Source organism: Anguilla anguilla, chromosome 7 (genome assembly GCF_013347855.1).
Source record: "Anguilla anguilla isolate fAngAng1 chromosome 7, fAngAng1.pri, whole genome shotgun sequence".
NCBI classification, from domain to species: domain Eukaryota; kingdom Metazoa; phylum Chordata; class Actinopteri; order Anguilliformes; family Anguillidae; genus Anguilla; species Anguilla anguilla.
In genome coordinates, this window is record NC_049207.1 from 21,193,770 (window position 1) to 21,337,948 (window position 144,179).

Consider the following 144,179-nt stretch of genomic DNA (forward strand, 5'->3'; position numbering starts at 1 on the left):
TTGGCTATCTTTAATTTCTTCTTCTGATGTGCTTGTTCTGATCAAATGAAATGGTAAAAAAACAGGACCATACTTTTGACTTTAGCACCATCTATAGGTGATCACTATTATGCCACCATTGTGGGAGATTCATTGAAATTCTGAGAACCATATGGGAATATGAACCCTGTTTAATTTCTAAAATATTTACTGCTTCAAAAATCTGTGTCTTAAAGAGAAAAATATACTTCTTGGACTGTTGTTTTTTGATGAGCTGGTTTGTCTCAATTTTGAGTTCTGTGTCATATCTCCATTTGTAGATGGGGTCATGATGGCATCATGGAACACTTGCTAATTCTGTTAGAAATCCATGCCTGGCATTGTGTCTTTGGTCTCATATAGATGTGGGGCTTAACTAGCCATTGAACTGTTGCTCCACAAAAAAAATTAATTGCTCAGACCGCTAAAACATAATATAGAACATGACAATAAGAATATCACAAGCCACACATAATTTATAAGATTCATGAAAACAGAAGTCTGTCAGTCACCCACTATTAGCCCTTTTAGTGCTCAGAATTGAAAATGATGAAAATAAACATTGTGATCACTGCATACAGGTAAAACTGCAAGCCAAACTTCAGTTCACTTAAGGTTTACGGCCTTATTAAAAGTGCTTATTAAAAGGCAAAATAGTGTCTTTGCTTTAAATAAAGTGCCCTGGAGTACTCATCATTCACAAATATTGGCTTATGTACTTCGGTCTTTCTTTGTTGTGATGTTGTGAGGGCCATTCTTTTGAAATACCTCAAAATTATGTTGTAATGAAGTCATGTGATATGTAAATTTTCACTTGCAAGTGAATAAAAGTGCATGATTTTTTGAACAACTATATAAATAATAATTGAATGAATATACATCTATGTGCTGCTTTTGAAGGACTTCTTGGCATGTAGTGGTAAAATAATTCCCCCTTAATCAAATTTAATCCTTCCTTTCTCTGCCATTGTGATGCTGCTGTGTCAGTCATTTAGATAATTTATTTCAAATGCATCAATGTTGATTCATGAATAAAACCATTTTAGAGATCTGTTGTGTTGAAGTTGAAGTTGTATTGGCTGGCCAGTAGAGGGCAGGCGTCCCTCTGGTTCTAGCAGAACCTTTGCCCCTGTTAACTTGGCTCAGGCGGATGTTTTATTGTTTTGAATGAGATTAAATCATCCTGACTCCACAGTGTCATTAAAGATTCCATTAGACCTTTAAAGATTAAATATCCCAACAAGTAACTAGCCTCTAACTAACTACCAGCTTCATTAGATAAACAAAATCCTTCCCCACTTATGCTTTGGTTAATGAGTGTCTGAATAAAATGGCTGTCGGAAAAAACTTAGGGGCTACACATTCTAAAAAGGTCATGGCTAAACATTTGGGATGGCACTATAAAAAATAGCTTTGAAATCATTGAAAGGACTGAAATGCCACACATAAGGATTATGAACAAATCATTACACAATATATTTTATTTGGTCAGTGGTTAGGTTTAATGAAGACTGCAGGCCGAGGAGGGTTTTTAAACAAATTCCAAGGGGCACATTTTTCCTTTGTTTAGCTTGAAATGCAAAGGAGGAAGTATCTCCAGATAGATACCCAAAATATTTTGGCAAATCACTCATGAATTGTCAGTTGTCCACTAGTTGAAACTTACCTGCTGGCTGCATTTCTATATTGTGAGATTTTTGCAGATGCCGTACTCATAATTTTGTTGTTTTGCACCATTTAACCCTTAGAATTGCACAAAAACCTTGCATCAGCAGCGAATCGTGAGTAGCAGATGACTCGAAGCATTATTTAATCCTAGCATAACGATGAACAAGGACGACATCAGACAAGCGTACATTTAACACTCGTACAGTTTATTATCAATCAGCCATGTACACACTGCAGCTGCTATGCGTCGTTAGTGTTTTAATGTTTGTTTTTAAAATTCATTTAATAACTAATACATGCCCTCAATAGATATTTATATATGTATATAATTGTTATCACCATGGAAACAAGATGCTGATTCATCAAATTAAAAGTTTACTTTTGACAGGTCTCAATTTTTTCATCTTCTTTTTTTTGTTCGATTACACTCAAAGTAAACAGTTATGTGAAAAACCATAATATCATTACATAGATATAGTCTGCACTGCAAAGAACATCACAGATACTTTGAGCTCGCCCGAGATAACACCCATGTAAATCTTTTTGCTGTTGTTTTTGTTGTTGCTATTAGTTGATTAAACCTGTGTGGAGACTGTCCTGGTTTTCTGGTACGAGTTTCCAGAATGTGGAAGCATATCTAAATTCAGAGAAGCACTGTGTTCTATAGTAACTTTCACCAGTCAAATGTAAAAGTTCCCTTTCCTTACACCAACAGACACACCCACACACACACACACACACACACACACACACACACCGCACACAAAAATATGTGGCTTCACACTTCCGAGAAGACAACAGGCAACAAAGGAGATCAATAAATTAATTAAAAAGAAAGGATGAAATAACAGCCTTAAAGGAGGAGACAGCTAAAACCGATTCCCTTGTTTTATCAACCTGCAATCAATGTAAAGGCCTGCACACGTACAACACATTTCTGTATAAAGTGCAGGTCAAGAATGAAGGAGGGTTACACTCATGAAAAAAGTACAGAACTGACATTATCTGAGCCAAATTCAGCTGGGAGAATGATTCTCCCGTCACTAAATTTATAAAAGTGTTTACCTTGACAACCTGTACCTGTATCTCAAAGACCAAGCAATGTGGACAATGCCTCTAGAACACACACAGAATGAGATTAAAACCAGCCTTCCAGAACAATCCTGAATTATGCGTCACAAATGGGACTGAGACATCCTACAAAGGGAACTGAAAATCTGCAAAAGCTTTTCAAAAAAATATCACTGTATCACAACCTTTAACCCCTTCAACAAAATACTCTAATTGTTGTCATAAAATAAACCCAGGACTACCTTCATCATTCTTTCTTGTGATCCTACACCTGACTACACACCAAAACAACTGTGTCACTGACAAGTACACCAATTTACAAAAGTGGCATTTCTGCAATAGAAAATGTATTACTTTGCCATAAGTTTTTTTATTATATCATATGTTGAATCACCAAAATGTTAGTATTTTCCTACAGAGCAGTATAGTAAAACAGCTTAAGCGTGTGCCACAGCCAGAATGTCCACAAAAGCATATTTAAGACTTTTATTTAGGAAAGACTATGAGTTTAAATGTTTATAATTGTAAGGTAAAAATCTATTCAGTAGTCGTCATGCTATTGTTCAAAGTGAGCTTAGTATATTTTTTAATGAACTTGTTTGTTCAAAGACATATAAAAGCAACTGTACACGCCAATGCACTTTCTGAAAATGTGCCTGTGTTGCCTTTTAGATAAAAGATGTTTGGGATTTATTGGTATTCATCGATCCAGCAAATGGAAAAAACTCATACAGACATACACTGATTGTCACTAATGGATTCCCCCGCTACAAATGAATCATTATCACAAAATATGCCAGCTTCATAGTAGCTCATCTTTTGTTAGTAATTTATTAAATAACAATCCAGGTTTGAGTTTAGCTATTCTTTTACTGGGTCTGTCCACAAAACCATCCATCCTTACTGCCCTACATACTGTACTTCAATCATGTGACATCCTGCCATGTTTTCCCCAAAAGTCGGTGAACTCCCTATCGGTCTTGTCTACCCATGTCATCGCTGTGAAATTGAAACTCAGATTCCCCACTGAAAAATGAAAGGCCGTGGAGAAAAGAGGGAAAAAGTCACCAATTCTCCTCCTAAGCTACCAGGCCAAAGACCAAAGAGTCTCAGTTTATCTGCTCATGCCGAACCATTGTGCTGAAGTCGGCTGTGATAAAGTCAGAAGAGCTGTACATTCACACAGACACACACTTAAGCTCAGCCTCCTGTTCTCGGCCTGGCACTTTAACAGACAGCAGGGTGTATGCATTCAGCCAGATGAATGGACAGACAGCAATGTCTCCGCACTGAATTATTAGTTGTAAATGTGATTACATATTTCTGCAAGGGCGATGATAAAAAACAAACGGCCAAACACCCCTACAAACTCTGCACCTGCAAGCTACTACAAAGAGTAGGGCCCTAACATTGTTGCTGATCTTCATGAAGAACCTGTCCAAGAATCATGTCCCACTTTCCTGTGGTTCTAGATATTTATTTCTCTACAGATTTCATTTGCATCAGCAAAAAAAAAAAAAAAAACAAGCAAACAAAAAAAACAACTGCGGGTCTCCAAAACAACTCCAAAACAACATTCACTGTTTCCCTTAAAAATTTTCAAAAAAAAAAAGAAAGTAAAACTCTCATGAGTCAATCTTAAAACAACATCTGGTGAGAAGGATCGAACCAAATCAAAATCACAAACAGGAGAGAGTTGGGTTGAAAGAAAAGGATCAATCCGTGTTACAGAGGATATGAAGCTGGAGAGTGATCATGATGCCTACAGTGTATATGCCACATGCTCATACAGTGGAAAAGAAGAGAAAACAACATTCCTGTTAACTACGTTCATGTACCAGGCGGCCGGTTACATTGTCGGTGAGGATGCCTGCGATGTCACACACACAGATTGTCTGCGGAGGTGTCTGTGATGTCACACACAGATTGTCTTGTGAGGATGCCTGTGATGTCACACAGAGGGATCAGTCTCAGACTCGCCACAGCTCAGAGAAAAAGGACAGGGAAGTGTAGACACATGGCACGCATAAGGAGGAAAGAGACATACACTGATAGACAGACAAACAGACAGACAGATAGACTGAAAGAATGCATATGCAAAGCTCTCATTGATGTGATTTAAAATGGGCTGCACCTGAGCCTTCAATGTGACCTAGATTTGTAAACACAAAATCAACATTTTACATCGTTGTATTTCTAATCGATTGGTGTCGTGTAGACTTTGAACTGAGGCCATCTACGGCCTTGCTAATGGGTCATAGCAGACCATGGTATTCATTCCATTTCTCTTTCCCATGCTAATTTTGTTTTTCAATTTTGTCTCGGTCAAGTGATCATTGTCAACGTTGCTCAGAGGGAGTCACTCAAAGTTTTCACACCCAAAAAGCATACACACCACAAACAACAACACTCCAACAGTGACTACCTTGATCGAATGTTTTTGCAATGCGCCCGTGCACACCGCCAATTACTGGTGCGACACTAAGGGCCCTTGAACTTTGACCTCAGGAAATATATCTGGTGCTCAGTGATTTTTGTTCTCAGGTGTGTGCATGTGTGCAGTTACGGTAGGCAGTGTAGTAAACATTTCCTTATCTTCAGTCCAAGCGCGTACACTACTGTATATGTACAAGTGTTTACAAGAGTCCTTTAAGAAGAGGGCTGTGGATGAGGCTACTGTGGTTCCCCCACTCACTAATTTCCTTTTTTTAAAACATTTTATGTTGTTGTTGGTTTTTGTCTTGATTTTGCATGGTTTTTTTTTCCATCACAGCAACCAAAAGGGAAAAAAAAACAGAAAAACAACACTAAAAATATATCTACAAATTTTTAAATCACCTGACAAGGAAAGGGAAGCAATCTTTGGTCACAAGATGAGCAGAACAAAAGGAAAAGAAATAAAAACAAAGGTTAAAATAAAAATTAAACTAAAAAAGCCCAAAAAAAGAGGTGTTCAACTTCTCCCAGAAGAGAGGAGAAAAAAAATCCAGTGTCTTTCGATGGGAACACGGGAGTAAGGTGGAGGTGCATGTGTGTGAATAAGAGGGGCAGGGGGTTGCTAAGGGGTTGGTGGGGGGCGGGGGTTGAGAGGGCAGAGTGGTCACTCCGTCCTCCTCTCCTCTTCCTCCTGCTCCTCCTCTTCCTCGGCACAGTAGCGGTGGAGCAGGCGGTGCAGGTGCCGCTGGAGGTCGTCTGGGCCCAGGGCTTCTGGGACATCTTCGAGCAGCTCCAGGTGCACCTGCTTCCCCTGAATGTCCCTCACCACAGTCCTCTTCTGCGTGCGCGTCTTATGCATCTGGGTCCTTTTGGGTTTTATGGGGGTGAGGGGTGGGGGGCGGGGGAAGGGCAGGGGTGCAACAAGGACGGAGGGAGAAAGAGAAACAAATGGACAGAGAAGCCATCAAGCGGGACCTTCTCCGGGGGAAAACAGGGCAATCTCAGGGTAGGATGGCAATCAAATGTGACCCCCCCCCCCCCCCCCAAAATACTGCAAAACCACTGCTTATACATTCACAGTTTTAATAGCCTCTGGTCTGAACAATTAGCATGTCTGCCCATGGGTGGTGGGTCAAAACATAGCAGCTATTCAGCCAAAAAGGGTGCAAGAGCCAGGGTCTACCCGTAGGGGGAGCACAGAAGAGACGTTACTAGGGCAGATAGACAGACAGTAAGTGGCAAAGACAAGTGAACACCACCAGAAACAGAAACAACTGTGGTAGCCAATGCCAGGGGAAAAGTCATTGAAAACACAAACATTCAGGGGAAGTTGTTTAGAGAGATTGAGAGATATAAATGAGAAAATAATGTAACAAACAGTTTTTCTGGGAACACGTTACATTACGTTTCAGGTATACCTGTGTAGTTGAATTGTAACTAATTTGGTAACAAGAGGTTATTACTGAGTAACTCCAACGTAGGTAACATGGACCAACAGTTATTGATATTCTTCATTACACATGAATATTTTAAAATACTGTATCTACACACACAGGCCATATCATCATGACACATAACAAATAAACCTTGCCTGTTAATTTCTCAATGCGTCTTCGTGACATAGAATGATTGTATTTTAGCAGGACAGATGTGACAGGGCTGGCCTTGTTTCACATAATGTAATTAAGAATACTACCACTCTCTGGTTCACTGTTACCTATGTTGAAGTCACTCAGTAATAACCTCTCATTGCCAAATTTGTTACAATTTATCTACACAGGTGAAGCTGCAACTTAATGTAAAGTGTTACTGTTTTTCTTTACAGTTGTTTAGTTGTCTGGACCTGAATGCTGGCTAAATGATAACCACTGCACTTCACATGAAAACTTACCTCATTGACATGCTCTATGCACTGTTACAAACCCAGCGAACAATATCCACGCAACCATAATCATTACCGTTAACACATGGTGATGGTTATGGCTTTGGCAAAAGTTTCCTACACTACATGTTGAACAGCTAACATGAATCCCCATACAGTGTAGAGTCATATAATATTACTTTGTCATGGATTATAAGTGCTTTTAAGTTCTTAATTTTCAGGGCCAGGCAACGGGAGAGGGTGTTAAGAGAGGGGAGGTCACACCATGCTATTGACCCAGCGAACCCCAGGGTCCAAACGCAGCGGGGACGTTTCTGTTAGAGCCAAAAACCGCACGTCATTTCCCAAACCTTCTGATGACCGATCCGTCCTCCTTCACAATCTCTTTCTCTACTAAATGTGGCAGGTGCATTTTCCCAAAGCCTCCTGCATAACTCAAGGCCTGAACATGAGGAGAGGGGAAAGGGAGGTTTACACACTCAGACATCGGCCCAGCACACATCAGAGAGATCACGGGCCATCCCAGTTCTCAGGGTTTTATAAACCATCTCCAACAAGCACAGTTTGCATTGGCAAGACCAGATAATTTTAATAAATGTTTAAACACACTTTTTAAACATGACCGAGGCCTGCAGAGGATAGGGGGGTCATGATTCAGTCTTGTAGACCCCCCTCCCCCAAAGCCCTGGTTATACCTGTACCACAGCTACGGAATATTACTTTGCGGTAGGGTTTCCGTTCGAGCGGACGGACGCTGGCGATGGCTGACCTTTTGGAAGTCGTCTTTGGCGGAAGGAAGGTCGGTGGCCAGCGTGGGGTCGCCCATGTGCTTCTCCATCCTCTCCCCCTGCACCACCATGGTCTTCACCACCTTGCTGACCTTCCGCCCCTGCACGGGCTCCGCCTCAAAGTCCGAGGCTGTGGCCTCGCCCACCGGCAGGGGCTCCGAGAAGGTCACCTGGGGGTCAAGGGCCACGGGTTACAAACTTATCTCTGTTACGTAGCCCATACATGAGGCGTTCTGTTGTGTGCGCCCCCAAGACACAAAATGGACAGTAAAATGTGTTCCCCTCAAAAGATGGAAAGGAAGTGAGAAAGAAAAACCCATTTAGTGAAGAGCCCAACTTTGGTCGTGGAGGTTAGAGACTGTTAGAGCTGCAGGATGGCACAGATTGCCTGTAATGGCCTGCTGTTTACAGACAGAGTGAGATCTCAAGGATGTGCTCGAGTTTGCTGGTATCCAGGCATTTCATTTCTCTTACAAGACTGGAGACACACCACATAGACCTCACATAACCTACCGGATTTTCAAAAAATGGACTTTACCTCCGTTCGGTCTCCCTCGCTCCTCAGCACCGTCCTCTTTACCACCTTGGAGTAGTTATCCCCTTCCTCCACGCTGACCAGCTCCTGATGAGAGCCCTGCAGCATCACCTCCTCCTTCTCCACGCCGTCCGCCGACACATACTTACGGATTACCTTTCTGGTAATCTGAGCCGAGCGTGGGGAGAAAAGCAGAGGTCACTCCAGGAATGCCTGACTGCTTAAGAAAGCCCTGGCATGCAGACCACAGAGTGAAATGTCCAGTGTTCATTCCACACTCAGTAGATAACATTCGGTTCCACATTCCAGAGTGGGACTCGAGTTCCAAATGTTATCTGTTAGAGTTGAATTAACACTGGACATTTTACTGTGCAGAAAGCACTTAATATGTACCTGTCCCATTGATTTATATTATAAGGCACTGTCTTTGTCTTGATGTGTCCAAAAAGAGCACAGAAGTGATATTAAAATTTACTATACTGGTAATAGGCTGCATGTGTTCTGAAAGCCTCTGAGGTGAGAGGGGGAGAGGAGAGAGAAAGAGGGAGAAGGGGGGAAAAGATAGAAGGTAAAGAGGGATAGAAGAAGAGAGGTAAAGAGGGATAGAAGGAGAGAGGTAGAGAGGAATAGAGGTAGAGAGGGAGAGAAGAGGAGAGGGAGGAGTAGAGGTACATAGAGAGAGGGATAGAGGGAGAGAAGGGGGTGAGCTCTATTACCTTCTTCACCACCATGTTCCCATGCTCGTCAGTGTACTGCTCCTCTGTCACGGTCTGCGGGGGGATCTCTGGCATCTCGTCCGCCTGCAGAGAACAGAGTTGAGGCTTATAGCACGGTCATACACTCACTTACACATGCGCACACACACCCCCAACACATTCCACAGGAAATATTCAGAAAGTCCAATGTGCTGAACATCCAACGCTGATACATAGCACACAAAAATATCCCTTAACACATACAGATATGCACGCGCACACGCACATACACACAAACATGCTGGAATGACCTTAACTTCCTCACACAGAGTAGAATTCAAACACTGTCACAGTAAGTTCAGAGCATCCATCACCTATGAAGAAACTAAGCATTGAGAAACTAGCAACACAACCAATATTTCCAGTTTCATTTGTTTTTTTAAGAAATTACTTTAATCTGTACAGATGTACGCATGTAATTCTGTCATACAGAAGCTCATTGATTCAGTTTTTCCAATTAGCAGCATGACGCAGACACACACACACACACACATTTCCATATTGGTAATCACTGCACAAAATGCCATGGCAGGTTACATTTTTTTTTAAAAAGCTCATGACATGAGTAAAGAAAATTAGGAAATAAAACAATAAGGTACAGCAGAGAAGCATCCCAGACTAGAGTGCCTAAATTAAGGACCAAAAACAAGCTAAAGAAGATTAAAAGGGCTGAATTAACAAGAAAGATTGCAGGACAGATTTAGACAGGGTTAGTTGCGCATGTTTCATCTGACTGTATTTCAGAAAAAAGGGGTTAAAGCCCCCCTCTGTGTGTCTTAACCAAATGTCAAATCGCTGAGCAGCACAAACGCACAAACCTAACCTAAAACTTAGCCACGCCTCCAATCAGGCCAAAGCAAAGCCAACATGCGGTGCTGGGCGCCCCTGACAGAATACCTGGATGATCACTCTCCGTCGGACCACCCTAGTGGTCAACACCTCCTCTTCTGAACTATCCGACAGCAAACCTAACTCCTCTGCTATCTCCTGGGAGGTAGCAGAGAGGCATTGTGGGTATCAAACAGCTTTCACAGGAGTCATGACAGTAGGGTGTAATCTCAGGTTATAAGAAGCAACAGGCCATGCCATGCTTATTTTTTTTCAATCTCTTTCTCTCTTTCTCTCTCTCTGTCAAGATACAGATGGTCTAGAATATCTCTTTTAGTAAACTGTTAGCAGTGCAATAATTCATTTTCCAATTGGTCACAACCACCCACAGTGGTAGACACACATACTTATTTTCAAAATAAAAATTTTCAAAGCAGCTCATAGTTTTAAAAGATGAAGGTAGTGGTTGATTGACCAGACTTGCTGTAAAAATATCAAAAATATGAGAGACAAAGACTGAGGACTGATGGTGTTTGATGGAGGATGAGGAAAAGAACATGAATAATATGGTTCCTTTAGTCACCAACAGGACAAAGGTGGGAGCATTTAAGATAAGCCAAAGAAACAAAAGGACATTCTGGTCAACAACCAGACTATGTATTTTCAGTCTCCATTGGAAGCCAAATTTCCAGCTCCAAAAATAAATTGCCCTGTAATTCATGTAGCAGGCTTCTTCAGAAGTGGAGGGGGAAAAACCATGCAGGATCCAAAACAGTTATTTTAGTTTAGAATTAAAACGTCTCGTCCAGCAAATCAGGCTTCACACACCATGTCACTATATTTGTTGTTATGGAGTAAGTTCATTTTTGTCTCTTTAAATTAATAGCCTACAACATAGTAACAATAGGTTTGCTATAGTCATGCAGTTGTGCCATACAGACAATCCATTTAAACCTGCTGAAATATACGGAAGGTTAGAAGTGGCTGAATGTCCTTGGTTTGGACACAATGCCTGAGTTTAAAGCTTGACTCTACTATATTTCACTCGGCAAGCTGAGGCAAAAACTGGGTGAAGAGCGGGTTTGGAGGGGGTTGGAAGAAGGGCTCATGCTCAAACTCTTACCCTCCCTAAAGAATCTTCATCATCCTCATATTCCGCCTCCTCCCTTGAAGGAAGCTCTTCTAGAGACTGTAAAATAGTCTCAGCACCCCCGCAGGGGGGCTGGGCTTCCTCCTCTTTCTCATCCGATACCACCTCGTCTGGCTCGAAAACGATAGGAGAGCTGGTATACTCCTCACTGCCTGTAGAGAGGAGGTGCCTTCTATCATCGCCTGGCTTCAAGTCGAATGAGGTGATTCCAGGGAACCCATCTGTGTGCCTAAAATGAGGGCTATGGTGGGATGATGGTATCTCGCTGTGATGGATCGTGTCGGGTGTGTCTTTCGGTTCTTCAGTTTCGGCCTCTGAGAAGTCAGACAGCCCCTGCAGGCAGTCAAAGTACTCAGCATCGGAGTCTTCGCAGACATGGGTGGCTTTGGGCTTCAGTACAGGAGATGCTTCAGCAGAACCGCTGTCTATCGTGGCAGGGGCCTCTTCCTGGAATAATATGTTTTCTTTCCTGATACTGGCAGAGTCCTTATCTTTCCGCCTAGTCCCTGAGTCTGATTTCTCAATGGCTTCAATGTCCCAGGCTCCTAATTTATGTTCTCCCTCAGTGGTTTCAGATCCAACAAAAACTTGCATCAATTCAGGGTAATCACTTTCCATTCCAGGTAAATATAACATGGTGGACCCAGAAGATGATTTGCAAGGCTTCTGGATAGTTTTTCCAAGCTCCAACTCATCCACTACTGGAGTCACTGACTGAAGATCTTTAGGTGTCAAATCTTTTGACCCAGGAAGAGTTTTAGTGACTGGGCATGTTACAGAGATATCAGGAGAAGTTGAAGGATATTCTTGTAGCACAGATGTGTCCTTGGACACTTGACTCAAATGGGAGGTTGGAGAGAATTTACCTTCCTCAGACATAATAGATACAGTGGGTGATCTGATAAAACCAGGTGGCATTTCACTTGAAGGTGTTTTTTCAGAAGGTATCTTGTTGATATCCTGGGAAGTCGGACGCAAGCCGGCTGACTCAGCAGGATGGGTTGTGTGTAGCAGGGGTAAAACATGAGATGTTTCATCAAATTCAGACAAAAACCCCTTAAGAACGTTAAATGATTCAGGCGACTGTAGTTCTGTTCTGGCTGAGGTGGGTGAAGCTGGAGTTGGCTCAAATTGTTTGTGAGAATCCAGTGATTTTGGACTGACTGAAAATAAAGATCCATGTACATTAGGCTTTATCTCTCTATGTGTGCTGAAAGACGTAACTGAGCTGGGTAGACTGAAGTATACAGGAGCAGGTACTTTCATATGTGATTCAGGAGTTATCCTAGATTCAGGAGACACAGGACTTGATTCTGATCGTATATCCGAGGGTAATTCCTGACATTTGTTAAGTTCAGGAGAAACAGGAACTGATTCTGATGGTGATTTCCGAGATCCAATAAATTCAGGAGAAACAGAATCTGATTCTGATGGTGGTTTCTGAGATTCAGGAGAAACAGGACCTGATTCTAATGTTGTTTTCTGAGATTCAGGAGAAACGGGACCTGATTCTGAGGGTTTTTCCAGCAATCCAATAGGTTCAGGAGAAATGAGACTTGACTCAGGTTGTGAATCACTTGATTTAGAGTGTAGCTGCGGCGGCTCAAGACTTTCGACCTGTTCAGGGGCAGCAGTAAGGAATTTGGGTATGATCTGACATGGCCCAGGTGGAGATTCACTGGATACAAGTGATCCTGTACTCACCTCTGAAGGTGGCATAATTAATCCAAGTGAAACCGATGAAGTTCCTAAAGTAGTTGTATCTATTATAGAGGCCATTTGACTGAAATAAGGGGAGGTCTGGCCCAGTTCTGGTGACTGCCACTCTGATTGAGGTGGAGTTTCAGCTAAGACTGAGGATGAAGGATGCATTTGACCCTGTATTTCATCCAAATCAGTTTCCATCTTTCCCAACCTGACATCTAATTGCTCTGAATCTGGTGACATTGATTGCTTTTCCATGGCAGATTCTGGCAATACCTGAAAAAAATCATGAAAATGGCTAAATACAAAGCCCCTGTCAGGTTGTTTTATATTCCTACTATGCATCAAAAATGTAAAACTATGTTAAATAATGTGTTTATTAGCTTTCTATAGACCATAGAGAACCTGTGAGCGTGGATATTTCATAAATTAATATGATCAGTTCAACCTTGAACTTTACATAGAAGGTGAAAGAAAAATAAAAAAATGTGTGATGTTGATTAAAGGGTGACCTGTTAACCACAAACCTCTTAGACCACTCCAGGACTAAGATTAAGTATCATTGCACCACAGACCAATGAATCAAAGAGCATTGAAAACAACAGATTAACATATCAGGGAGCATCCCACAAGTCACATGCTCCACAAAAGACAAGAGGTCATCCACAAAATAATCCACAAGTGTTACAACAGAATGCTGCTCCTAAAGGTTAGAGAACATATAAGCAACATTTAAGGCCAAGAGATGGGTCTTTCATTATACTTGGCAAACAGTTTTAGTCTACCAAAGCATATTCAGACATAACAATGTTATTTACATGAGTTTAATGGTACCAAGACTATTGCCTCATTTAATCTAGTCAGTAAAATGATCCTGCAAAATCAGCACACTGTGCAATTACGCAAACATGCCACAATGGAAATCCTTGCATCCTTGCAAACACATTAGTGAGAAGTGTAGCGCAGTTGCAGGTTATGAAAAACGGACCCATCCAGGACTCAGGTTCATGCTGACACTCTTACCCTTGTTAGGCTCTCTTGGCTTGTTAGAATACCACTGTGGGAGTAAGGAGCCACTTCTCCTGATACAGGGTGATCTGGAACTTTTTGTCCTGAAACTTGTCCTACAACAGTACTGGTTGTAAGGGTTTCCACCGATGTCACTGTATCCTTGGACGTTGGCTCAAATACATCAATACCAATCTCAATAGCTTTGGGGTATCCGAGGGCTCCTTGGCTGGGCTCAGACTGAGACTGAAGAGGAGCGGTGGGAATCCCACCAGTGTGTAATATTGTAGCTGACTTTGGTGACTCATCCTGGTGCTTGGTAAGTGTGGTGGTTTTACTCAAGGTGGGAGAATGTTGACCAGCCTCATATAGTGCCCTGTTCTGTTCCGGTGCCACATGACATGACTCCAGACCACTGTTGTCTAAAGCCCCATCATCAAGTTTTATTACTGGTACAGCAGATGCCGATAAGCTTTGATAACATTCCTTTTCAGGTATCCTTGGACTTGGTGCTGTGGAAGCTCTACTGAATTTAGAAAAGACACTTGCTTTAAACCTTAATTTTTTTCCTTTATACTGCGGGTCATATTGCTGGGAGATGAGGTTTTGTGGAGTTATTTTGTATAGCTGATTGTATTCAGGACCTAATGAAGCTGCCTCAGTGGTTTCTGGGTAATACGCCTCTACTGATGCAGTAAAACCATGTTCTTTATTTGTATGTTCTGGTGCTGAGATAATGGATTCTTGTGTTGAGGGTCTATACGTAGGAGCTTGTGCAGCTACTTTGGGGGATGATTTGCTTTGTTCATGTATTGACAGTCTGTGGTCACTTACTAACACTGCAGATTTAGGTTCCACTGATTTGCATTCAGTTTCTCGTCTGTTTAATTCTACTAAAGGTGCTTTATTGTCACTAACCACTGTTTCTATTGACACTGGTATATCTTCAGATTCAGCAATTACTGCCTTAGGTGGTATACATACTGTTTCTGATATAGCATCTTCAGGTGTTAACTGCATGACTTCAGGGATTGATGGTAACTCAGCTGTTGTTAGTTCATATTCCAGTGCCAAGGTAGACAGTGCAGGTTTACTTTCAGTATCTGGTGTAAGAACTGGTTTACATTCAGTTTCTGGTATTAGAGATTCTAGTGTTAATAGTCTATTTACTGGTACTGATGTAGGTGATTCAGGGGCTAACTTGCTATTTTCAGGTTGTGGCTCTGGCACTAGCATACCATCTGTTTCAGAACTAACTGACTCATTTGGTGGATACTCAGATACTGATATAGTATGTTCAGGTGTTAACTGTATGACTTCAGGGACTGATGGTAATTCAAATGTTTGTAGTCCATATTCCTGTTCCAAGGCAGACAGTGCAGGTTTAAATGGCTTACATTCAGTATCTGATGTAAAAGGTGGTTTGCATTCAGTTACTGGTATAGAAGATCCTGGGGTATCTTTTGCTTTGGAAATAATCGACTTGGGATGCTTATATTCAGTAGCTGATGTAGTATGCTCAGGTGTTAACTGTATGACTTCAGGGACTGATGGTAACTCAGGTGTTGTTAGTCCGTATTCATGTGCTGTGGTAGACTGTGCAGGATCTAGCAGTTTACTTTCAGCGTCCAAAGTAACAGCTGGTTTACATTCAGTTACTGTTATAGGAGTTGCTGCTGTTAATTTTCTATAATCTTGTCCTGGGGCAAGTAACTCCGAGGCTATCTCAAGATGTTCAGCAGATTGTTTTGATAGTTCATCTGATTTGCTATGCCCAGGTACAGCTGCTGCTTGATGAGGTGATGTAGACTGATGTGCACTTACTAACACTGCAGATTTCAGTTCGATTGTTTTGCATTCAGTTTCTATTCTATTTAATTCTGCTACCTGTGGTTCATTTTCATCAACTGCTCTTTCTACTGACAGTACTACACATTCAATTTCAGAACCTACTGATTCAGGTGAGGATGGCCTGTACTCAATTGCTAGTGATTCTGGCAGCAATGATGTATATTCCATGTCTGATTCCACTGATTCAGGTGATGATGATCTATATCCTGATGTATAAAATGGTAGCCATGGCCTATATTGAGGTATCGGCGAGTCAGGCGACAGCGATCTAAATTCATTTATGGATGCTGTTGACTCGGGTGATGATGGCCTGCTTTTCATGTCATAGAATTCAGAAGGTGGAGAGTCATATTCACTGTCTGATGTTATTGACACAGGTGATGATGACCTATGTCCTGCCCTCAATGATAGAAATTCAGGGATTGCCTGTCTATACTGAGGTATGGGAGAGTCAGGGGACAGTGACCTGTATTCATGGACAGATGATATTGATTCAGGAGATGGTGGTCTCATATCAGTTAGTAGCATTACTGATTCAGGTGACATTGGTCTATACTCAGTGAGTGATTCAGGTGATAGTGGTCTACACTCAGCTTCTGACATCACAGATTCAGGCGAGGAAGGTCTATCCTCAACTTCTGTTGTTATTACCTCAGATACAATTAGGTTAAGTTCTGTAAATGATTCAGGTGATATTGGTCTATTATCAGGTTCTGACAAAGTTGATTCAGGTGTTACTGCCCTGAATTCAATTTCAGATGTCACTGATTCAGGTGATGTAGGTCTGTGGTCTCCTCCCAGTGCAGTCAAATCTTGAAAAGATTTATATTCTGTGACAGACGTGATTACTTCAAGCGTTTTATAGTCAACTGTGGAAGGTGAAGGTGATGGGGGTCTATATTCATATATAGGTGAGTCAGGTGAGAGGGGTCTATGTTCTGTTACTGACTCTAAAGATTCAGGCGAGGAAGTTCTACAATCAGTCCATAAGATTTCTGATTCAGGTGTTGAGGGTCTGTTTTCGGGTACTGGTGAGTCAGGGGATAATGACCTGTATTCATCTACTGATGTTTCTGACTCAGGGGATGGTGGCCTTTTATCAAACAGCTTTACTGATTCAGGTGATAGTGGTCTATATTCAGTCTCTGAGGTTAATGATTCAAGAGAAAGAGTTCTACATCCAGCAGATATGGGCCCATGTTCATGGTCATCTGATTGTGTCCTGGTGAGTACAAGTGGTTCCGCCTCATCACAAGGTGAGGCTTGAATGAGCACAGCTGAAACAGGGTTAGCCTCAGCACTGTTTTGCTCAGTGTCTTGAGAAGAGGCCTTCCCATTAGGGGATGACTGTGTGACATCTAGTCTGCTCCATGTGTACCGAAAGACACCTGTCTTCCCACAGAACGGTTTCCCTTTGTACTGTGGGTCATAAACCTGGGAGATGAGCTTCCTGGACATGGCTCTGTACACCAGCATATCATCAGGAACTACTGTAGCCCCTTCAGGTGATGGTGGGATATATTCCCTTGCCACTGTCAGTGATTCTGCTGTTAATGGTGCATGTTCTAGAGCCACGTGAGCTGGTTCAGGCGCTAACTTGCTATCTACAGGTGATGGCCTTTCAAATTGGTCAACTAATTCACAATATTCTGTCGTACCACCAGATGGTGGTTGTTCAGGTGTCTGTGGTCTATGTTCACTTACAAGAACTGTGTTTTCAGGTTCTATTGTGTTACATTCAAATTCTGTTATGCTTATCTCTTTTAATTGTGGCTCATTTACACCATCTTCTGTTTCTACCGATGCCAATAGTGGTTTATTGTCACTAATCACCATTTGCAGTGAAATAGGTGTACCTTCTGTTTCAGAAGTTATTGACTCAGGTGGTGCATATTCAGTTACTGATATAGTCTGTTCAGGCATTAAATGTATGTCTTTGGGGACTGATGGTAACTCAGGCGCTTGTCTGTATTCATTTGCGGTAGCAGGCCGTTCTGGATTCAACAGTTTACTTTCAGTATCTGGTGTAACAGTTGGCTTACATTCAATTTCTGGTACTAGAGATTCCAGTGTTAATTGTTTATGTTGTGCTGTAGCTGATTCAGGGGCTGATGTGCTACTTTCAAGTGGTGGCTTTGCCAATACAGCACCTGATTGGCTGTGTTCAGGGACAGATGGTGCTTGATCAGGTGACTCAGGTCTATGTTCACTTACAAACACTGCTAATTCAGATTCTATCGATTTACATTCAGTTTCTGTTCCGCTTAATTCGGCCCATGGTGGTTTACTGTCACTAACCACTGTTTCCAGTGACACTGGTATATCTTGAGATTCAGAAATAATTGATTCAGATGGTCTATATTCAATAACTGATGCTGTACGCTCAGGTATTAACTGTACAACCTCAGTGACTGATGGTAACTCAGGTGTTTGTTCATATTCCTCTACAAAGGTAGTCAGTGCTGAGTTTAACTGTTCATATTCAGTAACTAGTAAAGGAGCTTCTGGTGTTAACTGCCTACATTCTATAATAGGGGAACTTGATTCAAAGGCTAACTTGACATGTTCAGATGATCTTGGTAAATCAGGAATTGATTTTCCCTGTTCAGGTACAGATGGTTCTGTTTCAGGTATTGAGGTTCTATGCCCACTTACTAATACTGTAAATTCTGATTCTATTGATTTAAATTCTGTTTCTATTCTGTCCAATTCAGCCAATGTTGGTTTTTTTTCACTAATCACTGTTTCCACTGACATTGGCATATCTTTTGTTTTGGAAATAACTGACTCAGGTGGTAGATATTCAGTTACTGATGTAGTATACTTAGGTGTTAACTGTATGACTTCAGGGACTGATGGTACCTCAGGTGTTGTTAGTCCATATTCATGTGCTGTGGTAGACTGTGCAGGATCTAGCAGTTTACTTTCAGTGTCCAGTGTAACAGCTGGTTTACATTCACTAACTGGTATAGGAGATTCTGGTGTTAATTTTCTATAATCTTGTCCTGGGGTAATTGACTCAAAGGCTATCTTAATAGGTTCTGGATATTGTCTTGGTAATTCATCAACTAATTTGCTATGTTCCGGTAGAGATGGTGGTTGTTCAGGTGATGGAGGTTCATGTCCAATTACTAACACTGTAGATTCAGGTACTATTGTTTTACACACCATTTCTATTCTGTCCAATTCTGCTGATGATGGTGTATTCTCACTAATCACTGTTTCCACTGACACTGGTATATCTTCTGTTTCAGAGCTTATAGACTCAGGTGATTCAGGTGTTAACTGTATGACTTCAGGGACTGATGGTAACTCAGGTGCTCGTCTGCATTCCTTTGCGGTAGCAGGCAGTTCTGGATTCAACAGCTTACTTTCAGTATCTAGTGTAACAGTTGGCTCACATTCAATTTCTGGTACTAGAGATTCCAGTGTTAATTGTCTATCCTCTGGTGCTGGTGCAAGTGATTCAGGGGGTAACTCAGTCTGTTCGGCTGGTGGCCCATGCAATTCAACTGAATCCCAATTTTCAGTTACAGGTGGTGTTGATTCAGGTACTGGCGGCCTGCTCTCATACACTAACACTGCAAATTCAGTTTTCACTGATTCAAATGCAGTTTCTGGTCTGTTTAATTCTACTAATGGTGCTTTATTGACACTAACCACTGTTTCCACTGACCCTGGCATATCTTCAGATTCAAAAATAATTGATTCAGATGATGTATATTCAGTAGCTGATGTAGTATGTTCAGGTGATAAGTGTATGACTTCAGGGACTGATGGTAATTCAGGTGTTTTTAGTCCATCTTGTGTAAGAGCTGGTTTACATACAGTTTCTAGTATAGGGGATTCTAGAGTTAATATTCTATACTGTTTTTCTGGGGTAACTAATTCAATATGTTCAGGAGATGTTTTTGGCAATTCAGTAACTGATTTGCTATGCTCTGGTAGAGATGGTGGTTGTTGAGGTGATGGGGATTTATGTTTACTTACTAAAACTGCAGATTCAGGTTCTATTGTTTTATATTCAGTTTCTATTCTTTCCAGTTCTGCTGATGATGGTTTTTTGTCACAAATAACTGTTACCACTGACACTGGTATATCTTCTGTTTCAGAGCTTATAGACTCAGGTGGTGTATATTCAGTTGCTGATATAGTATGTTCAGGTGTTAACTGAATGACTTCAGGGACTGATGGTAACTCAGGTGCCCGTCTGTATTCCTTTGCGGTAGCAGGCAGTTCTGGATTCAACAGTTTACTTTCAGTATCTGGTGTAACAGTTGGCTCACATTCAATTTCTGGTACTAGAGATTCCAGTGTTAATTGTTTATCCTCTGGTGCTGGTTCAACTGATTCAGGGGGTAACTCAGTCTGTTCGGCTGGTGGCCCTTGCAATTCAGCAACTGATTGCCTATTTTCAGTTACAGGTGGTGTTGATTCAGGCACTGGCGGCCTGCTCTCACTCACTAACACTGCAAATTCAGGTTTTATGGATTTCAATGCAGTTTCTGGTCTGTTTAATTCTACTAATGGTGCTTTATTGACACTAACCACTGTTTCCACTGACCCTGGCATATCTTCAGATTCAGAAATAATTGATTCAGATGATGTATATTCAGTAGCTGATGTAGTATGTTCAGGTGATAAGTGTATGACTTCAGGGACTGATGGTAATTCAGGTGTTCTTAGTCCATCTTGTGTAAGAGCTGGTTTACATACAGTTTCTAGTATAGGGGATTCTAGAGTTAATATTCTATACTGTTTTTCTGGGGTAACTAATTCAATATGTTCAGGAGATGTTTTTGGCAATTCAGCAACTGATTTGCTATGCTCTGGTAGAGATGGTGGTTGTTGAGGTGATGGGGATTTATGTTTACTTACTAAAACTGCAGATTCAGTTTCTATTGTCTTATATTCAGTTTCTATTCTTTCCTGTTCTGCTGATGATGGTTTTTTGTCACAAATAACTGTTACCACTGACACTGGTATATCTTCTGTTTCAGAGCTTATAGACTCAGGTGGTGTATATTCAGTTGCTGATATAGTATGTTCAGGTGTTAACTGTATGACTTCAGGGACTGATGGTAACTCAGGTGCCCGTCTGTATTCCTTTGCGGTAGCAGGCAGTTCTGGATTCAACAGTTTACTTTCAGTACCTGGCGTAACAGTTGGCTCACATTCAATTTCTGGTACTAGAGATTCCAGTGTTAATTGTTTATCCTCTGGTGCTGGTTCAACTGATTCAGGGGGTAACTCAGTCTGTTCGGCTGGTGGCCCTTGCAATTCAGCAACTGATTGCCTATTTTCAGTTACAGGTGGTGTTGATTCAGGCACTGGCGGCCTGCTCTCACTCACTAACACTGCAAATTCAGGTTTTATGGATTTCAATGCAGTTTCTGGTCTGTTTAATTCTACTAAGGGTGCTTTATTGTCACTAACCCCTGTTTCCACTGACCCTGGCATATCTTCAGATTCAGAAATAATTGATTCAGATGATGTATATTCAGTAGCTGATGTAGTATGTTCAGGTGATAAGTGTATGACTTCAGGGACTGATGGTAATTCAGGTGTTCTTAGTCCATCTTGTGTAAGAGCTGGTTTACATACAGTTTCTAGTATAGGAGATTCTAGAGTTAATATTCTATACTGTTTTTCTGGGGTAACTGACTCAATATGTTCAGGAGATGCTTTTGGCAAGTCAGCAACTGATTTGCTATGCTCTGGTAGAGATGGTGGTTGTTGAGGTGATGGGGATTTATGTTTACTTACTAAAACTGCAGATTCAGTTTCTATTGTCTTATATTCAGTTTCTATTCTTTCCTGTTCTGCTGATGATGGTTTTTTGTCACAAATAACTGTTACCACTGACACTGGTATATCTTCTGTTTCAGAGCTTATAGACTCAGGTGGTGTATATTCAGTTGCTGATATAGTATGTTCAGGTGTTAACTGAATGACTTCAGGGACTGATGGTAACTCAGGTGCTCGTCTGTATTCCTTTGCGGTAGCAGGCAGTTCTGGATTCAACAGTTTACTTTCAGTACCTGGTGTAACAGTTGGCTTACATTCAATTTCTGGTACTAGAGATTCCAGTGTTAATTGTCTATCCTCTGGTACTGGTGCAACTGATTCAGGGGGTAACTCAGTCTGTTCGGCTGGTGGCCCTTGCAATTCAGCAACTGACTGCCTATTTTCAGTTACAAGTGGTGTTGATTCAGGCACTGGCGGCCTGCTCTCACTCACTAACACTGCAAATTCAGGTTTTATGGATTTCAATGCAGTTTCTGGTCTGTTTAATTCTACTAAGGGTGCTTTATTGTCACTAACCACTGTTTCCACTGACACTGGTATATCTTCAGATTCTGAAATAACTGATTCAGATGGTGTATATTCAGTAACTGATGTAGTATGTTCAGGTGATAAGTGCATGACTTCAGGGACTGATGGTAATTCAGGTGTTCTTAGTCCATAATCCTGTACGAAGGCAGTCAGTTCCAGCTTTAATGGTTTACTTTCAGCATTTTGTGTAAGAGCTGGTTTACATGCAGTTTCTGGTATAGGAGATTCTAGAGTTAATATTCTATACTGTTTTTCTGGGGTAACTGACTCAATATGTTCAGGAGATGCTTTTGGCAATTCAGCAACTGATTTGCTATGCTCTGGTAGAGATGGTGGTTGTTGAGGTGATGGGGATTTATGTTCATTTACTAAAACTGCAAATTCAGGTTCTATTGTTTTATATTCAGTTTCTATTCTTTCCAGTTCTGCTGATGATGGTTTTTTGTCACAAATAACTGTTACCACTGACACTGGTATATCTTCTGTTTCAGAGCTTATAGACTCAGGTGGTGTATATTCAGTTGCTGATATAGTATGTTCAGGTGTTAACTGAATGACTTCAGGGACTGATGGTAACTCAGGTGCTCGTCTGTATTCCTTTGCGGTAGCAGGCAGTTCTGGATTCAACAGTTTACTTTCAGTATCTGGTGTAAGAATTGGCTCAAATTCAACTTCTGGTATTAGAGATTCCAGTGTTAACTGTCTCTCCTCTGGTACTGGTGCAACTGATTCAGGTGGTAACTCAGTCTGTTTGGCTGGTGACCCATGCAATTCAACAACTAAATCTCTATTTTCAGGTATAAGTGGTGTTGATTCAGGTACTGGCGGCCTGCTATCACTCACTAACACTGCAAATTCAGGTTTTACTGATTTAAATGCAGTTTCCGGTATGTTTAATTCCTCTAAGGGTGCTTTATTGTCACTAACCACTGTTTCCACTGACACTGGTATATCTTCAGAATCAGAAAGAACTGATTCAGATGCTGTATATTCAGTAAGTATGGCAGTATGTTCAGGTGATACGTGTATGACTTCAGGGACTGATGGTAATTCAGGTATTCGTAGTCCATAATCCTGTACCAAGGAACTCAGTGACAGCTTTAATGGTTTACCTTCAGTATCTGGTGTAACAGTTGGCTCACATTCAATTTCTGATACTAGAGATTCCAGTGTTAATTGTCTATCCTCTGGTACTGGTGTAACTGATTCAGGGGGTAACTCAGTCTGTTCAGTTGGTGGTCCTTGCAATTCAGAAACTGATTCCCTATTTACAGGCACAGGTTGTGCTTTTTGAGGTATTGAGGGTTTGAACTCACTCGCTAATACTGCAGATTCAGGTTCTATTGTTTTGCATTCTGTTTCTGTTGCATTTGTTTCTGTTAACTGTGGGTCATGTTCAACAATTGCTGTTTCTAAAGACAGTACTACACATTCAATTTCAGAACCTACTGATTCAGGCGAGGATGGCCTGTATTCAGTAGCTAATGACTCTGGAAGCAATGGCGTATATTCCATGTCTGATGCCACTGATTCAGGTGAATATGATCTACATCCTGATATATAAAATGGTAGCCATGGCCTATATTGAGGTATAGGCGAGTCAGGCGACAGCGATCTAAATTCATTTATGGATGCTGTTGACTCGGGTGATGATGGCCTGCTTTTCATATCATATAATTCAGAAGGTGGAGAGTCATATTCACTGTCTGATGTTATTGACACAGGTGATGATGACCTACGTCCAGCCATAAATGATACAAACTCAGGGACTCCCTGTCTGTACTGAGGTATGGGAGAGTCAGGGGACAGTGACCTGTATTCATGGACAGATGATATTGATTCAGGAGATGATGGTCTCATATCTGTTAGTATCATTGCTGATTCAGGTGACAGTGATCTGTATTCAGTGTCTAACTGTATTGTTATTAACTCAGATGAAATGGGCCTAAGTTCTGTAAATGATTCAGGTGATATTGGTCTATGATCCAGGTCAAACAATGTTATTTCAGGTGTTACTGCCCTGCATTCAGTTTCAGATGTCACTGATTGAGGTGATATAGGTCTATATTCTCCTGCAGCAAAATATGGTAAGGCTTCATATTTGAAGACAGGTGTTGTTAATTCAGATGTTTCATATTTGATTACAGGTGGTACGGGTGATGGGGGTCTATAATGTGGTACTGGTGAATCAGGACAGAGAAAACTGCATTCTGTCACTGACCCTACTGATTGAGGTGAGGAGGCTCTACTCTCGGTCCAGACCATTGAAGATTCAGGTGTTGAAGGTGGATATCCAGGAACGGGAGAGTCTGGTGACAGTGATCTATAATTATCAACTGACTTTACTGATTCAGGTGATGTTGGTCTACATTCACTTATTAACACAAGTTCTGGTGTATATTCCAGGAGTGAGTCAGATGACAGAGCTTCTGACAAAACAGATTCAGGTGTTGATGGTCTATGCTCAAAATCTGGTGGTGTAGCTGCCAGTGTAGATGACAGGGGTCTGTGCTGAATTACTGGCATGTATAAGTCACTACTGTGCTCAAGAATGGTTGTTAACAAGTTTGGTGATGGGGCTCTACATTCAAAGGCTGGAGGAGCTGTCAGAGAGTCATGTGACACCTGAATAAATTCAGGATCTCCTTGAGATCCATGTAGAATGGGAGTATTTGGTGCACCAGGTAGAGCCTCAACAAATCCTTGTGATGCCTGAGGAAAATGGCTGGTACTTAGGTTTAATTCAGGTGAGGCTGGCTCATGTGCCCAGACAGATGAATCATGATGCTCTTGGCTGGGTTTCTTGGGAAGCTCGAGTGTAGCCAGAGCTAGCTTCAGCTTGGCTTCATCCACATCGATTATGCTTGTGGAAGACAGTGATTCATCAGCGCACATGGGCGTAGCCTGGAATGTTCTGCCTACTTCTTTGAGTTCAGAGGGCACTGTCCTGTCGCAGCTGTGAAGTTCTTTCTGTTCCTCATTGGGAGTTGGTGATTTTTGACCCAAGTCCTCACTGGTGGACTCCAGTAGGACCACATCATAACCAAACAAGGCTCTGTAAAACCTCTCGGATATCTCATCAATGTGCTGCTGCGTCAACCACTGCCTTTCAACTGGCTGGCTAGATTCAACTTCCGCCTGATCATCCTCAGTCGACTGTGGTGGTGTAAGACCTTCATTGGCCGTGAAGCTAATTTTTTCAAACGACCTGTGCCGAGTAACAGGGGTCATAGTGAGGGATGCTGTCGAGACGTAGGTATGGTCCTGTGGAGTCTCTTTCATCTCCACCAACAGCTCGTTGAAGTCCGGCTCAGCCTGCTCAGACTCAGACAGGCAACTGCCAAAGTCCCTGATAAATATGGGCTCATTCTCACTGTTGCCTGGTGACAACTTAGCCTCACCAGCTGTGGCTTTGGGGAGCCCAGGGGACACTCTGCCCAGCTGGGTACCATCTTGAGCAATTACTTCAGTGGGTTCAACAGAATCGGGTGGGGACAGCATGGTGCTGCCCTCTGATGGCTCTTTGAGGGCAGGTTTTCCATTGTACACAATGTCACATGCCTGGGACTGGAGGCTCTGGGGCACAGTTGTGTACAATGTGAAGAAAGGACTTACGTGTTTCCAAGAACCGACAGGCCCCTTCTCAGCTCCAACCTTTTCAGATGTAGTCTTGGCTGCACCGCCTGATGAACTGAAACAAATTACAGAAAGACAGAGTTACTCTGCATCTGTTTTTGCACAAAACTCAGTATAATGACACATTTAAAAACAAATGTGGTTAAAACAAAGAAATTGTATTTTATTAATGGAACAGACCCTATTTTAATTTCAGCGTTTTTACTCTTTATTCTAAGTATTGTAGTCTTGCTTTTTGTAGTTTAATCTGGCTATATATGTATGTTCTTTTCTGAAGATGTGTTTTAATGACCTTCAAAGTAAATCATCACAGAATTATATATGCTGTGAACTTTAAAGGCTGAAATTAAAAAACTGAGCAATGGCTTTTTACGTACTGTGTCTGTCGGTTAGCCTCCAGCTTCTCCTTCTGTGTGTGCCTCAGAATCTCTGTCACAGATATGTCGCTGTCTCCCCTGGGCGTGGTCTCTGGGAGGGACGTGATGCTGGCGGAGAGGTCCTCCTCTGACACTACAGGGGGCCCAGTTCCTGGTTGCCTGGGTGACGCCTCAGAGCGCCGCACTGGCCTGGGACTGTCGATGTCCTCATGAAGTGCAGAGAAGCCTGAAGTGACACAGACACACACGGACAAATGCGCACACACACACACACACACACACACACACACACCCACACATTCTATAAGCCTTTCATGTAGTTTACATGATGGTTACTGGGTTATATGATCCAGTGACTGCAGCGAGATCTTCATCTGATTTTATAGACAGTGAAAGACAGTACAGGACAGTTTAATGTACAGTACCTTCACTGTGATCCAGTGCAATGGTCTTCTCGATTTCTGCGTATGTCCGCGAGGACTGGTCTTGACTGGACTTGATTTTTTTTGTTTGGATGAGGTGCACAATGTCCATGCGGTTTATCTTTGTCAGCCTCTTCATTAGGGTACCCTCTGTTTGCAAATGGAAGCAGTTAAGAAAAATTATTTCAGTCCACATTGAAACAAATAATGGACTGAGTCTTATGATTATAAGCATCTTCACTTACAGAACATTTCTAAAAAACTACATAAATAGTACTGTTTATAAGGAGTTTATCAGTTCTCTTGCATATGATTCTGTAGCAGTACAGTAAATATTTTATAGCGCTCAAATAAAACATACTGAGTTGTAGAAAAGTTTAAGAGCTCTTTAAAGCTACTGAAGTGTTATTGAGGTCAGTCTAAACACTATTTTAATATCAAATGTGGGCAACCAGGAACCGGCTTTATGGCATGATCATCCAAACTGCCATCATCTAAGTCTTGTACAAAAACACATCCACCTGTGGCATGCTTTCCCTCTCTTTCCATCCAGTACTTCAGCAGGGCGTGGCTTTGGTCCTGCAGTGAATTTGGGTTCTCCGTTCTTATCTGATGGATCTGGTCTTTGCTAAACTCCAGCTCGTGGGCAAGCTCTACATGAAAAAATAACCATTAGCTCCATTTCCATCAGAATGAGAGAGCAAAGTTAAGAACTCTAAAAAAAACCCACCAAGACTGGTGTTTTTGTTGGGGGAAAAAGAATCAAGTGGTTTTGCACATAAGGTATATGTTGCAGTCAGGGATGATTAAATGTACGTTACCTGATCGCTCTATTCAGTTATACCTTCAATTTAGTATTTAACCAAATTATGAGAAATGCTGTGATCTATAATTTTTTTGCTTGTTATAAATGTTTATTTTTTGTATGCACAACACACAAACACATGGTGTCTTGCTAACTGTAATATCAGGTAGGTAGGTATGCCTCAACAAAATGGCCAGTGAGTTCCCAATTGCTTGCGTAAGAAGCTCTGTTCAGGACAGGAAGTGGTTTTCAGTACTGTGATGTGCAGTGATGTCACATTCAAAAACTAAAAATATAATTGGTCCCAGTGGTAATTATCACTCTGAACCAACCAGTATGTGTGGTACATCGTCACTGTGGGCCAGTCAGGTGGTAAAATGCAGAGGTCCACTCACCCGTCCAGCTGAAGCCTAGGTGGTCAGCAATGACAGCCAACCTCTCTTCCTTCCGCTCAGCTTCCTCCTGTGGATCTACTGTAAGTATCATCACAACAAAACAGGTCAGCAGGGACCCATGGGATTCCCACAAAGATCAACTTAAAATTGTGGGAAAAACATCTTCTGCTGAGGAAAAAAAGATCTCTGCTGGCTTTCTTTTTTTTTTTTTTTTTAATGTGCAGTAAGCACATTATGCTGCCAAATATCTTGGTGGCTGTCAGCCAAAAGAAAAAAAAGAAGAAAAAAACTTTACATTCCTACAGCCTTGTCCCTGTACAATATACTTATTGTATATGTGTACAATAAGTATGTTTCAGCAGAATGTAAGCATTGTGAACATCTTAAGCATTAAGTACATATTGCTATATAATATTTACTGCATAGAGATCTACCAAAATGTATTGCACTTACATTGTGGGGATTATATTATCCTTTGTTGTTTTTTCAAATGCACTTACACAGGACAAAGGCCACTGTAATGTAAAGTTTTGACTACATTTAAATGAATGATGGTATTAATCATTGTTTGTTTGTTTAAATAAGGCTGGATTAATAAAATAACTTATGCCATTCAACAAGTAAAGAAAAGCATTTTAGCAAAACCATGCCAATTATGCAGCCAAAGTAAGGTGGCTGGTTGCTTAAAAAGATGTACTCTATGTTTCTACATTCCTCTTTAATTGAACTTTTTGGTAAAGGGTCTACTACTTTAATACTTGCAGCATTCAAGTACCATGTACTTGATACACTAAAGATATAGCACGTAATCCAAAGTAAACTAACATACATAAGGAATTCAACAAGAACAGAAGGATGTTCTCTAGAATTCCTTTTAAAATATCTAGAAAGAAATAATGACTTAATTACTTTCCTTGTCAAGCCTTTAAGTCAATCTTGAGATTTTCCAAACACATATAAGGAAAAGAGACGATAAACAGACACGGCTCAGAACAGCACAGAAGCAGTCACAAAAGCTTAAGCCTTAGCTAAGAGAGAGAGAGAGAGACAGCACTTTAATGGCTAGCGTGCAGAGGCACAGAGAGAGACAGCCTCGTGTGCTGGCAGGTACCTTGACTTTGGCCTCTGGCATTTTCACTGGGAATTCGTTGCATCTGTGTCTCCACAGAATCGTCCCAGAGGGGTCTCATGTCAAAGACGTCTTCAGGGAGTGGGAACTGCATTTCGGGAAAAGTCTCACTCTCTACGACAGAGGCGTCTAAGGTACTGCTCTCATCATCAGAGACGGCCGCCTCTTGCTCATTCTCGGCCTGTGCCAGCCTTTCCACTAACTTCGCTGCCTCATCGCTTATTTCCTCAAAAAACTCAATTGAATGCTTGTAAGCCTCAAAGAACTGCTCTTTGTTTTCTTTGGCTGGAGTGGAGGTGTGGATTGGCTGCCCATGTTTATTCAAAACTGGTAGCCTGGAGTGGAATGTCTTTGGCTTGGTGGAGGAGTCGTCACTCTCTGAGCAAATGTTCTTTTTCGACGACTCTCCCTCGCAATAACTCTTGGCCACAGAAGACCTTTTGGATTTGGCATCCCCGGAGGGACCTGCATCTGTCTCAGACTTGCTCCTCAGTTCCATCTTTACAGGCAACTTACACTTTTTGTCTTTTAGAGACTCGGCACGCCTGACCAATGGGTCGGCAGCGGGCTCAGGCTTAAGTGAGCTGGCTTTGACTGGTATTCTAGATTTGGACTTGGCTTCCTCCTGCCTTGAGGGGGCAGCCTTGTGAAGAGTGGCTGATGAGGGTGATGCAGTGTGGGAGAGGGCTGGGGAGGCTGGCTTAATGGGGATTTTTGACACCTTTTTGCCACTAGAAGGAGGTGCTGTAGTTTCCTTTGGGAGCTCAATAACTGAGTGTTGATCTTCCGGAGAGGAGTCAGATGACTCTGCCTCCTGCTCGGAGTAAACAGACCGGGTGATGGTCGAGAAGGCTGTCTGGATGATAGCTACCACTGGCTCTGGGGAACAGAGGTCGGCCCCTGTGGGACTCTCCCCTGTATTTTTGTCCAGGTCAACTCCTGCCTCTTCCTTAACTTGAGTGTCATTCTTTGTGGGCTTAGCCGAAGCTGAAATCCCCATTTTAATGGGGATTTGAGACTTTGCCTCTGAAATTGTAGCAGAGGTAGCTGTGCTCACCACCTGATCCTGTTCTGTTAAGGCAGATGTCAGGCAAGAGGGCTCAGTTGCATCTTTCACCCCTTCATGCTCTTCATCAGCCTTGATCACCAAGGACAGATTGGTGGCAACTGCTGGTTCTGCTTCAGTGACCTCGCCATCTTCTCTGGCCTCATCTGAGACTACCTCTTCTATGGGCTGCTCACCTAGTTGGAAGAAGGCAAAGCCTTCTTCTTCATAGTTCCTCTTTGTCATGTCAATTGCACCACTTCGGGTCATCTCAAACAGCTTTCCCTCCTGGAATAAGAAAGGGTTTGATTCACCAGTCGGTGTTCCTTCATCTGTGGGTGTTCTCCCGGGGGTGGTGTCTGGTGTCGGGCCCTGGGACTGCCGATCCACCATTAAACCCAGGATCTTCTGCTCTTCTTCCTTAACTCGTGCTGCAAAGGCATCATCATCCTCCCGAATGGAGCTCCAGGGGTCAGAATCTCTCTCTACCCTTGCTGTGACCCCCTTTGACTCAGTTTTTGGGGCAATTGTCTTCAGGTCATCTTCCTCTTCATCTTCTTCCGTGTCATCGTAAATGCAGATTTCAGGTTTGAACACATCACGTTCCTGTCCCACATTAACCAGGAAAGGAGAAGAACTTTTACCTTTGTCAGAATCCTCAAAGTGACTCAAGTGATCTCCTTTCACTTCATCAGTCACATTGCTCCCAGCCCGCCTATCTACACCAGCACGAGTCTGTGTGCCATCAGCCTCCGTATCCTTTCCTCCCCCAGAATCCTCTTTGATTCCCCTCAGCTTTTTCAGGCACTCTTCCTTCTGCTCGTCAGTTATGTTTGCTGCCCCGTCAGTGCGGGAGGAGGTCACAAGGGCCGACTGCGAGTGGCACTCTTTTTTCTCGACTCGAATCTCCACAGACGGTGGTGTGTGTAACCGTTCTGCGCAGTCAGTGGTGAGCCCTCTGTTGGGAACAGATTTGTCTTTTTCTATGTGTGGCGGAAAGTCTGGCTTGTCTGAAACATGCCAGGCAGTTGAGGCGTGTTCTGAGACAGATTGAGGCCCCCCCTTGGCTTCTTTTCCCCCTGCTGTGCTGCTGGTAGCTGCTTGGCAGACTTCTTCAGTCACAAAAGGGCTCTCATGCACACCTGCTGGAAAAGGAGAGGGAGGTTGTACTTTAATAATGGATTCAACGGAAAGAGCTAATTCTGAGTCCTGTTTGGACTTGGTAAGCTCACGCTCACTCTCAGAGGTTCCCTCATTGGGGAGCTCTATGCTTATTAGCTGTTCTCTATCACCTCCAGTCTCAGAAGCTACTGAAGAGTCTGAGGCTTTGATAACTTTTCTACCATCTTGTTTATTTTTGGCATCCTGCTCCATTTCATCAAAAGTTTTAATTTTTGCAGCCATTTTAAACATCTCTTCCTCTGGGGTGAATTTCTTTTGAGGATCGCTACTTTCGGAATCGTCTTCCTCGGCATCTTCTGGGATGGCGAATGGCTTTGATGGCAGTGAAAGGGTCTGGAGGTCCAGTATTTTGGGGTTGACCTCATAACTTACCTCCTCAGAGCTAGGGGTGTCTGGTGAGAGGGGGCTCTTACCCGAACTTTCTATCTGGGACGTCTGCTCGAAACTGTCATCGTCCACACTGCCCTCTTGGTCTCTGAGGAGCCTACTGCGTGTGGGGTCAGGGGGAAAATCAGTCTTAGTGGGCAAAGAGTGGCCAGTGGCTACCCCGGACTGCTCTTCGACCGGAGGGAAGCCTGCTTTGGCTTTCTGTTCTACGGGACTGCTCTCTAGTGAGTCACGACAGGGGGACTCCTTTGTGGGGCTCGGTTCGATGGAGTCAGGGGTTTTATGGGAGGAGTTATCTTCCATGAGTGGACTAGCTTCCAAAGAGTCCTTGTGACTTATAGGCAGAGAATCATCGGCTAAGGGGCTGAGGGCATCTGAATCTTGCTGTCTGATGGGTAGGTCTAAGGTGCCGTGATGGTACGTGGATGCCTTTTCAGCCACCAGGCCAGTGGACACTGGTGATGCTTGACCATCAGTGGCTAACTCGTCATTAAGGAAAGCACCTACAGTGTGAGGGATCCTCTTTGAGAGCTGTTGGTCTTTAGGCAGATTAGAGGAGGCAGAAACACTTTCACTCTCAACAGAGACACGCTCATCCTCAAAAAATATTGCCTCACCCTTGAGGCCTGACACAGACTCACTTGTGCTCTGATCATCCGGCTCCATGGGGGAGGTGGGGAGGGTCATTTCCGCGGAACGATCATCAAACGACACAATCCCGGAGTCTCTGGCAGTTGATTCCATGGCTATGCTTTCAGACTTATCTTTGGGGACACTGTCCTTTACTTCTCCCTTACTCTCTTGAGTGGCAGGCACCTTAGCCCTCTCCTCACATTTTGCATGCAGAGCAGCTGCATTTTTTGCAGCCCTCTCAAGTACTGGCTGGTCAGTCTTCTTGGGTGAGAAGACCAGACCTTCAGGGCTGGTTTCTGGGGTCTCTGCTAAGCCTTCATGCTTGTAGCTCTCCTCTGAGCTCAACTGAGGGGTACCCTCACCTAAGCTGATGCTGGGGGAGTCAGCCCCACCCTCATGCTTGAGGCTGTCAGAACTATCATCAAGGGCACCATTCTGAATGCCACGATCAGGGAGAAACACCTCTTCTTTGGCCAGGTCAGGCGAGAACACTATGGCGAGGTCTGGCTCTGCGGCAGGGTCAGAGTCCACAGCCGCTGAGGTGTGACCTTCCACCCCTCCATCAGAAGTCTTCCTAAACTGCTGATACTCAGTGTTGTCTTCTAGCTCTGCTTTTATGTCTGCACTAAAGTCCTTGGAGTGCTTCCTGTCTGGGCTGATTTGTAAGTCTCTCTCTTTGCATGATTTGTCTTGCCCTTGTGCATCCAAGGACATTTCCTGTGTCTGAGCACATAAAGTTGTCATGGTTTGTGTGATTGTTTTGGAATGGACAGAATGGGATTTAGTTGTGCGTGTAAGTGTGGTCTCAGTTTTAGATGTGGAGGCCTTGTGCTCGAAAAGACCTGACTTTCTCTTTGAAGGGTCCTGCCCTGTCTGGAAGGCTTTCATAAGTTCTCGCACAGACATAGTCTCTTCCAGCCTCTCAGAATCAGATTTGGGTGACTTAGGAGAGGCTGACTGAACTTTAGGACTTTCTTTCACAGGGCGAGATGACTTGCTCTCAATGCTCACATGGGAGGGCTTACTAGCAGCTTTTTTGTTCCGCCCCTTCTCCTCCTCTTCCACTTTCTGTTGGAGGGCTTTTACTTTGTCTTTTATAGACCCAATGGGAGTCTCCTCCACTACTGGTGACACTGGTGCCTGGGCTTCAGTTGCAGGAGCGCTCAGGAGGACATCCCCATCTAGTGACTCCTCTGAGCTTGTTCTGTGCAGGTCTGCTTCGCCTGCCTGTTTTCTGTCCTTCAGCTTCCGCCTAGCTGGCTTTCTGATTTCACCGGGGAGCTCTTTAGCATCTTGCGACAAAACTTTTTTCCGATCCCTGCTTACAATGACCTCACTGAATGTCTCTTTGACTATATCTTCCTGTGTGGCATGACCAGCAGCCTCCGGCACATCTAGGAGGTATTCCTTCAGGTCTGTACTCAGGTGTGTGACCATGCCAGATATGTCCTTCACCATCTTTGGCTGGGAAGTTCCTCTGTCAATTTTAACTTCTTGCAACAAGGGTTCCTGAACATCAAGCAAAGCCATCATTTTGGCCTCTTCAATTTCATGGTCAGTGAGAAGAACCCACTCTTCTTCCTTCTTGACAGACTGGCTTACTGTTTCCCCTGTTTCTTTTGACTCTGTCTCAGCCATAACTGTGCATGTTCCGCTACGCAGTATCTTGCTGACTTTCTCCAAATCCTCTTTCACCTTCTCCACTATTTCAAAAGGCTCCCCTGGCTCCTCCTCCACCCCTTTCTCAAGTCCACCCCCTTCAACCGGGCTTGATTTCTCTGTGGAGTCGGTAGTAAGGATGGCTGTCATTTTTATCAGGTCTTGTTTCATCTCTGACACCTCCGAGAGCAAGTCCGGACTAGCGAGGGCAGGGGAGTCTCTAATCAAGTGTGTTTTCAGGACGGACGTTTCTGTTGATTCAGTCTCTTCATCATCTTCCCAATTTGAAAAGGACAAGTAAAAGTAAAAAAACCAAATAATGGAAATTAAAGGAAACAGAGATTGGAGAAATGAGATCAGGACAGGAACAGTACAAGATTTCAGGTTCAAAGGGTGGCGAGAGAAGAATATCAACCAAGAAAGGAAGTGGGGAGGTAGGGGAGGTATGAGCCCATGATATCAAAGGCAGGACAGCAGCAAAGCCAAGCTAACAAAAGAAAAAATGGGGAGGGCATGGACGGGAAATAACTTGCTTATCCACAAAAAGTACAAAAGTATGTACATCCATACGTATGGCAAAAAAACGAATCTAATGAAGAAACCACAAAAAGAGGAAACAAAAGGAAAATCACAAACCCACAAATAAACAAACACAACGAAACAGGGACACAGTGGAAACAAACACTGGTAGACATCTCAAGATTGTTCAAGATGTACGAGAGTCATGTCTACAAAGAATAAAGTGAAACTATTTGACAAACACCCTAAATAAGCTTGTATCCAGTGACAGCAAACTGTCAGGAAATGGTTTACAGTACCCTGCCAGAGCAGTGGTATGAGAGTGTTCTCTTCTTCTATTGTGATGGCAACCATGGGAGTCTTACTGCAAACCAGCATTTTAAATAAAGGAAGGATTTGTGTCTACAGAACATTGAGTACGCTATGAAAGAATGTGTGGTCCACTTCCACTACTTCTACCGACATATGAAAAAATTGTAAATACACATAAAGCAAAAGAAAAATAATAGGAAATGGAAAAACATAAGGAGATGAATAACTTAATTAAAGCTAAAGTGAATGAAAATAATTAAGAGAAGAATGTTTTTCAAACAAAAACTATCTGAAGTACACTGGAACCGCACGCACACACACAGGCAAACTCACACCACAGGTAAGCCAAGTTATTTCCATGCAAAGCAAAAGGATTTGTGTCAGCATGCAGCCTCAGGTGAGAAATACTGAGCTAGCAAGGAAATTTAGAGTGAAATTAAAAGAGGAATAAATTAAGTCCAGAAGAATCCAGAATAGTATTTGGAGAACAAAACTGGAATGCTGGAATGCTTTGAATATCAGCAAACCATAGTGTGGTAAGTTACATATTTTTATTCCTCAAATTAACAACTACACGGGGAGAGGACTCGCATTATATGTATGCCTAAAACCACATATATGCTGTATTAAGTAGTATGTTATAACATACACATAACATACTCATTCATAAATACAGCTACTGATCTATAACGTTTTGATTGTATGATTACAGTGTAGTTGCGCTCTACAAAATCTTGATTTTCCAATATAGAATTTTGCATACAGTACACTAATGTACTTATCAACATTAAAGGGATCTTAAGTTCAGTCCTGCTCCCAGGCATGGACACAATAACACCAAACGAGAGAGGCAGTGGCCCATATTTTTAACAAAGGGCAGGAATGAGACAGAAGGTGAGGGAAAGGGGGGCAGGGAATTGGTATCTTAAATGCAACTTTGCAGAATTACAGTAAAGTAGCAAAATGTTTGATATTCTGGAGAAAAAAAATCTGATTTTGTGTGAACCTCACCACATTATGAATGGCTTTGGATTCGTGAGCATGTGTGGACAGTATTCCTTTTGACACCACTCTGAGATTACTTATTGCACTCTATTAGAAGGTAAAAAAGAGAATGCTGTCCATTATGTTTAGTGAGACATGAAAATGTGACAGAATTATGCCTCAATGGGAGCATAACCTCTTGCAGTGGGGATGGTTTTTTTTTTTTGTAGTTGTCACGGTTGCTATTGTTGTTGACGAGACAAACATGGATAACTTAAAGGGCTTTGAAAAAGAAGCACATCAGCAGAGCTCTCAGGGATTACATCGGAGGTCTACAAACTGAAGTTGACGTTGTCAATTACACTCCATTAGTTAACTACCACAGCAAACAGATTATCTGAGGTCATTATGCTATGTTATAATTCTAATGCTTTCATTTCAAATAAACCTTATGGAAGTTAGTAGTTAAAAGGTTACTAGTAGTTACTAGTATTTTACTATTTCATGAAAAATCATTCTACAATATTCATTAAAAAAATGCAATCTTACATTTGTCATGTGTCCTGCTGGTCTGCAAGAAAGGAATTCAAAATAATACCCACTGTTAAATCATATCAGTCATTTTCTTCATGATTAAACAGCAATTTAAATCAGCAGCAAAATAATCAAATGTAATATGCAATAAATATGAACAAATCAGTAGCAGCTGAGAATGACTTCACCTGTTATTTAAAAAATGGTTGACATACAAGTGACATATATCCAATGCCAGGCCTCACCAACTGAATGGACATCTCCTTAACAAATCTCACTTCACAAAACAAAGACATGTTTTCAAACTAGAACAATGACAAAACAAATCAGTAGGCAAAGGACTCTAGAGTATAAATGTTTCCACCAGAAAGATAAATGACCGTCAAAGACAAACAGGCAGTCATGTGCCACATGCTGGGGTTACGGTGCCTATCCTTACCAGCGTCAATGCTACAGGAAAATTAAAAACAAAACTGGACCAAAACATTCTTTGGAACCACATTGACCGTCTCATAAATTAGTCAGCTAGTATAAACCAGCCTGGCACCATTTCTAATGATCAATTTGGTTTTAGCAACCCTAAATACAATGCACAGTGAAACATTAAAATCAAAACTGGATTTCATTAAAATGAAGAGTTCCTACAACTGCAGGGGGGCTGCCACAAAAGGAAGCAGATTTTACTGACGTAGGGGAGGGAAAAACACAAAAGCAAAAAGAAGAGAGTGTTAGAGGAGGGATGAAAAAGTGGCACAGGGTTACCTCATCATCAGGCTCTTGATCTGAATCGGATTCCTTAGAAGCACAAGAAGCAAGGAGAGAAAGGAGGAAGAAAGAGCAGGCAAAGCAAAGTTACCACGGCAACAGAGCAGAGCTGGAAACAGCCAGATTGGCATGAGGAATTGTGGGAGGGGGTGTGGGGGAGAAGGGTACAAGTTAAAAGACAAGTCTAAAGATGGAAGAATATCCTCTTTGATGTTCTTCCTATGCCACATACATCACAGAAAGCATCAAATTAGAGTATATGTAATACACCTTAGCAATAAGGTGAAATAAATGCATGCAAGGAAGGCACAGTATAGCTCCACAGTAAAAAACAGGATTAAGATCACCTGTATTTAAGATCAATAATACTCAACTGGCGTGCACCGCTAAATGAGGATATTGAGGGCTAGATGTATAGTCCTTACCTTTGAGTATGAAGGTAGTGTGATATTCAGGTTACAGATGGCATTTTGGGCAAGGGTTCTGTAGGACCTAGGCTCCTTCATGAAGGACAAGCGGCCACAAGGCTCCTGGGTGTTGTCTCGAACCTACAACCACAATATATTTAAGCTTATTAATGTTATAGCTCGGCTTTATGTTTAAATTTACATGTCTGCTTGAATTGAGAGCTATAGTATGCTAAAAAAAATATTTCCATGAAAACATGCATACACTTGTTGTGGGAGGGAGAACAAAAGTCATTACAGATAGAAAAAGCTGACATTTATTTCGATAATTCAACTAATATTCACTAAAATTAATCTATACATAATGCTTAACTAGACTGTAAATATACAGTTTAAAAACCAGTTGTGTTAAAAACTACACTACACCCTTGGTAATGTCTTGATGAAATGTGCCATGTACACTTTAACTCTTTGCAATAAGGACTGAGATCAGTGCCCATCTGACCAAGCACTTACTTTAATGAAGAGGGCAAGTCTGTTCTCCTTGAAAGCAAAGAAACTGAAGAGGTGGTGCTGTCCACTTTTGGTCAGAGGCACCAGGTTCCCGAAGCAGTCTGCGTAAATGGGCTTCCCCTCCAGGACCTGCAGATGCGGCATACTGTGTTTCATTTCAACTCCTGACCAAAGTGCATGAAATCCACCACCAAGGACAGAAAGCCAACACTCATGTGCTCATCTCTTAACTTGCTCATTATCCAAAGTACCAGGCCCCCTATGTTATATTATCTGACCATTGTGCTGTGCAGGTTCTGCAGAAATTTGCTGACTGAAATAATTTGGGTGACCTTCCTGCATTACTGTGTCCACTACGTCAGCAGATCCACATACTGTACAAAAAAGAACAGTGAACATGCAGGGCCTTCACAGCACCTGTGATCAGAAAGTAAGAAAGATAGGATCGCTTATAGCCATACCACCAATAATGCTCTGTAGCAAGGATTCGATAAATTCGAATTTCACCCTCTTACCCCCAACTCTGACTGCCCTCTGCATGTGACCCTCAACGCCTTCTTTCAGGGTCTAACACCCCATGTCTGCCCCTCACTGCCCCTCCCCTATCTACCCCCACCCACTTCTACTACCATTCATCTCCTCTCACCGTACTCCTGCCCCCTCCCTATGTTACAACCATACCCCTAGCCCTCTCCCTGTTTTACAACCATACACCTGCCCCATCCCTGGTCTCACCTCCACATCACGGCTGCGGGCCACCTCAGTGAAGTTCTCCTGCTGCTCCAAGGTCTTGTCCATCTTATCGTCCGTCATGCAAAAGCACCGCAGCCGGGCCTCGATGGGGTCGTGCGTTTTGGCAAATATGACAAATTTGGCCATATAGGGGACACATATGATCTCCCGATAAACTTGTGTGGAGAAGTTGACGGACTCCTGGATCTGCCGACAGTCTATGAGCCAGAACCTGCAAGGAGATGGGTGAGTTCACACAAATAAATCCATACAACAGGCACAGTATTATCAACAGTGACATCAAAGAGAGGAAAGCTGCTTTTGAGAAAAATAATGGAAATATGTTTCCTGGGAAAGGATGATTATTTTAAAGTGGTGTCTGGGATCTGCTCTGGCATTCAGGGCAGCCTGAGGCTCTGAGTCAGGGAACATTATGGAACTGGGTTCTTCCTGAGGAGGCAGACTTACCTTGCAGAAACATTTGTGGTAAAGGACACACAGTCATTGATGAACGTAAGGGGCGTGGTTCCTGTAATGTCCTCCCACTGAGCCGGTGTAGTTCCGCCTGAAGTGAAATAGTGGAATAGAAAAATTTAAAGTTACAACCGAATAGATTTATTGCATATTTTGGAAAACAAAAACACAAAACTTCCTCTTCAAAGTTATGGTTTACTAAATTTACTAAGTGCAGTGCATTACATATGGCCCCTGTGATGCATCAACTTGCAGTGTACAGTACTACAAATATGAGCACATGACCATTTATATGAATAATATGTCCTTATAAAGTCAGGTAAAAAGGTATGAATCATTGTGCATATTTTTATAGACCTCTAGCCTTCATCCAACTAGGTTTGTGATTTTTGGTATGTTGATGGACCAAAGGTTTTAATTTTACACAGCTATAGTGGAACAGGCAGAAGATTCCAATAAGAAGCAGACAATGGAAATATGTACCACAGCTCACTGCTGATAGAGTTATCTGAGGAAAGGATATTAGGCTCACCGGTGATGCTACACAGCAGGCGCAGAGTGGGCGTGTCTCCGCCAAAGCCGTTGACCGCCGCATCCGCAGAGTTCTTAGGTACAGGGATCGTCATGGTGATGGGTTTGTGAAATTTCCTCCTCCTGGGCTCCAGGGTGACGATTGGACTGAACGTTGCTTTGTTTCCCAGGATTTTCCTCACCAAGTCAACGTTCATTGGCTGGGCCTGGGTGAGGGGGTGTGGCAGAGGAGAAGGAGACTGAGAAACACCGCCCTCCCTTCCTGACTTCTGCGTCTTTCAGATAATGCTGTCTACACACGCTAAATAAATTATTTTGACTGAATGCATAAACATTGATGGGATAATGACTGCTACCCATAATAGGCACAATCATTTTTTGTTTTTTTCACTGTTGATTACAGATGGTTTTGTTGATGGCAACTCCCTATTGGGAAAGACTGAAAAAGTGTGAGACCACCATGGTTGCACACGTTAGTGAAAAACGGAAGGGTACCTGCAGGCCCACCCGGATCCTCTTGGTGAGCGCGCCTTCTGGGAAGACTGCCTGGACCTGCGGAACAACAGTGCTGCTCAGCACCCCGCCCTCTGGTCCAATCAGGTTGCTGTCCTGCTTGACCCGAGACACCACCGCAAAGTACTGTGGGAAGTCTCGGGTGATGATGCGGCAGATGCGCTTCTTCTCCAGCTCCTCTGGAGGGTCCAGTTCTGCGTCAGGAAAATACAAAATAACACTGACGATAAAAAGAATATGGCAAAACATGACAAAACAATATGATAGTACGCTCAGAAATTGGTACATTTTCAGAACGATACCAATTCAAACTGATGAGGAAACACATTGGAAGTTCTTATAGATGAGACAATGGCTGTCTGAACTGGTGTTCAAACTATGTCAACTTGTCCAACAGGTGTCAGCTATTTGAAAACTACTTTGTTGGAATGTTACTTCAAAATTCTAAGTCAGTGTTCTTGAAGTTACCAGTAGTGATTGTTACATCAGCATTTGACTGTTCAGGTAAGAATGTTCAGGTAAGTAAGTCCACTACAAATGAAACAAGAGGACCATTTGAGACATAGCCCATGTAAAGCAAATTCTTACTGATGAGGTTATAAATTTCAGGCCCTTTTTGATGATGTCACAAAGCAGCGGGGTCAGCGGTCTGTGGTGGCAGTGTGTTCTGTAGGTGGACTCACCCTCGTCCATGCCATTGAGTATCTCGTTGAGCTCCTCTTCTGTGTGCTCACAGTGGTGCTCCTTCCAGCTCTCCCCAGTTTCGCTCCGGAGGATTACCAGCTCCCTCTCCTTCCCTCGCAGAGCAGCGAAGTGAGGGATCTCCACGATCACGGGCCTACATGCCGGGACAGGGACACAGTGACTACTGTGCCCCGCACATTGTCCAAACTGCCCCACCCATCCCCAATACCCATACACCTCAGGTGGTAAGGCCTGAGACACTGACACAGTTGGCTGTTCCCAGAGTGTTTGTGTGTGTGTGTATATATGTGAAATTCAGTATGTGTGAACATACAATATGTTTTTCTAACAAGCAAAGGCTAGAACTCTTGTTTATAGTACAAGGTTGAACAAAGACCAACTTGACTGTTCTACACTGTAAAATTCATCTCAAATTTTCATTAATTTAAAAAATAAGTTACTGTGACTGCCAAACTTATTTACCTTGATCACAGTAGAACTGTGTGTTTAACCATGGGTGTTTAAGATTGTGTCAGGCATTACCACACCATAACGTGAAGAGGGAAATATGATACATGTGCCAATGTCTATGGAAATGTCATGCTTAACTAATGAAAAAAAACCTACCAAGAAAACAAATAAACAAAATCAATCAAAATCATGAGGTGAACTGATCACACATTGCACTAAACACACAAAGCAAACCAGCAAGAGGCGAAGGGCACTGGACAGACAAACGACTACCGTCTTTTGCTTTTTTTAATGCTGTAAAGGATAAAAGTGGGAAATAGCACAGACACGCACAGACGAGACAGCACGCGCAAGCACACCCATATCACAGAGGGTAAAGGAGGGGCATGAGACCAGCATCCATGGATTGTTTCATATGTGTCTCTCCTACCCAAGGAATTTTGTCCCAGGAGGCCCCAGCTGAAGGATTCGGCTAACCAAACTTTCGCCCTCGTTAAGAGGGGGCGGAGCAGTGGGGAGGTGCAGTTTACTGAATGAATCCATAGCAGCAGTGGAGGAAAAAGAGCATAAATAACTCCATTTTGTGTGTTTTTTTCTTCTTCCCCAATTTCCTCGACTACAACCCAAAACCCCACAATAACCCACCCCTCGGGCAACACAGCTTGAGCACAGCAAGGGAAGAGGGGAGAGAAAAAGTTAGATTCAGCCCTTTCCAGCAATGGGCTCTGAAAAAAAGCAAAAACAAATCTGACCCAACAGCAGCAACAATATTAGCCATGGACACGTGCGGCTCAGTAGAGGGTTGAGCTTGCACACCGTTCCAATGAAAACTGATACAGCCCAATCAAAGTGCTTGGTCAAGGTATTTGACAGGCTGAAAATCAGTCATTGATAGCGAGATAGCGAGATAGCTCAACTCCTCAAGTGGGCTTTTGACAGGAATAAGATTTGTTTTTTTTTTTCAAACAAGAAACAGGACATCATGGTCATTTTAACAACGCAAATTCTGGTAATGTCAAAAAAGACCTGCTGAAAATATAGCTATTTAATAAAAGACAGACAATTTTGAAGTGGTAACTCCAGCCATTCCTCACTGCGCTACAGTGACATAAACAAAGCAACCATGGAGCAGTTTTCTAAGTGGACTCCCACTTAAAACGGTCCCGTTAAGGGGTCAGAGTTAGATCGGGGCTCCTGCTGAGATCGGAGAGGAGCCGTAAAACAGACACGGATGCCCCCTCAGATTAGCAGGAGTAAAGGCAGCCTTTAGCAATGGGGCGTGTGAGGGGTGGCGGCAGCGGGGATGAAGGGGGCAGATTTTATGAGTTAACTGAGATTATTAGTAAGAGGATCATTGACTGGGGAGCTAAGAGAGTAGCTTAGAATTAGAATCCCGTAATGAAAAGGCAAATCATGATCATTTTGGAAAAACGGTCAGGGAAGTATAGCGCTCTGGGGAAGGAGGGAAGGGAATGAGCCACATGTCTAAAAAAAGCACTGGAAGTTTAAATCAAGGCAAGCCTGTCCAAGTTCTAACATGCAAGGACATGCAGCTGGCCTTGCTGGAGCTATTAATAGCAGAACATCAACTACTTAAGACCGAGAGTTTCAGGCCATTCATCCCATAGTGCCCAAGGGCATGGTCTGGACACAGTGTTGCGACAACAACCAAAAAAAAAAAAAATACAGTAACTTGCTTTTATCATTCGTCTTCCAAAAAACGACTATGTAATTGGAAGTAAAGAGGAAATGTAGCTCTTATGTCACTACCATGTACTGTATCATTGCAGCCATGGCGCCAGAGTGATGTCCACAGATAAGCTAGTTTGTAAATTAAAACATTTGACTGGATCCAGAGACCCAGAGAGGGACTGGTAAGAGCTCTGCTGGCTTGGATTTGCTTTCCAGAGTAAATCATTATGACCGCATTTTTAATGCTCTGTCAAGGCATTGAAGAGCAAATAATCAAATGTTAATAATGAGAGACGTGAAAGGGAATTCTGGCAACACATGATAATGCTTCATCTTTTTATCAGAACATATAAAGCAATTGTGGCCAATTTAAAAGAGCTAAAACTATCAGAAAATAATTCAGATGTCTGGAGCACGACTTCACATGTAAGCAAGTACATGTCTGAGCAAGCCGATATAACATGTTGCTCTTATAAAATAACCGAGCAATTATCAAATTTGCACGAAAACAATATTACTATCACAGTTGAAATAGTGTTCAATGAACACACAGTTCAGTTTGCAATATACACATTAATATAAACCTCAATTTTACTACCAGTCGCCGCCCACAATTAGTTGCCATACTTTACAAGTGAATAGAGGCTACCTGTAAGCCAGAGATGTCATATTTTACAGGTTTTCCATAAGCTATCTTTCTCTATATTACCATCTTACACAGTCTCTTGCTACTGCCTCTCCTCTCTCTCTCTCTCTCTCTCGCTCTGTGGGATAGAGTTCTCTTACCCGAGGAACTGCGCTCCAGACGGCCCCACCTCGATGAGCCTGCTGGCCAGCCCCTCGCCCTCCACCATGGGGGGCATGGTGGCCAGGCGGTGGCGTTTCACCAGGCGGCAGGTGACGCGGGTGGGGGCGCTACACTTGCGCGGGGGGATGATGATGCGCAGGCCGTTGTGGCGGCACCCTCGCATGGCCCCGCCCCTCGCGTCCACCATGAAGCTGACCAGGAAGCTGCGGGACACAACACGCACGCAGACACAGACACGCACACACACATACAAAAACACACACACATACACACCCACATTAAATTAGGCTATCGCACATGTACAGCAGAGAGAATAAGGCACTTCCTGTCAGAGTGAGCGCTATTAGTCTTGACTAACAAAGGGGTGTCAGAAAAACAAGAGAATGGTTATCATGCATGAATCTGGATTTGACCTCAATACTTAACTAACTGTGCAGTGTGCTAGCCATTGAGGGGCCCCCAACCCAACATTATATGCATAAAATTTAGAATAATTAGGGGGCCCTTATTGGTGCTGGGGCCCTAAGCAGCCATTTACAGTATGTCACTTATTGAGCTGGGTCTGCTGTGGTATGATTCAGGTTAAATAAATAAAACAGTAACTTTCTGATTTGAATAAAACACTAATAATTCATAAACTCAAAAACAGTGAAGAGTAACTGAATATTTACTGCAAAAAATGTACATAAACCCACCTTTTCAATTAAAACATGCCTTGAATATTACATTTAAAAATGGGGCTTGCTTAAGATATTTGATAATGAAATAAACAGGAGCCCTTGTTTCTGTACAAACCCCTCATGCAGAAACACAAGTTAAAAGCACAGATGCACCTTGGGAAACACAACATGCAGTGAGATACAACCATGGTGTCCCCAGGGCTGGACCACACCTTCTCATCAACATATTATGGTAGAAACACACAGCAACATGCAGGCTTCATTTCAAAGGACAACACACCATGTCAGTTTGTGAACCTTGATGTTTAAGAACCACATACTGTACCACAGACCAAAAAACACACCACTCAGTAGTTACCGGTTATTAAGGCTTCATGAACCCCATAATGGGTTGAACTTTCACATGTTGTCAGTCATGGACTCATATGAACCAACTAAAAGATTTTAAAAATTGCTAAGAACAAAAATGGTTCATATAAGTGAGTCACTGAAAGCATATGAAGGCTCCACAAATCTTAGGGTAGGAAACCTCAATTTCCCAGCAGTTTCACTTAGTACTGGACAATGTGAGGTAATTATCTGTGAAACAGGAACAACAATGACTGGACTCAATCACAATATCAAAAATGGCCTGTGAGTTGTGACAAATGGATACCGACAAGACAAGGAGGGATGAAGGTCAGATTCTTCAATGCCCCAAGCATAAGACTTGGTAAACCCAGTAACTATTCTCTCTACAAGACCCCCAATCAGTCTCTGATTGGCCACGGTGTCTCAAACGCCTGCCCGAGGGTGTGCTTGAGTGCGAATGGCAGCTGGAGAAGACCTTGTCATCCGCAGCACGTACCAAACAGGCAGAGCCACATGTAAACACATGCGTCCGTGCGTCCGCTCCTTTAGGTTAAGGACTGAGTGTTTAGGCACCGTTCCCAAAGGAGGGAAGGGGAAAGGTAGAATGCAAAAGCACTCTTTAGTTAGTGTTGATGCCTCACAAGACGTGGGTTTGATTTTTGCTTGAGGTGCTTCTGGGCTCTTTCAGGTGTCCCTTGCCACAGGGAGAGAATGTACTTTGATTCAGAGGCTGTGAGACTGTGACAGTGAGGTCACTAGCGACAAGCCACAGTATATACAGAACAGCATATGGCACCACCTGACCAGTCTTTGCTGTGCAGTGTAGAACCACTGAGGTAGGGGGATTCTAAGATGTGTATATAGGGTGTGATAGGACTCTTTAGTCCCATTTGGAATCTAACTGAACCAAAGTTCCCTCTGAAAGAAAGATGTGAATTTAACCCTGGTGATTTTGGATGCTCCTTTGGTTGTTTTTAAAAAGCTGATCTAAATGAAAGAGAGTATCCCAGCAAGAGCCCAGAGGCAGAGTGAGCGGGAGGATTACAGAGAGAACCCGCCATCAGGTCAGAACACTGAGAGGGGCGGAAGAAGAGGAGGATGAAGAGAGGGAAGAAGAGAGGCCAAGGTGCAGTGCATCACCTGCTGTTGTCATGATCATGGCACGGAGAGGAACGGCTGAAAACAGAACAGAAACCCGGTAAGAGAGTCAGAAAAGGGGGAGAGGGAGAGGGAGAGAGATAGAGAGAGAGAATAAGAAAGAGCTGTCTGAATTGTTTGTGCATTAGAACCAATTAATTCCTGAGTGTGTTCAAAGGCTCTGTTAGCTCTCATAACATATTTATTATAGTAACCTGAATTTATTACTCTAACATGCTGATTTTTTCACAGCGATTATCAGTGGTAGTGCCAAAAGAAACAGCCAGCTAGCAAATAACCTAAGTACAACGAAAAGACTAAGTTAGTGAGGAATACATTCTAAACACAAAATTTACCTTTGGTATATCATTTAGACCAAAAATGAACACAATTTACATTTACAGAGTAATTTATAAATTACTTTTGAATGTGTGTACAAGAGCTAACCTGAGCCACACCAAATGATACTCAGTGCAGTACATGTTGCAAATTACAGAGAAGGCTGTACAAAGTTACGATCACAGACCACTAATTAGCAATAACACAGAATAGCTGTGTTGCACTTCCTGAAGGTGTTTTTAACCACTGAAATTCATATCACACTGAGAACTAAGCAGGTACAGAAATGTTTTTGAGCTCTGTGATTGGTCAGTATTCTCCAGTTCTAATTACAATGCACAATCACAACTGTGTCTGAGCATAAAATATTGCCACAAAAAGCTAGCGAAGGCAGGTGCTATTTCTGAGACATAAAAGACTTTGAGACTTTGACTTACAAGACAGGCCCTGCTATGTTAGAGCTAAGTGGCAATACAATTAGTGTTAGTGAGTGAAAGCTGGCTTTATGTTGGAAGTTTACTGAGCTGGTCAGTCATACTGCTATTAAATGCAAACCAGGCCTCCACCCAGAATGAGGACTGGAAGGTTTGAATAAAATGTAGCAGCAGAATACTGAGAAAAACAGCCAGGGTATTTAAGCACTGGTTATTGTGGGAGGGTGGGGAATGCGTGTCATTCCAGGAGATAACAACAGTAACCACGCTGTGTACCTGTGTGCGAGTGTCTCTGTATGTGTGTGAGCATGTGTGTGTGTACCGTGTGTGTGTGCGTGTGAATGTGAGAGATGTATGTGTGTGCGTGTGTGTGTGTGCATGTGAGATTGAGCGTGTGCGTGAGTACATGTGTATGTGTGTGTGTGTGTGTGTGTGTGTGTTTGTGTGTGTGCGTGCCGTGTGTATGTGTGTGTACATGTGTGTGTGAGACTGAGTGTGTGTGTGTGAGTATGCGTGTGTGTTTGTGTGTGTGGGAGTGTGTGTGTCAGTGTGTATGGGGATAGTACCAACCCAGAGTGTAAGGGGCTGCAGGATAGGGCCACATTGTCCAGGTTTTCAGCTCCCCAGCTCATGCGGTATGAATCCTTCTCATTTTCCCTGGAAAGAGCTGTCATCTGGCAAGGGACAAGGACAGGCTTGCTTAGACCTGAATGTGGCTGATGGTCACTTATGCACAGGACTTTCATCAAATCACCACGTTATTATACAGTACTGAATGTACCGTTACAGGGCAGTACATAGCACATTTAATGCCTTCATTGGAGGAACATCTTGATTCAATGAGGAACAATGATTCAGCTCAATATAATAACACACACCTTTCAATTATGTCTCCCATAATAAAAATACAAGATTTTCATACACATACATATTTAGTTGCACTAACCTGAGACAGTGAGTCTCTCTGAGAATTATTATGGTAAGCACAATATAGTAGTAAGTCTCTGTGAAACAGAACAGGTGAGTCTTGAACAGTGTCTCAGGTCAGTACAGGTGAGTCTCAGTCAGTGTCTCAGGTCAGTACAGGTGAGTCTCAGACAGTGTCTCAGGCCAGTACAGGTGAGTCTTGGACAGTGACTCAGGTCAGTACAGGTGAGTCTCAGACAGTGTCTCAGGTCAGTACAGGTGAGTCTCAGACAGTGTCTCAGGCCAGTACAGGTGAGTCTTGGACAGTGACTCAGGTCAGTACAGGTGAGTCTCAGACAGTGTCTCAGGTCAGTGCAGTTGAGTCTCGGACAGTGTCTCAGGTCAGTGCAGGTGAGTCTCAGACAGTGTCTCAGGTCAGTGCAGGTGAGTCTCAGACAGTATCTCAGGTCAGTGCAGTGTTCTTACGTGGTGGCTGGAGATCATCTCCTCCAGCATGGCGCCCTCCTTCGGGGAGTAGTACCCACGGTGGGTGGGAGTGTGGGACCTGTCAGAACTGAAAGAAGGTAGGAGGGTTAGGGGCGTGGCCACAGAAATGGTGGGTGACAGGCGTAGGTGAAGGGAAAGAAGGGTGAAGACATGAAAGGAGGAGTACAGGGAGGAGAGCGGGGAGAGGAGAAGGGAAGATGGAGATGGTGTGGAAGACAGGGAAAAGCTGACTGTGTCCATCAGGCCACTGCACTGAGCTGGCTCCACCCCTTCCCTGTCTGACCTCAGCAACTGACCTGACCACACCCTGAGGCCCAGCACTGAGACTAGACCGTTATCAAGACTAACTGAAATCCTCCATCCTTGGGTGGTGCCAGATCTATTTATACATCGCCCTGTGGGGCTGCCAGCCAGACAGTGCTGCCACTGTCCAAAATTGAAACCAGTTTGTGGGGCCCATCCATTCACTAGAACAGCACCTTCACTGTATGAGGCACCCACCAGCACCCCTGTGGGGCTTTTTGATTGGTCGATAATCTACACATTATCTCAGTTTAGAGCAGTGGTAACCAACCTGGTTCTAACATCCTGTAGGTTTTCATTCCAACCCTAACATAGCACACCTCATTCAACAGCTAGAGATCTTTGTTGAGCTGCTAATTAGTAGAGTCTGGTGTGCCAAATTAGGGTTGAAATGAAAACCTATAGGATGGTAGATCTCCAGGGACATGGTAGTTACCATTGGCTCAGAGGCATGAAACATGGCTTGTAAGTGAAGCTCTGCATGGATAGGAGCACACAATCTCAAAGGCTGACATGATTGGCTGTAGATGGTCACATGATGAGGAGAAAGGGATGTGCAGTTCAGGTATTGAAAAGAAAGGAAATGTTGAATGGGAGGGGCAATATTCTTAGTGGGAATGGAGAAAATGCATGCGACAAATACCTACACTGACAGCAATAATCTGACTACATACAAAATATATTCATACACAAAAATGACATAACATATTTGAAAATGAATTTTGTAAAAGGTATAAACACACAAAGTTTTCCCACAGAAATAAAAAGTGTGTGTGAATAATTTATATGAATATATGCTGACGTACTTACATCAGTGCAATTGCAACAAAACTAATTTGACTAAAGCACAAATGCAGAGCACTTTATTTCCACAGTACATACCTGTGCATGTGACTACAGTATGCACATTGTGGGGTGGATATTAAGGGACAAAACAAATGGAACAGTTAGAGGGAACAGACACTGATGTTGCAGCCCCACACCTTTCACACGCTTACTTCCTTAAGGACACAGAATAGCAGCACAGTCATGTGCCAAGCATATCATGTGCCAGAATCACACACACACACACACACACACGCATGCACGCACACACGCACACACATATAAACACAAACACACACAATGGAATATGTACACACTGCAATGATTAAATGAATTAGACAGCTCTAAGTACATTCTACTGCTGTGCCATACTTAATGTCCGCAGTATACTCCTGAGCTAACGTAATTTATCAGGTAAACAATATGTCCCTCTTGGTTTTTTCCCTTAAAAAAGCCAAGACAGGCATACTGTGAGGACTAATGGACTAGCCTAGCACTGTATAAGAGCTCAGACTGTAGAGGTCTTTAGTAGATCCTAGCAGGTGTAACCCCACCCCCCACACTGGATTACCTGTCAGACCGGCCCCCCTCCAGGCTGAAACGCAGGTAGTTCATCCCGTCCAGGTACTGTCCGGGCAGGGAGTCATCACCCAGCTCCTTCAGGTCCTCCGGCCTCAGGTACTCACCCCCATCCCCCGTCATGGTGTCGTCACCTGGACACCAGGGAGTGGTGCGAGTGGGAGTCAGGGTGACGTGTGTCAAAAAGAGGAACCGCCACCCTTAAAAACCACTCCAAACAGCTGCCAGTCATTCACAGAGCACACACGCACACAGAAAACTATAGAGGGCTTGGTGCATACACACAAACCACATCATCGCAACTGAATGTGTGGCCTGAACATGGATCAACAATACACATTCTGCTAACAACTGATTTCCTTGATTTTCTGTAACAGCCAAAACGCCAACACAGAGAAAAGAACTGAATGGCCACAAATTTTTTTAATAACTGCCTGAGACCATTCTAATATCACACTTGCATTTCATTCCTTTTTCCTGGTCTAGGTCACTGCTAGGCATTTATGCCAGGCAATTTAATGTGCACACTGGCACTGGGACTTCACAAAGTTACTTTCTCATCCACTGAGAACAGTGGAACCTTCAGTCAGGGCTGGATTTGGGAATGAGTTCTAAGTTTAAAAACATGATGTAAGAGCGCATTGGGTTGGTAGCGGTCCAGGTTTAACATAGCCCCCCAGGGCTGTCCCCAAATTCCAAGCCTTCCAAGGGACGCACAACAGATAATCTGCAAACTGCACACCTCAGCACTTCAGCCGAAACACGCTATTACCCGCTGTACCTCAGGGCAGCACTTAAACGCAGTGTTTTTAATAGCATCTCTAAAGTATGCCCTGTATAATGGCCAATATGAATATGCATTGCTTCGGGCATCCATCATCAGCAAAAAAAAAAAAAAAGAGCTTGTAAACCACTGAGGTGTGAGAGCACAGTCCATACACACTCACACGGACTGCAGGCTCACAGAGAACACATCCAAACGTTCGCGAATGGCCAGGCACCAACCTCTTACATCACTCTAAATCTTATTACGAGACAGTTTAAAGGCAACAACTGTTCTCTACAGCTACACAGATGAAACACGGATAACCGGTAATAAAAGAACACAGGCACTGGGAATGAGCATCTGTGCTAATCCAATATCCAAACGCAACGTAAAAAAAACAGCCGACAGCACACACATCCATCATTTGCGATTTACGCCCTGTCAGGGTATCCACACACACACACACACACACACAACAGACTGAGCAGAGGACAGAAGGCTCTCAACCTTCCAACACAAAGCAGAGGCCCACAGCGCATGTAATCACACCATCCTCATATTCATCTTCCTCCTCCAACAGTCTTTTTTTAAAGCATCTAGCACCAAGCCCAGGTGCAGCTCTCTGTGCTGGGAAGGACCCCAGCGGCTGCACACATGAAAGCGTGCGTGGAAGTGCTACAGCTGCAATTGCCACTAGCATACAGCAGGGGGCAGTGTCACTACTTGGACAGTAAGCAAGGAGTGCCGACAGAGATACTGGGGGGACATACTGTAGTTAGATAGTGAAGTTCTGGTGCCAAGAGTATACTGGCTGCCTGGAAAAAGAAAAGTTAAGAAAGAAAATGATAAAACAAAGGAAAACTAACAGACCAAACAAGAGAGGAGGTCAGGTTATATCCATAACCAGTGACTGCTGCTAAGGTTCTGTAAGCATTAGGCTGGAATTACAGTACATCGGACATGGAGCGTTTACGTAGCGGAAGTGAAGCATGGCAATCAAGTATGCTACATATAGTGCACACTTCGTACACACTCTGCAACTGACCATGGTTTGTGTAACAGCATGGTTTCTGCTACGCAAACACTCCGCATCCGGTGCAATTCTGGCCTTGGACCTCTTGAAACACTGATAAATTACCATACTTTGGGTCCCATTTTACATGAAGTGTGTCATCTCTATAGCATTTGTGAAGTAGCCTATGTCATAACCTTTTCATAAACCATTCTGATGAAAATGGAATTATGAGCGATGACATAACACGTTGCATAAAATTATATTCTCTAGTGTCATGCACTGAAAACAAATATCTTATACTATGCATTTTCCAAAAAGGCTTCAGGAGTGAATAGGGTTCACAGTATAAAGTGTGACCCTGCTCTGATTCATTTAAAGCTACTGCTCAAAAACAGCTGCTTGGGAAAATATAAGAAAAAGAAACATATTTGAAAATGAAGAACCAGCAGTGTTCAGTGTGCAGCAGGCAGGAGGGCAGCCTGCAAACAGGAGTGCTTTCAGATAAGATTAATGACTCCAGTAGGAATGCCACACCCAACTGCACAGAGGAGGGGTCACCATGGAAACCATCACGCAGACAACAGGAAAGCCTGTCTATGTCGAGCACACCAGCATAAATCGCATTTCAATCAATTCTTTTGGCAAAACAAAAGTAGATGTTTAGGATTCTGAAGTCAAATACAAACATCTCATAAAAACATATGCATGGCTGCTAAAAAATAAGATGAAATCAATGGTTTCTGCTGAGACAAACGCAAACTCAATGAAAGTAAATGGGGAATGTAATATCCAGAGAATGTTTTGAGCTCCTTTGCTTCAACATATAATATTTTTAAGGTTTTAAAATACATCTGGAGGGGTACTTTAATTCTGCTCACCAGAAGAAATCTCCAAACAGACCAGGCTTATCCCTGGGTTGAGCAGTGCAGACACGAATTTGAACCAAAATGTAATACACACATGCACACACACAGCAGTACAAATGCATCTCACACTGGCACGCACATGCACACACTCACACACACACACACACACACACCCACATATCTTCATTCCTCAAGGGGAACGTAACACACCATGGCATTAAGCTGAGGCTTCAGCTTTCTAAATTCCACCATATTGTAAACTAGCTGTTTAGGACTCGCTTCATTCACTGTGTGTAATAGGTTTTCACTAAACCCAGAATCCTCACACCACCTCTCATGCAGTTAAGTGTTAATTCGGATAAAAGTTCTACTTCACGGCAGCCTCAGACACAACCCAGCTTTGTACCTTCCACATCCATCAAGTCATCTGCGAGCAGATCATCATCAGTTGGTCTGAGAACTGCAGGGCATACAGTGTGATATATGTACCCATAACCTGCGTAACATGATAATAGTCATAATGCCCTGCTGATAGGCTCCCACCAACAAATGGGAGTGGACTGTACGCTCTGTTAAAGGATAGACCAATTGCAAGTCTGCCTCGTCAGCTCATACTGTATTTACTTACTTGGCATTGACCCCAGAGATACCATTACACAGTGTACCTCCTCTTTTGACCTCGCGTGCACAGTGGCTTTCAAAATCAGTACACAGACCAAAGGGATCTCAACAAAGTGCCACAGACAAGACCACAGTTCCCACAATGCACTGCTCTAATTGTGGCATAGGTTTAAAATGAGGAGTCGTTGCAAACTGGCTCAAATTGAAGGACTCACCTTCCTCGTCCGAAACGTCCAAGACTTCGGTCATGGTCTCCGGCACATTGAGCTTATGTTTCTCCGTCACCGTCTGCCAGGGGACAAGCACACACATGTACATACACACGTAGGCACACACAGACACACACACACACACACACACACAAAAGGTTTGAAGTACTTTGAAACCAGACTGTCAGCACCAGCTGAACCAACATCATTAGAGCAGTCTGCTGATCTACAGATCTATTAACTCATACACATTCATGTGTATTTTTGTAAATGTTTCTTTTTTTTTTACATTCAAGTTTCTTACATCACAGGGTTCAGTCACATAAAATGACAGGGTTCAGTTAAATAAAATTCTGAACTTGAAGTGAAGAGCAAAAGGAAAATTTCATTATTGTCATAAGCTGAAACACGTAAGCTAAATACTCAGATATTATGTGAAATGTCTGAAAGATGCCATGACTTTCTGTATCAGTGTGTTCCTTCTTCATTCATGGAAATCTTAGTATTAGAATAGGTGCACCTTTTGTGTCAATAGCACTTTAATATGGGGGCTGGTGGGAATGAAAGTGGTGCAGTGCAGCATTGAGATGAACTATTACTGCGATTCTCTCCTCCCCAGCTGAAAAGGCATCATCTCTGAGGCATAAGGTGAGTTGTAGCCATGTGACTGAAACCATCTCCTTCTGCCCCCACATCGTTATCTGTCCTTTCTATCAATCTCCTTTCAGAATGCCCTATGACCATCATGCACCTTATTTCCCCTCTTTCCCAACATCTCCTTTTGATTATAAAACTGACCAGCTGCTATGGTAACCAAACTTCTCAGAAGTTCCAAGCAGAGTGGGTTCACTCACGGTTGTCGTGGTGATGATCTCCTCAGTGACGACCTTGAGCGTGTCCACCACTGAGATGTAGCCCAGTCGCCGGGCGATAGCCAGAGCTGTGTTTCCATTCTGCAGGAAGGGAGTAATGGTTAACTGAGACATGCTGCTTAAGTGTGCGTGTATGTGTGTGTGTGTGTGTGTGTGTGAGCATGTGTGCGTGTGTGTGTGTGTGTTCTTGTGTGTGTGCTTGTACCTATGTGCATTGTGTGTGTTGCGTGTGTATATTTGTGCATATGTGTTCCTTGTGTCAGTGTGTCCACAGTATGTGCCTGTGTTAACAGGCAGGTCACTCACCACAGTGATGGCGTTGGGTTTGGCTCCAGACTGCAGAAGCACGTTGATGATGTGAGTGTTTCCCTGCTGGGCTGCCTGGTGCAGAGGGGTGTAGCCATTCTGTGGAAAGAGGACAGGAAGAGCAGCATCAGGTTAGCGTTCCTCTCAATCAACTACAATGAGCCCAACTCCACTTTCGTACGTCAAAACCCCAACAGCCTTCAAGAAGCAACTTAAAGCCCCTATCCATCACTCTTTAACAGTGAAATGTGCACTCCTCACATAAAGTTTTGTTATATTTATTACATGAAAGTTCATTTTTAGTTAGTAGTTCATTGTTTAAACCCATGTTTGCTGGCGCTGTAGTTACCTTGGTTTTCGCATTGACACTAGCTCCATGCTGCAGCAGGAAGTTCACCATCTTGACGTTTCCATAGTGACAAGCTACAATCAGGGGAGTGTAGCCCAGCTGGAAGAGAGAGGGTTTATCGTGTGACTATTTAAAAATAATCAACATCACTTTACTAAGCAGGCATCCAGTCATTTAGTGAAAAAGAAGCAGCACCATACGTTGATTTTGCAGTCCACAGCCTGAATACATTTAGTTTTATCCAAGTCAAATTGGGAAAAAAAAATATTTAAAATTGTTTAAAAATGTACATTATTTAATAGCAAAATAATTTAAACTAATTGTTAAGCAGTATACCAGGAATTATACACACACACGCACACGTACTGTAAGAACATACATGAATATAAGTGCATTATAAATAAGATGCCTCGTTCACCTTGGTCTGTTGGTCGAGGGTTGCACCATTCTTGGACAGTATCTCAGCCACATTGACCTTGTCTTCCTGAGCAGCAAGGTGAAGGGAGGTCAGTCCACTCTGTAAAAACCAGGGAAAAGACATGGTCTCTCTCTGAAGGAACCCTCAAACACAGTAAAACTAAGAAAAAATCTGTAAGATTTGTTTTGTACCAAATGTATCTCAGGGTTTTTGCTGCGGCTGTGGCACAGTTTTAGGTCTAGTAACTGTATTTTGTATTTTGAACTTTTGTATGTTTCTTTCGTGTCTTTTTATGGTGAAGCCAAAGGCAAATTTCCACTTTGTGGACAATAAAGTTTTGTATTCATATTTGTATTTGCATTCATAAGTCACACACCCAGACACTGGATCAAAAGGCTGTGCTGAAACCACAGTGTGATTAGTGAGGGCGAAAAGAGGGGACCGGAGACTGGCCACCATTTCAACCACACTGAGGAACCTTCCGGTCACCTTCCCACTTGGTTGCGAGGTAATGTTAAGAGGCAAGTGTTTCCCAAACAGTCTTGGGATGTATTTGTTGTCCAAAACAAGCTTGCTCCAAGTGGCACAAAAATGTCCCAGACATGTTGTACGCAAGCCAGCTGTGGAGAAAGGAGTTCAGACCCTAGCTGAAAAACAAAGGCTCAAAAAATGGGATGAACTGGCTGCCAAATCTGCACCGAAATGAAATATCGATTTATGGAACACAATGCCTACCGCCGCGCTATTATGAGAGAAAGAAGCAGACCATCTTTCCCTGTGATACCTGCATATGACACAGGCAGTGGGTGTCTGCTGCTGAGATTAGACTGAGGGCCATCTTGAGGAGTCGCGATAAGGGAGAGGGAGCAGACTGGGCGGCCATTTTGAGTGGCAGGCGACCTTTACAGACACAATGGAGCGAAAGTGGCATATTGCTGTGCCGGTGGGCCTCAGGGAGTCTGCCTCTGTGCGCGTTGCGCTATCCGTGACCTATAGGGATGAGGCAGGAGGGGACCGCTGTCCGTCTCACGCAGCTACGCTCGCAACAGTGCGGCCCGCGGGACCAGCAATTTGTCATCAAACTGACAGCAGGACAGTGGATGGCCCATGGCGTGGGGTAATCAGCCACTGTTTACAAAGATGTAAATATGAGGCGGGAAGAGATGTTGAAAAGCGCTGATGTGAATGAAAGGAAGGATTCTCAGGCCTGACTGGTGAATTTAGCCCTTGTTGTGGTGGTCTGGGACATACCACGTGGGTTTCACACTGTCAGAAACCTGCAGGTGAATGGAGCCACTTAAAGAGGCTCTGACCCTGCTGAGCCTCTCAACTGTGAGCTCAGAGCCTTCAGCCTTTCATCAGTTCTCCCTGCTGAGATAAGCAGGAAGTGACCTGCAGAGTCATGTGACTGCTGTGCTGAGTTTGACTCCAGAAACCCCCGCAGCCATCCAATAACAGTTCTAATAAGTCTACCACTCTCCCTCCCACAATTTATTCATGAGAGGGTGAAAATATATTATCGAGATGGATGAATGAAGGCAACAGAGGCCAGCAGTGAGTAATCCCCCTAATTACGGGAGATGATTTGCTCATTCTGTGTGCCAATGACCTTGCTCAATGGTGAGAGTGGAGTGCCTTAAATGGCTCTGATTGTCACAAAAACTGAACATTGAAACCGAAAGTGGGTAAAAAAACAGTTCAGAAGCTGAGAGATTCCTAAAGACATCATCAGGCATCAGGCTGACATATCAGTGTCTGAGGAACTCACAGACATATCAGTGTCTGAGACACTCTCACAGACATATCAGTAACTGAAACACTCTCACAGACATATCAGTGTCTGAGAAACTCTCACAGACATATCAGTAACTGAGAAACTCACACAGACATATCAGTGTCTGAGAAACTCACAGACATATCAGTGTCTGAGACACTCTCACAGACATATCAGTAACTGAAACACTCTCACAGACATATCAGTGTCTGAGAAACTCTCACAGACATATCAGTAACTGAGAAACTCACACAGACATATCAGTGTCTGAGAAACTCACAGACATATGTGTCTGAGAAACTCACACAGACATATCAGTGTCTGAGAAACTCACACAGACACATCAGTGTCTGAGAAACTCACGCAGACATATCAGTGACAGCGAGAGAAACTGACACTTTCAGACATACAGTAAGTAACCGTCCTTCAGGGCCCTGAATGCACTGAATGACTCATACCCAAATCTAAAAACCCAACAAACCGGTCAGTGGGGGGCGCCGGTCTGCGGTGCGCGGCCTCACCTTGGTGGCCATGTTGACCTGGGCGCCTTTCTGCAGCAGCAGAGCCGCCATGTCGCCGTGGCCCTCCTGCGAGGCCAGGTGCAGCGGGGTGACGCCCTGCCTGGTCAGGATGTTGGTCTCCGCGCCGTACTGCAGCAGGGTGGTGGCTATGTCCATCTGGTTCTTCTTGGCAGCAATGTGGAGCGGGGTGTAGCCATTCTGGCGTTGGGGGGACAGGTTTTACTGAATAGCCTCAAGTCTCTGGCCTTAGATTAGCCAATAAGAGTTGGTACAGAGGACCAATCACTTTCTATCAAAGGTTCCGCGTTATCAAATGAGGAAAGAGAGAATTGGGATGGCAGGTATACTGGCCACAAAGTTCTGGGTTGGTGGGCTTACTGCATACCTACATAGCATAGAGACAATTCGCCGTTCAGTGTTGCATCATTTATGAGATATCACTGCCAATGCTGTAATCAGTGACCGCATAGGAAGCATATTGAGACTGCAATCTAATTAAATAAATAACCTCCAAACGAGATACCTAACAACTGCTGTTCATTCAGGCACAGCGCAGAACAAGGAGGAGAGCCAAATCCAGCACAGACCGCGTCTCCTGACCAACAAAGACCCACATCACTGTCTCACCTTGGCCATGGCGTGGGGAGACGCCCCTTTGTCCAAAAGCAGCAGCGCCACCTTCTGGTTATCGTAATGAGCGGCAACATGGAGAGGCGTGAGGCCATTCTGTAAGGGCGACGTCAGCGCAGACGGATTAACAAGCTGTTAGCCAGAGCGCGAGCAGCCATTAGAGTCACACACGAAGAAAAGAAGGGTTACAGGAGCGGAGGTTACAAGAGAGGGTTAGAGTTCAACGTAATGCGCAAGCTGTGGAAGGCTTGTTGCCTGGTTCCTTATTAAAAAAGAAAGAGCATTTATTTGGGAATGGCTTCTTATTATTGCCTAAAATGAAAAAAAAAACTAAGATAAATTACAATAATTAGAAAAAGAAACCATATAACAGCAGATAAATTGCTGATTAAATCAAACTATGCTTACCGCTATTCTTGTTGTGAACTTTGTGAACATAACCTCAATAGAAAAATATCAGTAGAAATGTAAGTGTATACTCATGCTGGCATTTCAATGCACAGCCTACCAAAAACATAGACATACAGTTTAACACAGTGAATGTACACATGCAACACAATGACTTTAAAAATGGGTCTTATATTCCGTCTAAGGAGAGCTGATATTTCACCGTCAGTGGAAACAAACAGCTATCCCATGATCCTCATCTCGGAGTAGAGGGGTGTAATTCTCACCTTGCCAGCAGAGTCCGGAGAGGCACGGCGCTGCAGGAGGAGTTTTGCCACATCCAGGCTTCCGTACTTTGCAGCTACATGTAGGGGCGTAAATCCCTTCTGTAAAGGGGCAAAATAAAATGCAATGTCAAACCACTGCCACTAATAAAACAACAATCTAGCAGAGGATTATTTTGTTAATACCTCAATCAGACATACAAGGGCAATACAACCCAGGTGCTACACAAGTGAAAAATATGAATGAAAGCACACTGCCTGCTGTCCTCTAGTCTCTTTCACTACAGGTGTCGACCGCTTTCATGTCAGTCTCCTACACTTGAGAAATAAAAGTAATCAATGGCTGGAACCTGGAATACTGTGAAAAACATAGGGGGGGGATATTTAATGGGTAGGGCAAATATCACCTGCCCTCAGCTCAGCAGCACACAGAAAACCTATTCCCTCTCTCTGCTGTGAGCTTTCATCCCATAGTGATGAAAACACCTGAAGTTTCAGAGCCGGTGAAGAAAACACTGATATTTCACAAACAGCAGGGGGTGCTCTTCAGCTGCACACAGGCCGGTCAAGAGCGTGCCTGTTTCCAATGTCACACGGCTGATGTGTTTACAGCAGGATCCAGGAGGAAGGCAAATCCTTTGTCTAATAATTGCCCATTTTCACACCACTGCCAAACCTGACAATGACTACATCGCAGGAAAATGGCCCACGATTAATGTAAACAAAAGGCCAGAGGGCATTGATACACCTGCACCAAATTGACTTAGCCTAGATTCATCATCACTGTTTGGAGTGAGGGGAGGGAACTCAAATTCAAGTCAAATCTCATCTGAGCTGAAGAGACAGGTACTGTACAGTAGGTCATTGCATCTACAAATGCCTTACTATGTGTGAAAGCCCTTAACTGCCACAGAGAGCTGCTGTGCTTACAGTGGACTTTTACAGCCACCACACCCATCTCCTCAGAGAGAGAGAGAGAGGGAGGGAGGAGGAGGGAGAGCATGAAGCAGGGTGGGGAAATGAGAGAGAGGAGTGAGGATAAAAAGAGAGACTGTGCAGCATGATAATGGTTGAAGACACATTATCACAATATTGATAATAATTCAGTTAAACCAAGCACTCTGAGATTCAGTTTTACCATTAATTGAGTAACAAGTAAGTGATGGGATGTAAATCATTTATTGAATATATATGGATCTATTTTAATTTCTAATGTGAGTGAAGATAGGCAGAAATAATAAAGCCAGGGACACTAGTGCCCAAGACTAGGCTACCCAGCAGGCATTACTGACGCTGGCTGTAACTGCTCTCTCAGGTAAGGCCAGGCAAGCTCACAGGGGCCACAGACAGTTACTGTATGTGGAGTAACAGACAGTGGAGGCGCCATTAAAACAGGATAGAGGATGAGTCTCTAAAACGAGTGAGGAGTCAGAAAGGGAACTGTCTATAAAAGGGAGGAATCTCTAAAGCAGGTGACGTGCCAGAAAGGGGAGGAGTCGCCTAAATCTAGGAGGAGCCAGAAAGGGGAGGAGTCTGTAAAAACAGAAGAGTAGTCTCTAAAGCAGAGGAGGAGTCAATAAAGTAGAGAAGAATTGAAACAGGGTTGGGGTAAATATGGGAGGGCTCTCTACCATAGGGGAGGGGTTTGTAAAATAGGGGAGGAGTCTCACCTTCGTGGCAAGGGAGTGGGAGGCCCCAGCCTCCAGCAGGATGGAGGCCACGTCCACCTGCCCCTCGCGGGCGGAGATGTGGAGGGGCGTGTACCCGTTGGTGGTGGAGGCGTCAGGGTGGGCCATGTGCTGGAGTAGCAGCTGCACAATCTCCGTTTTCCCCAAACGAGAGGCGATGTGCAGAGGGGTCTGATCCTCCTGGGGGTGGGGGAGGGGATTCAGTAAAGCCTCGACCACACAGGTCAATACTCATCTTGGATAAGGTGCAATTGGGACAAGCAGACGTGTGAATATGGATCAATACCTTGAGCGAGTTTGCATCCACATTTTCCATGTAATATCTTTCTATGTGTAAATTAGGCTGAAGCAGTGATAACAAATATGTTGCGTTTTGAGTGCAGTGTGCTGTGTTGACATATAGCAGCAGTGCAGTATACTGCTGAGAAATCTGGTCTTCATAACTTCAAAAGTCATCATGAGTTACACATCCAGATGGCATGATGGTGCCCTTGTGTCTCACCCTGGCTCGTGCGTCCACCAGAGCACCGTTTCTCAGGAGGCATCGCACCACTTCCACCTGTCCAGCCCGCGCCGCCATGTGTAGCGCTGTCTCCCCACGCTGCAAGCAAACAAAGCAGCTGCATTACTGTACAGATGCACACACACACACAAACCTGCTGTATTACTGTGCACATACACACAGAAACCGCCTGCATTACTGTACAGATACACACGTAAACCTGCATTACCGCACACACACACACACACACACAAGCCATCTGCATTACCGTACACACACACACACACACACACAAATCACCTGCATTACTGCACACATACACACAGAGAGACCACCTTCATTAATGTACACACACACAAACCCCTCGCATTACTGTACACATATAAAACATGTGTGTAGGAGGAGCAAAATCAGAATACTATTAAAATATTGATGATATTCTGAGATGGAAGACATGGTTTTCCTCTGTGTCTTCTGGGACTGATAAAGATGTATTTGACTTGACTCACCAGCAAACCAGGCTGGTTTGTCTTTCTAGCCCAAAAGAGTATGTTAAAATAAAGGGAGGACTAATTTCAAGAGAAGGCAAGGTCTTCCTTCAAAGTAACCGCAGGGCATCTTGGGTAAGCGCACTCACGATGTTGCTGACGTCGGGCGAGGCTCCGTTCTGCAGCAGCAGCAGGACGATGTTGAGGTGGCCCATGAAGGCTGCCACGTGTATGGGGGTGAGGCCGGACTGGGGAGGGGCAGAGCAGGAGAATGTCAGCTCGAGCCCAGTCCAAAATTAGACCCAGCATGCAAAAATCCAATTACACCAAATATCTCCCACTTTTACACCATTTACCACAAGAAAAGTAACACAAACGCAAACTCATTTCCTAGGTCTCCTTCTCTCATAATTACAACCAATTCAAAACATTAAAGCCTCAATTAAAAACCCAGAAAGCTCCATTAAAAACATAAATATTCCCATTTGAAATACTGGCATAAAATTTTTTAACTTTAAACCATCTGAAACACTCAACAAACCTAATTTCAAATATCTTTATAAAAACACTAAGAACTGAATATTTTTTTTAAATGACATCAACTCCCATATAAAGGTTTGCATCTCCCTTTAACAGTAGAAAGCTCAAATTTAAAGTAATGAGCTTGCACTTCAGAACAGCTAAACCTCTATAAAAACACTGAAAACTCATTAACACATATCATTATCACTATTGTTTCAGTAATTTTTTTGTTTTAAATGCTCTTTTTACACTTGAAAGCTCAAATTTAAAACAATGAGATCACACTTCAAAACACCTAAACCTTTGCAAAAGCACTGAAAACTTATATTAACACATTATTATCATGGTTGTTTCTATCATTTTTCAGTTTTAAATGTCCCTTTAACACTTGAAAGATCCAATTTAAAACAATGAGATCACACTTCAAAACACCTAAACCTCTATTAAAAATACTCTAATAGCCTCTAAAAAAACACACATTAAAAACACTGTTGTTTCCTATATTTAAAAGAAAGAAGCTCCAGATGCAGTTTCCTATATTTAAAAGAGTGAAGCTCCAGATGCAGGTTCCTCCATTTTAAAGAGTGAGGCTCCAGCTGTACCTCTGTAATGGCCTGGATGGAAGCTCCGTACTTCACCAGCAGCTCCATCACCTTCACTCTGTTCTTCTTGCAGGCAATGTGCAGGGGGGTGAACCCGTTCTGCAGGGAGACAACACACAGCATGAGACTCACACTCTCAGCACATGAAAAATGGAGGTCAGACAATCATTAAAATGGCACAAAAGATTACATTTATAAATATGACTACTAATGATATTTAAAATCATGTTACATCGTATGAAAACAGAATTGGGTTCAGAGGTTTATTATTATAGTATTACATTATTATTCAACGTTAAACTGTTTTTCCCCTAATGGGACTCCTGTTGCAGTCAGGGAAGACATTTTAAGAAAAGAATTTTCAAGACTGCCAGACAAACTTACATGCATATTTTAATCACATATATGTATGAATAAAAAGACATGGCACTTGAAATAAAAACACGGTAAGACCTCTAATTCATCCATAATGCAGTGAATTTTAATAGGATGAAACAATATATAGTATAAAGGTGGGTTTTGATAGGCTGTTAGGTGAAAGGGGAGGAGCTACGGGTATACCAGAGCACGAGCATTGGGGTTGGCCCTCTTGTCCAGTAACAGTTTGGTGACTCTGTAATGGCCACAGTGGGCTGCCACATGCAGGGCAGTCAGGTAGTCCAGAGTGACATCATCAACAGGCGCCTTGTGCTGCAGCAGATGCTTGACACACTCAACGTGGTCACCCTGGGCAGCCATGTGGAGTGGAGATAGACCATTCTGTGGGAAGAGAGAAGGCCCAATTTACAAACAACCATTACATTTACATTTAAATATACTCATTAGGCACTCGCTTGTGTCCAAAGTCAAGCACAAATAGTATGGGTTAAACTACAGACTGCGCTAGCCCTTAGCACCACAGAAATGCAATGCATAGCTGATCAAGAACTAAGACAAGCGAAAGAAGTTCAAAAGAGCGGTCATGTAGGTGCACATATCATACCCACATACATTTATCTATACACTTACTTGGAGCTGAAAATGGAATTAATTTATTGTCAGTTATGTACACTTAATCTACTGTGTACAGGCAGGCCTTGGGATGGCACTTATTGTTTATGGCCACTAAAGAAGCCAAAATCATATATCTGCGAGATTCACAATATGTGCGTTTTCAAAAATTCATGCTCATTACATTTTCCATTAAACCACTGGAAGCATTTATTTTTTCTCAGACAGGTTTAGCATCTGTAGGACTGACGTCAGCTTCAGCAGCGATGGTGGCGTACCGTGCTACCATGCTCTAAATCCAGACTCTGCAGTGCAGGATTAACCTCAGTGCCAGTGCTACACGCTGCAGATTGAATGTGCTCCTAATGGCATTTGTCAGATGCCCACACACACTGCAGCACCCAAACACACTCTGCACTGATTAGAATGCCACAGACGTTACTGTCTGGCTCCAGTCTCCTCTGCTCACTGTGTGTGAGTGTGCATGTGTGCGTTTGTGCGTTTGTGTGTGTGTGTGTGTGTGTTTTGTTGAATATGAGAGGTTTGTGCTTGAATGTGTGTCCCCATGCATGTGTGCATGCACATATACAGTATGTGTGTGTGTGTGTGAACACTGATCTTAAAACAAAATTTTCTATGACTACTGTTTAGAAACTATGGTCCTCATTTGGCAGGCATGGAATGATAGTCCCCTTTTAGTAACCTCTGTGTGCGTGTGTGAGCATGTGCATGTGTGCGTGCTTGTCTGTGCGTGTGTGCATGTGTGTGTGCGTGTGCATGTGCATGTAAATGTGTACATGAAGGAGACAGTACAGTACCTTGGTTCTGGCCAGCATGGGTGCCCCTCTCTCCAGCAGAAGCTCCACAGCCGGGTCATGCCCACTCCTCGCTGCACAGTGCAGTGGCGTCAGACCGTCCTGAGGTACACACATACCATAGAGTCAGTGAAACATGCTCACACACACATACACACACAGACACACACACTCACACACACACACAGACACACACTTACCACGCAGTCAATGCCACATACACACACAGTCAATGCAGTGCACTCTCTCACAGGCCACATATCCACCACCACCTGGTACTCACTCACACAGCAGTGAGCCTTCTGTAAATGTCATTATTGTAATAATTTTTATTTGCTTGGCAGATGCCCTTATCCAAAATGGCATTACTGTGAATATAGCACATATTAATATTGTGCTTTTGCTGACATTTTTTATACTGATTTTGCTATTACCCATTTATTTGGCTGGTAATTTACTGAAGCTATTGAAAAGCTTTTCAGATGTATTCAGGAACTACGCGTACATTCAGTTCAAGGACTGAAATATGCACATATCTATATGCTGTGAGCTCCGGTCCTTAACTACAGCAGTAGAGGTAATTTGTTCCATTCTCTTTCATAAGTGGACAATCAAAGATGGAACAAACGCGGAAGAGAAAAATAAATGCTAACATGCAATGCGTGATAGAGGAAAACAGACATAATTCTGTTGCTGATGAGAGAATCAGCATGCTGAAAGCCTTGAATGTTCAAGGGCACGGTTAATACAGAGCTGTTGTATCATGGGTAGAAAAATATTTCAAAAAGGCATCTCAGCGTACACACAATTCAACACACACACATGCACAGGCATGCAGACAGGCAGTCTGCTGCTTGGCTTTTCACCACTGTTTAAATTAGAAGAGGTTGTCTCTACTGTGCTTAATGTTGAGAAAGAATGTGCCAAAGACAACAGGAGGGATATAAATGTACAGAGTGATAACGGCCAGTTTGGCAGAGAGAACAGAGGCTCTCTGATATTAGGAACTACAGATAGGCACACTGCACAGCGGTGGGTAAAACAGCAGGGGGCGGCGGAGAGACTCACCCGAGTTTTGGCATCGATCTGCGCCCCTCGGTCAAGGAGGAGGCGCACCATGTTGGTGTTTCCGCGCTTGGAGGCCACGTGCAGAGGAGTGATCCCGTTCTGGGAGGGAAAGACACTGTCGCTTTCACCAAACCCCAACGCCATCCTTCACCAAACCCCAATGCATCCTTCACCAAACCCCAACGCCATCCTTCACCAAACCCCAACGCCATCCTTCACCAAACCCCAATGCCATCCTTCACCAAACCCCAACGCCATCCTTCACCAAACCCCAATGCCATCCTTACCAAACCTCAACATCATCTGCAATAATCCCCAAAGTCAAGAGGTGGAAAGTCCAGGGGTCATGAAGCAAAAGTTCTGCCATTTGTTTCATCTACTGATGAACTCAGCAAGCTGATTTCACTAATTAAATCTACCTCCTGGCTGAAAGATCGTGCTAATTAGCAAATCCAGGTGATTGGAACAAAATACCGGGGAGGACTTTCACTTTATGAATCTGGACTTTCCTCCTCTGCTAGTCATCTATAATCCCAAATTTCATCTTCACCAAACCCCACATGTCACCTCAATTCACACACTGATAATATGCTCCACTATCACACCCCTCCCACACACTACATTACTGCGCACAGACACTGTCTCATGAGCTTTGTCTGTACAAGCAGTTTGAAGTGACCCAGATGAGATTTTCACACATCCCATAGGTAAGTGATCTTTCTTACGAAGTCTAAACAGCAGACAATCATACGAAATCACATATTTTCAATTCCAATTTGTGATACATATGCCACACTTGGCCACATGGCTTGGTCCTGTCTCAAGTGCTTTTTATTGTCACTACCTACATGAGTTTTGACTCACACCATCAACTCATTATTCCAGAAATGAGAAACGTGTAGTTTATCTAAACACACTAATTGGATCTGGCCACTTGTGAAATTATTGTGGAGAGAGAGTCAACCAAAAAGATTGGCTTTGAGAAACATGTCCGATTTGAGTATTAATTCCAGCAGTCTACACAAAACTGAAGTGAAGACGTCCAGTGAATTCACTTTGCTATTCGCTGTTGTGTCTTACCCTTATTCCTTCATTCTTTAATGGCTCGGCAGTCTTTCTGTCTTTACACCCCTCAAGTGTAATATCCAGTCTCTTGAAAGGGTGTGGCGGCCATTCACTGAAATGGCTTCCGCAGGAAATAAAGTTTGATCGAGAGACGAGTGACCGGGCCCATCCTGACAACCTGAGAGCTGGGCTAAGTGACATCACTGGCGATGCTTCGTCGCAACGCACATGATTTATTCCCAAATGGGCAGCGCCTTTTAGCCAACAAAGCTGGCACCTGATTAGCAAAGCATCTTGTGCCAGAAATAAAGGCTGTGACAGTGCGATGGGTACAAAGCAGGGAGTATAAATAGGGCTGTCTGCGGACTTAAAATACCATATCTTTTTATATTTAGTACAAAACACAGTCTGATTTTCTTCTGCACTGACATTTAATTAAGTGCCATTTGTGATATTCTGACTATGCTACACAAAGCAGAATCAGCCATTTGAGAAAGATATATGTGGCATAAAGTAAAGCAATGCATCATTTTGACTCCTCAGCTCTTTTGAATAAAAAAAATACGGCTCTCGACACTGAGAGAACCCGTTGTGAGATCGGGAAACAACCCCGAGCGTCTCCACGGACAAAACCGTTTGCGTCTTCGCCCTCGTGAATCTTTTTAACACAGAATACCCTCCTCTGTCTTTGTCTGGACTGATGAAAAGATTTGCTTGAGCGGGGTTTTTCTTTTCATGGATGAGTGATGGCAACACACAGTCTGGAGGTGTGAACCACACAAGAAGAAAATTCAGGACGAGCGGAGAGGAAAGGGCCAGAGGAGGCCTAGCGGCCCTCATAAAAGGAGAATTAGCTGACTGTGCTGTCCTCATAGGTCACTTTCCCTAGTGAGTGAAGCAATCTTATTGTGCTATTTGTGTTTGTTGAGGTGGAAGGGGGAGAGGGATGTGGTGTGTGTGTGTGTGTGTGTGTGTGTGTGAAAGAAGAGTGTAAAAAAAGAAGCGTGTATTGTTAGTTAAAACGATGGGGCGTGTATGTACATGTGTACCTTTATATGGCAGAATCACAATGATGGAGTGTGTATGTGCACATGGGTGTGTGTGTGTGTGTGTGTGTGTGTGTGTGTATACTGTATGTGGGGAGATTGAAAATACTTTAAGTGTGTATGATAGTCAGAATAAAGGAGTGTGTGCATGTGAGTGCACTGACATTGACACTGGGTAGTTACAAGGTCTAGGCCATCCCTGATAGTAAAAAGAGATAGTGGCCCCTTGCTGCTGAGTTTAACTGTGGTCTCAAATGGACGCTTACCCTGGCTGTGAAGTCCACAGCCGCCCCCCGGTTCAGCAGCAGTGTGGCCACGTTGACGTTGCCGTAGTGGGCAGCGATGTGCAGCGGGGTAAATCCGCTCTGCAAAACAGAGAGAGAGGGAGGGGCCAAGTGTGAGGCCACGCCCAGATTTGTGACCCACAGCCCGAAGCCACCTGGTCTTAGCCTCCCCCGCATGCAGCAGTCGCATTAAGCATCACAGATCCAAAAATAACAAAATAAAAGACTATCAATGCTCTAAAATTTAAAGAAAAATGAGGAAAAAGAAGAAATGTTTTAATCAAAGAAAAACAGAAGAGTTAGGACGTTAGAATCGTTTACGCTCACACACACACACATACATACGTACACACAGACAGAAAACAAGTGCTTTCCATGCAACAGAACCTACAATCCAGTCTCTATGTTAAAGGTCCACACAGACAGAAAGGAAAGACAATGCTAGTATCCACGCAAATGAGGCACAGTCGAGTCGTTAATACAAATACATGAGGGGTAGAAATAAATAAAAAAAACATCCAAGTAACTTAACATAAAAGTGCACTACGCCACCATACGCCATATCATTTATCATGTTAGGGTTACGAAAACTTATATAGAGATATATTGCAGAGCAGTTTAGTATGTGAAATTCTTGCCTTACCTTTCCATTCTGATAGACATGGTCCGATTTAATGTGAAAACATTATTTACAAAAATGTGAAGAATATCGTGACTACGAAATGATTCAATACACATTCAATGTTGCTTATGGTGCAAAATAAAATACTGTGATACATCATGCTGCCTGAGCGCATTTGTTTTTCAAATGCATTCAATGATAGAGTGGCCTATCATCAAAGCAAGAGTAGAAGCTGACCATTGTGCTGTTTAAGACTTCTAGACACATTCTGATAACAAATGAATATTAAAGCAAAATATCAATTTTTACCTCTAAGTCATACATTGAAATGTGCTTCCTAGTCTATTTTTCTAACAAAAAGCCATTTTTTTCTGCCTAATAAATTAAACAGCAGGAATGATGCTTCATCACTTTTACTGTTGAAGTGTGCCCATAGTTTTGAAAAGCACAGAAAATTTGGTTTTATCATTAGAATTATTCCTCTTGTGTATTACTGGTAAATCATTATCACATGACTGTGGGTGAATGGCATGCAACACAACAGATAGATACAAATAATAACAATGAAACAACATATCAGGTAGGACTAACCAAAATATACAGAAGGTTAAACAGTAATATTCACTCATTTTGTAATTTACATTTCATCCCATGCAACTGTCTGCGACAGGGGTGTACAATGTTCCCCGAAAAGGGCCGGTGTGGGTTAAGGTTTGTGTTTTATCCCCACGCTATGATACCTGATTCAGCTAATTATCTAATCGTGGTCATCAGTCAAGACTAGAATCAAATTTCTTAGCACTGGGCTAAAACAAGATCCTGCATCCACACTGGCCCTTTTCGGATAAGATTGGACATCCTTCATCTACACTATAAATGGCATGTAACTTGCAAGTCTCTTGTCAAAATATTGTAACTGTATATGAGAATATACTTGTTTAAGAATGTCAATTGTAGCTATAGTACTGGTAAATCATGCAAGTATGTTATTATCCTTTCAGGTTTCCTCAGTAAAAGCTTAACACAGCATCTGCTAATTTTTGCACAGAATCAACAGAATTACCAGTGTTGAGACAGCAGAGAATAATTTCCCACTGCTCTCTGAGAAGCAGTGCTGTAAAACAATCAAAGAAAATGCCAGAAACCTCAACTAATATGCACATTAAACCACAGGTTCAACTGAAAGGCAGAGAACCGAAATTCAGCAGATCAAAGACAAGGAAAAGCAAAGATGATTTAAAATTAAATGAATTTTTTTTTTTTTTTTTTGCAAACAAAAAAGGCACATACATTAGGAACAGTGTTCCCGCGAGTAAGAGCTACCGCAAGCAGCCATGCACGTGTGCGAAAAGCAAAATCATTAGGCACGATAAGGACGTCTGCGGGTTAAGAAATCCACCATGCGGTGCTGAAGAAAAAAAAAACAAGTGAGGTGAATTGAAAAAATATATATATATCCCAATGACCCAAATGTGAGAACCAGATAAATATGTATACCTCAGTCGTCCTATTGACCATCATCTGCAGCAGCATGAAGGGAGGGAAGTTATTAGTTATAACACACAGAAACCATGGGTCGTCAATACAAACTAACCGGCAACGTCGCTAGAGTGGTGTCATCTTTTTGGAAAAGGAGGGGGGGGGATGTAGTCTGTGAAGGTCCCAAAATCTTTCTAACAGCTACGTAATTAGAAATCAGCGCAGCAAGGTCGTTAGGAGCTGGTGGGCTAGGATATCATATGGCACAGTTTAGCAGCCTGTATGATTGTACACCCATTGTAACTCAACAGTACCCCTTTGCCTTACTTCAGTCTTAAATGTAACCAAAACTCAATCCCAACATCCCACTTTTTGGCGTAAATATACTTCGCACAGTCCATTTATGAATAATTTGTTGGTTGTGTAATTAATTTCCTGTATTGTGCTTTTCTGTGTTTTTTAGTGCAGCCTTGGTTTCACTCTCTGGAGCCCCAGCTATGAAAAGAAGCTTCATCAAAAGAATGTTACCAGCCAATCAGTTTTTAACAGCCTAATATGTTTCCTCTGTGCCTAAAAGCACACAGAAAAAGGCTTTGCGCCTGAGGACTGGTTCAAGGCAGAAATGCTACCATGAACATTTGGATAAATGGTGTGTGGTGGAATTGTACCAAGGGGCTTTGTCTGCGCATTTCCATTGGCTGCAGCCTTGGCTCTTTAACAAGGTGTCAGGCTGGTGAGAGAGAGGGCCCTGAGCTCGATGGAAAAACACAGCTTTCCATCGCGCTTTCATCCTGCAGAGTTTAACTCCTGCAGTGAGCAACAGTGAAACACCATGCAATAATCACCTTATTCTATGGCTAAGTAAGGCACAACAGACTGTTAAATGTAGGTCGCCTGGCTAAATCCAACCTGGTCAGCGCTAGGTATCTGTCAGCATGTTCTGAAAGTTAAATTAAGACCAAGAGATCATCAAATAGAAAATATTTTTCAGACTAAGGTAAATTTTACACCGATATGAGGTAGTTTTTATTTTTACAATGTGTGACACAGCTTGCCTGATCCTGGAGTAGATGCAGAAACCATTGGGGTACTGATTGACCTTTGGTATGCACCTATCGGATGCCGCTTTGGATAAAAGTGTCTGCCAAACAAACGTATTGAAATGTAATGCGGTGCTGGGTACACTAGCGAGCTGGTAGAGGACGAGACTAGATGGGCTGAAGGACCTGTCCTGACCATCACGCATGGTTCTGTTTCTGGGTCAGAGGCCCAGTCTAGCAGGCCCCCCAGGTAAAACGGAGATTCAGGTACAGGTGGGGTAACCTTCACTCTAGCCACGCCGCTGCGCCTGCACCTCCTCAGACAGTTATCCACATGCATCTCCTCTGACACTCAGTACAACCGCCATACAGCACCACTCCATGCTGGCAGTGTACTACGCAAACACCGGGAAGCGAGACCGAGAGCACAGCTGGCGTGAGGGAGCAGACAGACAGACAGACAGACAGGTACAGAGAAGACAAACAAGTTAGTGGTGGTACAGACAGAGACGGACAGGCAGAGAGGGGAGGGGGGTAGGGGGTGGGGATGCAACACATTCGGGGCAGGCATTGTTGGACACACTGACCAGTGCATCTCATTCTCATTCTCAGTGTTTCATCCATTAGCATTGCACAACATAAGGCACTGACATACATTACACAACAGGACAAAGCATGATAATCATCATTCTCATCATAATCATGTACAGGTTAACCCAAAGGTAACACATAGCCCAGACAAACACAAGCTTTAGAACCACGAGTATGGAACATGACAAGAGCACAGGAAGCATAGCCTTTTCCACACTCCCTTCCCCAAATGCCCACCGAACACTCCTTCCTCAATCCTTCTTAAGTCTATGAGGGTAACAGGCCTCTCTAGGGTCAACCCCTGTTCCCCTCCTGCCCCCTTCACCACCCGGGTCTCACCCACACCCCTTCCCCCTTCCCCCCTTCCCCCCGTCCTCACCTTGGACTGGACGTCGGCGTTGTGGTCGTTCTGCAGCAGCAGCGCGGCGGACTTGGTGTCGTCCTTGCGGGCGGCGATGTGCAGGGCGGGCAGCCTCACCTTGCCCTTGGTGTCATTCTCCAGCAGGATGGACACCACCTGGTTATGGCCCTGCTGCAGGGCGATGGCCAGAGGAGTGAAGCCGTCCTGCGCAGCACAGAAACGCAGGGGTCAGAGGTCAGGGGTCAGTAGGTCACAATGGTCAAGGCGTGCTGTTAAAGTCTTATGGAATCACACACGAGCATGCACACATGAACAGAAGTACAGGCACAAACAAACACATATGTATACAGTACATATACAAACACACACACACACACACACACACACAAACACTCACACACTGTTATTAGTTTTAGGAACCCTAAAACACAGGTAGCGTTCCGCGGCTCACCTCTGTGGCCGTGCTCTGGTTCCCCCCATTCTCCAGTAGGTAACGCACCACATCCAGGTGGTTCTCCTGGGCAGCCATGTACAGTGGAGTGAAGCCATTCTAGGAGAAAGTAAACACCACACTTACTGTAACTGTGGGAAAACCATAGATGAACAACTGAACAATTCGATCCTGTGTTACTGTTGGAAAAATACACTGAGGTAGCTTTGGGAAATCTACTTGTGTTACTGGTGGAATATTACACCTGAATACCTTTGAGAGAACTACCTGTATAACCATGGAAAATGGCATCAGAGTACCTTTGAAAAAACTGTATCTGTGTGACTGTCTGAAAACTACGTCTTACAGTGAAAAAATTGAATTTCTGCTTTAATAAGAACAAACCACACAGATTAATGTGAGGGCATATGGCCTCTTCATAATGATCAGATAAGCGGTCCTCACACTCAACACCATAGACTATTGGGTCATGAGTTAGGCACCAGCACAGAATAACTGACCTGTACACTTGGAGAATGCATTGCTGTAGTATTGCAGAACCCCCATACCCAACGGACAAAGCATAAGATCTCACCTGGGATTGTGAGTTAATATCTGCTCCTCGCTTCACCAGGATTTTGACAACTTCCCCTTGTCCTGCCAGGGAGGCGATGTGGAGGGCAGTATTCCCTTTCTGCGTGACAGAAAAACCCAAAAAACAGACAGAATTCAAAAAATAGCAAATAAGAAGATTGGGGACACCTGTACCAGCCTGTGAGATGTTTTCTTCTCTTGTGAGACTGAGAAACAAATGAAAGTACAATGTGTACTCTAGCTCCGTAACCATAAAAAAGTCAAATTTTAATAAAACTCTTCTTATAGCCTCACCCAGCAAAAAGAAAAAAAGATGAATATGTAAGTAAGTTCATACCAACAGATTCATTAAAGGCACTATCAGCCATTTATCATCTTTTAATTAAATTATCATAAACTGTGAGACCAACACAGCCACCTCCACAGCAGGAAATGGTGATCAATCACTGGAGAACAATGAGAGGACTCCTTTGGAAATCATGTTTATGGTCACGTACAACATTCAACAAGTCCCTGAAATGAGTATCTAAATCACAGGGGCAATGCAGAGGATGCCATTACTCCATCTAATTGGTGCTTGATGATAGAATTGATATGAGACTTAACAGCTTATACCCTGATCATATAGAGTATAGGGTAGCCTCATGCACCAGGCTTATTGCACTTTGCTATATGGAAAAAGGGGCAGTTCAGAGCTATAAACTTGCCAACTTCTCCAGACATCTCTGGCTTGTATCATCACTGATACAGTAAGTTCCCAGACGGTAAGGAGAGAGAGGTCCTGTGATCTTTAGACATCTGACTGTCTGGTCTCTTAGACTAGATATGGGTATAGATAAGGTATGGTCTATATATATATCCTGATTCTACTGGATCAGGCCCCATCCCTCTCCTGGTTCAAGCCCACACCACGATGCATCACCCCACCCATGAACTGCATATTATCATCTCTCTGCTTGGGCTGCCTATTTTACCAGTTAATTCTTAACAAGCTCTCTTAACTAGCTTAACCAACTCTAACAGTAATTTGCCCACCCCATTTTATAATTTGCTCGGATCAATCCCTCATTGCATTGCTGTTGCCATTCCTTCTATCTTAACTATTGCACGAGGCTGTCCAGTGGAGGATGGGCTCTCCCTCGGTAGCCGGGTTCCTCGCGAGATTTCTTTCCATAGAGGAATCTTTCCTCGCCATCGTTTGAGTGTTTCTTTCCCATTGGGGACCGTTTTTTTTATACTTCAGTTGTTCGCTTTTCTAGGGTTTCAGGCCTGGTTTTTGTGCAATTTTCTTTTGTATTTCCACTGTAAAATCTCTCTGTAAAGTGTCTATAAAAAAGTGCTACACAAATAAAAGTGAATTGAATTAATTGCTGAAATCTGCTACCTCCGATGTTCCTGTAAACCACACTATAACCCGTATCTACCCTGTAGACATCTGGCCTTCAACTGGTAAACAAAGTTCGTCATCATAAACTGCCCCAGGGTGCAGTTCTGTCATGGAGGCCAGCTGGTGATGATAGGTTTGTGGGTCAGGGAGGTTTCAGGTTAAGGGCTTGTCCCAGAGAACTCCTGGTGACCAGGCCAGACCCATATCAGATTGCTTATCCATATATGAAGATGGGCTACATACAACTGGGTGGTTTTAATCTAAACATACACTGTAAAAATGCATTATTGTTGTCTATGGTTAAACCAGCATAAATATATTAAGCTAATTAGTTGATCTGGCCAGTACAAATGATGACAACAAAAACTTGCATACACGCCAACCCTGCAGGAAAGGAATTGGCCACCCCTACTCTATTTGAAGAAAGACAACAAACCCTTTCTCTTCAAAGGATTCTTTCTTATTTTAAAGTGATTGATAAACATGAAGTTTCTTGGCTTATTACACATGGCATATATTTAGTGAATGCAGTATGTCTCTGGGGCTTTAGAGTACAAGCCATCCAGTGTATGGCTTTAAATCAGGGGTGCACAACTCCAGTCCCAGAGAGCTGGCCTGTGTTCTGGTTTTTATTCCAACCAATCACCTTCGTTTTAGTTCAGTCAGGACAACATGTATTTAGATTAAATATATTAATGAATATGCGATGTAATTATTCTGGTTTGGCGCTAAATGGGATCTGCTTTACCGCAGGTACTTCTGTTCATGCACCAGCGTGCACTAACCTGTCAAGCAGGGAGCACAATACATCTCCCTTACTAACAGGAGAAATATCAAAATGCTCCTGGTACCTAGAAGCAGGTCCAAAGAACAGGTGGAAGTTGGGGTGGTGGAGGGTGAGCGCAATTCTCTGACTAGCAGCGTAACATTTATTTAGTTTAGACAGCTCTATAATCTACGCTAGTTCACTCCTTGAGTACAATAAAATCTCCTCAGAAACTCTTGCAGTCTGCGGCTGTAGCTGGGGATAATAAAAATGTCAGATTAAGATATGATTCAGCCAATTAAATAATTAAGAGCAGACGCTGGCACAAAATGGATCGGCCCTTGTTTAGCAGCCCCTGCTTTAAATAGTTTATATCTGCAATACATACATCACCCTCAGCATTACTGCTGTGACCTTATTTACCCTTCCCCAACCCATCGATCAACAGCTCCACCAGCCCACCCCTCCAGTCAATTTACTCTTGTTTTCTTACACTCGGCCCACATCAAAGCTGCAGTGTCCCCTCTGTAAGAAAAATGATTCAACACACAGCAGGTGATTCAAGACACAGCAGGAGACAGACTCAGCCGTTCCAGTAAAAAACGTACTTTCAAACATTCAGAATCTGATGCAGTGCAGCACGCTCTCTGCCTCATAATTCATATAGTATTCCTGTGATGCGGCTAATCAGCAGATTAGCTGGCATCGATGTGAGTGGGCTTCGCAGCACGTGGGTAGCAGTAACTCAGAGGTGCTATGGGGGTTTGAGGGGTTAATGCAGACAGGGTTCTGCCTTCCTGGCCTAGTCCCATTGCCCTGCCCTCTACCAGCCTCCACCGCTGCACTACCCAACCTCCACAGACACCTGCTCATTCCAAACCCCTGCTCTTCCCAAATACCAGCTCACTCCAGACACCTGCTCATTTCAAACCTGCTCTTCCCAAACACATGCTCACTCCAAATACCTACTCATTCCAAACCCTCTGCTCTTCACAAACAGCTACTCACTCCAGACACCTGCTCAATCCAAATACCTGTTCACTCCAGACCCCTGCTCATTTCAACCCCCCTACTCTTCCCAAAACCCTGCTTATTCAAAACCCCCTGCTATTCCCTAACTCTTGCTCTTCCATCCAACTACTCTACTCCAAGTCTCTTCCAACCCAACTAACAGTTTTTGGTACTCCTTCAGTACACTTTCGAACATCCCTGTAAAATGAGATGTTTTGGGTAAACATTTCCGGACTGTTCATGTGTTCAGTTTCCACAGTTGAGCATTGTGTAAGTTCCAACGAATATTGCAGGAACACCTCAGAATATTATTTTGTTATTCCAGTTTTTAAAAAATGAATTCTGGAAAGTCGCCAAAATTACATAAATGAGGACTGTAAGCAATTTTTATAAACCTGCGACACTATTAAAATACTTTAATTTGATTAATGTTAAAAAAGCATTTTGCAGTAACAGCATTTCTAAATGATGACTAGCAGGGGATGTTGCCAGCAAGTTCACATGTTCTGAAACTGTTTGGGGAAGGTTCTTATCGTAACGCTACCTCACACCCTAATGAAATTTAACTGAAACTTTTCCCAAGTCGCCCATCTCACTCCGAGTCTCTGCTCCTCATCAAACCCCGCCCTCTGCTCCAGCTCTGCAGCCGGTAGCCGGCTCCGGTACCTTAGTGGCCGAGTCCACGGAGGAGCCCCGGTCCAGGAGCTCCTGCACCAGCTCCACGTGGCCCTCCTTGGCTGCCAGGTGCAATGCATTCAGCCCATTCTGGAGGAGAAGCAAAAGAAAAGCACAGGTCAGTAAAAGTAGCCCCGCAGTACCTGACAGATGATAATTTAAAAGGAAGGAATGCTGGGTAGCAGTCCAGGTTCAGCCCATTCCCAGCGCAAGCTGGCTTCGGTACAGCAGACATTAAATGAATGTCAAAGGAACGCTGGCATCAGAATTCTCCACCATCATTTTTTCCAAGGACAGAAGACTGCACAGAAACCTGCACTATACCTGATGTAAATAGCAAACAAACACATACAGACACACACACTCACACACACAGAGGCACACACACACACACACACACACACACACTTAGGGATCAGAGGTGTGAAATTCCATTCATACACAATTTACATTGAGCCTCAGGTATAGTGTGCCAACTCACCAGTGGTTCTAGAATAGCTGTATACTGAACTGTATACTGACAATACAATGTATTTAAAAGTTCCTGAACAACTAATACTATTTTTGTCTACACCATTACGGGAGACACATTTTTTTACATTGTTCCCTGCCAGTGGAATATATTGATACATGAAGACATAAAAAGCCAAAGAAGCAAAATAATCCAGGAAGATATAATATTAATATTTATTAATATTTCTCTCAAAGGATTACAGAGGGGATGTTGTGTTCAGAATTTTGCTCTTTAATTTTGGCAGAGGGGAGTGACATCAGTGGTACTGGGTGTGCAGTCCTTTTATTCCCTATTCTGTTACAATATGGGCAGTGACAACAATTCCCTGAGTTATTACAGGGCAAAGAGAGGCGGAAGAATGCTTTCCTCAGGGATTACCTAAATAACCAAAAACCATGAAAATGCACACACACACACATACACACACCACCAGTGCACACAAGCACTGACACACCGAATAGGTAAACAAACAGAGCACCGACACGCACTCAAAAATAACACAGCTCATATGTCGCACAGCCTACGCCACAAAATGCACCCCCATCAAACATCCAGGCCCACAAGCCCACACCCACACGGCATGTTTGCCCGTTATACCCAGAACACTCATTCTGTGCTCCCGTGCAAAACAGATATGACAGATCGCTCCCCTCCGGCTCTATTTTTACCCACACCGGCTCCCAAATAAATCATGCGCTACAGCACTAAAAAGGAGGGTGGGACTGGACTGAGCCCTCTGCGCCTCTCTCTCCTCCACCCCCCCCCCCCCCCCCCCCCCGCCTTCCTCCCCCCAGTGATGCCCCGTCCTGAGGCAGGTCTTCCCTTTATTCAGTCACCTGAGGTCTGAAAGAAGGCAAGAACGGCAGTTTGTGAGAAACCCAAACATCATGCTGCTGCCCCGGGGGAACCGCCACCCTTAGTGTGCGGTACTCAGCACCCCTTTCCCAACGCACATTTTATTCTTTTCTCTTTCTCACAGGGCGGCTGGTCGATATCTAATTTCACTGTGGTTGGGCTCCCTTGGCCCATAAAACAAAGCGTTGCTTCTTTGACGATGAATAGGGCGGACGTCATACTTCAAGTCCTCGGTATCGACTGGAGGGAGTCGACTGGAGTGGAAGACCGGAGTCTACCTTCCCCCCACCCCACCCCACCCCCCAACCCCCAACCCCATCCCTAAAAGACAGACGCTCGTAACCGCAGGGCCGTTGAGCTGCCTTCCCTCAGCAGGGAGAGCAACTGCATTCCGTCAGCTGATATTTACTGCATCGTCATGGAGACGATGATACTGCGGATTATACCGCATGCAGCGATGGAACAGACTCTCCAACAGAGACCGAGGATGATGTACCGGAATGATCGAACCGCTCTGATGAATATGGAAGCTATTTTAAGTAACCTTCTTTTCCCACTGATAAGTCGTTTCACAGTCACTGGTTTTTGAACTGGACAATACACAGCACAACCCCCTTACCATCCTCTCATCTGCCTGGAATGCAGACAAAAGAGTCCTTTGTAGGGCTCCTATAACCTCACCCTCATTAGGCTTAGCCAAGGACTCATGTGAGTGCTGTCACACCAGACAACAACCCCCTGTGATATTCACCCAAATAAACAGAGGCACTACAAGCAGCAACAGGATCTCACCCAGAGGTCCAAATATATGCATTATAAAGTACATTTCAATACTTCCCTCATAGTGTCTCATGATATAACAAGCCTTTACGACTGCTGATGCTTTTTACATTTATAGTCAGGAGTCACATAACTAAGACAGGAACCGATTTAAAAAAACAACAGACAGGACATGACATCACAGCAGGTGAACAGTCCGGTGCTTTCATTCCACGCATCTACCTTAAATGACTCATATGAAAAAAAAGAGGCAAAGAGGAACGAAACAGGGGGAGAGCAGAGGCCATTTCCTGAGAGAGAAGATCAGGGTCAAGTATGACTGCGGCAAACAGCACAAAGACTTCCTGTGAAGCACAGATTAATATACGAGTCTGTCAGCTGGTCACGGAAGAGGGGCGAGCGGAGGAAGTTCTTTAATGCGTTCCTCTGCGGCACAGCCCTGTCACGGCCTTCATCCCGGCCCCTGAGCATAACAAGAACCCTCAACCTGAGTGCTGACTGAGCACATCCATCACAGCTGCGCTAACCGGCAGTGTGTACCGTACGCGCACACGCACGCGCGCACAGAGAACACACACGCACACTAACACACACACACACACACACACACACACACACACATACACACACACACACACACACACATACACACACACACACACACATACACACAAATGGAGCCTAATGATTTTCCATCCCTCCAGAAGGCAGTAACAAACAACCACTCCGTAGGTCTCATTAGCATTAATGAATCGAACAATCTGGAGCAATGAGATGAGTTGATTTTTATACCCTTTCTAATGAAAGGAGTAAAAGCAATGCTGATATCGGGTAACAGAAACTCATTTCAAGACTGACAGAACAATGACATCACTGTGTTTTGGCACAGTCAGCATGACTGCAGACTGACTCAAGCAGAATAGCAGGAGATACCTGTCTCCCATCGTGGTATATATCACATGTAAAACTCACGTATGGCAAAATATTGTACCTTTTTAAGTGAAAGATATACCTCACAAAAATATTTCCACTCGAGAATTTGAAGAAAGCTCCACCCATCATTCGAAATAGGCTACCTGACACAAATAAAAGGCACTGTCACGACTAATCCTAAAGGTGCCACGGGGCCTGCTATCTTTTGTTTTCACCACAGAATTTGAAACCAATTTAGGCCAAAAGTGCTGACTAACAGCAGTAGGTCAGCTGTCCTTGCAGCTGTCTCAGGCCAGGCCTGACCTCCCCTGCTGTGTAGAAACAGGGGGAGCAACAACATGGCCGCCAGGGGCAAAAAATAAACATTCCAGTCCTTTTTTTACTTCTAAAACAATTCAGTCTATTTTGCTCCACAAGGCTATGCAGACATTGAATGCGTTTTTTGACATTGCTGGCTCAACATTCCTTCATTGAGCCGCTCCATACTGCTCCACTGAAAAAAAACCTCCCCCAATCCACATCCCTGCAGGGGAATCTATGGAAGAGAAGCAACCTAGTCAGATATATGCAATGGAATTTCAAGTGAAAACGGCTAGAAAGGCAAACATTCGGCTTTCCCTGCAGCTATTACCTTACCGTCTACCCCGTTTCTCAAATTATGGTCCTTTTTATAGAATGTTTGTTAATCCGGAGGGAAATTATAACTTGGAGCTACGCACACGTGTATCTTTAGATGCCATATATTTAGATCGTAAAAATAATCACGCAGTTATTTCATAGAGGCCTCGTCTCAGTGTTTATTCTAACAGCGAGTGATACGCCCGGAGGGAAGACCCACCGAGATCCAGCCCTGGCAGGCCCGTTGACAGTTTCCTGGAGCTCCACGCCTGCCAGACTTGTTATCTCATTCACAAGGCCCCTTTCGGACTTGGATGGGGCGATGCTTTAGGCCCCTACTTTGCGGAGTCTGCGTCTCGCACCATGGACAATGCCTGGAAAGTTCAGCCAAACGACGGCTTCACGCTTAATGGGACAGGCCGGGGTAAACTGAACACCAGCGTCTGGATATTTACAGGGATAAAGGACAGCAACCTTTTTAAAACAAAGGCTGAACCTCTGAACGAATCTTTGGAACATCCACTAAGACAAGATGAACGGCCTACTGCATTACTGGACCGGCCAAGGATTCGTGGGTGAGCGCTCAAAACTACCTTTTCTCAGAGTTACGACATGGGAAAGTGTCAGAGCTATTACAGGCCTTCAAGACCGGATGAGTAATAAGTAAGAACTCATTGTATTTGTCCTGAATTGTCCTCACCCTGGAATCACAGTCTAACATAACTGTTAGGGAACTGGGCTTATAACGCTGAGACTGCAGATTCAGTTCCCAGCTGGGGCACTGTTGTTGTATCCTGAGCAAGGTACTTAACCTGAATTGCTCAGTAAATAACCAGCATGGATGTGGGAGGGGGGTCACCATAACAAATGTGTCCCACCCCACTGCCATATTTCAATAAGAGCTGGAGTGAGCTCCTTCAGCCTTTCACAGTCTTCCTCCAGGTGTCACAGGCCTGTAATTCTGCACATAGACTGCCGTTGCCACGCGCTCTAGGAAAACGCCCAACCCACCGAAGGTACCTCAGAATAGCACTGAGAGGAGGACTAAACGTACAGTATATACAGTACTGTATATATGAGACAGGCTAAGGCATTCCTGTCTCCTAGAAGGGCCTTTCCAAAGTGTCTGAATTCTCAATGCTTTGTAGTACTGCTCTCGCAACTAGCACTACATTACCCATAAGCATGCCAAATTTAAGTCACTTCCAGTCCTGTTATGCCAGGCATGGCACCCATGTGGCCCTGCCATGACCTGAAAGGGTGCAGGTCCTTGTCGAAGTGTGAAGGTCAGGCTTCTACCATTACAGATTCCAGGGGAGCCAGCTAGATGGACCATAAGGATGAAGAAAGGGGTGGGTGGAGGGGGGCGGGGTTTACATGACCTTTTCCATCAAGTGTGTACACAGGAACTTTTTCCATCCAGTGTACGCATGAGATACTCATGAGATGTAGCTCTAAATACTGCTGCCAAAGTCCCTGATGTGTCATTAATTATCTAATGTCAAGTAAGATTAATGTTAAATGGTCAATGCTAAATGACACCAGTTGCTCTCTTGCTTAAACTGCCCCCCTGCAGATATGCTGTTGAGATTCGCATTCTGAAGGGTGGGGTCAATGCCACATAGCGGGGGAGCAAGCGGCTTGTCTGATCTTAGTAAATGAGCTTTAATTTCACGAGTTTCCAGACTTTTAAATTTATCTCTGCTGGACAAAACACAAGCCTTACGACAGCTCAGGAAGCTTTAACATGCAAGACCTGTAGAAGAGGCGTTGCCTGGGTAACAGTATGAGCATGCATGATCCCAAGGGATTGTGGGTGCAAAGACTATTTCGCCCTCGAACCAGAGTGAAAATTGAGGGGAACAAAATGGAGTCACTTTTTGAAGTGATAGAACGATCCCTGTGATCAGTTTCCATAGAGATGTACAAAAGCCATATATATACTGCGAAAATTATGAGAAGTTAGAGAGAAGGGAGAGTAAGAACAAAGAAGAGAGTGAGAAAGAGGGAGTGTGAGTGAGAGTAATATGGAGAGAGAGAAAGAGCAAGTGAAAGAGTGAGATGGAGAGAGAATCAGGGAGTGAGAGAGAGAGACACACACAGAGTGATACCTAATACTATCCCTGACTCCCAACTGTCTTGTGACCCTGAACACATGTAGTGCTGCCAGGGCCTATTTAAACGCTATCAGATTGCAGACACCTCCAGGGTAGCATGTAGATGGGTTATGAAAGGGAAGACTGCAGAGTGAGAGGACATAACAGCCTTGAGCTGCAAACAGCCTTGTGCTGAAAATCTTGAGTGTACTTGTTTTTAAGTGCATAGTTGGCACCATAGTTACCTAGCATGCACTTGAATATCACAACAGCCATCCTTCTTTAAAACTATGCTGGCTTTGTGTGCACTATCATTGAGATTGTGAAGGTCGGATGGTGTCCTAGTGCGCAATAAAATTAAATTAGTGAACTGGTAGACATTTTGTACAATTCTGGAATTTTAGGAATATCTGGATCAGACTAATTGCCAGATCATTTTTCTTCTTTAAGGTTTATCAATCGCCTGAAACAAGTACGGGAGGGGGAATATGTAATAAAGAACTCGAGTCAGCTTAAAAAAAGAAGAGAGGAAATCAATATCACTAATGTCCTGCCATCGCAATTCATTCCAGATACCCACAACAAGCTCTTTCTTCTGTGCTGTAATTAATGCATGCGAATCACAAAGGATCATGGGAGATATATTGGATTCAACCCTTGCTGGGTTCAGTGGCATGTCGTACCTGCTTGCAATGGAAAGCTATTCTTATTATTCACACTGCTTCTGCTTTCAGGCCTTCTGCCACGCCCTCATTGGCCATTAAGTGCTTTTATTTCTCCCTTTTTTTGTGGCTCAAAGAATTTAGCATTTAGAGTGTATCTATTTTCAGGCTTTTCCTAAACAAGAATAGAGTGCAGGATTTCACAGATCACAAACGCTCCGACGAATCCCGCTCTGGCCAGTGACAGGCGATCCTGGCTGCGGAAACACACAGCTCAGCACTCAGGAGGCTGCGAACATCACTGAGAACCGTTCAGAATGCTACAGGACACAGATGATGGAATCGTAAACAGTGATGGGCCGCATTCTCTCCCACAACAATCCACACATTCAGATTCTGAATCAATTCAGATTCAGATTCTGATTCCAATTCTTGTAGCCTCATTCGAATCGAAAATAATTTTGAATACACCCTTCATTTGTTAAAATAATTTCAGATTTAATCATAAAAAACATAAACCCTGCTTGTTTTTTTACTTTAGATTTATGAAAATATTCCACCGGATTATCAGATTTGGCAAATATTCTCCACCAGCTGTTACCCGATTATTGTTATAGCTGTATTTTGTATTAATGGCCGATGTATATTTAGGAATTAGGAATACATATTTTTCATAAAACAAAGACCAAAAGTAATTTTGAATAATAAAATGATAGAGGCTTTATGAAGGGTACATTAAGTGTCCATTTTAGTGGAAATGGAATTACTTGCCTGATTACAAATAAAGAAAAACAGTAAATGTGGTAACAGATCAGGAGTCTATATGAATGCAATGGGACTGACAGATTTCAATGTGTAGGTGTAGGATTCAAATGTAGGTGGTAACATCATTTTTATCTGAGGCCTCAAAGCAGTCTAAGAGGTAACTAGCTGCTTAACATGCTCGCCACCTGTATCAGCCTGCTGCTAACCGGTTTCAGAGGAAAAGCAGCCCGGCTCTCCAAGCCCGCTGCCACTCCCCCAGTGTAAAAAGAGGCCATCTCCTGTGTGAGTCATTAACGCAGACATATTGCCTGGTAACACGTGTAATGCAGCGCAGCGCACGCACGCACAGCCACGCCCCTGGGACCAGCTAGGCGGCTTCCTGAATGAATGTGCTGTCAGCGGGGCCTGGTGCAGCTCCCCCGTCCTCCACGCTGGGAGGGGATGCAATCAGAAGGACCTCCTGAGCCCGCATTCATAAAGAGGCACAGGGCCGTAGAGCTGACCTGGGATCAGTTTCGCTTTTCAGCTCGTAATGGGTAAGGTTCGGACAGGGGTGGCCAGCAGTGGTCCTGAAGAGCCACAGGGTCTGATAGTCTTTGTCCTCCCCCCCCCCCCCCCTATTAAAATCAGAAACAAATTTAGACCCAAAAGAGCAGGTGTGGTGAATTAACTGCACAATAAACTGCTTTAACCGACCAATCAAATGCTGGGTGACAACGGAAACCAGTTCTCACACACAGATCTCATATTGTCAGGGCGGTTTGTTCTAAATAAATAGAAAGGCACTGCTTGTACTGTAGGAAACATGCGTTTGGGAGAAATCCCTCCTTCCCGCTCACCTGGTTGCAGGTGCTGATGTCCACGCCCCCTTTCAGGTACTCCAGCACCTTGTCAATGTTCCCCGCCCGAGCCGCTCGCAGGAAGCTGGTGTTGCTGTCAGACTGGAAACAGAAGGACAGGACAACGTTAGAACAACATTACAGCAACACCACAGCAACATCCATCCGCAGCACTGAGCTCTATGGGTTCCCTGTACAAACATGAAGCAACCTGCAGCACTGCAGAAAACAGCCAGACCAGCCCACAGCCTCATAAGGCTAATTTAAATTGCCCGTTCCAGTGTTTCACCTCATATTCTATTCTATTCACAGGTTCGATTTCACATACAATCATCACACTCTTGTCATTTTTCCAAATGGAAAATAAAAAGAACATTTTGCAACAAAAAATATGTTTCAGCCTTGTGCCACTGCCTGAGTCACCACACATTGGTTAGACTGACACTGAAACAGGATAACAAGAAAACCCATGAAAAACTCGGGAGCAAACCTCAGTTAATCTCACACTTTTTGGGGTTTTTTGTATCTTGTTCAAATGTATGAATCTCAGAGGTAGCAGGCATTGGGTCTGAGAGAAGTACACAATACAGGCAGTGATAGGTACTCCAGACTATCATTCTCCCTGACCAAAGCATTATCACAGCCGAAGTGATGTCAATATGCAGTAACAGCACAACAGTGCAATTTTAAAAAACTGAAAAGCAAATAATTCATGTTCAAATGAGGACAATATAATTACCGCAATCGCCTTACTCAAATTATGGCCATAAATAGAAGACCCATTTCAGAAGAAGCAGACCTGTTTACATCATTCACCAGGCCTGTGTGTTGCAAACAGGATCCATGTACTGCTGATCATACAGACCAGTTGGATTGAAGGTGGCTTTGCGTGTGAATGGTCAAAATCATCCCTGTAATAATACTCATAATATTCGATACTCAATAATGGCTCATTACGGATTCTGGGGCCACGATAGACCCAGGAGAGTGAGCGCTTGTCAGCCTCTAGGACAGTTCTGGTTCTGTGCCCAGAACATGAACTCAGTGCATATATTCTGTTCCTGAAGTTTCAAGGTCCAGAATTAGAAGGGGGTTACGGAGTATTAAGCTGAGTAGTAAGACGCAGAAGCTTTTTACTGATTAGTGGATTTCTGGCCCTCTTACTTCTCAGCAAATCCAATCAATGACAGGGATTTATTTCTGCTCAAAATCTTCTAATGTAAGTAAAGGGACACCCTGTTTACAATCAGATTGCAGGTGTGTTCGGACCACACCCCTTTTTGTCACCATGGGCTGTGAAATTCTTTTACCAGCATTATCTATGGCCACTTCAACACTTCATATTTCAGGCTGTGTCAGGTCAAACAGGCAATCCACTGTGCATACACAGAAAGGATCATTTGTGTTTACATTTAAACAACAAGTTCATCTCTACTGGTACATGACCTGTACATAGGGCATAAATGCATACTCCCCTACTCATTCAATGTGAATTTGAAATGAAACACTGATATATCTATACCAGACATTTCTAGTCTCTCCCCCTGCAGCATTGAACTCAGCTGTAGATAGAGCCAAAAGCGGTACTTCAATCAGGCATAATCACACCTCACACCACTGTTCGCCTGCAGCGCTACTGAATAAGAGAAACCTGCACTGCAATCAGGACTGACAAAACAAGCCGCCTCTCCCGCAGCTCCTCACGCCAAGCAGGGGGGAGCCAATGAAAGAGAGAGACTGAGAGAATCTGGCCAATCAGGGGTTAAGGAACGGCAGGAAGAGGAGGCAAGCTTCGCACTGCATCGACAGGGGCGTGGCCAGCAGGAGGAGTACTGCAGAAAGGCAGTGTGGTGAGAGGGGGGGGTGAGGCTGGATGGAGAGGTGACAGAAGTCCGGTGGGAGAAAAAATCCTGCCCGGCCCTGCATCCCTGTCACTGGAATTACCACTGTGAGAGCCCTCTGTATATTAAAACTCACACACACACACACACATGCACACACATGTACACGCACGCACAAACACACACGCACACGCACATACATACATACAGAAACACACACAAAAACAAGTATACACGCATACGTACACACGCGCACACACATATGCACACACGCACACACACGCACACACACGTACACGCACGCACACACACACACACATCAAAGAGAGGCAGACCGTTAGAGTGCACCTGCTTTCCCGCTGCTCTCCCAGCGGGAGGGCGACTCTGTTCTGCATCTGTGGATTGGTGTTTCGTGACCCAGTTCCAGACGTACATTATGCAAGGGGGGGGGGGGGGGGGGGTGGGGGGGGGGGATCCTATGCCTGTTTTTACATTCATTTTTACCTTGGGGGTGTTAAATTCTTTATCATCAGGCCCACATCTCTCGTACCAGGGACTCCTTTTCATAAGGATGGTTTTCAGGTCACAGAAACAGCCAGGTTTTCCTGTAGGGGTGACCTCCCATGCCATGGAAAGGGGAGGGGCTAACACCACTCATCTCATTGACATGGGTCAATCGATCCCACACATGCACACACAATTACACCTCGCTAATAAGCGGCGGTCATCAACCGTCATGTTGACATTTGGAAACTATGACACTCCTTCCTGTAGCTGATCTGGGGAGGTACGAGGCTCCCCTCATTGGACTGTCCACGCAAAAACAAAGCAGAGCATGCCTGTCCAGTGAGAGAGGACAATACAGGCACTGTCCCAGACCACACAATAGCATCATTAACACAAGAACTGCAGTCTGGTGACATCCCACAGATTCCTCTAATAGCTTGGTGACTGAATTATGCTGAATATTTATTATCATCCCTTCACAATCTGCAAAGTGACATCAGCAGTGTTTACAGCCACATGTAAGTCGAACACGTAGGAGCCACATGCAAACCGGCTAACATTTGGGGGAAAAAAGTGCCTGATTGTTTTCTCACTTCCTACATAAATAGTTTTATTAGCCTCACTCAAACGCCCCACTCAACCACTCACTCACTTCTCCATGGTTGGGGACATGCAGACATTGCAACAGTAAGACCTTGGTCTCCTGGAATTCGTGCTAACCGTTATATGAATATAATGACAAACATCCTGGTATGGCAAGGACAGTTCTAGGAATTTAAGAGATAATCACTGTGACGGCTCACAGTTCACGTTCCCTTTCTTTACTCTAACATATTGTCCTCATTTTCTCAGAAAAACACAGAAGTGATTACAGGGTGAGGAACATATAGTGAATGGTGGGCAGGGTATTACCATGGCAGCATAGACGAACGCATCGCTAATCTTTTTAATTATAGCAACAGTGCGCATTCTTCATTTTTTGAGGTTCCGAAATGCGGCTCTTTTGACAATGACACAGGCCGCTGCATCTACCCCTAGTATCCTATCAGAGACAGATGCAGGGACAGACAGAAGCTTAACACGCTAAATGCAGATCTGTATTTCCCAACACTGGGACTCAAAATGAGGCGAATCTAAAAACTGAGCGCTCAGCAGCAGGGGTACTGTCTGAGTCACATCTCATCCCACAGTCCACACTCAGCATTCGACCGACAACTGTGACACATTGCGCACACACACACACACACACACACACGTGCACGCACGTACACACACACACACGTGCACGCACGTACACACACACACACACACGTGCACACACGTACACACACACACACACACACACACACACGTGCACGCACGTACACACACACACACACACACATACACACACACACGTGCACACACGTACACACACACACACACACACACACACCGGCACACACGCGCACACAGGCGATATGAAACATTACTATTCGTTATGCCTCTGGTGTGTATTCAGTTGAAAATTTTCATTAAGATTTCTGTTTGCGGAAATGAACGTTTTATTTTCTGTAGAAGAGACCTGGCCCCCTTCTTATCCAGGGGCAGAGAGCCCTCTGCTCCACAGCATTAAAACAGTGGCTTATAAATAATGCAACCTGCAGAGAAAAATCAGACGCATGCTCACTCCTCCCTGTAACCATGGAGACGCAGAGGCCTGCCCTTCCCTGTAACCATGACAACAGGGCCTGTGAGACAGAGATGGCCAGCTCTAAATATCTCTGAACTCTTGCAGGATCCTTCTGTCTCTTACTCTCGTTTGCTGTCCATGTCAATAGCAGGAAACCATTCTGATTGGGCAGAGCTCACTAATCAGCTCATCATGTGTGTACTTGCATGCAGGTGTGTTAGCTTGTGTATGTATTTGCATTTGTTTTAGACCGCATGGGTATGTATTAGCATACCTGCAGGTGTGTGTGTGTGTGTGTGTGTGTGTCTGTGTCCCTGGCATGTGGTCTCGATTGGCGTGTGTCTGTGCGATCTTGTGAGCGTGTGTGTCAGTGTGTGCCCGCATGCAGCCTTGCTTGGTGCATGTCTGTGTGTAAGTGTGTGCAATGCATGTGAGTATCACCACTTAGACCCACTTAACGCTCAGCCCCAATCTTCCTGATGATTCATGACCAGGGACAGCACAGGCACCCTTCAGCCCTCTGAGAGCCCCACTAACAGCAATAATGTGTTCCTCAACTCCTGTACAAACCTAACCACACTCACACACACACACTCACATACACACACACATATACCCACACACACACATGTGCACAAACTCAAACACACACACACACACGCGCGCGCACACACACACATACCCACACAAACACGTGCGCACACACACACATACACACACATTCACACACACACACACACACACACACACACACGTGCGCGCACACACACACACACACACACGCACACACACACACACACACACACACATGCACACACACACACACACACACCTGTACACCAGGTGTGGTATCACTCATTCACACTGTTCAGTAAACACAGCAACCGCAACAACTGGGAAAACATCACTGAGGAGAGGGGGTTAGAGCAAATCATTAAGATTTTTGTTCCTTTACTCAGACAGTACTTCCATGTGCTAATGGGCTTGGAGATTGCTCCTCTGAGAGAAGGGGTGGTGTTTGGGCTCTGAACCCATCCACGTGATGTGTGATTTTGCCCTGAGACCCAGATTCTGACACGCCGGTGATTTAGGAGGTAAAAAAACCATCCTCTTCCGAGCCCTTTTCTCTTCTCCGGTTCCACAGAACCTCCACTGGAGAGCTGGACCAGACATATGATGTGTGATGTCCATTCACAGCTTCTGTTGCGTTGCTACAGCAAACGGCTAACACAGTTCAGCTGGACGGGCTCCTCAGCCCTGAGTGCATCCTACTGGTATTTTCCACTGTTTACGCCCTGAGTTTTCCAACAGGGGGTCCACAAACCCCTGGGGGTCCTTAAAGGTACTGGTCCCCAGCCAGACTTGACATGCAATTAGTTTTTATAGAATTTGGAAAATATTTCGAAATGTAAATTTTTTTTAAAATATAACCCTTTTTAACTTATGATGGGGGTCCCCTGGATGCCTTTCGGCCAGAGTGGGAGTCCCTGGATCAAAAAAAACTGTGGAGTAAAGCAGTGGAGTGGAGCCAGAAATAACTCTGTGGTGGAGATGAAAGGGGGTCAAAGGTCAAGTCAGAACGGGCAACTCCGCTCAGGCCATGGGCCAGGTCAGGCCAGACCAACAGACAAAAGGTCTCAGAGAACAGGCCCAGCTGTTGGGACATCTTACTGTCACGGGTCTAACCCGGGTCTGTCCCAGTACATGAGAGCAGCAAGCTAAATCTTGCACCCACATAAATAAAGCATATGACAGAGAGAGAGAGAGAGAGAGAGAGAGGGAGAGAGGGAGAGAGAGAGAGAGAGAGAGAGAGAGAGAGAGAGAGAGAGAGAGAGAGAGAGAGAGAGAGAGAGAGAGAGAGAGAGAGAGAGAGGGAGAGAGAGAGAGAGAGAGAGAGACTACCCATGAGAGACTACCCATCCATCAGTGGCTAAGAAGGGACGATTTGTGGCAAGCCTCTAACCCAGTGGTCTCCAACCCTGGTCCTGGAGAGCTACAGGGTCTGCTGGTTTTTGTTTTCACCTTAAAAGCAGCACCCAATTGAGACCCAAGACATCAGGTGAGTTGAGTTAACTGTGTAATCAACTGCTCTAATTTATTCATGAAGTGCAGAGTCACTATGAAAACCAGCAGACCCTGTAGCTCTCCAGGACCAGGGTTAGAGACCACTGCTCTAACCCAACAGAAAGTCGATCCAAGGTAAACACTGGTGTTAAAATATCTTTAAGGAGAGGCACATGTGCCGATGTCTATATTTGCTGCCTCAATTCTTAATATATCCATAAATGTGTCATCCATGAATGTACAGTACAACTGGTGCTATTTTCCTACTCAGTAACATTATGCGATACAATTTAGTTATATTGCTTTTGCCTGTGGGAAAATTTGCACCATAAAACATAATGCAAATATCACATATGAAACAAATGCAGAAAACACTCCATAATGTGGGCAGTATACAAGCGAGTAAGCACTGGCAACTGCATGATAAATGCATTTAAACTACATTTTTAAACTCAGTCCAGCAAATGAATAGCCGACATAACATTTTACCCATTCAAAAAAAATTGAAAACAAGGATACAAATATGCATTGTTTTAATCTATATATATTACCTTTATATTTATTTTGCGGCTGAAACAGAAACAGTTTATTTTATAGCTGATAATGCTGTCGTTAATGCTTTAATAAGCACACAGGAGTGGACCACGTCCTAAAATGATCACCCCCTAAGTATTTGCCCTCAGTTATTTCCCTGTCTGAGGTTTTACTTTCCAATGCAATACACAACGCAGAATAAAACCTATGACAGAGTTATCAGTAGTGACGTTCCTGTCAGTGGAGAAACACAGGGAATTGTAGATCATAATGAACTGACTGTTCTCCCGTCAGATACCCTTGGCCAGATTTCCATATTTCTACACCAGGTAATGGCCACCTTGGGATGCACCAGTAATACACCAGTGCCTTTTCACACAAGCTGCCAATTACAGATTACTTCAATACCTGGGTCCTATAAGAACGCGCCGCCTCTCTGTGAGAACCAGTTTTTCTCTGTGTCCACACACACACACACACACACACACACACACACACACACACACGTAACAGGGTATTTTATATCATTGTATATCGTTACATTCTCTCTGAACGAGAAGGGTAATGCTGTCTATGAGCATACGAGTGTCCCCCTATCAACACCACAATTCTCCATAACCTAGAGCACATTGCAAAAACAGTCGCATCCCCTGTCACTTAAAGAACAATTTCATTTTATCAGAATCCAATCTCTCCTGAAACAGCATTCATTGATAGGTGCGTTCTCGGGAAAGGAATCATTTCACCCCGCAACCATGGAGTTCCTGAAATGGTTCCAGCATTTAGACTTTGCGGTGAAGCGCGCCCTGACCCCCAGGGGTCCACGTGCAATTGCCTCTCATCCCTTCACTCCAATCAAATCAGGAGAAAAACAGCTTCGAGCCCATTCGGGAAACGCAGTTCAAAATGAAAGCCATCTAACAAACTGAAGCCTTAAGAAACAAAACGCTTCTTAGTGAAAACAGGAAAATGAACAGAGCAGAACAGAACTCAAAGGGACACAGAGGGACAGGCAAAAACATGGGGGGGGGGCAGGTGGGCAGGACATCAGGAGCTCTCTCACTGAGCTTTTAAACCGGGACTGCGCCCAGGCTGAAGTGGGTGACGCGCCAGCACAGGAGCAGGGCACGAGTGCCACATGAGAAATATTAGCGTGTGAGATCCTGTCCACTCTGGTGTTCTGCCCAAGACTGCAGGCGCCTCACTGAGCTCTGGAGCGAGGGAGAAAAACACCCCCCACCCCCCTCCATCTCACCTGAATATTCCAACAGAAAAACACACAAGTTTCTCTGATTAGACAAACTGAATACTGCTCAAAGTAGAGATAGAAAGACATTGAGAAACAGAGAAACAGAGGGAGAGAGACAGAAAGAGAGAGAGAGAGAGAGACAGAGAGATTTCCAGAACTTTCTATGCACAGCAGGCACAGAGCACTGGCTGGGACGTGTTGGACCTGCAGCACATCCATGCCTCCACGCCAAGCTCATATCAAGCAAAACAAAAAAACCAAAAAAAAACCAGCACTGGACTCTTACCACAGATTCGTAGAAATCCCAGTGGTTGTCCAGGTTGGCTTGGCTCCCATTGGCTTTCTTGCTCCTGTCCGGCCCGCAGGCCTTACACATCGCGGCATTGCCCATGGCAACAGCTAATGACCGGCACACGGCCCCGCGTCATTTAAAAAAACGGAGCCCTGTGCCACCCGCGCCCGTCAACCGCCGGCCCTCCCCCCCGCCTCGCGACCCAGCTCTACGGGACGGGCGACCGCCACACTCCTGCCCCGATCCTGAGCGTCCTGCCCTGGGCTCGGTAACCTGTCTGCCGCCCCGTGCTCTCCGTCGCCTGGGAACACCAGCAACTGCGGCCGCGAGCACACTCCCATTGCTAATTCAGGCTCCGGCCGGGGCTATTTTTACACCCACCAGTCCAGCAATGCATGGGAATGTAGCGTCACACGCCCCCAACGCGGGGTGCCATGACGACGGGGCGACATTCTCTCCAGCGCCCAGAATGCCCTTCACAGCGGTGGAGGGACGGGTTTCCGTAACGACTCCAAGCGTTTCTCACAGAGGGCCTGACGTTCTGGCGGTTTCCGTATGTTCATATGTAAACCCCCCAGCCCCAAAAGAGTTTCCCTCCACAGACACTTCAATCTCAGTTCAGGTCACTCCTCATCTTGGTCCTCAGGAGCTGCTTGAGAACAGGTCTACGGAAGAGTGTCTGTACCAGGACAGAAATTCATTATACATTCATTCAAGTTTCTTTTTAAAAAAACAGGCCACTTCAATAGATGCAGTAAAACATACTCTTGTTTTATTCCCTGGAGGTGCATTATACATCGCTTTTCAAATGTAGGTAAGCCAGCTCACAAGAACAAATCTGGGAATAGCTTGTGCCTGCGTATGCGCAGCTACGCACTTCAACCATTCTGTATTCTGCCTCTCATTTCAGCCTGATGAAGGTCCGTCCTGCTAGCCTCGGTTGAAGCGTATAATGTTGCAATAAGAACAGCCTGGCGATGAAGCATGGCCTTGCACATGAACGCTGTTGTTGTGCACTCAGTCCACGCGCCAGTCTCTCAGCCTACCCTGCAGTACTTCATTCTGAACCGACAAGATGACAAACTAATACCGGGAGAGACAGACAATTTATTAATACAGCACATTGATTTGGCCCTGAAGGCTGGGTGTCAATGACATGCATTTAATTGATCCTGGAGTTCCTGCTTCTGTTTGGTCGGGGATGACGGCGGGGAATAAACTTCGGTGACCTCTATTTCCTTGTGACCTGCCGTTATTTACAGAGCTGGATCCCCAGGTTCCATAACCCAGAGGGAAGGTAGCGTTAGCATTATGCTATTAATATTTTAAAAAGCAAAGAAATGAAAACTGCCCCTCTCTCTCAGACTGCGAAGGGTTGACAGGGTTGAGTTCAGCCAATCACAAAGCCTCCTGCCCTGGCAGACGTGTGTGAAGACAGCGTAATGGAGGTAAATGTCCCCATTATTCACCCGGCCTGTTGGAAAGCATGACACATGACCGTCCATTGTGCTCCCCTAGACAATGGCTGCACTGTTCACCCCAAATGTTTCTCACTCGCTGGACTACGTCACTCTCTAAGTCTACACAAACTGAACTCAGATCAGTCAAACGGCCACCAAAAGATGCGTTAGAGACTAAAAATGTCCGACCTTTTTTTAACAAAACTGGAACGCCTCCAAAATCTCCTTTCTGGAAAGGGTAATTAATAAACACCGAAAGAGTCCATTAGGGATGCTCCATAATCGATGCACGCACGTCTTGAGAGACTGTAAACAAATCCTATGTTTAATTTTTAAACATAGGAACCCCAGATTTTTCCCAAATGAAGCACTTTTGTTTTATAGTTTTCATTTTATTATAGGGCTGAAATTTAGGGCCTTATTTTGTCTGCATAATGGACCCGCATCAAAACTTGACCCAGTAGCGGAGCACGACCACCCTGGCGATGGACCTAGACTGCTGCATATACAATAGGGGCGGGGTTGGCGTTCCTGGAATTGGCACCAGAAAGTTTGAGTGACAGGAACAGGTGTGGCTCTGCCAGGCGGTGTTGACAGCAGCTGCCATGTGATGGAGGGGCTGGCTTCTGTTTCATTACCTCGGCGAAAGGTTTTTTTTCTCCCAGACACACCCATGCCAACGCTACTCATTCTGATACCCAATCCCCCTCCCAGAACGATGACACCTCTCCCGATCAACACCACCACTTTGGGCACGGACCCTTAGTAGGTAGAGTGAAAGCGTCCGAAACGAGATGCTGGCCCAAACTCAGCCCCAGAGATATGCTAAACGCATCCCGTGGCTAGCCAGGGCTTTCATACCCCCGATTACCAAGACAGACTGCACCAAAGCCATGTTCTTACTGCCAAATCTGCTATGCAACAATGAAACATCATTAGCTGGCCCATAGTGCAGCAGGTGTCCCACCAACGGGTTGTAGAGGAACCTTGAATAAGAGCTGTCTGAATATCCTCAAAATTAAACCACAGACCATATAAAAATATCCATAAATATTAATAGAATATTAATGTTATTATTAATGAGCATTACATTTGTTTTATACAGTTGAGTTTTCATTACAGTGAAAACACAGATGTTTCCAAAAACAACCATTGAGCAAACTGTTGAATAACAAGGCTGGTTGCTCACTTATTTACTTCAATTACTTTCCCCCCCCACCTGTTTGCAATTTCTCCATCTCGGCTGCCACTTAATCAAAAATGAAATTTGCACAATTTTATCCAAGAATGACATCAGCAGCTCAAAACCAAATGTCACCCTGTGCCTCTTGTTCACTCAGACCTCACCCCCCTCCCCCAATGCCAGAATCCCCCAACAAACCGCTCCATAACAACAAGCCACCGCCAGCTTTCCATTCAAAGCAGATTTTGTTTCATTTCCTTCGGCCATATCAGAATCGGAGGTGTAATCCACAGGCCTCAGCCAACAACAAATGCCTCTAATCTGTGGTTGAACCATATGGCTGGGAGCGGGGGTCTGGTAAATCTGTGGCTCCACATTTCCAAAGCTTCTCTCCGCCGCGGTCTGAGGTACAAGGCGGCCGCTTCGGAGCGGAGTCCGGAGCGGAGGCACTCTGGGGCGGGGATGCGTGGCCGACCTTTGACCCGCGAGCCTCATCACTCGATTGCACCAGGATTATTGGACGCGGGCGTGCGTGTCGAAATGAGACAGCTCGCTTCATCTTCGCTTCCCGAGCAAGGGTTGCGAGCCGAGCGTCAGATGAGCAGAATCTTCCGGCGAGCAGGATGGCCATTTTAAATGTGCAGCCTAGTGCACTGCCAGGCTGTGCATGGAGGGGAGTACTCTTCCCTTCCTCAGTCTGCCGGGAGCACTCATCACATCCACGTTATTTCGCAGTATTCAGTCCCCCAGAAGGCGTCATGTGTGCAGCGCATGTGCGTTGACCAATCCGAAGCCATCATTCCAGGCATAATGTTATTGCACTGCTAAATCATAAGTTCACCCTCAGGCTTTAAGGCTCTGATTAAGTAAAAGCAAACAGAATGTGGACCGAATTAACAGAGGCATCGTTTCCATGACGATATTGATTAGAGTGGTTCTGGCTGCGAAGACTTTTTTTTTTTTTAATGACATAAAATTATCGCCACACAGCTAACACCAACACTCAGCAGACCCAGCTATGTAGTTGTATGTGCTTTCTAGTGAGGTACAATATAACTGTGATAAAATACTTTGATGTAGTAAACATCAATTCCCTTTGTGACACAGACAGCCACAGACAGACCTGTATAGGCTGTGGGCTGCAGCACACAGTAATGCAGTGCAGTACAATGCAGTAAAGCACACACCTTTGCTGTTGCCATGCTGGCCAGACTGTTGGCTGCCCGTCCGTTCTGGACAGATGCTGGGGGCTCAGGAGTGGAGCCCCACCCCCACCCCAAATCCCTGCAGTACCGGCTGTGAGCGCAGTCTGGTTCCCCAGCAATTCATCAAGGGATGCGAGCTCCTTTGACGAAAAAGAGTTTAATTGCCAAGGCAACAGTTCGCATGAGGACCAGGACCTGAGAAAGGGCAGCACCAGACTGATTTTCCATTTCCAAATTTCCACCATGAGCTGTGCTGAAAAGCGTGCTTTAGTTCTTTACAGTGTGCAATATGACCTTTAACAAGCGCCTGCCTGCGTTTCTTTCTCTACCTCAGGAGACAATGGCAGCATTGTAGCATGAAGGCCATATTTTCAGTCAGGCAATGTGTTTGTAACTGTGAGCCCCTCCCCCTCCCGTGCAGACTCCCTGATGCTCTTCATCATACTTCATATTTAGAATAACTACAGTTCACAACATGAAGTCAGAGAGTGTGTCATTGTGGAGAATCATTTGTGATTTAACGGTCGCCATAGACTTGGTGATCCACACAGTTGTTTATGTAGACAGCTACAAATGTTGACATCCATTCATAGCAGAGTAAAGTCTAGATTAAAAATGGATGATAATGGATGGTTGTATGGATGAATGAACAGAGGCTTTAAATTAACATAACCTTTCTCGAAGTCAATAGATTACAAGATGCTGCACTAAGGCCAACGGGTTACAGTCAGACTGTCCCGAAATGGCTCCCGAGAACCACCCCACTTGCATATAAGCCACTGTGACACCCTATTCACGCACCAACCACTAGCAGCACTACAACAGAGAGGGTTAATGAGAGCGTGCACTCCCTCCTAGGGCCCTGCAGCCAGTACGGAAGCCATTTTAAACTCATTTAGGACACCGGCCCCTCCCACACCAGTTTATCTCATGCACCTTATAACAACGACGTATGAATGCACACACACACAAACACACACACACACACACACACACACGCATACACACATTTACACCCAAACAAGCATGAACACACCCATTCAAACTCAAACATACACACACACACACTTGCAAACACAGACACGGAAAGAAACAGAGCAAGAGGCACATAACTAACAAGCACAATAAACATTTTATTTGCACAGTGGCGCATGATCACACCAATGAAAAAATCAATATCACACAGCCTCACCTCACAGAACAGCTCCCAGCTGCATGTCTCTAAAGCTTCCCAGGCCCGCACGCTAACAGCTCCTAATCTCATCCTCTATGCAGTTTAATGTGACACTGAGTGGCAATGATGACCTTCAGATAAATTAAATAAAACGAGACACACTTTTGACCCTTCAAGGTGTAAGACCTCAAATATGTGATCAGAATGTTCTTAACTGAATATTCCAATGCTGATGTAACAATCACTACTGGTATTTGAAAGCACTGAGCTCTAGATAAATATGTGGATTAATAGAATTCTAATAAAGTTGACCTCACAAACAGAGGGTGGTGGTGGGGGGGAAAACAAATCATTCATTGCCAGAAATCTATCGTAAGAAGTGTTCTAGTCTTGTAATGAGAATAAAAATCTCATTTTTCTTCTCTCACGTACAAAATACTACCTTGTTTTAAGTCATTTTTTGCTTAATAGCAGAAATTGTCTCACTCCATTACCAAATCTTGAAATGAGTCAAACTGTCTTACCTAATTGCCTTTTTTTTGCCTTATTAAGCAAAAAAGTAACAGAAATAAGACTGCGGGTCTAAATATAAAGTCTAAACACTGTTGTGAAGACTGATTTATTTAGTGTGTTACGACAGCAGCCTGCGCGCTGCAGGTGGACGCTGATGCTACAGTGACCCTGAGGAACCCCGGCTGCCTTTGTACCGCATGGTACCGGCTCGACTCAACTCGACGTTTTTTGGTTTTCCATCGGGCAAAAGCGTGGATAGCACCTCGTACCTGGTACATTTTTTTGGTATCACCTCCGTCGAGGTTCCGAGCGAGCTGAGGCGATACCAAAAGGTGACGTGAAAACACTGCAGACCACTGATTGGTCAGAGCAACGCGTTTCATGCGGCGTCGCTATGACGACCGGCTACATTGACGGGAGTACTACACCGCAGTGGCAAGCTAAGTACCTGTTACCAAAAGCGAGTAGAGTCGAGTAGAGTCGAGTCGAGCTGAGCCGGTACCATGCGGTGGAAAAGCGGCTTTGCTGCTCTTCCCCAGCAGGATGACGCTAGCTATTGTGTCCCCGCTGCAGGATTACAGTCCTACTCAGCTAACGGTGATAATAATGTCTATCTAGGCACTGCTTGCGATCAATGCCTTCACCAACAGCACTGAGTGCAGTAAGTGGCCCAAACACATCATTCCTGAAAATGGAGACCAGATCATCTACACAGGAGTCTAGCTCTAAATATCCTGGTAGAAGGCACATGAAAGTCCTCCTCCACGAAAAGAGATCAAAGGGAGATGAATCAAACAGGCTGCATTCATCTTAAAAACGCAGCTTAAAATTCAGCTTATATAGCTTTCGAATCTTAGGCAGCCTACCCCACAGGACTGCTGAATGATGAGGATGTTATATCTGGAATATTTATTAATGCAATTATCTTCTTGTTTATTTGTTGCCGATTTACAACCTTTCAACATTTCCAATCTCGGTATTTCAAATGGAGATGACACATGCAAAACAAAAAAAAATCAAACATACATCTTCCAGTCACCAGAGAGGACAGAGCCACTCACCTTCATGTGACGGACCACAATCTGTTACACAATCCATTTAAATAAGCAGCACCAAATGAGTCTCCAGAGCATCTGGAACCTCAGTGAGAACTACATTACCATATTTGCCAGAGATGGTAAATGGTAAATGGACTGCATTTATATAGCGCTTTTATCCAAAGCGCTTTACAATTGATGCCTCGCATTCACCAGAGCAGTTAGGGGTTAGGTGTCTCGCTCAGGGACACTACGACACACCCAGGGCGGGGATTGAACCGGCAACCCTCCGACTGCCAGACAACCGCTCTTACCTCCTGAGCTAAAGATCTACAATGCTTTATAAATTACAACTTTGTAAGGGTTCTGGAATTGCACAGAATACACCCCCATAAGAACTACAAAATGATTCTGGAGCTGCATTGCTGCATGTAAGCACACTTGTCTTCCTGACAAGTTAGAAACTGTCCCAGTCATTAGCAATCTTTTGATTATTGCCCTAACAGTGCGAGTGTCATTAATTCTCAACATGACTGTATATCTTGTATATTTAATTAATCTAGTCAAATTGTAATTAGAATATATTTCTAACAAACCTCTTCTCTGCTTACTCCTTAACTGGTTTTGTTAATGGAGAAGCAGGTAAGGAGTTAGGAATTAATTACCCATCATATTCTGCAGAGGTGTTTAATAGGGATATTTCGCATTTTTTACTGGTAGAAACCAGAAATCCTTACTGCATCATTCACATTCATTTACAGACTCAATGTGGAAGAAACCAGAGCCAGAGGCAGCCATACAAAGTGAGAAGAGGGGGGCCTATGGTACTGTGCCACACTAGAGAGAAGAGGCTCTATACCCACAGACTGTGGCTTCACACATATCAGTCTGAGCTACATCCACCTGCTGGTCTCACCCACTATCTTTTTATCATTATGTAATACAAACGCACTACAATGAGGCGAGTGAATCGTTGTACATGCCTATGTTACATTTATGATGTGCTGAGCAAAGAATATGACAACACACTGTACAAACAGCATAGGCAATAGCAGTATTTCGTGCAACGTAATTAATGCAGATTATTAAATCCCTTGAGTGTGCCAGAATAATTGAGGCAGTTAGCTGTCACGTGGAAATGACTGATGCTAAATGCATTTACAATCACCTCAATGTGCTCATCTGCCAATTCCCAGCTTAATCCATCCTACAAATGTTACAGAAACGCAGCGCACAGTATTCTTCCTGTACTGAAGTTCAACGTACTTCATTTTAACAAAACCAATGTGTTTTTAAGCTCTTACATCCTTTTCTCGTGTATTTTCACCAATCTTTCCTCTTTCACTCGCACGTTTCTCCTCCGCCCTCTTCCTAAGGCAGTCTCACCTGACTCTGCTCTCTTCTGCTTTCCTTTTACATCTGTCCTTCCCACTCGTCTCTTCCTCTAATTTCTCATTTAATTTAATCGCCTCTCTACCCTCCCATCCTTCCACAAATCTGCATTATTGATGCCCTCTCTGCGGCCCGGCTGAGGGAGAACAGATGTTGTCAACATGTAAAGCGTAAAATAAACCACGGCTTTCTCCGTGAGGTGAGTTATTTATCGCGCGGTTGGAAGGAGAGGAAAACCAAATTCTCACGGGCCAGCGAAACATAAAATCAGATTCTGACTTGCATTTGCACCTTCATTCCGAAACTGTAAACCGTAATAGATTCAGGCATCTGCTGTCGCCGTTATTTAGCTAGTCACTGTCAAAACGGACATAAATCTCTCACGGGGCACCTTTACCAGATGCAAGGACTCTGGGCTGTGCGCAATTCAAGAGGAACACTGAAGGAGGCTGCAGTAACGAGCTCTGCTAAAGATGACTTTTGAAGCACTGGTGAAGAACAGCTTCATCCAAAATAATATTGTAAATATAAATGGAATGCACAAAGAGAAATTTGAAAGATTCATTTTACACTTGTAGCTTCACATTTGGATTTTCATTTTTATATGTTCATGTTCAGTAATGCTATTTCAGGGACATGCCCCGCCTTCATTTTCACCGGGATTACCTTGGCAATTTAGCATGTACCAGTCTGTGATTGTTTTTTTCATGGTGCTGTTGCAGAGATTAGAGTATAATCCTGGAATCATTAATCCCAGTTCACTGTTGAATAAGAGACATTACAGAAAACATGCAGTCTCATCTAGATAATGACATATTCAAAATTTAAGAAAAAGACATTCTTTAACTAAGGGCATGGTCAGAGCAAGAGCCAATGGGAGGTTCACTAGAGAGCATGATGAGAGACGTTCCATCAGTATGGTGCAGCATTAAGACAGGTGTGCACTGGGAGTGAGTGTCTGATGACGTGGGTGTGACACCTCCCAGTCTCACAACAAGGCAGCATCACACAGGTTACAATCATGCAATTTGCCTGCCATACAAATCCCGTGACCAATAATGTCTACGGATCTCAGGTTTTGTTCAGAATACCATAAAAAAGAGCAAACTTGCAGACCTCTGCCATCCCAACAAATAATATGGTTCCTTTTGACGGGACATGAAAATGATTGCCAGCAGGCTAGCGTGATTTCAGCAGCGAATCAACAAAGCCACTGCAGCCGAGGGGTCTTTATTGACACTGTTTCTCTCAGGTTAGGAGGATGCATGCAGCACTAGCGCAATGCTAGGCAATGATGCCTTCCTCCTATTTATCTACCCGACATTCAGGGCTTCAACCAGCCTGGAGGGCCTGCCGCTCGCAAAAGTAGAAAAAATACTTGGCGCCAGATCATGGCAGTGTGTCGTCTCTCATGAGCTGAACACTTTCATGTCACCCATTACAGTAGGGCGGTCAGAAGTGCTAACGGCAGTGTAGCGTCGCCCTCATAGTGAGGTGCTCTGAGGCGATTTTAAAGACCAAAAGCTGTGGTGTAACATCTCTGAGGGTGGGTGGGGGAGAGGGAGTTGGGGGTGTATAATTCCTAAATTACAATGTAACCCCCTGCTCCCCTGTGGCAAGTTTGTTCCACCAGCCTTTAAGGAAAACCCTTAGAAATCCTCTGTGAAAACGATAAAACTTATACAGGTTGCTTATACAGTACTGTCTAGACTAGAAAATCTTTTACTTAACATCTTCAGCAATCCTTATTTGCCCATTACTGACCAAGGTATATAAAGTCAAATTCAGTATATTCCTGAAATGACACGCTTATGCAGCTCTGAAATGCATGTGTTGATCTCCATGTGATAACTAACACATGTAGTGATAATGCATTCATGAAAATCAGGACTGCCCCAGAGTGCAGATCAGAGAATGTGTACTACTGTGTGTTCCTCTGTGTTAATGGACTATTCAGGCTTGACGCTTTGTGCTGATGACTTGAAGCTAATCACTGTGCTTCCTGAAAACACACCTGTAACTGATAATAGTTCCAATTAAATCATTCACTTTTCTCAACTGTTTTATCTAGCATTCATTAAGTTGTCTGGTTTTATTGCAATTGCAGCTCAAAAGAAGTGAAGGAATTAATCTGCAGTCTGGCGTCTGAACAATCTTGATGTACAAATCTCATCGTAGTCAAGGCAACAACTCAAAGAGCTTTCAATATGCATATAGATTATCTGGTTTATTTGTGGTGCGTGCCAGTATAAGTCCTTCACTATGCTATATATGCTAAAGCGAACACAAACTGAAACCTATGCTATGCGATATATAACAAACACTAAGTTGTCTTGTCCGCATTGAGAAGTCTCTTTTCAATTCCCAAAAGGTCAGAATACCTGAAAATCTATTAGTCTTCCAACACACCGCCTCAGGAATGAAATTGGTGAGCAACTGACAGTGTCCTTAGCTCTAACTCAAGAGCTCCAGAGAAGCAGATACTGCAACAACATGCAGGAAGAAGCAATCGGTGAACTAGACACTGAAAAACACGTGATGTCAGCGCAATACTAGCGTGTTTCGCTGTGCGTGTCATTGCGTGAGGACGGTGCAAAGCCGTTATACAAGGCACTGAGGACACATGGCTTAAGGGTCAGAGTGCGCACGGACACAGCCGGTACTGCACAAGGCAAATCAGCGAGCATTTCACAAGCCTGAACAAAGAGCATGGGGCAAAGAGATGTGATTTTAATTTAGCAAAAGCTCCTCACCAACTGTGGCCAGAAAGCTAAAGGTTTTATTCCCAGATTGGGAGTCACCCTTGAATTTTTCAATAAGGTAACTTACCCCAACTGCTTTGGTAAATGTCCAGCTCCATAAATCAATAGTGTAAGTCAGCTTAGGTCAGGGCCTTTCCTCAATGAATAAATAATGCAGTAGTGCCAAAATCTCAGACATATGATTTAATTGGCTGATTTACACAACAGGAGCACATGAGGTGAAACACAGAACCCGCCTTCCCCTCCCCACACCATGCACACCGTCCAGGGTTCACACCCACAACCTTGTTGCCCTGGCCACAGTGCCCATAAACAGCTGGCAGAGAAACCAGTGTGCAGGTGGTGCTGTGAAACATGGGCAGGGATGAACACCTGCCACCTGCCTTCCCCTCACTCAGATGAAAGGCTATGTGCCGAACGGCTCACCCATGGGCGGCCCAGGTGCACTCCAGTGACTCACTCTCTCATTCTGCTGGCCGATGCACCTTCAGTAACGGCTCAGCACTCGTGCCCTGTACAGCAGCCAGGACTGTAGCGGAGCTTCTCAGGGTCCTGGACTCTATTAAATGGTACAGTGCATTGTACGGTGCATTAAAATGCACTGTAGAGCCAGGTTAGGACCAGAAGGCCTAGAGTCAGCGGTACCGCCTGCCAAACGTTCCGGTGACAGTGCACTAAAACACACTGGCAGTGAAGACTCCAGAGGAGGACCAATAGGATGCAAAGGCCGGCTAAAGGGTGCGTGTCAGCAATGGGGACGTCACAGACTAAAAGGTCACCTCCAAAAGAAAGAAGAGTGACCCATGGGGTGGGCTTCGGGAAGCCCGGTGCTGTGGGAAGGGGGGTGCCGGACCATGCGGCGAAGTTAATTTGCAGCTTGTTTTCGGTAATGGCGCTTCTCAGCTCCGCGGCACGCGCACGCCACTCTCCCTCCGTTCCACAAATAGACACGAGACTGAGGGGCAGCCGTCTGTTAGTCAGGGGCTACTGCCTGACTGGCTGCTCAGCTCTAACACAGGACGGAGGAAAAGTGAGGGATGGACAGAGGAGTGTGTGCTGAAAACACAGGGATTTTAGAAGAGGGGTGAAGATGGGGCCTGTCCCACCCCAGACCCTGTCTCATCACAGACACGGGGAATAGAGATGGCCCCCAACACACAGAGCTGTCTCACTCCAGTGCCCAGTTTCTGCTCGAGCTGACAAACGGAGGAGAGATGATCATTTCAGAGCCCAGACCGCCTGGCTGACGGAAAGGCCTAATAGGAACCACGGGTTATGCAATCAGATGAATGAGATCTTGAGATTTCACCCCCTCGGCGTGTCGGAGACGAGCTGTGAGTGCTAGTGATATGGGGGGGGGGGGGCTGTCCCCAACACCTCTCCCTCCACAGAGCAGGGAGATTACCTGCTGTTCTCTTCATCCCTCCACAGAAACTACTCTTCCCTTTTTCCCTCACAGTCCTAACCACACATTCAAAATGCATTTTCAGGAAATGCTGTAGATGACAAGGAGGCAGGAAACCCCTTTATAATACATACATACACGGGCAGTAGTAGTAGTATAATGGGTAAGGAACTGGTCTTGTAACCAGAAGGGCACAAGTTTGATTCCCGGGTAGGACACTGCCGTAGCACCCTTGAGCAAGGTACTTAACCTGCATTGCTTCAGTATATGTCCAGCTGTATAAATGGATGCTGTGTAAAAAAAGTTGTGTAAGTTTTTCTGGATAAGAGCATCAGCAAAATGCCCATAATGCAATTATAATGTGACAAAAAAACATCAAATACTCCCATGACTGCGCAGGAAAAGGTTTACGCGGCACATTTAACGTGTCGCTCGCCGTACCAAACCAGTGAGCTGAACCGCGTTCTGCATAAACTGCACAACACAACGTGCGTAACCGTGACGATAGGAACTTAGGATTTTGACAGGTTCACCTTCACATTCCGCAATATCAGCTCCCTGCCTGACTGTCTGCCCGCTGCAGCCGCGAACACAAAATCCACATCGCGCCGATCTGCAGTCTGCGTGGGGCCCGGGGTACGGGCGGGCGATCGAGCCAAGCGGCGGCGGTCCTGGACACGCTCCGGTCACTAACGGGGACGTCGTCCCCTCCGCAGTCAACGCTAAAGCTATCAGGCTGCTTTGAAAAAACGGAAAACGAAACGCATTATGAGCACACCGCGTTATGCAACAGCAGATTACCCCGAACGCCGCGCACTTTCGATAAATAAAATGCTGCATTAAATTGAAAACGGGAAGAGATTACGGACGAGGGCACATTCTGTGCTGATCCTCCCTACCCCCACCCCAGCCCACCCAGCCTGAAAAAAATATCACCCCCACCCCACCCTCCCATATCCTGTCTCATCTGACACCGGTGAAATAACATTAACATACCTTTGATCTTTCATCTGCCACATGTTTTTCAAGGTTTTATTTACTAAGTTTCACTAGGTTTTCAGAATGTTATTTCTGGAAGTTTCTCAACTGAGAAATTTAAATAATTTTCGCATATCTCTCCACCACATCTGGCATTTCCAGCTGCCTGCCTCACAGGCCAGTAATCCCACAACTAATCTGTTTCATAAAATCCACAGCAGCGAGCAGACTGCGTGTGTAGTGGAACACACTGCACTGCCAAATGCAGTGTGACAGTACATCTATCAATCTACACATTATTCTCTTAAAGGTAGATTCAACATGCAAAAATAATCAGGTAAAGCTCTGTTGGTGTTGAGCTGTCATGAGCACCAGTATACAGACTCTCCTGCCATTAGATTTGTATAAGGTTTAAAAAAAAGCAATGGAAAAGTACCAGGGTAGAGCAGCGATTGAGGGCTCTCCTTATAAAAACACATGCACTGATAATGCACTGCATAAAGGAATATGTCCTGTACGTGGCAATCCATTACACATATAGTAAGACAAGCAAAGGAACCCAACTAAAATGAAAACAGTGTGGATGTCACAGACATGTCATAACCAATTAGGGAAACTAGCATTGTGGAATTGGCATTGAGTACTTGCATTGCATTGCGCCCAGATTTTCTGTAACACGAGGACTACATCTGCACACACACACACACACACACACGGTCTCTCACAAACAGCAGCAGAATGTCAAGTCACTCTCCGGGACGTCTTATTTCAAAGAACTCTCTCTTCCCCCCCTTCTCCTTTCCCCTCGCCCCTTCTCCCTCTCAGCAGGACAGGGGGGTTTCCCTGCGTGTCCCGGGCACGGACGGGCCGTGACACCGGACCCCCCCCCCCCCCTTCTGACAGACACACGCGGAGCCCCCGCACCTCCTGCGGCACAGCTGCTCAGAAGGAAAGGAAGAGAGGAACGCAGAGAGGGGGGTGAGAGGAGACACAAGCCTGAGAGAGAGCAGCCCCCCGATCGTCCAAAATAAGCACCCCGCGACGAGCGGGACGGGGGGGGGGGGAGCGTCGGCTGGCGCAGAACCGGAAGGAGACTTTTTGGAGGTGAGGCGGGAGCCAGACTTTAGAGGACACGCCGCACCAGGCCGTGGGCCACTTTCTCCACAACACTAGAGGCACTGAGGGGGGCAGTAGAGTTTGGGGGACGAGGGCAGGAGGGGGGGGGGGGGGGGGGGGGGGGGGGGCAGGAGAGGGTGGTGGTAGGGTTGAGCGATGGAGGCCTGCGGGTGGAGCTGAGAGGCAGTGGTGGAGATGGAGGCAGATCACAGCGGTGTACATGGGGCTCGAGGACAGAGGCGGGGGCAGAGATGGGACTGAGTTGTGGCAGCTGAGGTGAATTACAGCGCTTCAGGCGGAGGTGGCTCGGTGGCAATCACAAGCGGTTGAGCTGTGACTTGGCGGGGTCAGCGACGCCAGAGAGCTGGCACTCCACTCAGGAGCTCGTGCAGGTGCAAGCGGTATACATACACTGGTTTAGGTGGAGGCGGAACTTGATGGAGATGTTTTAGGTTGAGGTCACGCTCAATGGTGGTGCCAAGGGTGATGGTGGTGTTGAAGGTGGAGGCCACACTTGCTGGAGTTGTGAGGTAATATTAATGAAGGCAGAGGTGAGACTGTGAAGGAAACAAGAGCGGAAGTCTGACATGATGATGGAGATGAAGGTGGAGGTCAGCCCCAAAGGCGGTGGTTGAAGGTGAAAGCGAGAGATGGAGGCGGCAAAGGCGGAGGTGAGGATGACGCCAGACGGCGCCGCCTTTCAGCCGAAGTTCAGAAGCAGAAGGTGGAGGCAGCAGCGGGAGCGGCCGGCTCCGCAAGCTCAAAGGGGAGGGGAGGAGGAGGAGAAGGAGGAGGAGGAGGAGGAGGAGGAGGAGGTGGCGGGTCCTCGTACCTTGCGTTTGCGTTCGGCCCGTTCGCGGGAGCGCCTCCTCCTCTCCCGCGCCTTCTCCAGCGCCTTGAGGTCGGGCGCCGCCGCCTGCTCCATCTCCCCCCGGGCTTTCTTAAGGTGCGCCGCCGCGTGAGCCATGTTTCAGCGGGTCTGGCGGGAGCCGCCGTGCGCGAGAATGCGGGGGGAAGAAAAAGAACCGGGTCTCTCTCTCTCTCTCTCTCTCTCTCCCTCGGTCGGCGGGATCCCCGGCGGGTGACTTTGCGCCAAGGGCAGACGCGAGCTGCCGGTCGCCGCGCTGAGGAACGCTAACGGCGGCGGCGGTGGCTGTGGCGGCGGTAGCGGTAGCGGTAGCGCTAGCAGCAGCAGAAACGCTGCCTGCTCCTCCCACGGCGGTCTGCGGAGCTGATCCGCTCTCCAGCCCCGGCTCCCGGTAACCCGCGCAGGCTGCGTCTGAGGTGTGAGCGCGTGCGCGTGTGTGTGTGTGTGTGTGTGTGTGTGTGTGTTGTAATGAGAGAGAGAGGGAGAGAGCGAGAGAGAGAGAAAAGGAGGGGTGGGGGACGCATCTGATGCTCACGAAGGGAGGGAAACAGAGTGAGTGAGTGAGTGAGTGAGAAGGGGAGAGAGACAGAGAGTGGGGGGATAGAGGGAGAGGGGAGAGAGAGAGAGAGAGAGAGGGGGACAGAGGGAGAGGGGAGAGAGAGAGAGAGAGAGGGGGATAGAGGGAGAGGGGAGAGAGATCCTCCCTCAGCTGCAGAGACACCAGATGCTCTGTGAGGCGGTGGAGCTGCAGGTTTGTGAGCCTTCAGCCATGATGGTCTGGGCTACGAAACAATGATTTCCACCCACCAATCATATAGCATTAGAGAGAGAGGGATAGAGGGAGTGAGGAAGAGAGGGCCTGTTGGGACCAGGAACACAGACTGCGTGTGTGTCCTCTAAGTGTGAGGAGGAAGGCACCACATGAGCAGAACTGAGGGGGGGGGGGAGGATTGAATGCTCCTCAGCCTCCCAGCGTTTTAATCTTAACATGGTACAGTCTGACTTTGTGATTCTCAACTGCTGCTTTCTATTGCAGAATGCAAACTCATTTCTCCAGTGAACACACACACACACACACATGCACACACACACACAAATATATACTATATATTAGATTCCTCCATGAGCACAATTGTAGATGAAATCCCACCAACCCACATCACACAGCAGGTGAAGTGCAAACACACATTGCAAAGGGGTTCTACTCAATGAAAACACCTACAGGATGAGTAGTGCATCTGCATTTCTATGTGTGTGTGCGTGTGTGTGTATGTGTGTCTGTCTCTCTGTCTGTGAACACTGTCCTGTGTTTGTGTGTGTTAACAGACTCCAGCAAATGGCAAATGGCAGTAGTGCTGAGCATGCTGTGCCTCAGCATGCCAGAAAGCCAGCAGTACCTGCTACCAACTGACACCCAGAGAGAGACTGAGAGAGAGAGAGAGAGAGAGAGGGGGCAGAAAGAAACAGTCAATGAAAGATGAAGGGAGGGAGAGGGAGAGAGGGAGAGAGGGAGAGAGGGAGAGAGAGAGACAGATAGACAGACAGGCAGACAGATAGAAACAGAGAGAGGAAGGCAGAGAGAAACAGCGGGTGAACGATGAAGGGAGAGAGAGGGCGACCGAACGCCGGCCTGCTCTGCTCTCTGCTGTAAATCAGCCCTCTGCAGCTGGGAGCAGCAATCTGAGTGGTGGGCGGCTTCAATAATGCATGTCCCCTGTCCTGACCGGGAGGGGGGGAGGGGGCAGGAAAACAGCAGCACACGGGAGCGGTAATCCCAGGCATTTTAAAGCCCCATTAAAGATGTCTGCTCTGAACCCCTCCCCCTCCCCCAGAGGAAGTGCTAATCTCCTCTCTCTGCAGTAAAAACCTACATTTCCCAGCGTGCATTGCACAACACGCCACAACACTCCCACAGCAAGTGCAGAGTGGCTTCAGGCTGAGGCTGCAATTGTTTCCCAGGTGACCAGAGGAACATCATGTGTCCTCTGAAATTGTGTAAACTACGCCACACTGTGAACACTTCCAAGACTACAGCTGAGCCAATAGTCTCCAGTATATCAAGACAAAATATAATAAACAGTTAGAGAAAAACGTAAGAAGATCAGAGGATAAACAAAACTTTACCAGCCATACCAAGGCTAGCAAATACATGAATTCAGACATTTTGATCATAAAATCATTTACAACGTGGAATCATATTCTATATCTTTTAATAATAGTAGGCATTATCACCCCACAGGTTGAGATATAAAAATTAGGATCGTTTAGCCTGTGACCTTCCCGTGCCTCATCCACGTAGCACCCAACATCTGAATCGTTTCGTGAATCATGAAATAATTTTCCCAAAAATTCATTTCCTGGGCAGTAGCCCACCATGCCTCAGGGGTCTGATGCACTTAATACAGTACAAGACAGAGCTTCCCGCTCTCATCAGAGTCGAACTTTCACAGGTGTGAAGATTCCTCAGCGCACACAGGGAGAAACACAAGAGTGTAACACAGTGAGAGCCTCAAATGAGACAGGCAAGGCGAGGAACCTGGAGCCACCTGACTCTGGAGCCCTCCCTATGCTACCCCACCTATATTTCCTTCCTGTCCTCTGGTTGTATCACACTACCATATTGTTAACCACCTCTTCTGAATAGCTAATTATACCTGAATTTCATTATTTAGTTCATAATCTAGTTTTTTGTCTGGATAGTTCATACATTGCGTTCTTTTATGTAGAGAGTGCACTGAGCATCATGTAAGAGAAGCTCTTTAAGTTTTTTATATGGTTATTATTGCCATTTCTTGTGATCCCATCTGTGCTCTGAGTTCCTGGGGGATGAAGCGTATTGTGGGATTATCATTATCTCCACTGCAGACAGGTAGCTGGCATGGTGCAATTATAGTTTGACTCAGGCTGACAACAAACCCTCTACCTGTATTGAGGACTGGGCATTATCTGCAACCACAAGGTCATGGGTACGGCCCCAACGCCATCAGTTGCCGCAGCGACCATCGCTGTTTTCGTTGCCCAGTGTCCTCACAATCCCATTTAGCAGCCTCTCAGGCAGCGGCACAGCTAAGGGCGCTAATCCCCAAATGCAGAGCAGAGAGCACATTCCCCTCATTTTTAAACCAATGGCCCTTTCTCTCACATTAATTACTCAGCTCACTGAAAGTTTGCTATCGTTTGATCACACCTGCATAGCCTACTTTGGCACTCTAACCTATTTTGGGTACTTTAACCCGCTACTCCGAGTCACTAAACTGGAACTACTGTACGGTACTTTTGCTGCTCTGTTCTGCTCAAAACAGGTAGCATGAATTGGTAACATCAGAACTGTAAGCAATGCAAATGCATTATTCTGGAGAAGCCACGGTCCAGCCGGGTTAAGCTTAAAACAAAAGGACTTGGTATGATTTAAAACTGCTGCTGTTTTCAGCACCATGGACAGGGCTACAGTACATAATGTGTGCCCACACACTTACCAAGCTTATATGAAAGATCGAAAACCTCAAAACTGCCAAAATGAGCTAATATCGTTCCAACAATGATTTTACAGCCAAAAGTTAAATATACTAACTTGAGGTAAATAAATCTGTATACAGAAAAACAAACCACTGCTCTGTCCTAAAAATTCTCAAAATGCATTGCATGCCCTCTCCATCCTGGTACTGCAGATAATTGCATAAGCTTGGCACTACAGTGATGCAATGCACTTAACTAGAGTGTGCCAACAACAGGAAGAGTGATTCAGTTCAGTGGGATTAAAATGGGACCAGATGCAGGCAGCACTATGCAACGAAACAAGAGAAATCAGTTATATGCAGTCATAAATGGCCATTTACGGCCAGCAGCCATACCATCACGCACTCTGCTCCTGCCGATTGGCTGAAGCTAAGCAGGTGTGGGATTGGTTAGTACTTGGATGGGAGACCACCAGGGAATACTGAGTTGCTGCTGGAAGTGGTGTTGGTGGGACAGCAGGGGGCAACTTCCCTCTGGTCAAATAAACCCCAATGCCCCGGTGCAGTGACGGGGATACTGTGCTGTAGGAGATGCTGTCTTTCGGATGAGACGTTAAACCGAGGTCCTGACTCACTGTGGTCATTAAAGATCCCATGACACTATTCACAAAGAGTAGGGGGTTCCCTGGTGTCCTGGCTAAAATCCCAGATCTGGCTCTCACAAAAACTTGCCACCTAATCATCCCCTGATTTAATTGGCTAAAAATGTTCTCTCCCTACAGTGGAGCTGCTCAGTGGCCAACAATAGAGGATTGCGGTTGTACTGGACAGCTCCCAGGTGTGAATGTGCATGAGTGTGAAGCAGGGAGTTCCTGCAAAAGAACATCCGTGCTCAGTGAACCTACCCTGGGTAAATACATTTTAAAAAAATTTTTAATAAAGAGTGGACGGTAATGATATGATTCACATAGTATGCAGTCATAAGGAGATAACTGTATTCATATGATTCACACATGCAGTCATAAGGAGCGAACTGTAGTGATATGATTCACGCATGCAGTCATAAGGAGAGGACTGTATTTGTATGATTCACACATGCACTCATAAGGAGTGGACTGTATCATATAATTCACATATAGTATGCAGTCACATACCACTGTACCAATAATTCACCCTCAGATTGCAGTATGCTTTTTGTGCATCCTAAATTGACAATAATTACACCATTTGAAGCATAACAGAGGGGTTTTTGTCCTTTATAAGGGTGCAAAACAAATTAAGAATTGCAAGTATTTAGCTAGTATTTGTGGACAGGGCTCATTTCCAGAGTCTTGTTCAAATCCTGCTTGGGATGCTGCTTTCTATGCAGTGTGTAAACAACCTTGGACAAGAGACTGAAACCAAAAAAAATGATATGTGTTAGATGGTGCTTCCGCAGAACGAAGACACGTTCATAGACTGCAGGAATGTCAGATGGGATGTCAGAGTGTATGCATATTTTCCCTGCTAGTAGACACCTTCCAAAGCCAGATCCTGCAGTGATGAGGGGAGAAAGGAGTCAGGATTCATGAAGGACACATCTATGCCCAGATCAGCTACCCCTTATCACCCCTCCCTCGAGCAAGAGTGGTACGTTCCACTAGCAAAGGATTGCTCTGAGGGGATTTGCAGTAAGCCATGATGCCGCCGCAAACTGTCGAGTCAGATGGTGGTGCTGTTTATGAAAGTCTAATTCTGTTCACCTGGCAACGGCACAATACTCTGTGTCTACCCAATGTGCCAGGATTCTCCCCTCCAATAGCTGTCACAGAGTCTAGTCACGTGACCTCAGCCCGATCATCCACTCTGGGGAGTGTCACCTTCTGCCACTTCATCAGAAAAACAAGAGCCAGTTCGAATTGATTAAGGGCAGGTCTGTGCGGTGCCACACCAAGAACGGACCTTTGGATCCACTCCAGCTAAATAAGAGTGACACAGTTTTATATCTGGTTTGGCACTTTTAAAATGAGCCCCAGAGAGTGGCATGTATACTATATACAGCCATTTTAGTACATAATCCCTAGGAAACAGCATACATATGTTTGGCACTTATTGCCTGTGCATTATCTTAGTTAACTGACTAATATATAGCCTGGCGTATTGAATACAGTCCTTACCAAATGGCATAGATATAGTGTTTTATCCAGAGCCTGAGTCTATGCATGTGTTTGTCAGTGAACGGTTTTTTATCTGGACTGGCACTTTATACACGGTCCCCAATAAACAGCAGCTGGGGGCTTCAGCTCATATTTGAGCATCTGTACCTCTGTCACATACAGCGAGACACACCTAGCACCTGACACGCACCACAGATATAAAATGGCAGCATAGCACTGCTGTGTCATCAAAGGACTGCTCATTTCAGGGCTCTTACATGTTCTTCACGCCCTCTGAACAGCACACGATGACTCCGTGACTCACGCCACAATGCCGCTACATCCCCTGCAGTGCATTGTGGTATACCTGCCATGCTTCGCCATGCATGTGTAAATCGTAGTGTACTGTCGGTGCTAGCGTACCGGCTGTACTGCAAAATAACAGTCAAGGAGAGCATTGTGCTGCCTGACTGCCTCTTCAGCTCCAGCTCCACCCTCCCAGTGTCTCTCTTCCCTTCACTACAGCGCCATCTGCTGGCAGATTCTTGCTCAAAGGGCTAAAATGTAAGATAACCAGAAGGGAAAATAACATTCTTCCAACCAATAAAATGCAGATGATTTAGGTGTGGTAGGGATGCATCTCTTAAAAATGGCTAAATAATCTAAATGATTTGGAACAATGTATTTCTCAAATTTATCTAAAATTTGTTTTTTGTTTTTTTAAATGTTAATTTTACTCATTTGAACATTAAGGGAGTACTTGAGCACTTTACCTTGAACAATAGGAGTAGTAAAATGTACAAAGTACAGACCATTTATCCCCCGACACATTTTATTTTGCATCTTTAATGTGCAACATGGTAAACACACACAAGCAAACATGTACACATGCAAACACATGCATACACACCCACGCACTGACACATCTGGCCAACAGATGGCATTCAAGAGCTAAAAAAGATGTACTGGAGGACAGAGATGTTATGAAACCATGAAAGTGACTGTTTTTAATGCTGGCTTCAACAATGCTACAGCATCACATGTCTGACCAAACTCTGAGTTCCCTGAGTTTAAATGTATTCTATAAATATTTTATCCATTACATAAGCCACACCCGCAATAGGCTCCACTGACAGAAACACATGGTTTTGATAGATAATGCTAATTGTAAGGGAGGGAATGGAGGTATTTAACCACCTGACTGATATCATGTTTGACACACTGCATGTTTTCCTGCCATTTCCTGTTTAACAGTTTGGGAAAGAGTGAGACCAATGACTGACAGCTGGTTTAACTTCCCAGGAGCTGCCCAGTTTGTTATGGCAAGCACGAGATAGGCACAGTGAATATGCCATATGATAAGCACAGTGAATATACCATATGATAAGCACAGTGAATATACCATGTGATAGGCATAGTAAATATTCCATGTGATAAGCACAGTGAATATGCCATATGATAAGCACAGTGAATATACCATATGATAAGAACAGTGAATATACCATGTGATAAGCATAGTATATATCCCATGTGATAAGCACAGTGAATATACCATGTGATGTGCACAGTGAATATACCATGTGATAAGCACAGTAAATATTCCATGTGATAAGCACAGTGAATATACCACGTGATAAACACAGTGAATATAATGTGACAAGCAGGGTGAATATTCAAGTACACCCCAGAATATAAATCCACCTGAACCATGTAATCTATATGCACATAATTCAAAGAGCACAGATGGTGTAGGGTTGGTTCCCTGGTTACATTATTTATATTACACCAGTTGTATACGATATGTCTTAAAGGCATACTATGCAGGAAACATTTTCATCTTGAAAATATTATAGAACAACTATGCTCAGTCATTACTATGATGCACTGGCAATCTGTGTCTGGGTGCTTGCTAGTCTGCTTGTATTTGTTATTCTAAAAGGTGCTCGGGACATTTCTGGGTGTGACTCTTTTGTTTCTGAAAAGCATGAGGCCAGTAGAAGAAGAAGAAGAAGAAGAAGAGGAGGAGGAGACATGTTTGAATTGACTAGAGTGGTGCACTTTCAATTGCCCAAGAATTTGCTGTGGGTCTGATATTTCACAAAGAAACAACTTAAGGCTGCAATACAATGTTATAAAGCTACTGACACAGCTAGCCAGAGCAAAATAAAGGGGCCAAAACTGGGCTTCGGTTTTTAAGCTCATTTCTGGTCTTGTTGAGAGACATTGCTCACTAGCACCAGCGCGGCTGGCTCCAGCATTGGTGTTTTAGCCACCTATTTCAATTTTCAAAGTCAATGGTAACATTACGGTAAAATACAAAGTCAATCATTTTTTTCCCACAAGTAAATGTGGTCGCAATAGGTGTTTTTTCTTCACCTAATGTCTCCCCATGTGCCAATTTGTTAAGTTATTGTGTTATATGGACAAGATTGTAATATTTTTTGGACGAATCAGGGACAGTTTGTGTCACTGCCAAGTCACTGTAGCCTATCTCACGCACTTAGTGGACGACCAGACTTCATGCATATAAGGGTCCCCCTTTTTTCTCTACTTTGCAGTCTCTGGCTCCAATTTGTACAAAATGGTGGCGCCCACAATCTACACCTTCCCCGGCTTTAAAACGCTTTTCACCAAGCCCACGGAGAGTCGATGGATGACTTGGTCCATATTTTTCTACAGTCTACAGCTGGTGCGTAAGCTTTGTCACCGTGGGGTATAGGCGGGGCTAAGAAAGGAGGAGGAGACGTTTTTGATTGTAAACACAGGAGCGAAGCATGGAAAGAAATCATGCAAGGTATGCCTCTAAATGTAGATAAATATCAAACCAAAACAGCAGAATTCTTAAATATCATAATTTAATTACAGTAAGACCTGTGAATTTCCATGGAGTTTAATAGGAAGGTTCTCGCAAAAAAGTGAAGGGGAATTTTTCATTCCAGTGGGCTCACTATATAATAATAGAATTTCAGAGGAAAAGGCTTTCATAGATTATGATACAAAAGAAAAAACAGATAAAATGTACTAAAATCCAAACCCATTGAGCATTTATTGCAATTTATTCATCCCCATATTCACCCTCAGCCTCAGATGTCTACAGTAAACAAGATCAGAGACTGGAATATCGCCAAGAAGTGGCCATGAGCTACAACTGGCCCTTTCTACAGTGTCCTTTTTCAGTCAAATTACTTTGACACAACACTTCCCAAAGAACAGACCACAGCTCTCGACCAAACGCATGAAAGCTGTTCTCTGAGGATACAGTCTGTGGTGAAATTCCAAGATCTTTCCAAAGAGAGTGAGGTCATTCATGTTTCACACACATTCACAGATCTTCACTACAGACGGGAGTGTGAACAGTCCGACCTCAGCTGTGGGACCAGGAACACATACAGACACACAGACGCACACACACATACATGCATTACATTTATGAATTAGTCAGACACTAGGACTGGCCTTAAAAAGAGTTGTGGAAGAAGAGTTGTGAGTACACAAACTCTCTGGTGCATTCTCTCTGAAATGGTCTGGAGCTAATATAAAGATCAATGATTTTAATTGTTTTAACTGCCAGCTCATAAAATTTTTTGTAGCACAAGCAAATGGGATCAGCATGTCAAGTAAGCATGTGAATAGGTGGCACGTATATACAGTATGTGAGTCTGTCAGTGTGACTGTCTGCATCTGCGTGTGCATGTGTGTGTGCATGCATGTGTGTGCGTGTGTATCTGCATGAGCATGCGTGTGTGTGTGTGCACGTGTGTGCACGAGTGTGTTTGCACATGCGTGCGTGTGCATGTGTGGGTGTGAGTGCAAGTATATGCCCACTCCTGCAGTCAGAGTAGGGTGTGTGATGTCTTCATACAGGTCCTCTCTGTCCCACACATGCTGTATTAAGGATCCAGCTGGTAAATCTGCCCCCAGGTTCCTAATCCTCAAATCCAGCCTAAGAGAGTGGAGCCAGATGGCTTTCCATTTCCACAGAGCACAATTCAATCAAGCCACCACAGCAGGAACACTTACACCAACACAAGGATGTTCCATAATTTTATAGTAGAGACGAAAATATCACACAGACAGGAAAGCACACTAACACACATACACCCATACACACATGCACACACACACACACTCATGCACCCAAGCGTGCACACATAAAAACACACAAACACAGATGCACAAACACACACACAGTATGTTATCATTATCCCCATAAATCATGCATGCAGGCTACATCTGCTTTCCTGATTTCATCTCCAGAAAGCACTGACTACTCAGTCATAAAGTATTTCTTAACCTTCCTCTAGGTTCCACGTGCACATAGAGTGTGGACATGGGGCACATTTCTGTAGGTGTGTATGGAGAGAGTACACGGACATGAATGTGTATGTGAGTGAGTGAGAGCATGCGTGCGTGTTTGTGCTTGTGTGTGCCAGTGTGTAAGTGTGTATTATCTGGGAGTAGAGCCCTTTGCTTTGAATGACAAATGAGATGAAGTATATACAAATTCCTCAAGTGTCTGTACAACACGAGTACGAACCCCTTAACTGCCTCAGTCAGCTTCATGGCTTTGCCTGAAAGGGAGGGGATCTGATAGTCACAAGTGCTCACCCACATGTACACACACACACACACACACACACAAACACACAAACACCCAGATGTATTCACACACCAGCACATGCACCCACACCCACAAAAAGACAAATGCACATACACCCACATGTTCTCTCTCTCTCTCTCTCTCTCTGTCTCTCTCTCTCTCACACACGCACACACACACACACACACACACATCCTTCTTGCTGGAGGCCATATATGTTATGGCTCTATTCATTTTACACTAAGGCATCAGTCCCAGAAGGGCAGGGTCAAAACTATGCATCATACAACCAATTACTGGATAAAGGCATCAAAGCAGCAAGTGCTTCAGAGTTGAACAGGCACACAAACACCCCTACACTCTAACTGTGCACGGAAGGGGGGGGGGGGCATTTCAACAGTAACTACTGTCCTCACTGTAGCTCCATCCAGGCCACTCTCCATCCTGGCCAACCCAATAACTAATCAACTCAACCAAGCGACAGCACATCCATGTGGAATCAAAATTCTGATCAAGACAGCAGGCCTGATATTCTTACACAATTAACATCCTTTGTTTTGCAGAGATGTTCGCTACCATCCCATAGCCACTCAACACCACACAGAATCTGGCTGGCAGTTCTACACAAGGTTCCATCTTTGGTTACCAATAGGGGATCAAGGTGAAATTATAGATTTTTTGAGGTTTTTTTGTGTGTGTTTGCCATAATAAGTATTGCTAATTTGATACTTTACAATAACCATAAGATGTACCATTAGCATATGTTGTTCTTTGTCTTAAGTCAAGCCTAGATATGTTTCTTGAATTGCAATTCATAGCTTCTACTCTACTCCATGCACTTCATTATTGTCGCAAAGCCTCAATTTCTCTGATTTCCACTTACCCCAGACACCGGAATAACTGTCTGAGTGCTTCTCTTGTGATGGGCTCTGTTGACTTATTCATTTATAAAGATTGTCATATCTAAATCCATGACTGACTGATGGATTGACGCCATAAGTTCACAGTTTGGCGATCGACATCCTGGCGGTTTCCAAATGAGGAAACACAGAATAAGGGTTTCCTCCAGGGATAGGAGAGAGTCCATTAGATCATATGAGCTGCACCTGGGCAGAGATCAATCCTGACGGTTGCCATGTTGATCAGACTGACTCAGCGGAAGCCTGAGAGGCCGGCTGACCGGGCAGCAGCGGGGAACGATGGCCAGTAATTACTGCACATCCATAAAAGCGCTCAGTGCCTGTTTGTGTTTCTCTCTTGACAGAAAAAACAAGGCTAAACAATTAAAATGTGTCTGCATGACGCCTTAATCAGCAAACAGGTTGTGCTGGTAATCTTTCAAAGCTTAATGCTCAAACACCCTCACAGGTGCACGTGTTGCAGTAATTACAGAGGAACTAAGTCCCTAACTCAGAAAAACAAACCTTAAAAACAAGACACGTTCAACAGTGGCATTAATCCTTTAAGGATAACACTAGTCATTTCTAGTAACTATTTTTTTCAGTATCGTCAGCCAATCCCATGAAAATGCTAAAACGAAAAATGTTTCTGTCCAACTCCCAGCACCTTTTGACACTTTTCTACCCCATTTAGCATTCAACCAGGAAAGCCATTCATTTCAGTTGTGTGCTGAAGTCATTAAATACAGTTTAGAAAGACAAACTATAATCACAAAAAAAACATGGCCATAAATTACCAAATTGTTCTTTTTGGGACTATTTTCAGTATTTTGGTGTCGCCCTGAACTACAGTACTTTCCACATATTGAAAAAGCTATCATCGTCAAACTTCACAAAGTTGTTTCAGTAAAAAGTACAAAGATCAGGTTCTTTGTAATGGTGCATTATGCTGACCAAAGCAACAGTATGTCTCTTTGACTTGTTTTAATAGCTTTTGGATAACAATAGAGTTATATGAGTTCCAGTATTTCGGCATTGGCTAGATGGACAATGATTGTTTGTAAGATAAATTCATTGGAGTTGGACAGTTATTAGTTTTGGTCTTTTCATAGGATATGTTGACAATACTTGAAAAATGAAAATTACCGGTGTTATCCATTAGGTTAAAAACTACAATTGTGTAAAAAAAAATTTAACTGTAATTAAAGAAGATTCATACTCGGTATGATTTTATTTTATAAACATTTGGCTGAAATATGACAGGGTTACAACATTCTATCTTGAGCATGGAGCAGTGGTCAGAGCAGCAGTGTGGATCAGCGGTCAGAGCAGGAGGAGCAGTATGGATTTTCAGTCATTTCAGGAAATCATTCAGAAGATTAGTCTGACAAGGGTCCAACACAGAGTAATGAGCATGAAAGGCTTGCAATATAAATAGCTTCAGCAAAATCAGTCACGGATTGAGGGTGATAATTACAGAGACAGAGACTGATTATGAACACAGCAGAACAACACACATTATTTGGGTGGCTCTTTTGTTCTTTGTTTGAGTCAGACCACAGGAGATGCATCTCCTTCCCTGCAACGTAGCGTAAAGAGTTGGTTACCTGTGGTGTCCCTGAGGTATCACAGAGAATCAGACACTGTGGATAGCGGATATGGGATGGCATGGGTGTGCAGTACCAGACTGATTAGACGTCCTAAGCAAGTCAGAAGCTTCCAGGAAGAGAACGGACAGACACTCAGACACGGGGTGAAATGAGGAGTGAGCGATTGAGAAGGCATTGCCACTCCCCCCCCCCCCCCCCCCCAAACAAACGCCCGTTTTTTAAATCAGGTTTAAAAAATAACTGTCACATTCCATTACAGTCAATGGCAGCTTCCGCACGATCCCCGCTGTTGCCAGGAGACTCTCTCCCTGCTATGGGGTCAGCTCAGTTTGATTTCAGGCACACTGTACACACTATCTCTACCCTGCGGAAGTAAAAGTCCGATTTATATTTGTGGCCCTCCCTGAGGGGCAGCTTCAAAGTCACATGAAGTTCTCTGGTTGCAGACTCCATGTGACAGAATGCGACGATCTTGGCAGACATAAATGAAGCATCACAGCCCGCTTCTGACCTGGCAGCCCTGCTACCATTGAAAGTAAATGCAATTATGCACTGCAAGGTTTTAGTACATAAAGTATAAATCAGACCTGGGTGAAATACATATTTGTTTTGGATTCAAGTGCTTCTCTAAGCTACACTGTCTGTTGTATTGGAACCAATGAAATACTCTCAAAAAGGGAAAACCCCGCCTTCTGTTCAATTACACCAGGCAAGATCAATAGAGCACAGAAAAGTATTTGAATCCAAAACAAATACATATTGGTATAAATATTGTGGATCATGTGATGTCCAAATTTGACTTGATTTATTTTTGAAAATACGGATGTGTTAGCGGAACTGCACTGCGTGGTGTAAGATTCTACAACCTCCTAACAACTGCTTCCATCCCCTCCACACACACACACACACACACACACAGCACCCGCACAGATCAGATGAACAGACCAGGTGAGACAAGGGACACAAATTCAATGGCCTGGCTGTGTCTGTGTCCAAGAGCATGGACCTGTGCCAGGAGCAGCTGAGCAGGCAGGGACATAGTTTTCTGTGAGTACAGGCATGAGTATTTTACTGTAGATGAGAATATTTCACAGTGGTTCATTCCCATGATTCATGGCAGTATCCAGGATGTTGATCATGCTCATTGAGAATGAAACTGCTGCATCCTCACAAAAAACCTCACTAATCACTCTGACCAATAATAGTGCTCCACTATATTTTCTTGCACATTAGAGATACAGATTGCGGGTCTGCATTCCCAACGCACTAAAGCCTCTTTTTTTCCGATGGTTTCTTATGTTAGTGCTTAATATCCTGTGGATATTTTGTCTAATTGACATACTGCATTGTTTTGCCCAGAGAAGAGCCAGACTAATCACGACTCAGGGGATTTTTAATTTCGGTGTTTCTACCATAAACATAAGACCGATCATTTTCAGCATCGCATACTGCACACTCTTGTAAACGCTTTGATGGGAGGGGCCAAGGGCCTTAGTGAAGTCCTGTAGAATGTGAAGATGGAGGGGCAGCACTGAGACAAGCAGATTACTCCCCTGCACCATCTGGCTTCCCCTTCATTAGAGAGCCCGGCCGTCAATCACACTGGCGAGCTCCTGTCACAGCACTGGGGCTGGAGGAGGACCCGACTGAGCATGCTCAATATGAGAGAGACCCCACCCTGCGGGAGACCCTACCAAGCATGCTCCATATAAGAGACATTTTGCAGCACCATTGGCAATATATACAAGGATGACGGGATTGCGCTGTTTTCAGTGGGCGGGATTGGAGGCCAATCGTAGCACTTCCTGATCGGCCTGTCGTGCAATGGATATTGGGAACACACAATCCTCCTCCTAGACATTTTGATGTATGAAATTATTCCTCATATTCTCAAAATAACTTGTTGCAATATTTAGCGTGGATGATAGCTTCCCACTTTCCACATGGCACACCTCCATCAAAGTTTCGTGATTTCACAGTCCTTCGAGTTTGCAGGTTTATGACGTCATTATTTGTGCTGAGAAGCCCAAAAATCGTTCTTCCACTGGCACGCGCTAGGAGAAAAATCCTGGCCCCCTGGTTCCAACTGATCCTGCTCCACATAAAAGAGACCACACCCTACAGGAAGCCTTCACTGAGTGTGCTGTTAATGTGAGATCCTGTAACACTGAAAGACCCTACTGAGCGTGCTCCATGCAATGGGGAGCTTGCCCCACAGAGCAGTAACATGGGAACAGGGCTGGCGCCAGAGATGAGGTAAAGTAAAGCACGTGTCTGTCCTCACTGAACCCAGCCAACTCCCATTGGAGATTACACTCCGCTGAGGGAAAGATAATGATATTTATCCTGGCGAGAGGGGTCAGGGAATAAAAGTGACATCCCTGGGCTGCACTGTTTTCTCGCTTTCCGAACGCCCTGATTCCAGACCTTCTACTGTTCACACAATATACTGCTCGTTCGGCAGCCAAAATATCGTCAATAAGTTCAAGCTCAGCTGAAGAACAGCAGGCGCTTTTGATGGAAAGCGCCTGTTTCCATCAAAAAAAGAAATACATAAAACATCACTCAGATTTCATTCACATCACTCACATGATTTGTTTGATTTTTCATTTCAGCTGTAGCTGCTTGAAGCAGCCCTTGAAACAGAAGCCTTCAACACAGACAACACCAAGCAATTTACTCACCGAGAGACATATTATCACAGTAAGACTGTTAAAGGGGCAATTATGGGGGCCAAAACCCTGCAAAGCAATAGCAGCCAAGGTGAACAGCATCTGTACACTCCAACACTTCCACAGTCCAACTTCAGTGAAGTCAAGTCACATCAAATCAATCTGTACTACCCTAGAGGGAAATCTGTTGCGCAGAAAGGACAAATAAAGAAAACAGTAAAAATAAAAAGATTTAAGGCCAGACACAAAATTCAGTTGTAACACTACACGAAAACATACACGTCATGACCCAAATTGAATTACAGCAGCTGACACTGCTTGTTTCAATAAGGGCACACAGAGCAGCACCAGCTAAAATAAATGCAATATGAGGACAGTTCAGAAGCATTGGCTCTTCCAATGTATGCTAGGGAAGCATTGCTTTGTGACATCAGAAGGGGGCGGAGCCAGAGCGGGAGGGCGACCTCATCATCATAAACAACATTGGGAGTGTTGCAAACAAATCAATAACCACTTCGGTCCTGCAATCAACAGCGGGGCGCCCAATGCGTAAATGCAGGATATAAACCACAGCCCATCACCCAGACATATAGCTCTGTTAACTATGAAACGGACTGCCGCTGTAATTGCATCCTCATATGCTGAAAGTGCTTATAAACAGCTAGAAAAATGGCACCTCTCTCTCTCTCTCTCTCTCTCTCTCTCTCCGCTCAGCCGGTAATTCACTTGACTTCTGACCATCTCGTTTGTCGGTTAATGACACAGCGACCCTTTTTCCATTAAGGAATTATATCGCTAACACACGCAATGGAACAAGGGCAGCTGTGAACTGTCCTTTGCCAAAAGCTGTCAAGGCAAGGAGGGGAAAGAGGAGAAATGCACTGCCCCCTGCTGGACAGCGGCATCAAACGATGAAACAGGGTGGACAGGCCGCACGAGCTGGTCGGCCCAGGGGACGAGCCTCGGGGCTCCAGGCATTCCGCGGTTCGAGTGTGACCTCGCTCCCGCACAGACTCGCCGCTCAAGAGCGCTACAAATGAAAAGAGCCGTGAATGGCCATTTCCATTAAGCACTTCTGTACGCTAGCTACGGCACCGGGGAGCCGTTCAAGGGCTGCCATACCCCATTACATTTCAGAGGAGCTGTGCGCCACTGCTAGTGCTGAAACACTTCCTGGGACCGAAAGTACTTTTTCATAGCCTCTAACCAGACATACATCAATAACATAGTTGCGATGTGTGAAGGTCTCTCATGAAAAGGACACAACAAAAGAAATAGGAGATGGATAGGCTGAATGCGTCATATGTTACAAATGCATTAAACATTTGTCTCATTGTGTCTTGTGCATGCATGATAGCATCTATCTGTGAATAAATATACCAAAGAAAACAAATATAAAATTGAATATAGTGCACATTTTGTAATGTTCCTATCAGTTATTTTTTATGTATGTACAGATTTATATGCTATGGGTTCTACTTTAGTCATCTGATAAATGTTTAAAACCTCCAAAGCGATGTTCTGGAACTTTCTGGCTCTAATCAAAGACTGAGGTTTTGTTTGTTTTTGTCTGAATGTAAGGTCACAGACAGCCAGCATGTTTTTTTGCATTGTGTCTGACAACGGGGGGAGACAACTCCCGCTGGTGTTGTCTTTTCAATTTCCCATTTCGTTTCTTAATTTAGAAAAAAAATCCATCCATCACGCACGGAAAAACGAGCGCGCTCCCAGAACAGCGAGTAAAAACAGGCATACGCATTCGCCGCGGGGGGGTAACGCGGCGGCCCCGCCCTTTCCAGAAGCGCTGTTCTTTCATGGCTCCCTCTCCCTGCAGGAACACCATCGCCTAGCAACGGGAGGAGGGCGTTGCCGATGGCGACGGCTACAAGAAGCCAGCTCCTTTGGGGTGCAGCTGGAGCCAAGCATTCCATCCCATCGGTGACGGGCGTCCCACGGGCCTCATTAGAGCTGCCCGTCCCTCAGAAGCCTTAATGAGACCCCCACCCCCCCACCCCCCAGTAAAAATATTCTCAGGATCGATGCAGCGAGCTATATACAAGGTTCACAATATCACAAACAATACTGAATGAAGGGCGTGCCTCTTTATATGGGTTTTCGTCCATGTATGCATGTGTGTGCGCGTGCATAATGTATGTGTGTTTGTGTGTGTGTCTCTACATACACACCAGTGATCTGTAGCCATGACTGCACCTGCTACCTGCTTTGCTTCCTGCTTCTCCACAAGCTGACCAAAATCACAGATCACACATACAGGAGTCTGAAGGCTAATTTAAACAGCCAATACTACAGGGAGAAAGCAAAAGAGCATAGTGTTAGCAGAGGGAGGAAGAGAGTGAACATAGTGTTATGAGAGAGAGAAAGTGAGGGGAAGAGGATAATTGGGGGAGCAGGGAGGGAGGGATGAGAAGGAGAGCAGAAGGAGAGCAGAGGGTGAAGAGAGTGGGAGCTTAGGGCTAGGAGGAGGAGAACAGGGGCTATGCTGGCAGACAAAAGAATACAGTCAAACCCCCCCCCCCCCCCCATTAGATCATTAGATCCACATCATTAGATTAGATTCAATTAAACCTTGACTGAATTTCACACTGACTGAAATACGCACTGACTGAATTACACCCTGACTGAATTACACTGACTGAATTACGCACTGAATGAATTACACCCTGACTGAATTACACACTGACTGAATTACGCACTGACTGAATTACACACTGACTGAATTACACACTGACTGAATTACGCACTGACTGAATTACACCCTGACTGAATGACACACTGACTGAATTCCAGTGACTGAAATACACACTGACTGAATTACACACTGACTGAATTTCGCACTGACTGAATTACACACTGAATGAATGACACACTGACTGAATTACGCACTGACTGAATTACACACTGACTGAATCACACACCTGTCTGCACTAATGAGAACAGTGGGAGACTGCAAACAGCAACGCCGCTCTAATGCCTTCGTAATGCCCCCTGCTGAGCCACGCCCCAGCCCAATGCACTGCCTGCACTGACGGATTCCGCATGGAAAAAGAGAAGCTGCACTCCTTCATCTGAAGCACTGAGCATATTGTAAGGCTGCAAAGAGTGCTGGATGTTATACATGTCACGCCATTTTCCTCTTCAATTACCCTCCATCAGGGAAACCTCTGATTACAAAATGCGTGTGTCTCATGCATTTATATGACTTCAAAATGACCTTAGCCTGTCAGCATCTCCTTTGTGCAAATCAACAGCTCACTGAGCAGAGTATTTCTTACCAGAGACAGCAAACGAACTGACGAGGAAACCGTAGCATTTCTCAAGCCTTGGTTTTTTCATTAAAGAGAGAGCTATAAATCTCAGACAAAATCCTGATTTAAGAACAAAAAATATAAAGGGCAAAGAGGAGAGAGAAGATTGCCTGCAAATCCTGGATCTTGAGTGTCATGTTTTATTGTCTTGGTGCTCACGCAACCCTCATTCAGAGGAGAAAACTCAGGCATCTGCTTGTTTGTGTAGTACCCATCTCTGGCCCTAGGCGGGGCATGTGAGCAGCAAAACAAGAGAGACTCAGGATTCAGTCTCCACCCAGGAAAAATGAACTATATCTCACACACACACACGTGCGCGTACACACACACACACAGACAGGTCTTTAAGGTGAATCTATTTCTGTTCAGCAGATGTTGCACTGTTGCAATGAAGCACCGTGTGGATCGATGAGGAAGACGAGGCACATCGCTGACACGGGTCCACGAGCGTTTAATTACGCAGCGTTGGCAGTGTCTTTTTGACTGTCAAAAAAAGTTAATATCTGTATCATTATTAATGGCCTCCATATCCCTGCATTTATAATGAAGAGACAAGGTAGAGGCTTATTTATCCTAATGATTTAGCTCAGCCTTCAACAATGTTTTAGTTTCCTCCAGAGGACCGCTACGGCTTTAGCTCTTTCAGTGGCAAAAGATTAATTAGCCAAGCCCTGCCTCTCCTGGAGTAGTCCCAGAGGGCTGTAGAGTCCCCACAGCCCCACCCCGCCCCCGCCCACTGAAAACTGCTAAGAGGGAAACGGCGAACCTCAGCAAACTTCGCTCACTCACACACGAGACCGACAGGCTGACTGACAGGCTCACAGAGCCACACGCGCTCCGCCCTGGAGCGGACGCACGCCCGCTGGTCCGAGAGGGGGCCCCCGGGTCCTTACCTGTGACGAGGCTCCCGCAACCATCCCGCCGCTCATGAGTGGTCCCTTTCTCTGGCCGAGCCCCCGGCCCCCCCCAAACCGCCAGCCCCTGAAGTAGAATCCGGCAGGCGTGCGCGAGAGAGAGAGAGAGGGAGGGAGAGCGGCGTTTCTCGGAGCGGGCCGCTGGACCGCAGCGTCTCTGAGTGGATTAGCGCTCACCGTTCTGGCGGTATTACCGCGCTCTGGAGACGCAGGCTGTCGCGGGGAGACGCAAACCTTGAGGGATTAGCAGGATCAGCGCTGACCTAGAATCCGCGACCCCCCCCCCCCCCCCCCCCCCGCCACGTGGGGGGCAGCCACTACCCCTTTCCCGCCACGCGGAACAGTCCCGAAATTCACCTGTCGCTCGGCAAGAAGCCCGTCAATCGACCGGACCCCGCCCCACCGAGACACGGCTCCGCAGGCTCACAAGATGCACACACACACTTCCCACAGTGTGACAGAAGGGCTGAGCACATTTAACACACAGCAGACTGTCTCACCGCTTTTGAAATAACACAGCTGACTACAACAAGAAGTAAACAAGGTCGACGCAAAGATCATAGTTAAAGTTTTGGTCCTTTTTTTAAAGTGGTGTTTGAAATGGCTGAGTGCCTTGCTTACCCACAAAAGGAAAGTGTGTGTGTGTGTGTGTGTGTGTGTTTTGCCACACATCAATGGACAAGCGTAGCACTGCTCATTGTTATTCACTGATTTCCCAGAGGGAACAGGCTGATCTGATAGGTAATTAAACCCAAAACAGTAGCAGCTGAATCCGTAGCCAATTCGCCTCTGAACAGGAAGTTGACGAGGAACTCTGGATATCTGGAGAACTATAAACCAGGCCTGTTCATCTTCTCAGACAGTGTGCAGAAGTAAGCAAACTTAGTTTGTGTCAATTAAGACTGTAGGTCAACCTGCTAGGTATCGACAGCCTTGTCACCTAAATCAGCCGTTATCTAAACTGTGGGCTGGAAGGCACTGGACGTGGTTGAGGATGTGGGAGGGGTCGAGGGGTTGAGGATGGTCATGAGATACATATGAAAAAAGAGCTCACTATATCTAAGACACTTTTTATTAGTATTCACACTCAAAAAGTTGCACACTTCCCCTTTTAAATGCACTGCGACTTAAATTTCACATGTGAAAATACACCGGCCCACATTTTAATAAATGCTGGTCAAAGAGAAATGCATCCATATCTACACTGGGTCACAGGCCCACAAATTTACCAAACCTCTTATATAAGCAAATATTTCACAGGTGAAAGGCCTGGATGTATTTTTTCCAAGTTTTTTTCTCCGATGCATTTACCATGCATTTCTCAAAAGAAGTGTGTTTATAAAAACAACACAAAGCTGACCACACTTCAGCACTGGAGTAAAAAGGAGCATCTCACTGCAAATTCAGAGAGTTGCGCATTTTAGTATCTCTAACATTTTGGGTGACGTTGTACAGCAAGTGTTAAACTGCTTATGCGTGCTCACGAGCCGGGCGGTGAGTGAAGTCGATGGAAAATGGTGTGGGAGGACGCAGAACACTTATCATTTGCTTAAATCCGTTCCTCAGTAGGAAATTGCTGTTAGATTGTATCTGGGCCTTTCAACCTTTGATGCGCTCAGACACGTGTGAATTCAACACTCTCTGTGTCAATAAAATATAGCAGTATTAATGTAATACTGTTAGAAGAGCTTACTTTCCTATTAAAATATCTTGGTGGTGGAGATACAGCTGGAAATTTGGGAAGATGCCAGATGGGTCCGCCCACTTTTTGGCCATAATCGCCACTAGTTTTGCCTTCTGTAAAGCCTGTGTTTGTGAGAGATGTAATGATTAACCTGTGCTACTGTATTTTCCTCTGTGAAACCTGTGCTTGTGAGAGATATACTTCTGCCTGACTCCAGCAGTGGCCCTATCCAGAACTCAATAGAACTCCTCAATAGAGAGAGAGAGAGAGAGAGAGAGGTGTGAGGAGTGTGAAGGATCTCACCAAAATCTTACAAGACATACAGAGGAACGGTACCCTCTGGTGCCAAAAAAAACATCTGAAATAAATTCAACTGCAAAAAATAAATTGGCAGATAAAAATTCTATTACATGCTCGCAGTCCACAGCTGAGACCACAATTGATACGGACCCTACAGTTTTCAGTCAACCACCCCATCCTCCTGTCCTCCCTGGCAGCTATGGGGATCTGTGGCACAGCACTAGACTGGATCGAGTCCTACCTCTCCGGTCGCTCCTTCCAAGTCGCCTGGGCTGGTGCAGTATCGGCACCTCGCCCCCTTGCCACAGGAGTTCCCCAGGGCTCAGTCCTTGGTCCCCTCCTATTCTCCCTGTACACCCAATCTCTTGGTCCTGTAATCTCTGCCCATGGGTTGTCCTATCATTGTTATGCCGATGACACCCAACTCTTTCTCTCCTTCCCCCCTCTGACACACAGGTCTCTGCTCGCATCTCTGCTTGCCTGAGGGACATCCAGAGCTGGATGGATAACCACCATCTTAGGCTGAACCCAGGTAAGACAGAGATGATCTTCATCCCTGCTCCATCCTCTAACCTTCTTGACTTTTCCATTTCCCTAGGGGACACCGTGGTGTCATCATCACCCACCGCAAAAAACCTTGGAGTGGTGATGGACAACAGACTGTCCCTCTCCCAGAACATCACGGCGGTGAGTCGAACGTGCAGGTTCTTCCTGTACAACATCCGGAGAATCCGCCCCTTCCTCACCACCTATGCAACCCAGCTCCTGGTTCAAGCGATGGTCCTGTCCCGCCAGGACTACTGCAACTCGCTGCTGGCTGGTCTGCCAGCATCCGCCATCAGACCCCTGCAGCTCATCCAAAATGCTGCAGCGCGTCTGGTCTACAACCTCCCCAGACATTCCCATGTCACCCCCCTGCTCACTGACCTCCACTGGCTGCCTGTTATGGCTCGCATCAAATTTAAGACCTTGGTGCTTGCATACCAGGCAGCTAAGGGGTCAGCTCCAGGGTACATCCAGAGGATCATCAGACCCTACACACCAGCCAGACCTCTCCGTTCTGCCACCTCTGGACGCTTGGCACCTCCCCCTCTTCGCGTCTGTACTTCCCGCTCCCGTCTGCTGTCTGTCCTGGCCCCTCGCTGGTGGAATGACCTCCCCGTGGCAGTCAGAACAGCAGAGAATCTGACTACTTTCAAACGCAGACTAAAGACTCATCTCTTCAGGCTGCACCTCTCCCCACCCCTCCCTAGCCTATAGTTTAGCTCAATGTACCTAGTTAGGGTAATATGATTACGTTAGTTTTTATTTGGCAGGATTGTTTTTGTCTGATTAGGCAAATGTGATTCCAGTGTAGGATTGTTGTTTGCTGAACAGGTTACTCTACAGGGTTGGAGTCCTGATCTGTGGTCACTTCTGGCACTACGATCTTTACTTAACTCTAGTGTGTTTCTTTTGCACCTCTGCACCTTGAACTAATGCACTTGTTGTACGTCGCTCTGGATAAGAGCGTCTGCTAAATGCCTGTAATGTAATGTAATGTAAGTGCCTTTACTTCAGCAGAAGATTAGGCAATACAGCTTGTGTGGTCTATAAGAGATATATCAAACCACACTAACAAAGAGATAATCAGTGTTTCTGTCTTTCTGGGCGGCATTGTAGCACAGTGGGTAAGGAACTGTGCTTGTAACCGAAAGGTCATAGGTTCGAGTCCTGGGTAGAACACTGCTGTTGTACCCTTGAGCAAGGTACTTAACCTGAATTGCTTCAGTATATATCCAGCTGTATAAATGGATACAATGTAAATGCTATGTAAAAGTTGCGTACGTCACTCTGGATAAAAGCGTCTGCTTAATGCCTGTAATGTAATGTTTCTGTCTAATATGTGCTCAGAAGCATCACATTGTTTATGCACAGTCTTGAGGATCACACTAGTACTGACTAACAGCACCTCACGTGTGTACATGCATCTCATAGTTAAAATGAAATGCAATCACAAACACAGTGTATTAAAACAGCTTGTAGACAGAAAGGGATTCTAATTATGGGTCCGTGTGTCATAAAGCCTATTAATAAAGGAAATGGATTACTAATGAAGGTTGGAGAGGTACCATCTAATTAAACTGGAAAGCAAAGATAACACAGCACAATGAACACATGTGACTCATAGACACGCAAAAACACTGATTTATTCTTCACTGAAAGAGAGGTCTAATGTCTATGCTAGACCACCCTACATAAAACATAAACATCTGGGTACATTCAAAACTCTGTAATAACTGTTGAAATGTTCTGTGTTGTGCATCGGCGATCCACAGTGGTTAAAGTTTCATCATTATAGAATCGTGGTTAAGGTCTCAATTGTGACCAGGGTATCTTTGAGCAAGGGTCATGATCTGAATTGCAACAGGAAATAGTCCATTGTACACATATTAAATGTGTAAAATGTGAGACGGGGGTTTCTGCAAGTCAAATAAGGTAATGCCACGTATTGCTGATCAGACATGGGCATCAGTGGGGCTTGAAACAGGTTAGCATGTGGGCTACAGCAGACAAGGCTGACACACAGGCCATTTGCAGACAACACTCAAATAAGACTTTCCGTAAAACAATATGGAAGCAATGACTGCTGTTAGCATTGGAATCACATCCATAGAGCCACAGATAAGCCCCACCCTCCTGGACAGGACGTGGCATCATCTTAATAGTCAACCTTGGCAACAGTACCCTTCTACTCACAGGTGGATAGCTAGTTTGAGAGAACATGTCTTATTTATTTCTGTAACAAATTCCTCACAAAAAAACACATTTTAAAAATGAATGGAGCCCACCATGGGGTTCATCTTGACCCATTTCTGTGTGTACTCTGGAAAAACACAATGCGTAGTGCTTAAATTGGAATGAAATCAGTTTTTTGGATGTCATAAATGAGATGGGCAGAACTAGATAGGAGCTGGGCAGAAAATTGCATGTCTCGTATTTCAGATATGCTACAATTTCTCTTCAACAGAAGACGGGCAGGATACATATTAAGGTGCTATTGCGATGGTGTCTTCCTTTGTTTTGGACAATATATGCAATTACCGCATGCCGCTGCGGCAAGAAAACACACACACACACACACACACACACACACACACACACATTTTAGGCACTGTGTCTATGACAGAGAAATGTTTCCCTCATGATGCATGAAAATGAACATCAGGACACTTGTTTCTAATCCTGGAAAAACTCCAGAGAGGATAAAATAACATAATTTGGGGAGACAGGTCTTTAATTACAGCTCTCCTCAGAAGATTCAGTGACATCACTGTTTTTGCATGTGTGTCCAATCCCTTCTAGCATCACCTCTGAGTCCATAGATATGAGTGACAGCTTGTCATTATCAGAGAACATGTCTGCAATGTCCGTAAAGAAGTACTACCTCACGGGTAGTCACAAGTTCCCTGGATTTCCTCATAAGACCTGGCATTTCATTTTTGTCCCCTGTAGGTGACATGAGTCTCTAGTCTTGGTCTCAAGAACCATACATTCTACTATGCTAAAACCGACAGTACACTATAAGGGACTTTCAATAAAAAAAATTTCAAAAATTTTGTCATCCAAGAAACTTGTATTATCTTAAAAAATTTTAATACTTAATTTATTCTTGCCAGGTCTCCAGGAGGAAATAACTACCGGGCATCGCCCCCTGGAGGAGATCTGCAGAAGCACACAAGTTCAGACACAAAGGCTGGGATCTCAACACCGAAAATTAGAGGTTGGTTGTGCAAAGCCTCATGGGCCTTCAGAATGCGTGGAGCTATCAAATTTTAATGAGTCACTATGAGCCATTCACAAGATCCATGAAGCTTTGGTCGCTACAGGCAACTGCCACCCTGGACTACTAAATCAGTTTGCTAACACTCTGAACCATGCAGGGGTGGGGCCCAGCAGTACCAGATGTTTGCAGGGTGCAGTGCTTCCAACTGTGCAAGAGAGGTTAAGAATGCCTGAGGTTTTTAATCACAATCATTGCACTTCACTGGACTAACACCATAAATACCTCCCTGTCATCTTCCTCTTCCTCTAGCTTGTCAGTCTCTAATAGCACGCACAGCCCTGCTGCAGATAAATTATGGATGTGGCCTTTGGGCCAATAGACATATTATTCAGGGAAGCCCCAGGCAGTGGAGAGCCCACAGATTCATTAAGTGGGACCTGATTTCCATATTTTCAATTTGACCCAGGGAAGATTTACCCCCTCGCGCTTCAGAGGAAGCTGAGAACAGTCTTTGGTACCGAAAGGGTCAAGCTAGGGGGTCATCTTTGCCTTCAGCTGATAAACCAATCATACGTGAAGGATTCCCAGAACGTGGGGTGGGGCGGAGCTTGAATGATGTCATTGTGCTTCATGGAGGAGGCACAGAGTGACATGCCAAACAAGCCTGCAGGTGAAATCACTGCCCACATTAACATCACCATCATTCCTGCAGAATGGGCAAGGATACAATTCATCTTTTCATGTCAATTCAGACCTGAATTCAGGCCTTGTTCAATCCAAAGCTCAAGTTCCATTTTGCCGATAAAAACGAAGTCCCACTCACCAGAGTAGCCTAGTCTCCGTAAGTCAAGACCCAGTAGCCAAAAAAACAGAAAGTTTCCACCCAGACCAACACAAGAAAAAAATAAGTGCCAAGTCCCCTAAGAAGTTAACATCTTGTCCCTGTGTTGACATTACCCAGAACACCCGCAGGGGCTTCCAGACTGGAAAATGACACAGCAGCTCTGTTCTCCTTCGAATGCCTTTGTTCCTTCACTGTCATTAGGAAGCCTTCAGAGAGCTTCCATCCAAAGCCCACAGTCATCTCTTTATATGCGCCTGAATGGTGTCCCTTTTCCCATTCACAGATACAGGGCCAGGGACCATCTCCCCCCCCTTAACAACGATCTGGTTCTTTTCCGCCAGCCTGGACCTCCAGCCACTGCCACCAGGCGCTTCCTCCTCTTCACCCCCAAATTCCACGCACTGGGGGCGACTGTCAATGGGACCTTTCTCCTACACGACTGGGGCATGTTTCTCCCTGGGCAGTGGGAAGTGCCCTAAACTCATAGGCCCTACATCATCCTAAGGGCTCAAGCATCCTATCCTTCTTCCCTCCCTTCCTCCCTCTCTCTTCCCCTCTCTTTCAAGATCTCTCTCTCTCTCCATCTACCCCTTGCTCCCTCTTCTTCACTTTCTTTCTCTCTCAATCTTTCTCTCTTCTTCATATGAGCAGCAGGGCTGTGTGTTTACAGACGAGCACAACGGACGTTATCATTTAATATTCATAAATTGCTCCCACGCTTTTCCCCTCTGAAGCAATGATGACGATAACTCAAAGCGTATGAATCTGCGTTCGCTCGCAGTTTTCCGGCAGGGTAAGCAATAATATTGACAATTTGTCTTCATTTTGTACCGGGTTCTCAGGCGCTTCTTCACAATTTGGCAGCTAACGAGGATGCAGGTACTGATCCCGGTAATCCATTGATGATCTGAAAGATCGACCACTGCAGTAATTGAGAACTCATTGTGTCATCCCTAAGGGACGCCCGGGAGGACAGTGCGCGCTTGCGTCAGTTAGGAGGCAGTGCAGTACCGTACAGGGTCAAAGGGGAGTTCTTCCTTGAGTGCAAAACCATGTTACATCGAATGGCCATTAATCCACTCCAATCCCGTGACTCACTTGAGAGCATCACCGTAGTCTGGCATCCAAGGGGAGGAAAGCCCCAAAGACGAAATATGACGACAACATGACGGGGGGGGGAACTGAAAAGTAATTTCAAAAATTACCATCTAATGATTCGTCTTCATGCTGGGGCCGCAGAGAGATGCTAACAGGCCTATTCCTTAATGAGCAATTTCAAAACATTACAATATTGTTCATTAACCGTGAATAAACAAAATTTGAAAATATCATTGTCATTGTAGCACTAAGCCCTGTCTTCACCAGATGGCAACACGATCAATTAAGGACTGCGAAACAATGAATTTAACACACACACACTTACAGGAACCCCCAAAGGAAGATCCAATATTAAAAAAGAGAGAAGGAGGACAATTAGGAACTCAGACAGAGTATCACACCTTAAAGACTGTGTCGTGGTGTCACCTTATCGCGCTGAACAGCGATCCTTCCTTCAGAAGTCCTCCGAATCCCTGGGGATTTTTGCGGCTCCGTGCCGTCGGCTACCGTGCAGTCTCCTAACCGGGACCCTGCCTGACAGAAGCTCCCCTGGAGTGGGCGAAGTCTCAGGGGATACGCCGCGACTCGGGGCGCGGCACAAAAAAAAAAGCGGGGAAATTGGATTAGGAGAACAAAAGGTAGACCTCGCCGAGGAGCCGGGCAGCAGAACTGGCTGAGCTCAGGAGGTAAATGGATTAGCAGACATAATGCAGCAGTGCTGATATCACAGCGCTTCTGAGGCACCGGGCTGAAACAGTGCTAAAGGCCCAGATTGGACACATAACACCCAACCTCACGCCCAGCACAGTCCCCCTCCTTACCCGGATTCAGGCCCGGGATGACACCTTGAGGGGTGGGGGGTTGGGGGTGGGGGGGTAGGTGTGTGCCAGTCACAGATCTCCAAGGGAAAGCTAAAAACCGGTACAAGAAAGACGGGCACAGCCAAGAGCAAGGCCTAATCTACTCTGCTCACAGAGAGCTTCAGCAGACACAGACTTGGGGGGCTTTGGACGTTACATCACAGAGCCCAAAAACACCAGCCCCCCCCTTCACACACACTCACACACATACTCACACACACACACACACACACACGCACACACACACACACACACACACACACACACACACACACACACACACACACACACGCTCATAACCAGAAACATTCCCTCTCATACAAACTTCTCTGTTCCACTCACACCCTGTCTGAGGGAGTTTCACACTATTAAATGATGAGAACAGCCATGGAACCGTAAAGAACACTGTCTAACGGAATGACAGAAACAGAGATATACATCTGTACACCAGGCTGCATCTGTTCCTTTCAACCTGCAACTCACACACAGGTTCTGAAAGCAGAGAGGATCGTCATATACACCAGTGGTAACCAACCCTGTTCTTAAAGATCTACCGTCCAGTAGGTTTTCACTATAACAAAGCACACCTCACTCAAAAGCTCTGAGCTGCTAATTAGTATAATCAGGTGCGCTAAATTAGGGTTGAAATGAAAACCTACAGGATGGTAGATCTCAAGGAACAGGGTTGGTTACCTCTGATATACACTAACATTGCTGTTGGAACTTTAAAAATATTCCATGGCTGCAGTTCTCATCTCATTTAGTGACCCACAAAATGCAACACATGTGTGAGTCATATTCAGTTCTCCTAGGTTTGCACCTAAAAAAAATTTTTTTTCTTAGCTTCATGCATTCTGTTAACTTTATACCCTGGAGAGACATTCAGCTTCAGTTCTGATCCCAAAGCAGCAAAAGGCAAGCTCTGAATCTAAAATCATAAACGATATTTGCAAGAATGAATATAATTCTCTTCACAGGCTCCACGCTTGATGCTGTCGGTCTTTGGATCGGTGATCGAACCCTGCCACCACTGTGATGCTCTTCTAGAACTGGGATTTCGTGGAAAATTCACACCGGAAAGAGATCCTCTGTGATTTGCCATTTTCTCAGATCTCAGCTTGAAGCAAGCAGATGCTTCGTTAGCATAGCAACAAGGGAGTGTGGTGGGGGGTGCTGGAATGTGGTGGTTCTCTGATTTCACTCCTTCCTCGTTGAGAATTTTACTGCCACCCTCACTCATGTGTCACCCCAGTTTCCTGACTACATTACCCACGCAACACTGGGACAGAAAGATGCCCAGATGTTATTCTGCTCTACTCCTCTCATATGACAGAGCTGTTCCTCCCACACGCAGAGATGCTGCTTAGGGGGGAAAAAACAACGTGTCTACAAAAGTGATTGAGAGAAAGAATTTGAAGTGAGATAAACACATCCATCTAAAATACACTGGCTCAGCTTTCCTCAGGAAGAGAGAGAAACACAGGGGGAAAATGGCGTAATATGTCACAGATGGTTAACCTTTAAATGGCAGGGGGGAGAGATGTGATTGTTTCTGCAGTGGGGGATTTGACTGCCATTCTACTGCAGTGGGGGGAAGTCACTGTCCCATAATGAGGAGACGAGAAACCGGAATCGGAGACACACAGAGGGAGAGAGGGGGAGAGAGTGAAAGAAAGGGAGGGACAGGGGTGGAGAGGGATGGCGAGGGAGCGGAGAGGGAGAGTGCCACTGTGCTGATTCATTTTAAACTCCCTGTGAACAACATTAGGATTTCAGGTGTCTTGGAGAGCAGATATAGACGCTCTTCAGCATAATTGTTCCCTCCTTAACTATGTAATTAAAAGGGTAATTATTCGGCTTTATCGCTGCTTTATGTGATTTCTCCACACTCAGAAGCCTCTTTAACACTCGCAGGGTGCACCTGTTCCGTGCTCTGTATTGTGGAATGGATGCATGACAGGTGAGCAAAGGTGCTGTGAAACAGTAGACAAGTCTGTCCAGTTGTGATGTCATCACTGATGTCACTGACTGACAGAACACAAATGAACAGAGCCTCTAATCCCAGGTGTGTTCTGGAATCCATTCTCTTCTGTTCTAGAGAGCCGCACAATAAGCCGAGATCTATTGTCTTCAGTTCTATAGTCCTCACAATCAGTCAGAGTTCTTCTTTCCCACAAAGGCAAATTTGCCTGAAGCTGTTTCCACGGTTCGCAGGAAATGATATTTCTCAGCGAGTTAGACAGATGATCCCCATGGTGGGAAATAAGACAGCCATTATTGTCCCTCTCTATTTATCTGTCAAGTACGAGGACAGAGAGGGGCCAAAGAACCCTTAGAAAGACTGAACTGTCACAGTTAAAATGCCATGATAGAAAGACAAAGAATACATGAGAGAGAGGAAGAGAGGAAAGAGAAAACGATTTGTTATTCAAAATCAACGATTTATTTGATTATTTATTTTCACTATGTTATTTATGACACATCGTTTTTTTCTCATCTCTTTAACCCTGTAGAATTCTGCATTTTACTTTGCCACATTCCAGTAATGCTTCTTGTAAATAACATGTATGTGCCTTTGCAGCAGCGGTCACACTGTGTGATGTCAACACACAATCTAATTCGCCAAGAACACAGTGTAGCAGCCACAGTCACAGCCTATGGGGGACACCTGATTTTTCTGATTGCGCTCCAAAGTGATGACAATTTTCTTGCCTGGGAAAAGGGCGAATGATTGGTCTATCACGGCTGGGCGTGTGCTGTCAAATAGCCAGGCTGTTTAAGACAAGCATCAACAATCCCCCCTCCTCCCTCTTTTTATCTTTGAGTACCCACAGAGAACCCCCCCCCCATCCCCCTGCCTCCCCAACCCCGACATACCCATTTCCCCACCCCCCATCTCTCCCTTTGTTCTAGTCTCTGACCCCCAGGAACATATTTCAGAAGTCACCCCGACAAACCCACTCCCTACTACGCTCTCCACTCACCACAATTAGACACAGCATGGAGTCCATTAAATATAAAAATAAATACATACACAACATATACCACAATTCCTTATTCCTCAAATCTCCACAATATCCTTTTTCCACAGATGAAAAATACACCTCAAATTCCACCACCCCATGTTCCCTTGCATCCAAAAGTATCTAGTACCCATTATTCCCTGTTCCCCACTCCCTCAGTTTCCCCCAGTTTTCCAAAGACTGAACATGTGCTTCATACTCCCCTATTCCTCAATCTTACCACAGTGTCAATTTTGCACAGCGCACACCTACACTACAAATCCCATAATCCCCATTTCCCACACTCTAATCACAGTATCCTGAGCAGGCTGAGCTCATTAATATGAAATAGGCATGCTCTAACACAACTGTTATGCACCACGTGCATTCTAATTACCAAAGCATTACTGTGTGCTTTGATTTAGTTCTCATTTTCTGGTTGGTACTCATCCATGTTTCATGCTGTACTAATGTTGCCCTTGTTGAGCCTGCGACAATGTATTTAAGATAATCTGACATAATGGGTAAGTTATTCTGGATAAGAGGGTCTAACAAATCACAACTAATGATGTTAACAGTGTTAATTAAAAAGAGACACTACCTCACTCCATCCGCCTAACAGAATGTTATCTTTATACGGTTCTCTACACAACGTCCTTTTCAGGGGTATTTCCCACATTACTCAATGATCCTCAAATATCAAATTCATATAATCCAGAGACAGATTTCAGCTTTCCATTAAACACAGGAGGAGGTTCTCTCACAAGAGGTGTTATTTTTTCCATCCTGTTTTTTGAAAAGTGAAAAACCCCAGCGTGATTACATATAATAAGGAGAAGGATGTATATCGCACATTCCACCAGTAAGACTGAATGCTAACTAATTGCAGTCTCTAAATATAAATCAACTCCTGGTACTGATCAGAGATTGCCCAGTATAGCATGGTATCACCCCATGCAAATGTATTCTTGTGAACATATCTCACATGTATGCATAATTTTACAATTACATGATTAATGTGATCTCAGTCATATCCTGTAAAAAACCCCAATAAGAAGATCTAAGATAAACACATCTCCCCGCGTGACACACTTGTGTGGATTTCTGAAGTGGAAAGTAAAGGTCATGGTTTGTAGTTATAATTATTCTGGATCTTAATTATTCTGGATCAAACAGGAACCCAGCAGGCTGTTCTTTTAAATAACAGGGTCCCCGCCCACGGTGATGTAACCTTTTCACTTTAATTGCAGCGAGTCCACTCTTTCAAAACACAAGAGAGCAAAGAGGGGACAAGACAGCAAGAGCCACAAAAATACACTTGCTTGCAAAAAATCTGTACGGTGGGAATATTTCACCTGTCAAGCGTGAGCGTTTCAGACCCGGATACGCGCACTGATTGAGTAAACGCGTTGGCCCTTCCTTCTGTAAATGAAGTCATTCATCAGGGAATGAAACTGTGGGCCCCTGAAATAATGTACTCAACTGCAAAAAAAAAAAGAAAATAATGAAAAAACATGAGGGCAATAAAAATGATCAGTGAGAACGTTTCTCTCCGTTTTGCCAGGAAAAGAGTCACTACTCCCTACAGTGAAGACATGTATCTGGAGCTGTGCTGCCAGGTGTTAAGCGGAACAGGTGAATACTGCCCTGCTGCTGCTGATGCTAATCCTGCGCAGTGTAAAGCAGGCAGCTGTGTGTGAGTGCGCCTGATGAGAGATTAGATAACGCCGCGCGGATGGGCTACACAGCCCTATCCTATCCAGGTGAAGCCAGCCTGCCCTCCTCTCTATGAGGGCCTGCAGGAGCACAAAGGAATCGGGAGGCAGGAGAGGAGCAGTGAGATTGGGAGCGCTCTCTAGGGAGTGGGGCACGTTTAAAACCAGGGGGGTGGAGTCACACAGGGCAGGGGGGGAAGGGACGCCCCCCCTCCCCCCCAGAGTCCAGCCCAAATGACCAAGGGCCCGTGGTCAGAGTGTATCTTGGGACAGAACAGAATTAAAATATCAAACACAAAATGTCTCCTAGGCCCACACACTTCGTGTCTTTGCACACTACTGCCTGTCCTCTGATGTATCAAAGAACTAAAGTGTTCATGATTTAACGACAAGAGTTTAAATAAAAAGAATAAAACCTTTTGTCTCTTCATGTTTCTTCAGCCGCAGTGGCACAGGACGCGACTGCGATCGATTCCCTCGCACGTCAAGATGAATTAAGCTCAAACGCGCGGAACAGAGACCTCAGCTATCACGCGATTCCACCTGACTTCAAAAGCACGCCTCGTCTTCTTTACTACAGAAGATTTGTTTAAGAGAAAGGCCCTAAACAGACCGCGAAAACACAATCTGGAGGATTTAATCTGTTTTGAACTAATCCAATTTCCAGTTCAGTAATTAAGCCAACAGGAAGACACTGCTCTGTGCGTCCACGTGGCCATTTGACAGCAGGCTCTTAATCAGCGGACACTATGATCTTTACGTGAACTCGTAGAGAATTTAAAAGCGCCGTTCTGCTTATCGGCCTCGTGCAGTGCGCTTAGGCCAGGACCCGCGTCTAATTCCTACAGAACGCAGGAACCCCAGTACATAAATTAATGTTTCCCTCCAGGAGGCTTTAAACGGCGCTCCCTACACACACAGGTGCACACCTTTAATTAACTTCACATCTGAAGGCTGTTCGAGAGCGAGCGGCCGAGAGATAACAAAATAAACGCGAGTCACTTATCCAGCGCCAGTTTCTCAGCTGCCTCCTGCTGGCGTCAACTCCCAACGCAAATCTGGGTAGATATCATTTCTGGTCTTTTTACATATTTTCCCTTTCCCTCGCCACTTCCTCTCCCAAGGATGTGAATTCAGCGCCTCAGTCGGGGGCAACGAGGAATGTGCGGAGAGGCAGTGTTCTGCGGGTGCCATGGCAACCAGACGGAGTGACGCTCGGTGTTCATTAAAAGGCCGTGCACTGACAGGCCCGCCCGTGCGCCAGGGTGACACGGGGGAAGGCGCCCGCACGCGTTCCGCTCCGAGAGAACGTCTCATTTAGAAATTAACCTGCTGATGAACGCGCCCGCCCGGGGTCAAGGGTCAAGGAAAACACGCCGCCACTCCCAGGAGAGCTCCGCCGGGCCCACGCCTCCACGGTTCACGCTAATTACAATTATAAAGCGACCTTCCAAACCGCCTCCGACGGAAACAGCTGCATTTGTGTCTGCGCGTCTGAAAAAAAGCTGCCGGTGAATAACGAGCTGGCTCCATGTGAAATACTGTTACGCCACACGGACACAGCCACGGAAGACCCCAAAGAAACAATGGGAACAATTTTCCACCAACAAAAAAAAGCGGCACAACACAGCAAAACAAAACGCGTTTCGGGGGGAGGGAACGCGCGGCACAAAGACGTGTCCTCTTGCGTGCGCACGCCGCGTTTCCCCGACCGCGCCGCCGGCAGACCGCACCTGACTCAAACCGCCAGCCTCGGAGGGAGAGCAACGGGCGGCCACTCCGGTGTCGCTAATGGAGGGAGAGATTCCGCCATCAATATTTCACGCCGGCTCGCTGGGGGCGGGGCGGCTGCCCCGGAGGTGTGACGGAGAGGCTTGTTTGCGCTGGCGAAACGGCGCTCATTGGTCCCTTCCGCCCACCCGCCACCACAGGGACCGTCCTTTGTTCCCGAACACAGGACCGTGTGGAGGAAGGTGGGAAGAACCATAGACGCACGACCGGAATGGGGAGCGATCGGCTGAGGATCACACACGGCTGCGTCGCGCCTAGCCCTAAATGAAGTACCGGCCAGAGGCTGAAACCATAGACGTCTCTGCGTAGAGACATCAAACTCACATTCTCCATTCTAGCATCCCTCATTCTGATCACCACTCAAGTGCTCTATTTCCTAAGTCCTTCTGGGCAAGACTGGATGTAATGTAATGTCATTTTCGGCTAACACCAGGTATATAAAACCTGGCCCCGGGAAAAAATGAAGGAAACACATGAGGCGCGTTGTAGGATAACGAAAGAAAAGGTACGTGTCAAGTGCACACTTTAAAAACCGCATAAGCGCCTAAAAATACACACGCTAAAAAATGCAGCTATTGTTTGTTCAGTCGGCAGACTCTTCATTCTGCGCGTTAAATATTTAATTCCCGGAGTTAAAGAGGCGCAAAGGTTGAGCATGATTTAATTTCAGCTTCCTGGACCAGCGGCAGGAAGGTGAAGTGGCTGCTGAGCATAAACCGAGGCGACGGCACACGGGCTGGGGGTGCGGGGTGCAGGTGTAGGTGGGGGAACGTTCCGGAATCGTTCCTGTGTGAAGAACAGCATTGACAGAGCCGTGTGTAGAAATGCGAGCAGCGGGCGCGGCTCCCCCTGCACAGAGCCATCTGTCAGCGGCGCGCTCGCCATAAATAATGAACCGGCGACACAAAGACAGGCTCCCGCGCGAGCGCGCAGCGCACGCACACCGGCAGAGCCGCCGACACACGCCTCGCGCCCGCACGCCAACACACTGACACGCGCGTGCGTGCGCGCGTATACCGAGCGCGTGCAATCACACACACACACACATACAGACAGGCTGGAGCTGATCTTATAAGGGCCACGCCCATTCTCTTTATCAAAGCATGGGTTCAGGGCCACGCCTACTCTCAGTTAAGTGTGGTATCGGGGCCACGCCCATTCTACCAGAGGGCGGGGTCTGCTCCACACCCACTCTTTCAATCAGAAGACTGTGTTAGGACCACGCCCACTATGTCTAACAAAGGGGTAGGTCAGGTCCACACCCACTCTGTCTATCAGAAGTCTGTGTTAACTTAGGGCCATGCCCACTATTTATAACAGAGGGGAGGGTCAGAGCGAGAAAACAACAGAGAGGGTGGGTGGATCTATTCCACTCCTCATCTCTAACACTGAAAAACAATATCACAATTGTTATCAAATCATTTAGTTATTACACTCATAATCCAAAAAG

At 44.8% G+C, this 144,179-nt stretch overlaps 1 protein-coding gene across 1 annotated transcript; it reads right to left on the bottom strand.

The window, feature by feature from the left end:
• Positions 1-4,318: 4,318 nt before the first annotated feature.
• Positions 4,319-108,544, bottom strand: LOC118232307 (ankyrin-2-like). The gene is made up of 51 exons (XM_035427194.1): positions 108,023-108,544; positions 84,807-84,908; positions 76,736-76,834; positions 72,907-73,005; positions 72,333-72,431; positions 71,900-72,085; positions 69,908-69,931; positions 68,432-68,440; positions 67,771-67,869; positions 65,394-65,492; positions 64,329-64,427; positions 63,082-63,279; positions 62,521-62,619; positions 61,546-61,644; positions 60,909-61,007; positions 60,389-60,586; positions 58,722-58,820; positions 58,045-58,143; positions 57,418-57,615; positions 55,123-55,221; positions 54,705-54,803; positions 54,356-54,454; positions 54,032-54,130; positions 53,184-53,256; positions 49,693-49,834; positions 49,179-49,190; positions 47,973-48,060; positions 47,151-47,254; positions 45,811-45,846; positions 43,618-43,842; positions 41,570-41,668; positions 40,668-40,822; positions 39,967-40,178; positions 39,473-39,677; positions 38,935-39,031; positions 38,470-38,698; positions 37,738-37,863; positions 37,240-37,362; positions 36,812-36,844; positions 36,065-36,086; positions 28,777-33,975; positions 27,666-27,743; positions 26,987-27,118; positions 26,469-26,615; positions 26,044-26,269; positions 25,646-25,721; positions 9,115-9,198; positions 8,402-8,566; positions 7,845-8,033; positions 7,426-7,517; positions 4,319-6,059 (listed from the first exon to the last, which is right to left on the bottom strand). Exons 1-51 carry the CDS (start codon positions 108,155-108,157, stop codon positions 5,858-5,860), a joined length of 11,106 nt encoding a protein of 3,701 aa, XP_035283085.1. The 5' UTR covers positions 108,158-108,544; the 3' UTR covers positions 4,319-5,857.
• Between the last annotated feature and the right edge of the window lie 35,635 nt (positions 108,545-144,179).

Coding starts and splice junctions, on each gene's coding strand:
- LOC118232307 (XM_035427194.1), bottom strand. CDS start 108,157: ATGGCTCACGCGGCGGCGCACCTTAAGAAAGCCCGGGGGGAGATGGAG. Junction 55,222..57,417: donor AGGTCAACATGGCCACCAAG/GTGAGGCCGCGC, acceptor TGGTTTTTACAG/AGTGGACTGACCTCCCTTCA. Junction 47,255..47,972: donor AGATGATCTCCAGCCACCAC/GTAAGAACACTG, acceptor GTCCCTTGCCAG/ATGACAGCTCTTTCCAGGGA.